The sequence below is a fragment of the Pocillopora damicornis genome, chromosome 7 (genome assembly GCF_964200805.1).
Source record: "Pocillopora damicornis chromosome 7, jaPocDami1.2, whole genome shotgun sequence".
NCBI classification, from domain to species: domain Eukaryota; kingdom Metazoa; phylum Cnidaria; class Anthozoa; order Scleractinia; family Pocilloporidae; genus Pocillopora; species Pocillopora damicornis.
The window spans coordinates 9,738,813-9,880,988 of NC_142676.1; the positions used below are offsets into that span (position 1 = coordinate 9,738,813).

The 142,176-nt window shown below is 37.7% G+C and overlaps 14 protein-coding genes and 3 pseudogenes across 18 annotated transcripts; 8 read left to right on the forward strand and 9 right to left on the reverse strand.

Annotated features, from left to right (window-relative positions):
- Positions 1–10,650: 10,650 nt before the first annotated feature.
- On the forward strand, positions 10,651–16,104 carry LOC113671302 (adenosine receptor A3). The gene has a single exon (XM_089213329.1). It carries the CDS (start codon positions 12,694–12,696, stop codon positions 13,708–13,710), a length of 1,017 nt encoding a protein of 338 aa, XP_089069455.1. The 5' UTR covers positions 10,651–12,693; the 3' UTR covers positions 13,711–16,104.
- A 3,690-nt stretch (positions 16,105–19,794) lies between these two features.
- On the forward strand, positions 19,795–28,252 carry LOC113671299 (uncharacterized). 2 transcript variants are annotated; one of them, XM_089213320.1, is made up of 9 exons: positions 19,795–20,043; positions 20,135–20,221; positions 21,152–22,582; positions 24,120–24,376; positions 25,258–25,372; positions 25,778–25,900; positions 26,097–26,130; positions 26,264–26,345; positions 26,707–28,252. In XM_089213320.1, exons 3-9 carry the CDS (start codon positions 22,456–22,458, stop codon positions 27,223–27,225), a joined length of 1,257 nt encoding a protein of 418 aa, XP_089069446.1. In that variant the 5' UTR covers positions 19,795–20,043; positions 20,135–20,221; positions 21,152–22,455; the 3' UTR covers positions 27,226–28,252. The 2 variants fall into 2 exon arrangements, with proteins under 2 accessions (XP_089069446.1, XP_089069447.1); XM_089213321.1 differs by having other exon boundaries at positions 19,806–20,221.
- A 3,801-nt stretch (positions 28,253–32,053) lies between these two features.
- LOC113671296 (putative skeletal organic matrix protein 5 pseudogene) lies at positions 32,054–33,402 on the reverse strand (annotated as a pseudogene).
- Positions 33,403–33,451: 49 nt separating this feature from the next.
- Positions 33,452–36,919, forward strand: LOC149042457 (uncharacterized). The gene is made up of 2 exons (XM_089213311.1): positions 33,452–33,757; positions 33,911–36,919. Exon 2 carries the CDS (start codon positions 33,948–33,950, stop codon positions 36,384–36,386), a length of 2,439 nt encoding a protein of 812 aa, XP_089069437.1. The 5' UTR covers positions 33,452–33,757; positions 33,911–33,947; the 3' UTR covers positions 36,387–36,919.
- A 6,788-nt stretch (positions 36,920–43,707) lies between these two features.
- LOC149042458 (putative skeletal organic matrix protein 5) lies at positions 43,708–46,056 on the reverse strand. Its single transcript, XM_089213338.1, has 2 exons — positions 44,923–46,056; positions 43,708–44,400 (listed from the first exon to the last, which is right to left on the reverse strand). Exons 1-2 carry the CDS (start codon positions 44,989–44,991, stop codon positions 43,882–43,884), a joined length of 588 nt encoding a protein of 195 aa, XP_089069464.1. The 5' UTR covers positions 44,992–46,056; the 3' UTR covers positions 43,708–43,881.
- A 3,322-nt stretch (positions 46,057–49,378) lies between these two features.
- On the reverse strand, positions 49,379–56,513 carry LOC113671293 (nuclear nucleic acid-binding protein C1D). 2 transcript variants are annotated; one of them, XM_089213339.1, is made up of 8 exons: positions 56,376–56,513; positions 55,090–55,294; positions 54,567–54,633; positions 54,213–54,268; positions 53,663–53,717; positions 51,984–52,052; positions 50,688–50,744; positions 49,379–50,382 (listed from the first exon to the last, which is right to left on the reverse strand). In XM_089213339.1, the coding sequence occupies exons 2-8, from the start codon at positions 55,234–55,236 to the stop codon at positions 50,303–50,305; spliced, it is 531 nt and encodes a 176-aa protein (XP_089069465.1). In that variant the 5' UTR covers positions 55,237–55,294; positions 56,376–56,513; the 3' UTR covers positions 49,379–50,302. The 2 variants fall into 2 exon arrangements, with proteins under 2 accessions (XP_089069465.1, XP_027043306.2); XM_027187505.2 differs by lacking the exons at positions 49,379–50,382; positions 50,688–50,744 and adding an exon at positions 50,848–51,596.
- Positions 56,514–57,739: 1,226 nt separating this feature from the next.
- Positions 57,740–58,864, forward strand: LOC113671292 (uncharacterized). Its single transcript, XM_027187503.2, has one exon. It carries the CDS (start codon positions 57,771–57,773, stop codon positions 58,437–58,439), a length of 669 nt encoding a protein of 222 aa, XP_027043304.2. The 5' UTR covers positions 57,740–57,770; the 3' UTR covers positions 58,440–58,864.
- A 1,000-nt stretch (positions 58,865–59,864) lies between these two features.
- On the forward strand, positions 59,865–74,898 carry LOC113671297 (S1 RNA-binding domain-containing protein 1). 2 transcript variants are annotated; one of them, XM_027187510.2, is made up of 17 exons: positions 59,865–60,224; positions 60,777–60,888; positions 62,520–62,658; positions 63,329–63,425; positions 63,913–64,030; positions 64,749–64,872; positions 65,851–65,932; positions 68,119–68,276; positions 68,760–68,856; positions 69,278–69,385; positions 69,846–69,937; positions 70,215–70,297; positions 70,450–70,556; positions 70,625–71,014; positions 71,432–71,517; positions 72,057–72,155; positions 73,918–74,898. In XM_027187510.2, exons 1-17 carry the CDS (start codon positions 59,941–59,943, stop codon positions 74,223–74,225), a joined length of 2,484 nt encoding a protein of 827 aa, XP_027043311.2. In that variant the 5' UTR covers positions 59,865–59,940; the 3' UTR covers positions 74,226–74,898. The 2 variants fall into 2 exon arrangements, with proteins under 2 accessions (XP_027043311.2, XP_089069436.1); XM_089213310.1 differs by lacking the exons at positions 59,865–60,224; positions 60,777–60,888 and adding an exon at positions 61,490–61,516.
- A 482-nt stretch (positions 74,899–75,380) lies between these two features.
- LOC149042459 (uncharacterized) lies at positions 75,381–76,387 on the forward strand. The gene is made up of 3 exons (XM_089213337.1): positions 75,381–75,546; positions 75,632–76,084; positions 76,252–76,387. Exons 1-3 carry the CDS (start codon positions 75,381–75,383, stop codon positions 76,296–76,298), a joined length of 666 nt encoding a protein of 221 aa, XP_089069463.1. The 3' UTR covers positions 76,299–76,387.
- A 151-nt stretch (positions 76,388–76,538) lies between these two features.
- Positions 76,539–77,177, reverse strand: LOC149042460 (BTB/POZ domain-containing protein 6-like). Its single transcript, XM_089213597.1, has one exon. It carries the CDS (start codon positions 77,175–77,177, stop codon positions 76,539–76,541), a length of 639 nt encoding a protein of 212 aa, XP_089069723.1.
- A 5,628-nt stretch (positions 77,178–82,805) lies between these two features.
- On the reverse strand, positions 82,806–90,001 carry LOC113671300 (uncharacterized). Its single transcript, XM_089213598.1, has 13 exons — positions 89,920–90,001; positions 88,657–88,922; positions 88,212–88,326; positions 87,971–88,093; positions 87,645–87,767; positions 87,387–87,509; positions 86,839–86,961; positions 86,588–86,710; positions 85,739–85,861; positions 85,485–85,607; positions 85,080–85,116; positions 84,738–84,864; positions 82,806–84,448 (listed from the first exon to the last, which is right to left on the reverse strand). The coding sequence occupies exons 1-13, from the start codon at positions 89,999–90,001 to the stop codon at positions 83,936–83,938; spliced, it is 2,001 nt and encodes a 666-aa protein (XP_089069724.1). The 3' UTR covers positions 82,806–83,935.
- Positions 90,002–93,268: 3,267 nt separating this feature from the next.
- On the reverse strand, positions 93,269–98,792 carry LOC149042461 (uncharacterized). Its single transcript, XM_089213313.1, has 8 exons — positions 98,514–98,792; positions 97,383–97,630; positions 97,127–97,247; positions 96,524–96,646; positions 95,684–95,806; positions 95,555–95,591; positions 95,336–95,462; positions 93,269–95,073 (listed from the first exon to the last, which is right to left on the reverse strand). The coding sequence occupies exons 1-8, from the start codon at positions 98,581–98,583 to the stop codon at positions 94,561–94,563; spliced, it is 1,362 nt and encodes a 453-aa protein (XP_089069439.1). The 5' UTR covers positions 98,584–98,792; the 3' UTR covers positions 93,269–94,560.
- A 4,605-nt stretch (positions 98,793–103,397) lies between these two features.
- Positions 103,398–106,760, reverse strand: LOC113671295 (uncharacterized; annotated as a pseudogene). Its single transcript, XR_016188809.1, has 6 exons — positions 106,749–106,760; positions 106,520–106,634; positions 105,860–106,012; positions 105,641–105,683; positions 105,274–105,400; positions 103,398–104,076 (listed from the first exon to the last, which is right to left on the reverse strand). The product of XR_016188809.1 is annotated as an uncharacterized LOC113671295 (transcript).
- Positions 106,761–109,226: 2,466 nt separating this feature from the next.
- Positions 109,227–112,210, reverse strand: LOC113671294 (putative skeletal organic matrix protein 5; annotated as a pseudogene).
- A 1,744-nt stretch (positions 112,211–113,954) lies between these two features.
- LOC149042462 (uncharacterized) lies at positions 113,955–116,027 on the forward strand. The gene has a single exon (XM_089213599.1). The coding sequence runs from the start codon at positions 113,955–113,957 to the stop codon at positions 116,025–116,027; it is 2,073 nt and encodes a 690-aa protein (XP_089069725.1).
- Positions 116,028–116,045: 18 nt separating this feature from the next.
- Positions 116,046–118,788, forward strand: LOC149042463 (uncharacterized). The gene is made up of 2 exons (XM_089213600.1): positions 116,046–117,257; positions 117,469–118,788. Exons 1-2 carry the CDS (start codon positions 116,046–116,048, stop codon positions 118,786–118,788), a joined length of 2,532 nt encoding a protein of 843 aa, XP_089069726.1.
- Positions 118,789–126,600: 7,812 nt separating this feature from the next.
- LOC149042464 (uncharacterized) lies at positions 126,601–134,403 on the reverse strand. Its single transcript, XM_089213601.1, has 10 exons — positions 134,080–134,403; positions 132,008–132,663; positions 131,771–131,893; positions 131,343–131,465; positions 130,366–130,488; positions 130,109–130,231; positions 129,486–129,528; positions 129,119–129,245; positions 127,319–128,584; positions 126,601–127,075 (listed from the first exon to the last, which is right to left on the reverse strand). Exons 2-9 carry the CDS (start codon positions 132,234–132,236, stop codon positions 128,051–128,053), a joined length of 1,425 nt encoding a protein of 474 aa, XP_089069727.1. The 5' UTR covers positions 132,237–132,663; positions 134,080–134,403; the 3' UTR covers positions 126,601–127,075; positions 127,319–128,050.
- Positions 134,404–142,176: the final 7,773 nt, after the last annotated feature.

Genomic DNA, 142,176 nt, shown 5'->3' on the forward strand with positions numbered 1-142,176 from the left:
TCAAAAGGTTTGTTTTCAACTCAGAGGAAATTTACATATGATCGTTTTCTGCTAGCAACAAGCTCAGCTGACCGCAACTCAACTGAGCCAACAAAGCTAGCCCCTGACCATTCCTTTGAACCTTTTTAGTTGATCATTCATGGCGACAGGGGAAGTTGACGACTCGTAGACTTTATTAAAAACTAATATAGCTTGTAATGTCAAGATGATGTTGTCAATGTTCTTGCCAATTGTATTGTAAGAATAAATAAGCTAGCAATAAATAAGCTTGTATTGTAACAATTGTGGTATCATCAGCAAACATGAATAAATCACCACTCGTTATCAATTCTAGAAGGTTGTTTACAACAATCTGGGCCCAAATATTGAACCCTGGGAAACTCTTTATGTGATGGTTTTGGACCTGGACTGATATCCTGATACTTGGACAAACTGTTTACGTGCAGACATGTAATCATCAAGCCATGAGAGCAGGTCACCAGCACAAGGAAAAGCCGAGGGGAGAGCCGAGGGATTGCTGAAGTAGAGAAGAGGGAGAGTCCATTCAAATGTTAAATACTTGAGCAAACTCTGCTAGTATTTCTTTCAAAGTTTATTTTATAACTAACCTAAAGAGGGGAGAGCCAAGGGAGGACCTATCCACGTGCTAAATGCCTGAGCAAACAACACTTGTATTTCTTTCAAAGTTTTATTTCAACACTGACCCAGGATTACAGTATCTAAACGGACTAAAATATAATGTTCAAAATCTAAACTGAAACGATGGATGAACAATAGTAGTAGCAGTAAAAGAAAATAAATCTTTGATTACCAAAAAGAATCAACAAACACACTATGTAACGAATAATTATTTTCTGCATTTCTCCACCAACCTTGATCTGTAACGGTTGAAACAGAAAAAATAAATTTACAAAGGTAGAAGGCGGAAAACTACTACCAATGAAAAGATTAAGAATGTGGTCATGTTGTTGACGTTTCCACGGACTAAAAAAGTTGGCTAAAAATTTATGTTTATGGATAATTACTCTAATGGAGCTTTTATCTTTTAAGACCCAGATACGTTCACGCTGCAATACCGCATGTGGTGGCATTCCGCAAATCAGTATCAACCATCATCAGGCAAATCGTACAGTATTCAATTATCTCTTCATTTTTTGGTTGAAGGCCATATTGCCATCAAGTATAACAGGGTGCTTATTGTTTTCAGCGATTTCCAGACATTTCTTCCTTGTGTAGTAAAATACACCTCCACAACTTACCCGTAAATAATAGCGGTAACTAAATCAAATCATATTTTTCTTTTATGTGATAAGCATAGACCTTGTCATTGCATCACCAACAATTCTGATTTTGTAACCACAATAGAAACTCAAGGTCCTCTGATACCATTTAACACTGCCTCCTTTATTCAATAAAAAAGGTAAATTGATTTATTAGCTAATGTTGTGGTACATGCTGAGCGTTGTTTACAAACGTTTTCGAATTCTTTGCTGTATCAGTGTTCTATGGGTAACAATACTGTATCTTTTGTTAATTAAAGGAAGAGGTAAATTTAAGCACTGGTTTATTAACTAAAGTCTTGGTATACGCGGAACGTCATTTACAAACATGTAGATACATTTTTTAAAATTCTTTGCCCCATTAATGTAAACGTTTTCGAATTCTTTGCCGTATCAGTGTTTCATGGTAAAAATACAGTATCTTTTGTTAATTAAAGAAAAAGATAAAAAAAGAGTTGGATCATTAGCAAATGTTTTGGTATACGCGAAGCGTTGGTTACAAACGTTTTCAAATTCTTTACCTTATCAGTGTTCCAGGGTGAGAATACCATTTCTTAATCAACGAAAGGATCCCTACATTTCATTTACCAACATGAGATTGTTAGTGAATATTAAATAAAGAGATGGTACACTTGATTTTTCAGTTGAATAATTTGCATAAAAGAAGAACCATGATGGCTGAACCTGAACAAATTTCGTAAGTAAATAAGGTCAATTCACGAACTAGATTTTTTATACAAACTAATAGATATTATTTGTTTCCTTTTAGAACCATGCTTTTTCATACATCTTTTTGGGGACGACTAACAGAAAAAACCTGAGGTAATGGTTTATTTAGCTAACAGCAAAAAAGAAACTGTTGCAAGGGCACATTTTGTAAATCATGTTATATCGACTTTTTAAGTTTACTCTTGTATGTAGTTCTTGTTATCTTGGGTGCTCTCCACAAAGGAGAACATAAGTCCCATTTGTAAATGAGGTTTTATGTAATAAACATTTTTTGTAAATCAAAATTTTTGCAAAGCTGTCCATACATGCCCTCCCTTTCCCAAACTTGTCCAAAAGTCAATAGCATAACATAGGCAAAATCCAATCCTTGCCCGATCATGTCCAGAATTCATTAGTATAATGTCTATAAAAGCAAACTCACAAGTATTGCTTTATTCTACACCAGCAGTTGCACCTAACTTACTTTGAGATAACATCTTCCCACTTTTTTAGTACAAAGAAGACATTATGGTCACGAAAAGTCCATACCATGACGATGTTAGGGACGAAGAAATGATAGCGATTGCAGAAGCCGTTGAAGCCATAGAAGAAGAAGAAACAAAGGCTCCCTCATTTGAATTACAGTTTACCCCACAAGGATCCCAACGTACGTGGAAGAATATTCTTCAAAATAAAAGATATGCTGCTGCGCTTAGAAACTGTGCACCCCACGTGGAAAGGTAAGACAGGAATCATTAAATCATGCAACGCTATGTGACATAGAATATTATGACTGAAAAAAGGATCATTTGTTTGAGAGATAATACAACGAACACAAAAAACTGAGTGACAACCAAGCAAAAAGCGAGAGAGATGCAAGTGAAAACTTAGCAAAAACCGAGAGAAATTAAATATTCACTCACTTAACTAAAGTGATTCCTTAAGGATTTAAAACAGAAATGAATGTGATGCAATTTTTGTTATAGGTCGCTATGTGACACTCTTTGAGATGCAGAACCGCGTCACCATGTGCATTTAAATATGCAGTCCAACGAATTTACAATCTACCAATTTTGATGTGGGGGAAATGCGTGTGGGTTTGGAACGTTTTAACGCATATCTAGTATCCCTGGCCAAGAAGTTAAATTCAAGTAATTTTTCGATAATTAAAATTCTATTTTTACCTAATACTAAGCTGTAATGATAAATTTTACATGGTATTTGTTTCAAACGTGAATCCTTTAAAATAAACCGATCAAACCATAACAAAGGTTCCCAAACCAGATGGGAAGCCAAGATCAATATCCAATTTTAATCTTGGGAAGAAAGCTAAACAGACTCTCTTACAGAACAAACATTGCATACTTCAAATAAAGAACCCTGAAGACCAACTATGTTGTGCCTGGTCCATCATCCTTACTATGGCTCATCTGCATAAAGACAAGAATTATATGACCTGGAACCATTATGAAAACATACGCCTTTATCCTCATGTCCAACTGTGATAAGCCCACAAGTTACATCAGGACACAGGTATGTATTTTTAAAAAATCTATTTTATATTGTATTGTTAGTATTACTAGTAAACTTCATTTTCATTTTTACAGGTGTACCTGAAGGTCCCTGTAGATTGAATGAGATTCAAAAATTTGAAACCATTTCTGCTCCACATACAAAATTAAGGTGTTAACCGAGGACTATCCCTTCATGGTTGTGTACAAAGATCCAACAGCATGGAATCAGATCCTGCTTCTCGAAGAGGATACTTATTTCCACAGTTGCATTTTGTATATAACTTTTTTGGAAAAGTCGTATTTCTGCCACGAATACAACTGTGGTCGTGACCAAGAAAAGTTCCGCCATCCACAGATACAGCTATTAGACCAATAGTTCCCAGACAAAAAAACTGTCTTTTATTGTTCACCACTAAGTTTTCTTCCTCTTGCCCATTCAAAATGAGCATCTAGAATTTTCTTTAATGTTTTTTTAGGGTAAAAGCCAAAATCTGAAATGTAACAAAAGAAACCTTAGATGGGCACTTTGAATTGATAGTGCCTCTCCGCGGATAAGCACTATAGTGTCACGTGTAAACCAATTGAAATCGGAGAAAATTTGATGGTGAACTATAATGAGGGATAGTCCAAAACATTAATGTCAAATGTGGAAAAATCCATTGACAGTAATTGCATGAAAAAATACTATAGTGTCTAAAAATGATTATATATAGCGGTAGTGCATTTTTTCATTCCTAGTCAGAAATATGAGTGCACTTGTACAGCTACTTAAGCTGACCTTTCTGTTTCAGTTTCATTACAATGGTCGGTTAGTTGTAGGGAATGGCTCTTTAAAAAAAGCTCTGACATTACTCTTTTTTTCGTTCGACAAATTAAAACGAATGAAATTTCTGAGGAAAAACATTTATCCCGAGACTTCATCCCGAGACAGATCTCAGTGAAGGATTTTTTCCCAGTTAGTCGGTAGCTTGGTTTCCTTTGAATCAAATCCAGTTCAAGAAGACAAAAATATATGCTTACTTCTCTATTCGTCTGAATCATAATTGATGGTACTCTACTCTGCTTTTAAATGAACTAAGCTTACATATAATTAAAATATGAATTTATGTACCAATACCCTTCATTTCTTAATTTTTTAACATTATAATGATAAACTATGCCATATTTTCGGGCTTATCTCTTGTTCTGTGTCTACCAATGCAGATCCATTCATCTCCATAATATCCAGGTTTTCATTTATAGTTGTACGATCCTTTGATATTGGTACAAACGGCATAAACATTGTTCAAGTATGAGTTTTTTAGGCACACTTGTCCTTGTCTGAAATACAACAGGAGTCTCTTGTAATTAAAACTTATGAACAAAATAAAGAGACTCTTGAGGCCCCTATGCCAACGATAAATTCCCTTTCGCTGATTAAAACTACAATAGATCCTTTTTTCAGAAAGCTGAGGCTGATGTCGAAATACACAATACCGACAAGCGAATTTTCTTAACGCTTGAAGTGGATTTGCTCTTCTTGGAAACTTTCAATTGAAACTTTGTATACCATTTTCCGTTTATTCTTCACTCTACAGGTGGTAGAATGAAGAATAAACATTTCAAGAAAGGATACATATCGCTATCGTTGTCATCTTCATCGTCATCGCTATCTTTATTATCATATGATCACTATCATTTTCTCCTTTTCAAACAAAAGAACTTTTTCTTTTGAGTTGAACGTCACAAATGTAAGAATGATGAAGTGGAGTTTCATATGGATCAATAGATGGCGCCTGAAAGGTTTTTTCATCGTTATCAGTTATTTTTATTCTTAATTTTTTTGAAAGTATAACTATTTACTCAATAAAATTTGAATGTCAAAAATTTACAAACGTTTTGCTTTTGATATTTCCATGCTAGAAATTCTGTATCAAGGAGCAGCGGGGAAACAAAAAATCGGAAGCGATTTCGATTTACCGATCGCGTGCGAGGTTGAAAGCATAGTGGATGCATGGAAGGGAATCAAGAGAAAAATCAATTTGGTTCAAGTTAGCCTGGGTATAAATAAACAAAAACGTAAGAATAAGCGATATAACACAACATAACATAATTTATTTAACTACAGGGTGTGAACATTTTACGATTTATGCGTTCTACAGAAACAGCTCATTTTCCCTTGTAAATAAATAAAATATCAACTAGAAACATAAAGCAGTTATGCATTGATAATAAAATTCATTACTTTGTACAAGAAATACAAATTATCACTTATAACAATGGTAATAAGTGATCAGTGAACGCAACTGTGCCTTTGTGAAAAAATTCACCATTCGTTACCGTTTAGATTTGTTCTCTAGATGTATTAAGCAATTAAGAAGCTGGTGTTGCTCTCAGCTTCCCATCAATTCAAACACATTTTCGAGAAGTTGATTGAAAATTAAAAATAAATGAATGGTTATTTGGAAAACTTACTTGGACATGAATTCCACACCAGAGAGCTTAATAGAAGAATAGTTTGATTTTCAGCAACACTTCAATTTCAGTAAGTCGGCCTTCACAATCTTTCTCACTTCTCTGATCTTCCAAACGTATAAAATGGGATTCAGGGATGAATTCAGATAAAAAACTGAAAATGAGACACGAAAAAGGATCGCCCCAGGAATACCTGAAGGAATTATCTTGTTTATCCAAAGGATAGCTACGACAATGCAGGGGATAAATAAGAGAATTAATGTAAACTGAATCCATGCTATGCTAGAAACAGTCTTCTTAAATCTAGCCTCATTTAACTGAGCTGTTCGGTTGCTTCGCTGCTGAGCTCGTTTAAAGTGTCCATGTACCTGTCGTCGATGTCGATAGAGGAGGGAATAGATCTTGATGTATGAAGCGATGGATGTTATGAAACACAGCCCCACAACAACAAGGAATACAAGCTTAGCAAGATCCGCAGCAACTGTAGTGCACCTCCATCCGCCCAACATACAGCTCAGTAACCAAATGCAAATCACAATTACTCGAACCCGCCTTAATGTAACGACGTTTCTGTATTCCAGCCCCAACACCAGCGCGAGTAGTCTGTCCACGCTTATTGCTGTCGATATTAAAATGGATAGTGTAGTCAAAATAAAACCTAAAACACTGTTCACTTGTTCGCTTAAGTATGAAAGGTTAGTGCTGATGATCCCCAACGTTATTATCGCATGCACAACGAGAAGTGGCTGCAAAATTAGACCTGTGAGAAGATCGGTAACTGCCAGAGAAACAAACAAAATTTTTGTGGGAGGTGAAATTGAAGTCACCTTGTAGAGAGCAACGAGGATTAGAACATTGCCGATGCATGCTGTAATAGAAGAAAGAGCATTTAGAGCTATACTGATGGCTGCTAATTTTAGTGGCGTTGGTGGTGGAAATATTTCTGAGAACAGTGCGTTCCTATCATCTTCGCTACTCAAGTTCGACATGACAAGCTACGTCGGTTAGAGGTCTGCGAGGAAAAATGTCCCTTTACAAACGTAACGCCTTCGATGACTCTGACCAAAGCTTGATAGACTTTTATAATTATTTCTTCAATGATGTATGCAGAGCACGATCACGGATTTCTATTTCCTGTGTTAATCATGTCAGACACTGTAGAAACTTTCAAAGAGAGAGGATCTTTTTAGACTTCAAACATGACTTAAATGAAGCGGAATGATCAATGTAGGATGCGGCAGAAAAAAAAAAGAAAATAGAAAACCCGCAGCTGGTCGTCATTTGGTTTGGCAGGAAAACCATTACCATTGTGATGCCAGTTGTCTACGATTGATTGATTTCGTTTGCTAATTTAATATCAAGAAGAAATGAGCACTTGAAGGCTGAGAAATCCCAGCTGTATGTGCTTGCCATTTCATCAATTTCGAAATACTAATATGGAAGCGATCTTTGCAGTAATGAACACTACTTAAGCAGTAGTGAAAACGAGGCCTGAATTTTTTTTTATTTTTAATAGGCCTTAACTACTGTAAAACAGTGTTCATCACTGCGAAGATCGCTTCCTTATTCATTTCCTTGTCTGCAGTTCACATATATGATTTTCATATATTTACAGTCATTTAATTTCGAAATACTATATTTCAAACGATAATAAATTGTTACTCTTTACAATATTTAAATTGGTCTTTCGGCTTCTACTGATTGAGCAAACATGACGATAAAGAGTACCGCGGCAGTGACTGTGGAGCGTGAACTATATTTTGCCAATGCTTATAATTTGTTTTACTTAGGCTTAAGACGAACTTAGAAGCTTTGAATCATCAAATTTTGAAACAGTTTCTTTTTATTATTAATAAAAAGCTTGAGAGCTATTAGCGAAGCGTCCATGGCTGATATTGCTTGAAATTAATTAAGTTCCCGCAAAGGACAAAATAATGAGGTTCACATTCAAATTCACGAGTCATATACCAGATTTGATTGTCAGATCCAACCAAGAGCCAAAGTATTTAATGCCGTCCGACAAAGGAACACGCTACAGTTAATAACTGGTCGCGACAACTATACAAATCACCACACATGTCAATATATTCTTGTGCCGCCGCCTAACACAACAACCGAAACCCAGTGGGTAAAATTAGTTAACTGGAGGAAAATATTTCAATAACTGTCACTGCCACTTACAGTTTAGTTCTGCTTAGAATAATTAAACTTTCTTGTTCCACTCAATTAACGTCCTGATGCCAAGTAAGTTCATTATCCATCCATTTTGTATTCTTGCGAAAATTTATGGTAATAAGTTTAAGTCAAACCTTGGTTTTTTTGTTTTGTTTTGTTTTTTTAGTTGTTGCTGTTGTTGTTTTTTTTTAGCTTGTAGAATTTCCACCTGAAAAGCGAGACAGAAATGATCCTAGAATTCAAATGAGCTCCCTTAGCACACGAATGAATAAAAGTTGAACCATCTTTCAGATCATCTTAGTTGTTATTGTCCAATTCAAAGTTTTGTTAAGGTGGAAGCGCATAACTTTTATTTCCATATTAACTTGGTCCCTTGCTTTATGAGCAAATTTTTTGAGCTTTGGAACCTCATATCGGCTAAATTTTGCATTAATCCAATTTTGACGGAAATTTGGTAAGATAATTTAATACATAAACAAAGATACCTTTCTTAAGAGTTACAGAAGACTCCTTTAATTCGAAATGGTTCGAGTTATCGAGAGTTTCCAACTGCATTTCATAATGAAAATACGGTTCAGACCATTTTTCTCTGTTTAGAAAATGCAAAACTTGATAAAATTGTATCGCAGGTCAGAGAATGGACTAAGGAAAATTAAACATTTTGAGAAAGGATATGACTTCAAACCCTTAACCTAAATACGGTCGAATCTGTATAGGCGGCAGCATATCAAGTGGTCACCCTGTATTTGTTATTTGGGCAATGCAGTATTATTAACTGAGTTGAAAACATAAATTGACCACCTTAAAGAGTTTCCAAGCTGACGTTTAGAGCGTTAGCCCTTCGTCAGAGTGAATAGAGAAATTGTGAGTTGTTTATAAATGCACAAAATGGAGCTAAGCTATTGATGAGAATATGGTGACGAGACAACAAGAATGAATTAGTTGAACGAAAAGCGCTCGTTGATACTGTGAGGATTAACTGAAAATGCCGATTTGAAAGATAGCTCTTTGTTCTAGTGTTTTGTGGTTGTCCGAACCGCTCAGATGAAGAGAAACGCGACAAACTTCCATATGCTTCTTGGAATGATTGCGGAGATTAAAGTGTCCAGCGACTGCGCTTCGGATGAGTCTTGATTGTAATTTTTTCCAATTATCTTGTCTTTTCCAATTTACGTTATCAACTCAGTTAATTGATAATACTAAATTACCCTGTTATACTCTCCCATCGACGTAGCACCACAGTTTCTTTAGAAACTTACCCCTTTTCACTTTTAAATCATTTGACGGTTAACCTGTAATTAGTGGTCACCCCACCATTTCCCTTGGGTGACCGATTAATACAGAAGCGATTGTATGAAAAAATCGATGGCTGCTTCAAAATTTTTTTCGTCTTTTATCATTATTATCATCATATTATTTATATTTTTTTTAACTACACAACTATTAATTCTGACTTGAAAGTCAAAGATTTGCAATCACTTTGGTTTTTAGGTTTCCATGCAGAAATTGTGTCAGTAGATAGCTTTTGGGAAAAAAATGTAGCTATTTCGAGTTACCAGGATTAAGAGCAGAGTAGGTGAACGAAGGCAAATAAAGGAAAAATTTATTTGCTTCGAATTGACGTGGGCATCAGTAAAACAGAACACAGCCAGAATAACAGATATAACATAACGCTGCGATCTTCTATTTGAAAACGGGTTATGAACTTTTTACAGTTTGTGCGTTCCAAAGAAACAGCTGATTTTATCGTGTAAATAAGTAAAATATCAACCACAATTGACAGAAATTAACCACAAGACATGGTGCGGTCAGCCTGTGTTCATAGAAGAGAGATTTATTTACCAAGAAGACCGGTTTAGCTTTTGGATAAAAAAAATCGCACCTTCTCTTTTATATGCTGCACACTCAACGAAAAACGACAAAATCACAACGCCCGCTCCGAGAAAAATTTGGAAAAAAGGTGTCGATGGCTAGCTGTATGCTGTCATAGACTTTAGAATCCACTGTTAAACTAAGATTTTTGTAGTGAAAGAAACTTATTTTGAAGTAAGACCTGTTTTTTTTCCCCTGCGAAGGAAAAGATTAAAGAAAAAAAAAACAATCGTCCTTTTCATCAAGAGACTTGCGAATAAAAATATCACACCTCGCCATGGTGCGTGTTGATTGTAAACGAAAATAGCTGAAAATACATGCTCTCGTAAAAACTAGGAATAATTCCCTTGCTCAGTTCATCTTGTATCTCAACATGGTTGCCAGAATTCTGCGTTTTTCTGTAGGAAGAATCCTCGTGTTATTTAGAAATGTTGGTTAGGGAAAATGAGCGCATTGTCCGAAAACAACCGTGTGCCAGAAACAAGGTCAGCACTCACCCTTGGAAAAATTATGTTGATGGCTGTATACGTTTGACAAAGACTGTTAGAATCCGCTATAAAACTATGATATATATATATATATATATATACATATATTTTTTTTTTGGATGAGAGAGACTTACTTTCAAGCAAGACCGGTCTTGTTTACCGAAAGAGACGATTAAAACTCGCATCTTCGGCATTGTGAGTAAAAATATCACACCTTCATCTCGCCGCGTCATGATTGAAAACGCTTTTTTCTAAAAATAGAAGTAATTCTCGTGTTAGGTAGAAATGTTGGTTTTAAAAAATAAGCGCCTTTATGTTTTCGTGTATAACCATCCGCCCAAAGTACAACTCAACAACCAAAACAAAACACAGCCGCTCGAACTCGCCTTAATGTGACAACATTTCTATATGCCAGGCGCAAAGCAAGAGTGGTTAGTCTGTCTACGCTCATTGCAGTCGATGTAAAGATGATTGTTGGGCTGAAAATAACACCTGAACCACCGCCCACTTATTGGTTGTAGTATAAAAGGTTGCTGTTGATGGACACCAACTTTGGTATCATATGCACAGCAAAAGAAGTTGCGTAATGAGACGTGTGAGAAGATCGGTAGACACCAGACATCGAAACAAAAGTTTCGCGTGAGGCGAAATCGAAGTCACCTTGTAAAGAGCAATAAAGATGAAGACAGTAATGGAAAGAAAAACGTTCAGAGATATGATGAAGGTTGTTACATTAGTCGATTGTAATGGAGATTTGTTTTCGTCCGTTGCGTTTTTGTTTCATCTTCAATACTCAATTTCGACATGAGAAGTGAAATCGGTTTCAAGATTGCGTGGAAAAAATCTTTGTAAAATATCACGAATACTTAATTTGTGGTCAATATTTACATGAAAATTAGTACTTTTACTCTTCCTTTTTTTCTTTTTCTTTAATTGAATATACTGGCAGAGCACCATCAAATATCGAATGCTATTTTTCGTGTTTTTTGTATCTGTAGAAACTGTACGCATAGGAACAATTTTAACGTTTAAAGAGAAATGACTCTTAGAGTTTAAAATGTGGCGTAAATGAGTTGGATCGATGTTTTAAAATATTTATGAGGTTTGAGGCACAAAATTAACAGAAAAACCACAGTATTTTGTCTTTTGCCGTAGTAGGACACTGTTAAAAAACCCTTTGTGGCAACGATGCAAGTGAACCCGTTTGCTTAGTCGATAAGAAAGGGGCATACAAAGACATAGGAATCCCAGCTGTGTCTTCTTAAATGTAACAGTTTTATCCATTTGGCAATATTACATTGCAAATGAAAATAAAGTTTGACCTTGTATGTTTGTTAAAGTCGTTTTATGGCTCATACCGATATAACAAACATGATAATAAAACGTTTCACCGCAGCCTTAAAGAGATTAGCCTTCTCTGTTAATTGCATTTGAAATATTTATGAGGTTCGAGGTTCAAAAAGAAAATTTAGTTTGACTGGCGACAATTTGCTCTTGCTACCATCATGTTTTCGTGCATGCAAGTTTTGACCTCCACTGACAATTGAAAATTATAAATTAGCAAAAACGTTAGACAAAAACTGAAATAGATGCGGCTTTACCCATTGATTTAATTATAAAACGGGGAAGTGAGAGTGTTAATTAGGACACGGAATATGACAGGGAATCTTGAATATTTGCAGACAAATAATGCCTTCTTCCAAGGGCTCGCAAATTCACGGTCATCATACAAAATCTCAATTAAATAGTTGATGCATAAAAGCCTATCTGAAACTGAAGGAATTCGATAGATGTGCAAACTGCTCAGACAAAGCCATCCATTGGCTGAAAAAGAGGACTGAACCAAGAATATGCCTAAAAAGGCTTAGATTCCTTTTATAGAAAGTGGACCGCTCACGTCATACATATTCGCCAAAAGTTACGGCCACCTTTGGCTTTAAAGAAGGCTAAGATCCTCAGCGCTTGGACAAGGCCATCCTTATGAAGCCCTTAATTTCACTTCGCATTTCCTCTTGTTAAAGTACTATCGTTCGATAGTGGAAGGAAACCAGAAAAAATATAATCACAGTGGAGCTTTTGTATTCGTAATTGGTCAGTGATCTTTTCAAGGAAACACAAAATTGGCTGTAACCTCGGTTTGTACACATCATTCGACTGTTCTCCTCATTACCTCGGCGTTTTCGTCTTGCCATAACCTCTGCAATGAACAATACCTCCGCTTCTACCATCGGCTCAAGACAAGATCTTGATTCATCAAAGAACTCTCCCTCCAGAATGGAAGGAGTCACATTGTGTAGTGCTTTTATGCTGACATTTGTCTTAGTTGTTGCGGGGAACTTAATCACTATTATTCTTTTTGCAAAAAACAAAAACATTCGCAAGAAAAATTTATTTTTACCCATCAATATGGCGTTTGCTGATCTGTTTTTAGGAGCTGTTGGTTTACCTATATACATTTATGATGTTGGCTTCTATTTCCAGCTGTGGACCAGCCGGATTGGTAACTTGAGCAGTAACAATCGTCTCTATATTTTCTTCCTGGCCTTTGATACATTCTTCTCACAGGCTTCAATCATTTCTGCAGCCTTCATATCCTGTGAGAGATTTTACGCCATGTATTGGCCGTTTAAGCATCGAACATTATCAACTCGAACATACCGTATCCTTATTATTATCGTGTGGATAATTACCCTATTTATATCGGCGATCTGGACTGGATCAAACCTCCTTCTTTCTACCAAGCACACCATGTTTGTTTGGGGGCTATATACTTTGATTCTCGTGCTAATAATGTGTGGCTGTTACATGGGTATTTGGCGAAAGTTTCAGAGTGGTAGTGTCGCCACTTCACACCAGCAAAACAGAGACTTGCAAAACAAGCGCTTGACAAAGACCTTGTTATTTGTATCTGGCCTTTCTTTGCTGGCTTGGTTGCCTTTAATAATATTAAACTTCTTGATATTTGTCTGTCTTTTACCAGTACAATTCAAATTTTATTTCATGGTAAACCTTATAAATTACTTCAACTCTTTTGTCAATCCGGTTGTTTATGCATTACGAATTGTCGAGTTTCGACAAGCTCTAACTACACGTTGTTTTCTCGGAAGAGAGCCAGCGATGAACACGTCACTTGCTGAGGTTAGAAGTGAGACGAGAGGAAAAACTGATTTCATCTATGAACTCGCGTTTGAACAAGTTGTAATGGATATCAAACTGTAAATGACGTCTGTACAGTTTTACTCCTTTTTTTTTTTGTACTTTTTTTTTCCTTTGAGCTGTGTGTGCTCAGGACACAAAATGAGAGCAAATAGTAACCTGATGCCAGGAAGTTAGGATGAAAACCTAGTAGCGGTTTACTACATTTTTTGTTATTCTTCAGATAAAATTTTCGTGAATAATTTAATAACTAATGACAACCTTAATTCGGCATGTTTCACCACGGTTTTAGTTTTAAGGCTTTGAAATAAAGTACTCTTGTATGAATTTACAGTTTTATGCTTATAATTATCTCGACCAATGTTTGACTTGCCGACGATAAAAATCAACTGTTGAGTTTTATTTGTAACTCAGTGTAAATACACCTGTGTAAAGAATATTGAAAACCATTTTGTGATAGTTACTTCTAGTGGTTATTCGATACATGTTTAACTGTGTGTGTTTTTAATTTATCATCGCATTAGCATACTTTATTGTAACAATGTACATCTAGTAAAGGTTTAGTCTTCATGTTAATGTAATGGAGAGTTCATAAGTGCACGGAATATTAGAGGACATGTTTCTTGAGTTCGTGTGATGTAAGAAAAACATACGAACAAAATTAAAGGCAATTAACAACAGTCGGAGAACTGTACGTGTGCCTTTAAGCACAAAGTCCTCCATTGGATGTATTAAGCACTCACGAAGCTGAAGTTGGTCTCGGCTTCAACTCGAGAAACTCTTTTGCTTCTCTCGTGCTCTGCAATCTTCCTGCTTACATCCATACCTCGATATAGGCAGAGATAAATGCTTCAACCAATCGTTAACAAATCAGTGGCTTCCCAAAAAATACATTTTTTCATAAAGATTACCTAGCTTCGATTGGTATCTATGAACCTACTTTAGTAGACATCAACTGGAGGGAACCCATAGCCAGAAAACTATTTTTGCCACTGATAAGCCGCTGGTAACTTTTCTCGAGAAAAAATTGACTTCTTAAATTCTTTAGACGAGCACAGTTTCGCGACCACTGAATTGAGTTTTACAGATGAGACGCAGTTCTATCATCTGAGATATCTGGCACATTTTTGCAACGGAATAAATAAGATAAATTGAAATAGATGAACAGATATTTTGGAAACGTGCTCGGACAGGAATTCTCTACAAAAATGCTAAAGGAAAAGATTTAGGTTGATTTTAAAAACTACATCAATACCCTGATTTCAGTTTTCAAAATTTGTTTCATTTCTTGGATCTTCAAGACCGTGACAGTATGGGTTTCAGAGACGAATTCGAATATAGGACTGAAAGTGCGACATGAAAAAGGACCACAGCAACCTTTGGGAGCATTTTCTTCCAAGTGCAAAGCATATTCGCTGCAATATAAGACATATAGCAGATAACTTATATAAACTGAACCCATGCTACGCATGTACTTGCCGGTGATGACGGTGAAGAAGGAGATAAATTTTTGATGTAGCAGGTTGGATGGAGGTTGACAGGCATAGCATAAAAAAAAAAAAAAAAAAAATGGGACATTGCTGTATACCAGGCCCAAAGCAAGAGTAATTTGTCTGTTTATGCTTATTGCAGTCGATGTAAAGATGGATGTTGTGCAGAAAATAACATATGAACCACCACCCGATTGTTAGCTGTACTTTGAAAGGTTATTACTGATGGACGCTAACTTTGGTATCATATGCATAGCAAAAAAGCAAAAATTGGCTCGTAATGAGGCCTGTGAGAAGGGCAATAAGGATGAAGACATTGCCAAGAAATGCGGTAATGGGGAGAAAAGTCTTCAGAGATATGATGAAGGCTGTTACATAGGTCGATTGTAAAGGAAATCTTTTTGTGGCCTTTGGGTTCATTTCATCTTCAATACTTTAGTTCGACATAAGAAGCGACGTCGATTTAAAGATGCGTGGAAAAGATCTCTCTAAAATGTCACAAATGCATAGATTATGGTCAATATTTACATTAGACGCTTTAAAGCTAAGTACTTATGCTGACTGATGAGGCCTTGTGACAAAATCAGCGCTTAATTAACTTCATTCTTATTTTCTCCTTCGATTGAATGTACGGATAGTGCACTATCAAAGATCGAATGCTATTTTTTGAGTTCTTTGTGTCCGCAGAAACTTTTCGCATGGTATAAAAATTTTAACATTTAAGGAGAAATGATTTTAGAGTTTTAAATGTGGCCCAACTGAGTTGGATCGATGTGTTAAAATATTTATGAGGTTCGAGGCACAAAATTAACAGAAAGACCACATTTGTTTTTGTTAGGCCGTGGTAGGAAATCATATAATTACCCTTTCAGGCAGCGATGCAAATGAATCCGTGGAGAACAAAGTGGCATACTTAGACATAGGAATCACAGCTGTGTCTGCTTAAATGTATCAGTTTCATCAATTTAGAAATATTACATTGCATATGAAAATAAAGTCTGACCCTGAATGTTTGTTGTAATCGTTTTATGACTTATACCGATTTAACAAAAATTATTATAACTGAAAATTAATTATTAATTGAAAATTTATTACTGCAATAAGCCCTAAGGTCAGAATTAATGTTCTGCTGATATTTTGAATTTTTCTACCAAGTATTTAAGAGAGTGTCTCTGTAAGAGCGGTCCGGTCGATTTTGCTTGAGACACGGATTTCGCTCATTTCTTGTGTGTTGTAAGACATTCATGTACCTATACTAAAACCACAATCCGTTTGATCGCATCTCTTTATTTTTCAGAGTTTTACAGAAATTAAATTTCACTCGAGCGAAGGCTTGTCGTGACACTTTTCAAGACTTTAATTTATGACAACTTTGAAGGACAATTTACAAAAAACTACGGAACTTAGCAAAAAATAAATACCAAAGCCATGTATATTAACTCTATCTTATCCATCGAGGCGACTTTCGTGAACATCACGTTTCAATCAAGGAAACAGGAAGACTTGAATGACACCTTATCCGTTCGCTTAAGTCACACATGCCAAAACCGATCAAATTCAATGCAAATTTTTGAAAAAGTGAGGCGCTCTTAACTGATCCAACTAACATAGCTAGGAAGTAGGTGCTATAGAAAAGGTAACTATAGAAAAAAACTTTGCGGCCCGACCTTTACGAAAACTTAATAACTCCGTGAACTTACCTAATTTTCGGCAATCTCCAAGTTTAGCCGCCATTTTGAGGATTTGTCAACATGAAGCGTAACTGATATAAATCAAGCAGGTAGATCTAAAACCGTCAGAAATACATACGAAAGCAATTCAAATGAACTTTACTTTCAATTCTAGCGGCAAAATTTGAAATTTTTCGTTAAACTTACCATTCCTACATCCCCATGCGACCAATTCTTCCAACAATTAATACACTACAACTAGTGTTCGAATTCCCCTCGTCGATTCCATCGTAAGAAATAACCTGTGCCACTCAAGCTTCGACTAGAATGTGAAGTACGAATCAAATAACATAACTGCTTCATCTTGGAGGCAATATCACGCTGGTATTTTAATTTTCTGATCGACAAGAACGGTAATCAGGTAGCGATCGCCATGTTTACCTCATAAAACTGATCGCTGACCATCCGCTGAGTGAAAACAATACGGCTCAGTGGTGAGGGGCGGGGTGTGGGTTGGGTGCGGGCAGATTATCAAAGGATTTTTGGGAACATTCGAACATATGCATTAAAGTATCATAATAAGCATTAGGACTCTCAGTCTTAATGCAAAGGCATGCTTCGTGTTGCAGACAACTTTTGCTTTGCCTAGTATTCTTTTTTCTTTCAAGTACATTTCGTTCCAAATAGGACTGGCGTCAATTCATAGATTTATAAACAATTCTTTACCATGTAAATAAATGTTTTTAGGTAATCGAGATAGCCATTGAGCCTCTTGTATCGCTTTAGAAGTAACGTGTCTTGTCTTTGCCCAACTCTGAGAGCGTGGAGCGGCAAAGACGCGAGACACGAGTCTCGCGTCTCGCGGCTTCTCCATGCTCAGAGGATACGCGTGACCTCACCATCTTTAAGAAAAAAAAAGGGACTGCTCGGAGTCTTTATTCCGTTCAACCATCTCATAAGAGTGACGCGAGTCTTTTCAATTGAATGAAAAAGTCACAAACCCATTCTTTACCTCACGAGCGTAACCACTGACCACTCACGAATTCACTCAGTAAGCTTCTCCTTTGGCGCGGAAATTGAAATCGTATCGAGTAAACAAAGTTATAGTGAGTTCCTTTAGATCTCCCGGAGCTCCCAAAGCGATACAAGTTCGGGCCGAACTTGTATCGCTTTGGGAACAATTACAAGTACAGGAAGAAGTTGTTCGTTAGCGAGACGTTCATTATGTCTCAGGACTGTTTTTTAAATAGCAAAGACGGAAAAAACTTTGGTTCATCGCATGGCTTAAGTGATTTGGTACGACTGTCTGAATGCAATGATGAAGTAAAACATCATTTGATAAGCTGCCACCTGTCTAAAGAGGTGTTATGTGAAAATGAGCTAATCTTGGCAAGGACTGGCCTATTTCACCTCGCTCAGGAGGGTAAACAAAAAAATTTGGATTAGCTATAGGCATCGCCACGCTTTGGGGAAGTTTTGGAGAAGTGCAAAGGTAACATGTCAGTATCCTGATCATCATGTCAGGAAGCGTATCCAAGGCAGAGATGTAATTACCTTGCATATGTCTCAAGACATTCAAAAGCTGTTTGGAGGTATTGTTCCAGTGGAATCAGGTAGTCCTGAGTAACATTTTCTGTTATCTATTTTTGTCTCGTGACATATCTGCTCGAAAAGAGAAGAAACTCCTTATTAGATTAAGGGTTCTTAAGTACACATCACGTTATATGTACAATGTTGGTTGGTTGATAATCAATAATGTTTTTCAAATCACCTGAAAACGCAATACACTTATTCATGCATACGGTTCACAATTATTTGCGGTCAGTTTTCCTCAGTTTGTATGATTCTCATTAACCAGTATGATTAAATTTGCAGACTAAACCACCCCTTATTTGATTTAGAATAATAAAGTAAATAGTGCATGTCGGTTTTCAATTCCTGATGGATACTACTGGGCTTCACTTTAACTGAGAAATTTGCAATCGCTTACTACAGCTCTGAGGCCCATACCGTAAGAAGCACAAGAAAAAAGTTGATGATAGTGAGTCTTGGCTGAGACAAGAAGAATTAGAGAAGAATCTACGGTCCTCAGAAACGCCACTATCAAACACGAGACAACTAAGGTAAATTGAATTAAGTGGTATTTGTTTTTTTGAAAACTATCGTTCAGATTATAAGATACGCGAATTACTCTCCCCACCGAATTTCAGTAATTATGTTATAATAGAAACAGTTTCCAGGATCCAAGGGGAGCAAAAGAGAGAACAATTTTCTGTGTTGTCTGGTAAGGCAACGTGCTGGCTTTATACTTCTTCCGGCGTGATAACGATAATGATGACAACGATGGTTAAAAAGCACTGTCCGCTATTAATGACGATCATCATAGTTATAAACAAATCTTAGTTATAGTCCTGAAAATAATCTAAATCGGCTTCATATCGCCAGAAGTCAAAGTTGCTCACACTCATTCTAAGGTTCGTGCGATTTTACGACGAATTTTCAATTCAGGTGTGTTGCGCGCGCGACTTTTGATAGAAAAAACCTGCACGCGCTATAACTTAAAAAAAACGTGTCAGCTGAATGAATCAAATCTCTATCATTTTGCATACATTCTTGGGAACTGCAAAAACAACTTAGAACAAACATTCTAAATATAGTGTTCATTCCGTGCAATGGGGCATTGACAAAAGGTTCTGGTGGAGAAGACACCTTATTTTATACCACTGATGACGAGCAAAAAAGGTCATATGGTACCCCGGTTAAAAATATATATTGATAACTCTATTAATTAATACCAGTTCTAATGTAAAGGAGAAAGTTATGAGATAAAATAAAAATTGTCTGTACCACGAAGCATGCCTCCACTGTTTAGGTTGGGAGTCCTGAAGCTTTTTAAGTATGTATTCGAATATCTTATGGCAATAACTCCGCCGCCCACCCCCCACCCCACCCCGCGCTATACCATTTTCACTCAGCGGCTGGTCAGCGGTCACGTTTATGAGGCAAACATGGCGATCGCTACCTGATTACCGTTCTTGTCGATCAGAAAATCAAAATACCAGCGTGATATTGCCTCCAAGATGAAGCAGTTATGTTATTTGATTCGTACTTCACATTCGAGTCGAAGCTTGAGTGGCACAGGTTATTTCTTACGGTGGAATCGACTAGGGGAATTCGAACACTAGTTGTAGTGTTTGAATTGTTGGAAGAATTGGTCGCACGGGGATGTAGGAATGGTAAGTTCAACGAACAGTTTCAAATTTTGCCGCTTGAATTGAAAGTAAAGTTCATTTGAATTGCTTTCGTATGTATTTCTGACGGTTTTAGATCTACCTGCTTGATTTATATCTGCTACGCTACATATTGACAAGTCCCTCAAAATGGCGGCTAAACTTGGAAATTGCCGAAAATTAGGTAAGTTCACGGAGTTATTAAGTTTTCGTAAAGGTCGAGCCGCAAAGTTTTTTTCTGTAGTTACCTTTTCTATAGCACCTACTTCCTAGCTATGTTAGTTGGATCAGTTAAGAGCGCCTCACTTTTTCAAAAATTTGCATTGAATTTGATCGGTTTTGGCATGTGTGACTTAAGCGAACGGATAAGGTGTCATTCAAGTCTTCCTGTTTCCTTGATTGAAACGTGATGTTCACGAAAGTCGCCTCGATGGATAAGATAGAGTTAATATACATGGCTTTGGTATTTATTTTTTGCTAAGTTCCGTAGTTTTTTGTAAATTGTCCTTCAAAGTTGTCATAAATTAAAGTCTTGAAAAGTGTCACGACAAGCCTTCGCTCGAGTGAAATTTAATTTCTGTAAAACTCTGAAAGATAAAGAGATCCGATCAAACAGATTGTGGTTTTAGTATAGGTACATAAATGTCTTACAATACACAAGAAATGAGCGAAATCCGTGTCTCAAGCAGAATCGACCGGACCGCTCTTACAGAGACACTCTCTTAAGTGTACTAAGAGGCTAGCCGTTTTTTGTTCTTGCAAAAACTTTCTGATTCAGATGTTCAAAATTTTTTTTAATTTTCAAATTCAAATTACCGTCGAAATGAAAACACAACCCTCAAGTTATGAATTATGCCTGAAGTTTACTTAGCTAGTTAAAGGTTATTCATTCAGCCAACCAATCATTGCATGGTTGTATCAAAATAAAAAAAAGAAAACTGTTTATTGCTGAAAATCATGAACTCAGACCAACCCATGAAACAGGAGCAGTATAATATTTCGAAATCTCAGATCTCAATCAACATAAGTTTAAAGATTAGTTTTTTCAATCATGTTCTAACGTATTTTTGCAGAATTAACATGAGTTAATGATCATTCTTCACACGCGATGCAGGTTCATGAAAATACAGGGCAGGTTTTTGCAAAGGGCTTTGCTTCAGGGTACCTAATTGCGCAAGTTATAATTTGAAAACATCAAATGCAATTGGTGGAAACAGATGCGAATTGAATAATTCAACCCTCGATGGGCACACAGAGGACCTGGAGGAATGTCTGTCTGCCATGGAACTCGAGTAAGAGGAACCATTGACCTTTCCAAACAGAAATTGATATTTCATTAAATTGACATTGAGGAAAATATGTCAACACGCGAGAAAAGGAGAGTCCGCTTAGTACGTCCGACGTAATTTAGAGGTTTAAGAACAAGTGGTAATTAAACAGGAAACAAGAAAGACTACAAAAACAGACAAAAATAGCAGAGCAAAATTATTATCAAAGCTTCAATGGCCTTAATTCCTTGTTTCGTAGAAAAAGACAGGACAAGTAGTGTTTCAAATATGAATCATTGTAAAATTTATAATAAATTAAAAAACAAGATTGAACGCAATAAAGTTTTTAAGGATTCGAAGAGAGACTTTTTTTCAGGTAGTAGCAAACTATGTAAGTGAAGTGAAAAAAATGGTTAGCAGTAAGCATTTAGTGAGAAAAGAAACAAATAAAAGAAAAGAAAGCTAACACATTGGAATCATTTCTGTATTGCTGAGGGAAACCAAATATGTGACGTTGATGATCATGAGAGTGATTTAATTCCAAAAACAATGACTATACGACATGAAAATATTGCATTTTGAATAAAAACCGTTTTGGGAGGCAACGTCCTGAAAAATTTCAAAGTACCGACAAAAAGAGGGGGAAAAAGTAATTGAGTTATGAATTTTGCCCAAAGGCTGTTACAGAAGCTAATTAAATCTGATGCAGTCACCCAAACGGTTATGGCTTTATACCCAGCTGAGCCTCAACCTTACTACCCTATTGTCCTAGCCAAATGTAGATTTATTTTGCACGCATATAATTCATACGAGACTTTTTGTAATAAATAGCCAAATGCTGCGAACAGTAAATTGCCAACAAGGTCTAGATTAGCTATGCCGCTGGAAAAATAAAGGACAGGCCGATATGAGTTGATAAGCAATTGATAAATTTGAGTTTTAGACTGTAATGTTTTTGTTTGAAAAAAATTACCTTAGTTAATTAAGTTACTGAATTCACACCGAGACGATTTGGTTCATAGGGAATTATTTGCCTCGACAGGTAACAAAGGCAGAATCCATTTATTGACGCCGACTATTAACGACGAAGTAAGGAAACATATTTCAAAAAATTGTTCACCAAACGTATCGGAAAAGTGTACAATTTGAAATGTTAAGCATAGCAACCGCAAATCTTGTCTCAAAGCATTATCAGTCGGCTAACGTGGCTAATTTTATCGTGCGTTACATTTCTCTTGTCCTCTGTGTGATTCAGCAGGTAATCGTTTGTTCTTCAGGTAAGAGTGTTTCTGATAAAGTAATTTCGATTTGTGTTATTCGCTCTCCCAAATGTTAGACACTATTCCTTACATTTTCCACTAGGCAATATACAAAAGTGCGAATTTATTGTAAAGAATAGTTCAGTTACTCATTCAGATCTACCAGCCACTGTTAAACGCACCCACCAGCTGCAAAATTAACGATAACTTGAAATATAAGACAGGAAAGCCAAAGTCCAGCTAGGTAATGAATGAAAAATCTTGGATTACATAGAATGTAGAGGTTAATGCTCATGAACAATTTGTTTATAGTATTTCTCTGATTCGTACGCACATACTGCACGGACCATGTACTATCTTCCTGTGAGAGTAAGGTTTTTTCTTATTTTAATACTCGGACACATGATAGCTGATAACACAACCCAGGATTTTGCGGGTTTTTTTAATTATTCCCATCATCACCATTATCTCAATAATGGTTATTATCAAAGCCATAGCAAAATTCTCGAAAGCGATTGGTTAGCACCAGCCCGATTTGGGTACTAATCAAAACAACATTCTTGAACGTGATTGGTTATCACCAGCCTGACTTGAGCACCAATATAATAGGAAAGTGTACGCGCATGCCTGTGTAAGTGGACAGAACGCATCATGTGCGCGCGCTGTTGTCTCGCATTTCGCCGAGTTAACTGTTTTTCAATTAATTAATAACAGGACTTCGTGTCGTCCAATTCGATCCGTAATCACACTCGTAATTAACAAATCGCACTCCTGCTTCGCGATCGTCCAATTTTCTTAATCACTCGTATGTTTGCATACCGAGCTGGACTGCACTAGGTCTCATTACTATTAATTATTAATAGGACAGTGAACGCTTCATGCTTGTAATCGGACAGTGTAATAACACGTCATGCCTGTATAAATGGACTGTAGGCGTCATTTGCACGCGCTGTTGTCCTTTTTTTTTTGATACGTTGCGTATAGCAGATGTCTGGTTTCTTTCTTGAATTTTTTCGAAGTTTTGATTTATTCGTAACAGGACTTCGTGTCGTCCAATTCTGCAAGTTATCATACTCGTGATTAAAAAATCGGACTCCCGCTTCGCCGTCGTCCGATTTTGTCTATCACTCGCATGTTTACAGACTGAACTGGACTCCACTCAGTCCTATTACCATTATTAGTCATTACACTTTTTACTATAACTATTAATATCTTGCTATAATTATTACTATCATCATGATTGTAATCATCATTATCATTATTTTGTCAATATTTTAAGTTCAGAGAGTTTTGACGTACCACAGGAAAACTGTTTTTAATTTACATTCATAACTGTATTAGAGATCCTTAAAATGTGTGTGAGGGCTAGTTCACATATTTTTATCATATAAAGTGAACGGTGACGCACAGTTACTGGGCGTAAAAGTTTCTTCTTTCGTGGGAAATAAAATACCAAAACATCAATAGATAAATAAAGAACCTCAAACTTTTAATGATTTTTGGCGGAGGTTGAAGAAATATGCTTTCACTGGTAATAACTGTTTTTCTTGAGGAGAATGTCGTCAGTTGGAGTTCAAGGCGGAGCTAGCTTTACCAGGAAAACGTCTTACGAATCACGTGATCGGAGTACACGTCGACAAGACAATAGACCATTGTGAAGTACTTTGCTATTTGGAACCCAATTGTGTGAGTTATAATTTTAAGATATGGAATGAAAATGAGGGAAGCAGTTGCGAACTGAATAATTCAACTCATGAAGGACAGAAAGAGGACCTTGTTGAAAATGCTAGTTATGTCTACCATGGAGCACGGGTAAGCGAAGTTGTTTGATTTTCCAACCAGAAATGGCTTTATTAGTAGAGTAACTATTTCAAAAAAAGAAAAAAAAATTATTCAATTCAGGGAACTCTGACTCGTCACACGTGCACAAATGATACTTTAGAAAATGATATAAGAATAAATCATTCAAAATGCCAGGCGATAATTATAATTTCGAAAAATCTATTTCGCTGCGAAAAACCCATCATTCCAGACAGCAACACGCCAGAGATGTTTGGAGCTACTGTTAACGATATCTTAAAATTCGATAAAGAAGTTTATAACACAGGAAATTTCCTCAATAGGCCACAGTTTTAGAGTGTATGTGAAATACGCTTTCGTATGATTAAAGAAATAAATGTCATTTATTGTTCCACAGTTAAAACGCTTAAGGGTAGCGATCGGCTGAGAAATTGGAAAGAGTATATGGAGTGTTATTTGGCGATTTTTCATATGAAGAACTTCTTAGTGATTTAGGTAGCACATCGGTAGGTTTGAACTTAGGCCCTGGCGTTACCAAGGGTCCAGGTTTTAAGTAAGCGTCATCTGATTTTTTTAAGACCTTCATAAATGCTTTAAAAAATTGAATCAGTCCTTCAGACTGTTTAGTATCTCTGAATTGCCCTTTTCTTTCAACGTTTTTATTTACAGATGACTCTATTTGTAATTGTAAATAGGTTTATTTCTATCGTAAATAGTTTTAATAGTATTGTAAATAGTTTTATTTCTATTGTTTCCACATTAATATTTATCGCTTAATCAAGATTTTATTTGTTTTTTTGCTGTTTTTTTCTTCAAATTTCATAGCCTGATTTTCTCCACCTCGCTAAATTATAGACCATTACTTGCTTGATTTTTTTATTTTTTCAATCTAGAGCGCATGTACAAGTAACCCTTGCAAGAACAACGCAACCTGTCAAACCGGTTTTACAGAAAGAGGTTACCGATGTCTGTGCGTCATTGGTTTTACTGGTCATGAGTGTGGAGTCGGTAAGTACTACCTAAAAAAAATTCATGTTAGCGAGAATGAACGTACTTAACCAATGCTTTTTAAAGGCAGTTTGGTTTTCTAAGCCAAACAAACTAAATTTATTGGCCTTAATTCTCCCCGCCAACAACACAACGATAACACTGTCTGTTTTTTGCCATGAGAGAAGTTCATTTCCTAGAATGATAAAAGTGGATTGAACAGTGACAAAAAGGGAAGCGAATCATGGGAATCATGAATACACAAAGGTATGTCACGTGGTGTGTGACAATTAATCCCTTTGCGCAATAGCGCCCAATGAGGAAAAATTGTAATTTTCAAACATAAATAAATAGGTGAAAAGATAGACAATCGCAAGGAAAGAACCTTTAGAGGAAAAAGTAAGACAACTTTGATGTGTTTTCCAGATTTAGACGAGTGTGCTTTAGGAACAGACAAATGTAGTGTCAATGCTTTGTGCAGTAATAGTGAGGGGTCCTACAGTTGCACCTGTAAGCTTGGATATTCTGGGGATGGTACCGATTGTGATGGTAAGTAGATTTTGCGACTGAATTGTGTTGTGCCAAAATCAACAGAAAGAAAACAAAAGAAAAAACTCCTTCTTCAAGATGTGAAGGCGTACTTAAGAAACAAGCGAATTTCGAATGCAAATCTCATTCTTCTGTTTAAATCTCACCTTTAACTTAATTTTGCTTTTTTTTTTTTGCTTTGTTTTGTTTTTTCTAGAAATGTCCTGCCAAGACCTTTACCAGACGACCTCGTGAGTTGCACTGTTACTGTTATTTAGGACAGCGTTTATTTTACATAGAAAATGAACGCACCATTAAAATAATGATAATAATACATTGAGATAAAGCTCAATTTAAGTATTCTGTTCAATTTAAAATCCTCAGAGTCAGTACAAGCCCTCACTGTAGTCTTGGAGCATGCGGACAAGGTGCTTGGATGCTTGTGATGAAGATTGACGGCAGAAAGGTAATCAAAAATAACGACGATGATTTCCTCACAGCTCCACAGTAAAGCAAATGACTTGCTGTGAGTTTGCTTCTCAGTTACAATCAATCTTTCATTGGTTGGTCCTAGTGTGATTAGTGTCACAGTAGTTAGTAGAGGAACAATAATAATCGAATTACTTTTAAAACAGAAGGCGCCATTTTTAACGATTTTTTAGAATGTGTTGTGTCCAATATTTTGTCCAGCTTTACGGCACACATACATGCTCGCGGGTAAAACGAACGGCCACTACTTCATAACTTTTGCTATGAAAAATTATTTCACCAGATTACTTTAAAAATAGATCTCGTGTGTAATATCATTTCGATTCATATGCACACAGGAAACCTTCCGTTATGACTCTGAGTATTGGACCAATCAACTGGAATACAATCCTGTTGAAGGGCAGACAGGGTTCGACTCACGAGAAACCAAGCTAATGACCTACTGGAACACATCCTTCACAAAGATCTGCCTCGGTATGAAAGTCGACCAACAAATCAGGTTCATTGCCGTAGAACAGGAGGCAAGCTCCCTATTTTCACTGATCGCTGACGGGCAACACCGCGCCACTTCACTGGGTCGTAACACGTGGAAGGCTCTAATTGGTTCAGAGGCCTCCTTGCAGAGAGAATGCAACATGGAGGGGTTCAATGTGGTCAGTTCGGATGGTTTTAGTTCCAAGGCAAGAATCGGTATCATAAGTAATGAACAAAATGACTGTAGTACGTGCGACTCGAGAATTGGATTTGGCATATATGGATCTCGTCTCAGTTCCAACAGATGTGGAAATGTAGCTCAGTATTCACCAGATAATGGCGAAAAAAACATAGCAGTCATGGGATACATTTTTGTCCGTTAACACGTCCACTATGGCATAAAGCATAGGTCTCACACCACCAGAATGTTCTTTGGGTCACAAGCACTGAGTTAGCTGTTGGTGTTCGAAGGAGAGGTCGATATCTATAAACCTATAAATCACTTGGCTGAATAAGACTCAAGCTTTACCGTTTATTTATTTATTATCGCTATGTTGTTCCCTTATGGAATTACCTGGATATATGGATATTGAATAGAAGAATGAGAATTACGATAAAAAAAAAAAAAGACTTGATCATGACAGATAATCCGAGTTCATGTATCGTGCTTCTCATTACAAACGAAAATGAACCAAATAACACGAGTATGAAACGAGATGAGCCGAAACAAACCAGGATGTCAACGTAATCATACACCGGGATAATACTGTGAGCCAACATTATGAACATATCTAAAACGCAAATTCGGCAGTCAATTTCAGCGAGTAATCAAAGCTAGGAAAGTAAAAGAGAGAGTTAAGAACTAGTTTCCGTTCAAATTACGCAAAACACGACTAGCAAAAAATGTTCACTAAAGATAAAAAGATAAACCAAATAGTGTGAACTTAAAATCTTTTAGAAAATATGAAAACAAACTTATTTATCCAACAGATAATCTTCCACTCCTTAGTGTTTTACTGACAGATGGTGACGGAGATGATTGGACGTAATATTCCGGTCGCACATCAATTCATTTCGGTACTTGAAAGATGTTACTGCATGCCATTCTTGTTAATTTTAGTATGATCCCGGCTAGTTTCAAAACTTTCCGGAGCATTATTTCCGCATCAAGATTATTTAGCAATGCTCAAAATTTGGCTCCCAAGATCTGATTGTTTTTTCTCCCCTCCAGCTGGTACACATTTTTTGGTAGAAAGTCAGGAGAATTTGGCGTTAGATCAAGATAACAAACTTTAAATGATAAGTTTGAGTATTCTCCTTACTTTTTTGCTGGATGAGGGAGAAGTTACATGTTAAACATTTCTAAGAGTTAAAGGGTTTATAGATGGAATAAAAAAAAATACTAAGAGATCAGTGATTAGAAGCTGGGGAGGGGGGGGAGGATTTTAGGGGGGATCAACAATTTATAAAGGGGGAACTATAGAGAAGTGAATTTTTATTAGCTACCAATGAAAAGAGAGGAAGAGGATCATAGGATTATTTCACAATTTCACAGCCTTAGAAAGATCAGGTAAATTTTATTGTCGGTAGCACATCCAACAACCCCAAGTCTCAATTAACCATTTGCCTTGATGAAAATTGGCCAATTCTAATTGTTTGATGGGAATATCGCATCATAGCCATCCAACGTGCAATTTCCGAACAGTGTTGAGATTCCTATTAGTTTCGTTTGATATTAAGGTGTTACAGCGCAGGTAGGCAGTGATCGTAAATATGTCGAAAGTTATGCCTGCGAGGAGGCCTATCTTTTCTTCGCTATTGCTAATATAATATAAACCTGAAGTTTCATTTGCGTAAATGTCGTCTTGATTTAAATTGTGGAATAAGGGAGGTCATCGGTTTGAACAATGGCCTCAAGAGAATTCCATTCATTGCAATTCATTAAAAATCTCCGTTATTGCTAAAATGGAGCACATCCTCCAACAGCGATACTCTTCAGGAAGTGAATGATATTCTTTGAAAAAAGAAATAAAAAGAAAAAAGACAGTGCTCGTCGAAAGCGTCCATAACTCAAAACATTTATGATATAACTGATGAACCACATGATGCCTTTGAAGTTCGTTTTTTGACATACTTAATACATCGTCAGCTGTATAACGAGAAATAAAATGAAATTATGCAATAGATAGTGTAACAAACTGAGATGTCAACAAGAATAAATTAACAACAAAAAAGAGTCAAACTATTTAAGCTAAGAAGGGAGACTAATTAGTATGAAAGGGTAAATTAAGATGTTCGAGCTGCGAATTTAAAGACGGCTTCTCCCAAAAGATGTGCCTGGCTTCATGGCAATTTTCAATTGGAAGCTTGTGGGAGCAGAGTCCAGAACCTCTCAAGTGCTTAAGAATGTGGGAATGTTTGTCACAGGAGAGATGTTCGGGGATGCAAGTGGCGACGTGTCTATTGGTTTCACCAACATAACAGGCACTACAGCCTGCTCATGAAAACTTATAAATAACTCGCGATCGTAAACCCGCAGGGATAGGATCCTTGATCCCAAACCAACTCTTAATGTTAAAACTGGGTGTGCTAACTAATTTCTTAATTTTGGGTTGCGTTTCGACGGAAAAAGGACCGATGTACGGTAATTTAAAACACAAACAATTTTTCCTACGAGCAGCACTCTGAGAAGAATCGGAGGTGAAGTTATTGTTAAGAAATTTTCTTACAAAATTCTCGATGATATATAAGCAAATTTTTCAGAACTTCTAACGGTTATAAGTAGATTTCAATTATCGGGCTATTATAAATACAGGTAAGGTTTGGTTTGGTTTCCCGAAACAAATCTCATCGATAAACAAGTTAATAACTGCCTCCAGTGTCCACAAAGGTTGTCTAGAATGCGAAAAACTTGCCAAAAATTTTGCACCAACCACACCCTCTGGCAAATACTCAAATCGAGTGTCTAAACAACTAATATCCAAAGTCCCAAAGGTAAATTTGTATAGGTAATCACATGATTTCGAGTGCAATTTGGAATAAATAAGCACGAGTAAATTTTTTTAAAGACTAACAAAATTGCACGAGCCCGTAGGGAGAAAAATCATGTGATTACGTGTTAATAATATACATGGAAAAATACGAGATGGCTTATCATAATTAAACATAAGCAAAGCGCGCGCGTCAAGTGCAAAAATAATTTATTTAAACCTTGCGTTCGGTCAAAACAACTGCGAACGATCAAAACAATAATATATTATGCAATGATATCTTCACATCTTTAAGGTGCAAAAAAGTTCAAAGTCCGGCTAAACAGTTCAAGGAATTGTTCAGTCTGTGTCCGAATCACTTTCGATGAAATGGAATCGTCGTTTCCGAGGTTTAACCATGTTTGTTTTTAATTTCGGCGTGTGATCGCTCGAGCAAAGTGTTAAGCTGGGTCGGCTCGTAATTTTCGATTTCCTCGGCAGTTCCCTTCTCTAAACACCACTGTTTCCAAACCGACAACTAAAAAGCAGTGCTTTTTACAGTGTTTTCGTTGTTTAAGCTGTTTTTCAGCTACGGTGGCGAAAGAAAACCCACTTAAAACACCGGCCATTGTTTCGCTCGCAAATTTTTTCAAATTTTCAAATTTTGTTGCGACATCCAAGACTCGCATTTGATTGGCTACCTGTGAGTTTCTTTGATTATTGACCAATCAGAATGTCTGATTTGTTTCTTTCTTTGCACTGAATTAATCCTCTTCTGCACTGAATTAACTCTCTTCTGCACTGAATTACCTGAAAACTGCATTTATCTTAACCAATCAGAACTAAGTAATTTTTCCATGTATATTATTACAAGAGGAAACAGATCAGTTTATATTCTCTTGTATGAGAAAGCTGATCAAAAGTTAACTAAATTTTATAATTACAGTCAAAATTCTTTTAACCCTTTTATTCCCGAGATCAGATTTTTGATTCTCACATTTCTCTGTAAATAAGTTATGAAAACTTGGTGCTAAATCAAGATAGAAGCTTCTAACCAATAAGTTTGAATATTCTCATTGTTTGCTGAAAAATTTACGGATATTATAGGGAGAAGTTTCATGTTAATTACTTCTGCGAGTTAAAGGGTTAAACAAAATCCTCAATGAGTTGGCGGGTACGTCGGGAGGTCAGCTATGTGCATAATGGTAGCTGCAGACAGTCTCTTTTTATTGGAAGAAAAATGTAACCTATGGCGTTTTTGTTTCTGACGCCATTATCTGAATCCCAGCTAAGTGCAACACCACCAGTGTTTCCAAAGACTTAACTTTTTCAATTCTCTAAATATATATCCAAAATGTCGGCACACTTTCTCTGTTTAAGTCTAAATTGCGAACATTACTCTCATTCCCTTTCTTTTTCTTACTTTTCTCAAGCTAGTTGGTCATGTTTCTTTGAGTGCCTGCTATTGTTGTGGTTGTTTTAAGTGTGTGTCCTTTTTAATTTCCTTTTCAACCGAAAATATTTTGTGCCTAAATCACGCCATATAACTAATACCTTACTTTTGCAAAATATGAGGATTCTGTAGCTCATATACGCCTCTTGGTTTTCCTACAGGTTTCCTCGCCACAAGTTAAATTTTTAGTTATATTATATTGCATTGCTGTTTGTGAATTCTTTTCATTTGTACTTATATATTATAATTAAAAAATGAAAAATAAGCAAACAAACAAAATAAATAATGAAATAAAATAGATGCGATTCCTCTTCTACTTAACCTGATTCTAGAAGCCCTCGATATGTGAACTTCTTTTTTTTAGTCCTTTGCTACGGTAAGATAGTTAACAGACTTGTGAACAAGCAAACTATTTCCAAGTGATGCCTCTAAGTGGGATAATGTAACATTGCTCATCAGAAGTCAGTGAGTACAGTTGGCGCGTTGTTTTATGACATTGCAAGTAACGTTTTCGTAGATCTCCATGCCGCGAGAATTTTCACGAAAGATTTGACCTAACAGGTGGGTATCTTGGTCTCCAGCGCATCAGTTGAAAAATAAAATAGTGAGGGCGGTTGTTCTTTTTGTTACAGTTCTTTTACATTGGGAATATAATTAAGAGAGAAAAAAAAGTATACTAGCGATAATGATAGCGCCGACAACAACTACGAAGATTGTACGTAAGACACAAAAAATGACAATAGAAAGTTGTACTTGTGACAGGAAACTTTATATCGTTCCTTCCAAATACTACTGCACAAATATGTATCCCATTGCTTTGATTTTTTTGTTCCCGTTATCTGCTAAATAATAAGCTTCGTTTCCACACGTGTTGGAGTCATCGTGTTGTCCTCCTCCGCCAAATCCAAGCCTGGAGTCGCATCCTGCACAGTTGTTAAGTTCATTTGATATCACACCTATTCTTATATGAGCATATATGGACGTTCCTCTGTGTTCTGCAGCATTGAATCCTTCTTTGTTGCACAAATTTTGCAATGATGCTTCAGGACCAACCAGCGACTTCCAAGTATCTCGACCTAAGGAGGTAGCACGGTACTCCCCATCGGCAATCAGTGAGTAAAGTGATTCAGCTTGCTTGTTGATAAGAATGAACCTGTGCTGCTCGCCAATTCTCATACCGGGGCAGATTTTGTCAAAAGAGCTGTTCCAGTAGGTAGGAAGCTTGGTTTCCTGATCGTCAAATCCGGTCTTTTCAGCATGACGGTTGTAATCTATTTTGTTCTTCCAGTAGTTTGAATCGTAATGAAAAGTGGTCTGGGTCGAAATGGATGATATTTTATGTAGTTGCAAACAATTCAAGCATGTATTCAAGAAAATTAGATTTTGATAAGCTGATTTGGGAAGGTCATTATTTATCACCTGTGTGGGCTGGGAGGAATTTTGTCGATTTATGATAAAATTAATCTGATTTCCCAATATGGCTATTTATTATATTGCTGGCAGAGCCAGTGGGCAATAGAAGTGAGTACCGTGTTCTGATTGGCTACCCGAGCGGGATTGCCCGCTTTGGAGCGGACACATAAAGTTCATAATTTTTGGAAAATCTCAAAAGGTGACAAAGAAAACTAAACGACTTCCTTGGGTTTACTACTTCCTCTCGGTCCATAAAAACGTAAAAAAAAAAAAACAAAAAAAAGCTCAGCCAATATCCAGCCATATTGACCTCGCATTATTTTTATGATCCCTCCTCCCCTCACACTGTCAGTTAATTAGATGTCAATTCTCTAAAGCCCCCCCCCCCCCCTTCTCCCTTATACTCTGTAAGGGACGACTTATCCCTTTCCGTTTCCCCAGAAAACAGTGTGATCCCCTGTCCTGTCCCATCCCAGACGATAAATACCGAAAGATCGCAGATTGACCAGAGATGAAAAATGAGGCTTATTTTTGAAATTACAAAACATATATTTAAAAGTTAAACGATTAGGAAGTAATGTATTAATCAAGTGAATATGAATTAAAGTGCAAATCAATGTTTCTCAAGAAGAAAATGTAAATCACACCTTACTGCCATCAATCTTCATAACTGGTGTCCATCCTCCACCACCACATCCAGAAAGTTCTTTGTGACACTGAACCATAAAGTTTCCTGTTAGAAGTTTTATTCTTGCCACGCTTGGAAATTTTGACCTCAAATTGGGCCAAGGAAATGTCCACTAGATTCCAGTCCTTTTAAGGCCAAATTTCGCTCGGCCATTTTCATGGCGACTCAGAGGGACCCGGGGAGTCATCTATTTTGCCTGTTTGCGGGAGACTTGTAATGAAAACAAACGTTTGGCGCTAAAAAATAAAATCTATTCCTTTCAAGCTTTAGTTTGATATCTGATTCATCGACTTTGTCCATATTTCTTGATTTTTGCATTCGTAGTGAACACAGGGCTCCAAAGAACGATCGCAGTTACAAATATAAGTCTTCAGTCGACTTCAAAAACGGAGGTAAATAATGTTAAAGCACTCGTTTTGCTCAAAAAGGAAACGGTAGAACCACAGAAGAGATATTGATCGTTTATAATTTCGAGTTGAGCGGTCATAATTTTGCTTTTATATGTGTAAAAATTTGTAACAAAAATACTCAATTTTAATTGAAAGGAAATAGCCTGTGGCCCATGACCGTGGCGATCGGGCAATGGGAAGTAAGAAGAGAAGAACCCCTCGGAGATCGCTTGCATTTTCGCAGAAGAAACGATTCCCTGTAGCTGAACTAGCTAGAGAAAGGGCTACCCTTCGAAAAGAGTATCTGTCAAAGAGTAAAGAGCTCTCTGCTCTGAGAAAAAAGTTAGAGCGCCTACAAAAAAATGGCGAGAAAATACGAGAATGTGTGGATCAGCTTGAGCTTGAGGTGACCCCGCCATCTCAAAGCCGTGCGACAGCATTTGAAATCTTGCAAAACACTTCTACAAGTAGGAAAAAAAGCCCAACTGAACTCACTGGAGAGGGTAAATTAAATTTACCGAGACGAAGTGCCCACAGAAGGCAATTAGAGACCCTGATTGCTGCTTCAGAGGTGAACGGAGGTTCCGTGGAAGATAGAACTCGTGCTCTTGATGGAATGTTTTCCACTGTTCTCAAATATGGCAAAATGGCTGATATTTCTAAATATTTCGATTCTTCTAAAAAGCTTAAAAGGGCAGCTGCGATGAAAATAAATGCTCAAGCGAAGGAGTACGAGGAAAGCAATGAAAATTTCATCCGTTCCTTATCTCTACTGTATGCAGGGGGGATCATTGGAAAAGTAAAATACCAGCAGGGGAGATCAGCAATGGTTATGAGACATACTGGGAAAAGAACCATGAAAAGTTATCTTTCAAGGGAGAGAATCAAATTTGGCTTTGGAGTTCCCATTCCAAGGCCACTTGCTTACAGTGCTCTCATGCACAAAATTGAAGAAATCAATGTTGGAGAGACCTTGTCAGTGAGAGAAACACTGTGCACTACCTTACCCAGGGATCAACGAGTTGATGGGGTCTACAGAGACTTAGAGACAATGCTAATTATGCTTAGTCAATTTTACTTTGAAACAAATGAATTTAGAAAGGACAATGACAAACTTAATTGGTTTGGTCACAAAGAAGGATCCTTTAAAGTGGCAATTGGGGGGGATGGAGCACCCTTTGGGAAGTGGGATGAGTCAATGTCCTGGTTGGTGAGTTTCTTAAATGTTGGGCCAAGAGTGGCTAGCCCAAATGACAATTTTCTTTTATTTGGTGCCAACTGCAAAGAAGACCACCCATGTGTAGAGCAATTTACTCTGCAATTAACCTCCAAGATTGAAGCAATTGAGAAGAAAACATATACAGTGTCAGAGAAGCAAGTAACCTTCACTTTTGAACTGGTTCCCTCAGACATGAAATTTCTGGCTTTCCTTAATGGGGAACTTAACAATGCTGCCACTTATTTTTCCAGCTTTGCAAATGTATCAAAAGAGGACTGTGTTACACTGAATGGAAAATTTGGGCTAATGAATGATTGCAAGTGGAAACCATGGCCATACAAAGATAGATTAAACATTGCCAAACAGGTAGAAAGTTTTAAGGCAAAGCTTCCCTCCAGCCTTGCAGCCTCAACAAAAAGAACAAAAATCACCAAATTTATTGCCAGTAATAAATCAAGGCAGGAATTTCAGCCACTGATTGGAAAGTTGTGTGATAAAGAGGTTGTAGAGCCCCTTCACCTTAAAAACAATGGGGTACAGCATTTACACACAATGCTATTAAACCTAGCAATTTCTTCAAGTAACCTCCCACAGAAGATCTCCAGCCTATCAGACCTATCCCCAGCATGTGCAATGTCAAGGTACATGAAGGCACTAGAGTGTGATGTAAAAGCTGGACGTTTGAAAAAGCAGCTAGGAAAGTGGATGCTGGAAGATAGGTCTAAGGACAAAGACTTTTCTTACAGACTGACTGGAAAGGACTCAAGACTTATTTTGCATGGGTTTATGTACCTTGTGAATGCCATCAGGGGGGATTCAGATGATCCCAAATTGCTTATGAAACTTTTGTTCATTGTTTTCATTGCAATGAAGCTCAGAGATTGTGCCTCCATTTTTTCAATGTACCACATTACTCAGCCAGCCATTGATGAACTCAAGGTCTTAGCTCGGGATTACTTCACAGCAGTCACACTCTTCACAGGCACTGTATCAGGGACAGTTTGGAGCATTGGACATTTGGTCCCAGTTCACACCCAGTGGGTATTTGAGAAATATGAAACTGGATTAGGAGTGAACACCATGCAAGGGAGGGAAGCCAAGCATGTTCAAATTGCCAGCTATGCAAGAAACAGCCTTTATAAAGACCGCTGGAATCAGGTATTCAGGCATGATTACATCAGTAAACTTTGGCTCCCTCTCCGCCAGCCATCTCTCTTGACATATCATCAATCAAGAGACAGCCTCATCCCCAATCGCATTACCACAGATGCACAACACTTTTGCTCCTGTGGGTTTTCCAAAGGTGAACACGACGACAAATGTTTCTTTTGTGGTCATAAATTCATGGATGAGATCAAGAAGTCTGTTGCGGAGGGAAAGCCTACTAGAGAGTGTTTGAAGTACTTGTCTTAACTTGGTCGTGGCTTAGTCTTACAAGCCTAGTGGCCCATGACTGCCAGAGCTTATCCCAGTTTCCGTAGCATGAAGCAACTATTGTCAGGTTTCCCTGACAGTTTGCTGGTACCCATTTATACTCCTGGGTGGAGAGAAGCACTATGGAGTAAAGTGTCTTGCCCAAGAACACAACACAATGACCTGGCCAGGGCTCGAACCCGGACCTCTGGATCCGGAGTCCAGCGCGCTAACCACTAGGCCACCGTGTCTCCGACTAACTATAAATCGGAGTCAAAACATTGTACCAAAGAAATAACAGAATTGGGATCATGTGTCAGACACTCTCCGGCTACCTCAATTATTTTCATAATAATAACAAATTCTGAGAGCGTGAACCTATTTTAATAACCGGGAAAGAAATTTTATTTTAATACACACACACACACACACACACACACACACACACACACACACACACACACACACACACACACACACACACACACACACACACACACACACACACACACACACACACACACACACACACACACACACACACACACACACACACACACACACACACACACACACACACACACACACACACACACACACACACACACACACACACACACACACACACACACACACACACACACACACACACACACACACACACACACACACACACACACACACACACACACACACACACACACACACACACACACACACACACACACACACACACACACACACACACACACACACACACACACACACACACACACACACACACACACACACACACACACACACACACACACACACACACACACACACACACACACACACACACACACACACACACACACACACACACACACACACACACACACACACACACACACACACACACACACACACACACACACACACACACACACACACACACACACACACACACACACACACACACACACACACACACACACACACACACACACACACACACACACACACACACACACACACACACACACACACACACACACACACACACACACACACACACACACACACACACACACACACACACACACACACACACACACACACACACACACACACACACACACACACACACACACACACACACACACACACACACACACACACACACACACACACACACACACACACACACACACACACACACACACACACACACACACACACACACACACACACACACACACACACACACACACACACACACACACACACACACAACTACATACTTTTATTGATGCTCCCTAGAAAGGGTTTTTCAGCTAAACACAATACAATTACAAATACAGATTTAAATTTAAATTAATTAAGAATATAAATGTAATTATAACTATAATAAATGTCAAAAATATTCTAAATGTAACGAATATTCTAAATGTACAGTGTTGTTAGTAAATCTGCTTAATAGTTTCCTTAAGAGAATAATTTTTATTGTTAGGGGTCTGCCAGAGACTGTTCCCCTTTTCTATATTTTAATTCCACTGAGGGCATTGCAACAATAACATATAAGACAATTAATGTACCCACAATTGTGTTAGAAGTGTATAAAATCATAAATATAACATCTATTACATATATGTTGTTGTCTCGACTCGATTACAATTTAAGAATGTACCACTGCATCCAATCAATACTGGAAAAACAAACTGCTCCTGTTTCAATGCTGAATGATGCCAAATGCATTCCAGTACCCGTAATGGAAATTAAATTGTAAAATTTCCTCTTTAAACTTGTATCTCATAATTCCATTCTTCCTGTCGTCAACAATAAGTTTTACCACCCCTTTTCCAGCTCCTAGCTCCTTTGTAAATGCTTCGCAGTCCTCAAATTTATTGAACAAAGCACACAGTCTTCTCATATTTGTGAATGTTATTGTCACTGAACCGGGTTTCTTGTGCGATTTACGATCCCTTTGTTTAATAGACTGAACACTTCCTGCGGCATCGGAACATCGAAACAGATCACCCAAGGATGGATTTTACTCATCCGTGGAGTAAGGCGTGTATTAATTCCATTCTTAGCTCTTATCATTGTTCGTTCCAACATTGGATATACATGACTGATTTCATGCTCGTGTCGATAGCGAAGGGGACCATATTTTCCTTTCACAACAGCTTCGGCCAGTTTCTCTAGTGCGTTAAATGTCTCATCTAGATCTTTCAACTTGTGAACATTTGAAATCTGGCGTTCGAATTTCGATTTCTGCCGCTTTAATGCTCCTTTGATCCCATTAAAAAGTTCTTCTTGGTCAGGCTCACTTTGGGACGCCATTTTGATTTGTTTGTGTACATGGGCCCAGACCCTGCGCGGCCGAAAGAGTTTGGCCCAATTTGAGGTCAAAATTTCCAAGCGTGTGCCGCCACATCTTGTGTAAAACTATGGAAACAAAAAACAAAGGATCAAGATGAAACTGCTTAATTTTGCATTTCACGCATGCATACTGTCAAGAGATTTTATAATAAAATTCGGATATAACGCGCGCTCTCATTGGTTGAAAGAGCGTGCTATATCAGAGTATCGGAGCTGAGCTAAAGCTGTCACACCATCTGCCAAATTGTACCATGTCTCACGATTTCCCGGACTTGACTCTCAAGGTTTTTTACGTCATCTAAAAATTAAATTCCGGAACAAGCGAGCAGGAAAATAGCAACAGGAGAATCAAATAAAGGTTTGTAAACATGGCAAGCGCCGTAGTTTACGTTATCATAACGTGAGCAGAGACAAAAATTCTTAAAGAGAAAACGAAATAAACAATCCGAGTTTTTAAGGTTTTCACGCTCGGTTATATTGCAAGCTTACGAACATTAATAAAATCAAACACAGCTAACACCCGTATGGTATATAAAGTTTCGCGTTCAAAAACAAAACAGAACAAAACAGGAATGATGAAAATTATAGCCAAATAAGAATAACTGTTAAAATTCCAGCTTAAGAAATGGGGAGAAACGTTTGACTACGTCTCGTGTTTCTCCCTACACTTCGTTTGTGCTTTAGCCGCTTCCTGCGAGCTTTCCAACAGAACAGAGCACAGTCAAGGCTTATTTATTCGTTAAATAAACTACAGCTCATATTATTGTGTTTTACCTTGAATTTTTAAAATATTGTACATGTTCATGCATAGATGGATTTAATTTATCATATTTTATTTTATTTATTTTAATTATTTTAATTTCCAATTTTTTCCAGCTAATTTTCCGCATTTGCAAAGACACAGCAGCTTTATGAGAACATCAGACTGACTCGTTAAGGTCTTCTGATCAGACCATGTTTAATTGTTATTTGTGTTCTTTGAGTCTGGAACTGTTTAAGCATTATTGTGGTACTCACTTGTGTAAATCGTACGCTTCTTTGCAAGAGCTGGCAACAACTGTAAAAAAAGACATTTTAAAGTTCAAATGTTAGCTCAGTAAGTCGAGACGCTTTTTAATATGCAGCAATTCTTGTGTTGCTGTTATTGACAGTCGGAATATTTAAATGAAGATAATTCGATAGCTCCACAAGGACAAGCTACAAAGTGGCACAAACGACAAAAATACAAAAGACAAAACATAATAAAAACCAGTTAAGGAAAAAAAAGGAAAACAAAGAAACACACCATAATTCTCGGTAAAGAAGCAAGCAAGTAGAAAAAAAAAACTAACAATGCAAAAGGTAAATTTTATTCATGGAAAAGCTCTAAAGTAATCAAAAACCATCGCACAAATGGACGACCAAGATCATTTGAATATGATTCGGTTTTGCTGAAGCCAGATCACATAAAAGAATTCCGTAATCAAATATGCGCTTAAGATCGTAAAATAAGATGTATCCCAGACTAATAACCCATAGAATAAAATGGTTCTTTCGATAAACGTAGGTCCCACATCTAAATTCCATGTTGAACGAGAAGTAACAACGACAAAGCAAACAACAAAAAAAAGCAAAGCTTCTTCGATATGTACCGGTTCTACACAATTTAGAGCTGAACCCTTTCTTGCAGATGCAGTGGAACGTGTCGTCGTCATAATTTGGGACGCAGGTAGCATCATTTTTACAGGGGAAGGAGGAACAGGGTGACTGCAAAGACGAATCACAAAGACAAATGTCGTTTATGAGTGCATTTAAAAAAAAGCAACTGACACATTCCATCAATATATGCCCAAAACTAGGATCCTAAATATCGCTTTATTTCTCTCTGTGTCCTTTTGTTTTACAAGTCACTAAATAATTTTCACAGCGTCACAATTCCTTCTTCCTCATAGCCTAAAGTGAATCATAATTTCATACAGATTTTCCAATTAAAGGGCCTTTTTATCTGGGTGGAGGGAGCGGGGAAGATTTTTGTATTTGTATTTGTATACTTTTAATATTTTCCCCCAATATTTCACAGCAACGTTTCACCTTTAGTTAAATAGAGAAGTTGTTGTCCTTAAAAACCCCTACATATCACGAGCTTATCACAAAGTCACTAACCTTCCGAAAATAATGATTGGAGGTTTGGTTAACATGGTACATGGTAAAGTTTTTGTACTTATCCGAAGACAGCAACTCACACCAAAGCTTTCCATCAGCCGCTTTAGAAGCAGCTACGTTAATAGAATGGCACTTTGAATTTTCCAGACATTTCGAGTGGCAATCGAAGTCATCATGTACGGTGATTGCCTCAACGGGAGGGATATCTAAATACTTGAGGGTGTCTTTCATGAAGCTACGTTTCCGGATATGCTTCGATGTGTAACAGATTTCATCTCCATTCAGAAGCTTAAGGTTTGATCCTAAAGAGGAAAAGAAATTTAGTTACCACAGAGGTCATGAGCTCATGTAAATAGCCAAACAAAAGGAATTTAACCATTTGTGATACTTTTAGCTTTGAGGTTGTTTCAGATTAGGCCATCCAAATTCTTAACTTCGTTTGATAAATGTCAACTTCGCTGTTCCTCTTGATCTGGGTAGTTTTTACAGCATATCAAAGCAAATGTTTTGCTTTGATGTTGCTGTTGTCATTTTTTCGGGGGAGGATTCTTTTTTTTTTTTTTTAATGATGGATGGAACATATTTGAACGCTGTGCATTCAGAGGAAGCCTGCCATCGCCGGTAATCAAGTACTGCGCCTGCTTTCCATTTCAGAAGGAAATGAATAAACAACAAAAAAACTTAAAGTATAATCGCAATAGGTATGCCAAGCGAAAAAGTTGCCAGAAATAATTTAGGAATAAAGGCTTGAATCATTGTTTAAAACGATATTGGCGTATTCAAAAAGCACTGTAGTCATATTCAAAATAGTATTGTTAAACACGAATTTAATTGGACTAACCTTGAGAGCAGATCGCCTGAGCCATCGTAGCTAAATAAGCGGATAAAATGCAAGCGATAAGCCTAGAAAACATGGTAAATCAGAATGAAGCTTTCAACTCGAGGTATAATGATATTGCTTTCAGCAGTCCAGAAGGCTCTAATTTGGCGGCAGTCTTGTGATACTTTTAAGAGCGTAATAGTGGCGAGTTCTGAAGGAGTCAATTAGTTGTTGTTATAGCCAATTAGCGCCCTTAATTTAGAGATCTTTGAATTGAATTAATTAGGAACCATCCAAAAAAACAAAAACAAAAAAAGAAAGGAACAAAAAAAAAAAAAGCAGCACTTTCTGCATTATTTTTTTTGCGCTGTAGTGAAAATATCATTCTCTTTTTTTTAAATAAGGAGTTATTATTGCTCTAATCCTAATGCGTTTTCTACCAGTTGACAGTTTAGATTAAAATGTCTCAGTTGAATACATTAACCCTGAAAAAAAGCAATGTCGTTAACCTAAGTTTGTCAAAAGTTTACGAATAATAACAAAAATACTCAAAATATACTTTTTCTTTCTTTTTCTCCTTCTTTTGTTTTTGGCAACAGCCATAAACATGGAATATATCTTTCAAATCAGCGAAAACAGTTCGACAGGCTACGTTAATTAGCGCTCTGTTTTTCCGTTGTTAACTCAGTAATTGGAGAAAGCATCGAGTAAAACAAAAGAGTTAAAGAAATGAGCTAAGTTGTCGCTGATATTTTACTAAGTGTTCATACTAACTAAAAGAAAGTAAAAGTGATTGCGTTCATGTGTTATCAATTAAAAAATTTCCATGAACTTCAATGACATTCACTCGGGGATATTAACGATAATCTTTAACTGAGGTATAATTCATACTTCAATTTTCTAACAGGAGATGGTGGTTTTTAGATATTCGCGTGGGGTAAAAACTTCATCGACCTTTCCCGCCCCTTTTTTCTCCTTTACAAATTTTCCTTCACGTATTATTCAAGAAAACATAATGAATTATCAGGAGAATGCACCCGTCTTGTGCTCCTTGGAGAACGATGACCGTCAGAATTGAAAGAGAGGCAACGCGATAGCTTCGAAGGCGATGACATACGCACAATGATATATCGACTTCACTTAAGGGGCTAGGGTACGCTGTGAGTTTGCGCTCTGAGTTCTTCTATTTTGAGACATACAGGTTTTCCCCATGGTAATTAACAAAAGCAGAGCACGTGGTTGTAAAATTTCGCAATCTCAAGATGTTTTGGTCACGTACTGTTGTGTATGTTACGAAGTGATTATAGTTCCTCATACAGGCAATGTGTACTCGGATAACTTGTTAAGAGTTCACATAAATTTCAGGGCTTTCTCTCTCGACGGAAACACAATCAACAACAGGAAAATTTTGAGCAGGGAAATATGTTGCATAGAGGAGGAATTCAATAGTCTGTGCTTTGCCAGTGCACGGGGTCATCAGATCGGCAAAAAGTGAGCGAGCCTTCTTTAAATTTCCAAGAATCAGGCAGTTCTTGGCATTTTAATTGTTATTTCAGGTTCAAAAAATATATCTTTTTGGATTTCCAAAACCATGCCCACTATGTCACAAGATTGACACTCAGGTTCGTGCCCTGCCAGAGCTCAGGCAGTGGGTGAAGCCCGCCCTCAAGCCAGGTTGGCTGAAGAAACTGCAGGGGCTTAACGTAAAGACTAGTGCCCGCATGCAGCCCAGCCACCAACCTATCAAAAGGTGGGTTGCCAGTGGCTACCTGTTTTGGACCTTGTTCATAAATTCAGAGTCAAACCTTTCCTTTGTGGCATCCCTTCTAGGGCACTAGATCATTTTGACTGGGGGTGGGGGAGAGTTGGGGAAATTTTCAAGTTTGAAAGGTGTTTTCTTGGATATTAACTTTGAGCTTTGAGATTGTATTTTTTATTGGCGAGGTATGTTTTTGTAAATTCACTCAGATATGTATATATATATATATATATATATATATATATATATATATATATACACAGTTTTTAACTAGATTTGAAAATGGATGTAGAAATTCCATATCAAATAGTTAACGGCGGTTCGTATTATAAAATCTGTTCATCTATTTACATTGATAATGATGGCTGCAATTTAGGTTAGTATTCTTTGGAAATACTGTTTGTCTCTTACTGAACGAAGATATATCCATATGTGTTGATGAGTTTCTCACCATTATCAGCATTTTCTGGCGCCCTGTTCCCGCATGAAATATTGTTATTTGGCTTTCCTGCAGTCCCAAATCCTATCCTTGAGTCACAAGACGCACAGTTGTTTTGATTGTTTCCAATAATACCGATCCTTGCTTGGGAATGTTTTGCCAAGGTACAAGCAGCATTGAACCCTTCTTTGTTACAGCCACTCTGTAGTGAAGCCTCAGAACCAATCAATGACCTCCACGTGTTACGACCCAGTGAGGTGGCGCGGTATCTTCCATCAGCGATCAGTGAGTAGAGAGAATCTGCTTGCTTGTTGATAACAATAAAGTTGATTTGTTGGCCGATTTTCATTCCGAGACAGATCTTAGAGAAGGACGTGTTCCAGTAGGTGGGCAACTTAGTCTCCTCATAATCAAACCCAGTCTCTCCACCATGAGAGTTGAAAGGTTCTCTATTGGTCCAGAGGTTGGAATCATAATGGAAAGTTCCCTGTTTACGAATTAAACGAAAATTGAATTAAAAACAAACCAAACACACATCCACACAAACAGATGGAAAAATATGAGGAACGTATTCTGGAAACGTTGTCACTACGGTTCATTTCATCTTTCTCGGAATTTTGTGATGGTAGGAAATTTTGATTTGTTCTGTGAAAGTACTCGAGCAAGTCATTCAAATGACTTGCCCGGTTGCTTTCATTGGACAAATAATCAGGAGAGGAATGTCTTAGGCTAACTCAATTAATTATTTATCTCTATTTTACCCTGTGCAATCATTAAAGTTATAGTTCCATAATCAGTACTTTAGCTATCTACCCAGATTAGCCTCCAGCTTTCACCTATCGAGTGCAGAAGTTATTTTCGAATCCTTGTTTTTTTTTTTTTTTAATTTCAGTATTGAATTTGGCGGTTATGAACAAATTGCGGAAGGATGGAAAAATGAGAGATAAACAGAGTACGTTGCAGTAGTTTGGTTTGAATTAAATAGCAACGACGAAGCGATTCCCTGTACCTTACTCCCGTTCATTTTCACGACAAGTGTCCATCCACCACCTGCACATGCCCCAAGATCATCAGTCATGTGACAATAAACAGGAATTTTTACTGACTCAATTGTCAGTTCATAGGCTCTGTTGCCATCAAACCTAGATGAAAGAAACAGTTAACAATGCTATGAATAAACATAGGATTGTGACTTTGTGTTATTTATCATGTTTTAGAGCTATTATCCACTTGGGCCAATTGAACTGCAGGTGTTGGTACCTGGGACTTAGACCAACCCTCCCCTCGCAAGGTAGGTTTTTGGTCATGAAAAAGGACATCGGGATAGTGCGGAGCTCGTGGGGAAAGTTAACAAAGTTTTGGTATTCAAAGAAGAAATCATGGCATATATAGCCTGGAAACAGGGTGTCTATTTAACCAAGCTAGCGTTAGGCTCACGACTGAAATAATCCCGGCGATCATATGGAGGCTAAGCTTAAGCTCAAATCCAGTTCTGCTTCCGTTCCTATAGTCCAGGTCGCTCGTAATTTTATAGCCTTGTTTCTTTTCATACATTCGTCCCTTCCTCCTCAGCCTTATCGGGGATCATCAAGGCGATATTGACCATCATACCCAACCAGACTTAAACTCTGTAAAATTATGAAAGTGATGTACTCGTACTTGCCTTTTTTTATCATACAATGCTTTGCAGGTTGTTGCAGGTTTATCGATTTTTTCACAGTTTCCTTTTTGATCGCCATTCTGACACACGCATAAGTATTTCTTCTCAGAAAACCCGCTTAAACAAGTACCATTATTTAAACAAGGATTATCTAAGCAATGGTTCTGTTGAGGAAAGATCAGATAAAAAAAAAAAAAAAAGGAAGAAAAAAGCTAAAGACGGTCGTTATTTCTCTTAGGAATATTTTTTGGTGTTTGGGATGAGTTATTCAGGACTTTCCTTTCAACTGATGTTGGCTCCTGAGTTAATAAATTATTTGTTGATTTAACCTCCTAAGTGGTTTGAATGGGGGATGGGTTGAAAGGGGAGGGGAAAAGGAGGGGGAAAGGTTATGTTAGATCACCGTGGAAAGATGTATGAGGCTTTCTCTTTCTTCTTGTTCATCTATTTATTGCTTAAGGGTTTGATTGAGAAGAGTGAAAGACATGCAGGGCATCTTGAGCAGGCAAAAATGTGACGATAGTCTTTTCACTCTATCATCATTTGTATACTTCTCGTGCGTTAAGTTTGATTTGATTAAAGGTGGACCATTTACAGACATGCATCATTTAGTTTGAAACCAACTTGAAAACTATCGAAGATGCGATTTGGGAGTAATAATATATTCGATGGTTATCATACGAGATAAATTTAGTTACCTCAGTACCAATGTAGGTAAAACCTTCTCTTGGTTTTATATCGTACGGGTAACTCGTGTGGTCAGAATCACTCAGTTCACATAATACTCGACCTTTGATATGAGGTCCAACATTTATTGACAGGCATTGACTCTCCATAACGCACTGAACTCTACAAGAGTCCTGTACATTAGCTGGTAGTGTTAGATTCTTAATAACATGACTTTGAAGCGCAGACCCTTTTATTTCAGTAGTAAATTTAACATATCGCCTACACGTATCTGTGAACGAAAAACATAAGTCGTGACAATGATTTAGCCTGGACTGAGACCTGAGATCTCGTTATTGGCCGGAACAAGTTGTGCAACAATCTTTCATGCGCATGTTTTCACACGGGATATCTAACCTAATCATCGTTATCAACATTATTACCATCGTCACTTAGAACATGAAATTTAAAAGAGCATATTAAGATTCTTTCGATAACGGTGAACCAGGCCCTTTAAAATTCAAATTTTTTTCTCAATTACTTCTGAACATAGTTGCGTTTAAATGTTTTCCTCACCAGCGACCAGAGAAGATAAGCAGCAATTTTGGTCCCCTTCGGTCTTACTAAGGCGACAAATACTTTGTTTATTACCTCCAAGTTTTATTCACTTTTGATATAGATTACATCGCTGACAATTAGGAGTAACTTGATCTTCAAACCATTCACATTTAGCATCGCATAATTTTGCAAACATCGACCACTGCGAAAGAAACTGCGCGTAAATATTCTTTGCAATGAATGTTCGGCCCACAAGTGTGTATTTTCGCTGTCACAACACGATGAACAACTGATACATGTATGAGAATATCAGGTGACAGTTGAACTCAAATCCTTTTCAAGACTGTCTTGACGAGATCAAAAGAATATGGGTACTTACCTTTTAGCAAAAATGTTACAGTTTTATATCACAATTCACGTTAGTAGTCGCGTTTTTCCAAGCCGAAAGTAACAGTCAAACCAAGAAATAATTACTATTGATACTTCCTAGCTTTCAGAATCGTTTTCGATATAGCTTGGAAATTAAAAGATTTTTGAAGATCTTGACTTATGTCACGATACTCTACATTATTACAATAAATGCAAAAGGTTTAGTTGGAACTGTAAGTTAAATTTCATAATGATTTCAATTTAGGTTTGCCATTTGCAGCCAAAAATTTATCAACTAGAATTTTTCGGTTAAGTCGTTTTATCACCCATTTTCCAGTCTCCAAATTCAGTAACTAACACTTTCAGTATGATTTACATGTTAAATTACAGCCTGGATTGCTTGCAGTAACCAAACCATTAATTTTAAAATAAGGTGAAGAAGAAATCGATCTCACTATGGCTGGTAAGGGAGAGGCAAAACATCCGACAAATCCAAGCGATGAGCGCCAACAATGTTTTCGAAGCAAGCATTATTTCAGATCAGAACTCAAATAAATGCTTTTCACAAAATTGACTCAGTCAATGATTTTCCCTCGTCAAGCAAAGCAAAAGTAATTATTTAAAAAATTCCTTTCTGAGGCTTGTTCGACCGACTATTCGTTAATAAATTATTTAAAGGTCTCAAGAAGAATACACCAAATATCACCACTTGACGCCAAATAATGAAAGCTACAATTTGCAGTCAACTCCCGCCGGTGGACACGTGCACATTGATGTGGCGAACACCTCGTAGTTTGGACATCTGCTAACTCTTGCTCCTTCAATTAAAGAATCTAAGTAAAACGCACCCCCGCGCCTACGAATAACGTTCAACTCTTTGGGTCCCCAAACATCAGCGAAATCCCAATGTCCGAGTGGACATAGTGAATATCAAAAAATGTGGCACATGGTCGAAAAATTGAACATTCATAATTTGCCCAGAGATATAGTGATCTCAGAAACGCGAAATTTTCGTGACCGAAAAACCGCAAGAAAGGAAAGAGATAATGTTTTTCTTGTGATTGAAGTAATTTAATCCCGAGATACACAGCATGGGTAAAAAGGTTAATCGAGAATTTGTTACGAACTGCGATATTACTAATTAGAAATATTGGTGATTTTAAAGAGAGTTCCGTGAGCTCCAGATTGAATGAAATGGTCCCGTTTTAGACATAAAACATACTCAATCCCTCCGAAATTACACAAAGTAGTTATTTAAGAAATTCCTCTCTGAGGCTTGTTCGACCGGCTATTCGTTAATAAATTATTTAAAGGTCTCAAGAAGAACACACCAAATATCACCACTTGACGCCAAATGATGAACTGAAAGCAACAATTTCCAGTCAACTCCCACCGGTGGACACATTGATGTGGCGAACACCTCGTAGTCTGGACATCTGCTAACTCTTGCTCCTTCAATTAAAGAATCTAAGTAAAACGCACCCCCGCGCCTACGAATAACTTTCAACTCTTTGGGTCCCAAATTACTTCAAATACAAAAGGGTAAAGCAGATAAACATCAGCGAATGTCCAAGTGGACATAGTGAATATCAAAAAACGTGACACATAGTCGAAAAATTGAACATTCATAATTTGCCCAGAGATACAGTGATCTCAGAAACGCGAAATTTTCGTGACCGAAAAATCGCAAGAACGGAAAGAGATAATTTTTTTTTTGTGATTGAAGTAATTTTCATCCCGAGATACACCGCATGGGAAAAATGTTAATTGAGAATTTGTTATGAACTGCGATATTAGTAATTGGAAATATTGGTGATTTTAAATAGTGTTCCGTGAGCTCCAAATTGAATGAAATGGTCCTGCTTTAGACTTAAAACATATTCAATCCCTCCAATACAAATCAATCAAATTTAAACGAGCTTACTCTCTTCTGCGCTTTTCACGAGAAAAGTTCACTTGCACCTACTCGGAGCACTGAATTCCGCCACTTTACGGCTACCGACGCTCGTTTCTGTTTTCGCGAATTTTCTGGAATAAGGAAGCAATTTTGGAAAAAAAAACACAAAACAAACAAAACAAAACAAAGACAAAAAACCTCACCATCTTTCTAAGTTTACTATTAGGTAGCTCTGACCGACACATGAGGATAGTCATTTTTCGGTCGATAAGCCACCACTCACTCGGTCTTAAAAGAAGTCGCTCTCAAACACTATTTCGTGGTGAACATTTATTTGTTGATGGAATGCACAAAACTGTCTCAAAACAGAAAGATATTAAATAGAGAACATACAAAAAAATATACCAAAACCTCAGTCTAAAACAAGAATTAAAAAAAAAACCTCTAAACAAACAAAGCTCCGACCAAACGGCGAACAAATTTTCACGAGTTCGCTGGGAAGAGAAATTATTCAAAGAAATGCTACGTGACGTGTTAGCCTTGAGAAAAAAAGCTAGAAAGCAAGCGAATTCATAGGAATGGTTCTGAGATTACTCGAGATCATTTCCAAGGGCATCGGACCGTTTTCTCCTAGTCGTTCACGTACACAAGTCATAAACTTTATCTGAACTATTTACAGGCAAATCCATGGTCCACACGCGTATTTTTCACTCATTTCAAATATTGTTGCATAATCATTTAATACGATCCCTCAAGTTAGCTCCGCTCGAAGAGTCAATTTACAGGATAGAGCTGTTGCTCTAATCAGCAAAACAAAAAAAAGAATTAAAATTTACTCCTGGCTTGTAAAGGTTGCTAAAAGACCCACACATTTCTAAGCTCAGATATGTTTTTTCCTTTTTGTTTTCTGGACTTGATCGTGTACAACGTTAAATAGCATTCCTATCATTTTCAAATGAATGACCATTAGAAACTTTCCCGATTGAGATTTCGCTCCGGTTTTTTTTTTTAAACAATCTCCTTTACTTCCTTTACGTCCGAGATTGAGTCTTCCTTAGCTTTTACTAGGAGAGTGAACACGTTGTCTTTTGTCATTAAATTCATCTTCATTCTTTCACTGTGAGTGCATAGTACATCGCGAAAAACAATTCTTGGGTAAATCGCACAATTTTCCTCCAAAATTGATGTAACAGTTCTTTGAAATCTAGGCTAGGTGAAAGGTTTAATTTGTCCTTGCTACTAACGCTTCCTCTTCTTCTTCTTTTCGGTAGACTTGGCAAGTTTCCCTTCACTTTTTCGCTTCTCAGACTTCTTTGATTCTGAAGAAAAACAAAATACGCCACAATCGTCAAGGGCACGTAGGTGCAAGAAGTATATTGCAGTATATTTAGAGTGAACAGATGCTGGAAATAAACATTTGTTCTTTAGCAGCTCTACGTGTACTTGATCGTTCCTCTCTTAATTTTTTCAACAGCTAGAACAAAGAACTCTCCATCCACCATAAACAAAATCCACTGAAACAACGACAACAGTAATGACAATTGTGATGACGACGCTGAAGATAATGACGACAAGAAAGTCCAAAACATAAACACACAAACAAATAAAACACGATCGTCCTCACCTTCTTCACGTGGGGTTTCTACTTCCTTCTGTGATATCTCCGAAGTCGCGCCTTTATCTTGGAAAAAATTTCAAATTACATGTAAATACAAATACGCCCAGTTCTACACTGGAGACAAATGACCATTATTTTGTCTCAAATACAATCGGCTCTCTTCACCTCATTTCAAGCCAAAGATTCCTTTGCAATTCAGAGGATGTGAGCTAGGCAAAGAGGGCTACTTTTCGTAGACATAAAGAACACAAACGTTGTCACCATTTTGAAGTACACGTAAGGTCCGTCTATGGGTCAAGTCTTATAACAGCCTAGTTGCACCCCACTGCTGGACCTTATACTCAGTTTGAAGCAGGCTGAATCAACTACAGGTAGGAATATTGCCTTCCCCCAGGACATGATGTGATTAATCTCTTGGTTAATCAAGTTTTCTTGAAGTTCCTGGGTGGAACTGCAGAGGCCACGGGAGAGTGAAATCTGATAGTTCCTGCATTTTAACAAACAAGATGACCCACTCAGGGTTCCAACCCAGACCTTTTGATTTGGAGATCTCCCACTTGCAAGTAGGAGTAAATACCGGTAATACCCCGGTAATGACTGGTACCAAACAACAAAACATACATGTAAACCAAAAAACAAAATGAAAATAACAAAAAAATGGACTGAACATGATCCAAGAAAACATTAAAAGTAAGCTCTAACTTACTCAAAACTGAAAAAAAAAATTCCAAAAGGAAGAACATTTTTTGTTTGTTTGTTTATTACTTGTTTAGTTGTTTTCTATGTCTTTGTTGTTTAATACACAGCAGATCTATTATCCCTTTCTCTACTTGGCTCTTTTCCACACCAATGTACTTCTTAGCCCTTTAACCCCTAAGAGTGACTGGCATCTACTTTCTCCCTGCAATATCAGCCCTGAATAAAACATTAAGGTCATGAGAATAAGGGTAATGATCAACAACTAAAGAACCTCTTGATTGTTGAACAAATTCTCCTTTTAAGAACCTTAAGAAAAGTATAGAGAAAGTATGGAGAGTATGCATACTGATGTTAGTGTGTAAAGGGTTGAAAACAAATAAAGACAATGAAACAATGTAAAAACAATGCACATAAAAAGATAAAATACAACATTAACAAAGGAAATAATACTGGAAATATTCACAATCCCACCTGGCATGACACACATGTAGAGCCCCAGGTTGTCAATGAACCCTCACAGAGTGAAGCCAATCAAAAGGCAAAAACAAATTCTGGTGTCTTAAGAACCAATCAAAGAATGTGAAAGAGAGTAAAGTTGCTTACCAGTATCTGGTTGCCATAAAGCACTCTTGACAAATCTCTTTGCAGCACCTTTGTCTATTCTTAAAGAAGCTAATAAAAGAAATACAATCATGTAAATAAATATACATCAATACATAATTAAAAGATACATTTGCCTTCAACTTGTGGTTTACAATATATTAAGGAAAGTAAAAATAGAAATTCATAACAAAATCCAATAAAGTTATTGGAGTGTTCAATTATGAAAACTCTCTTACCATCATTAATGCAAGATGACCACTTAATACAGGTTCCGCAAAATAGGGTTAACATAGAAAACCATAAATTGACCATAGATTGATCACTTTATGTACAAAAACTTGTTAAAAAAATACTATGACTACAACTTCTAAATTTAATTTCAGGAAAGAAACATTGATTAAATTTTACTTGAAAGATTGTTTTTAGTTTTATTTGAAGGGTTATTATTCAATACAGATGGAAGACAATACAAACAGGTCATTAAGACTAATTAAAGGAGACAAAACTGCTTGATAGAGGTGACTGCTAAACAGACTTGAAAGATTGTTCCTAGTTCTTTTTGAGTAATTCCCCTTTAAGTTATTGTTCAATACAGGTAGAGGACAATGCAGACAGGCCATTGGGACTTAGTAAAGGGGACCAACTGCTTGATAGAGGTGACTGCTAAACAGACATGAGAATTACAGTGATAAAGGGGGGAAAATGTTAGGACATTAATAACCAACAGCTAAATACAGGGTAACCATTTAATACCCTGCTGCTTAATACAGGTTTAGCTGTGAATAGTACTCCCTCATTTTGCAACCTGTTTACATCCCTGTCTATTGTTTCCTGCCTTCCCTAAATGTATTGTCAATTTTTTTTCTTTCTAACTCTGAAGCTGAAATTCAAATTTTTTGGACTTTCAGGAGGCCAGGGAGGGAGGAGGCTTGTAAAAATGAATAAAAAATTCTGAAATCAAATGAATTTTTCACACTCTATTTCATTCAGTGTCTAAAAGACAAGCACTTTTGCTATGGATTGACAATTAAATCAATGTTTCTATGTTTCTCTATTTACTTTTTATTTTTGCTTTTTGGCAAGGGGCTTCACTTTCATTTTAAGAACTGAAATCTCAGATGTAGTCAAAGATCATGGGAACCTTTCTTTCCCTTTGTCTCAGTCAATTACAGCAAAGAAACAACTAATACAGAAATACGATTATGCTAGCTCTAACTGACTAAATATGCAAGCAAAGTCTGCGCAATGTTTTGAGAGTTAGCTACAACAAGAACAAGCGTATGTAAATGAAAATAAACGCAAATAGTGTGCTACAACATCTAGAGAATGTTAGTATAAACAAAACAACATGCCCGGCTCCTTTCTAAGCAAGTGAGCCATCCTATGGTCCAGAGAGGCTGCTGTACATAGGATGGCTCACTTGCTTAGAAAGGAGCCGGGCATGTTGTTTTGTTTATACTAACATTCTCTAGATGTTGTAGAACACTATTTGCATTTATTTTCATTTACATACACTTGTTCTTGTTGTAGCTAACTCTCAAAACATTACGCAGACTTTGCTTGCAGTGAACTGTTGACAGAGTATAAACACATAAAGGATCAGTTAACTGTTATGGGCAAACTAATTCTAAAGTGCTATCTGTTGATGAAATGGAAAAACAAAAGCCACTAATTTGTACCTTCTTTCTTTTCAGTAGCTTCTTTTACTTTACCCATGTATTTCTTTATTCTATCCTGAAACAAACAAAGGGAAGGTAAATGTATGTACAACATCAAGTGTCACAAGACAGGCTCTCTACTGGAATCCCCTGCATAAGAGAAATAGAGAGGCAGACCAAGGAACACTTGGCATTGTGACCTCGAGGTTGACATCAGAAAGACTGGCCACTCATATAGCTTATTAGAAAAGATTGCCCAGAACAAAGAACTCTGGCACACAGTTGTTGACAACCTATGCCCCAGGAGAAGTGATGGGGCTTAGATAGATAGATAGATACAGACATGTATGCACATTTATGTGAACAGCACTTGGAGAAACAAATATTTTGTGCTACCATTTTCAGGCACGTTTTACAATGTCATACTGTGCGCAATGTACTGTAAGTAGTCGCTCTTACACCACATGTGTAAATTTACAAGGGGTCCTGAAAGAGCAGATCAGAGCATTGAAACAATAATATGTCTTATATCTACACAGTAAGTGTTTGTTATCAATAACAGTTTACAAACCAGTTCAGATTTTACAGGATGCTGTCGTGGGTTAACTCCTTGAGTTGTCAAATACACTGTTGATGCACATAAAAAAAAAATCAATTTGGACATCAATGTTTCATTGCAATTAAGTTGTAGTCTATTGTCAACTAACTTATCTTTAAGAAAAATTAGCAACTCTAGAGGTGAGATCTCACACCACTTCCAAAAATGAATCAATACAGATTCACTAAGTGTATATTAGACATTATATCCCCATGCAGGTACTGACAATAGGAACGTAATGCACATGCAATCTACAGTAGATATTTCTCCTGATAAATCACACACATTTTGTTTTCATACAACCATTTACATGTACATGATACTTACTCCAGAACATAGAGTTTATGGCATATGCAACAACTAAATCCAGTTTTGCACTTTGTAAGGGATTCATCTGGAAGGAAAGGCAAACACATGTACTTTTACTTCACTAAGTATAAATACAGTTGATGTACTTTCAAAGTGGAAAAATGTCTCAGAATCAAGTACAATTTGTGCCTTGTGAACAAATAGTTTAGCTAAACTGGTTTACTCTTCTTCGTATTGGAAGTAATAATTTTCTAACCTTCCTAAATTTCGATCGCTGTTCCGGATTTCGGATTCCGCATTCCGGATTCCATATTTCATCATCAGGCAACCCGGCCCGTAAACACAAGATCGCATCATATCAAAATGATTCATATTAACACTACTCCTTCACAAAAAAATTTCCTTTTTCTGTTTAACATGGCTATGAAGTACGAGTAACAATCATAACTAAGAATAATTCTTCTTTATAAGAAGCACATGGCATTGAAGGCAAATCTTAACTCACGGTCAAATTTCAAATAAACTGAAGATGTCACCGAACCTTTTCCTTAAGGTCATCGACTGAAGTCTCCAGAAGGGACTTAAATGTATCATCAACTTTTCCCAAAGCTTCGTGGAACGTTTCCAGCGACTCGGTGACTTCTTCGGGTAATTCCGGCTCTTCTACGGTTACAGTTTGAGCCGCCATCTTTAAAATTACCTTGACCGCGACCTGACTGGGTAAGAATACTTGATAACGAGGCTACCTACAAATTTCAACACTGGCGTTATTTTCAGCGTGCGGAATTTTAGAGAGCGTACCCCGAAAAAAGGGTTGAATTATGTTTCCCAGAGTGGCGATTTCATTCGAAAAAGAATGGTACAAGTGCTGTATTTCTGCAGTTTGGTTTACACCAAGACTTAACCGAGTAATTATGGGAATGTATCAAAGCTCTCTTGCAAATCTTGTCCCCTGCATTGTTATGCTCGGACTGGATTCAGCCGGAAAGACCACGATATTCAGCAACCTCATGATAAAGAAGTCTGTGGAAACGATTCCTACCTATGTATTTAACGTAGACACCGTTTGACCTTGTAATGGGGTCACTATCATATTAAGGGATGTTGGTGAAAAGGAGATCTTAAGACTTCTCTGGCAGCATTATTTAGCGAATATCCAGGGTTTGATATTTGTTGTGGATAAAAGGAAGGAAGAATCAGCGAGGCAAGGAAAGAGCTTTTTAGCATCCTTGAAACTCCTGAGGCATGGGGATTACCCTTGATCATTATAGGTGACAGGCCAGACCTTCCTCATATGCTCGAGTCACAGGAATTGGCGCAGGAGCTGTCTCTATCAGCACAAAGCAAACTCCTGGCACGTCCAAGAGGCATCTGCCATAACTAGCAAGTATATCAAGGAAGCTATGTGCAGACTCAGGGATATGATTGGAGAAACTCAAGAGAATTTAACTGTATCACTTATGGGTAATTAGTTTTCAAATACAGTTATTGAAATCACAGCAAATGTAATTTCTATAATTCTCATGTAAGAGACAATTAGTTTTTTTCCTGCCTATGAGGTGTGCAAGTAAACTCTGATCATTTCCAAACACAATGCACTGAAATATTGGCAAACATCAAAGACTATGACAAAATAACTTTAAATTAAAAGTCTGAAGCATCACAGCATATTTTTCCAACAAGACTTAAATGAGCTGAAAAGGATGGTTGATTGGTTGGAATTCCAAACAGTCTGCTCTCATTTTTTGGGGTTAAATTTTTCTTGAAAAAAAAAAAAAATAAAAAAATAACACTAAAATACTAAGAAAGTAACCAATTTTAGATTACCTTTCAGTTTAATTATTTTCAGACTTCAGACTCTACAAAAGAGTAAATAGATGGAGAAATAAAAGGCAAATTGCAAAAAAAGACAAGCAAAGTGGAAAAAATGAATCCAAAAAAATAAATAAATAAAGTAAAAAACATAAAAACATCCTTCAACGTGAATCCTTTTCATACAGCTCACTATACACAATTTGAAAAAACCATGCAATATTGAGATGGAATTCATGCCCTTTCCTCATCACAATCTTTTATACTATTATCTTTATTATTAATATTATTATCACTATTAATATTATCATCATTATTATTGCTATTATTACCAGTAATCTTACCTTCATTTTATTTAATTCTTTAATTGATACTTATTGCCTTTGATGTGTTTTTAAGTAATTCTTTGAACCAGAATTGATTCAAAACATGTTTTTATCTGAAAGCACATCTATTCCATTGTTAATCTCCTAAGACTCTTTGAAAAGCAAATTTGATGCATGGCACCAATGAAAAACAATTAAAGTATGCACAACTCTATTTAGTATCTTTGAATTGAAGGAATTATCTGGACCTAGAATGAAAAGGCACAAGGAAATATTTATAAGTGTAACAATACATAGATTAATTTTCTATCGGGTAAGGCAGCCATAAACAGAGTGAAATACACTGAATGATGAGTTGATTGAAATGTGCTATCGGGATTAATGTGTTTTTTTTCGGACACATCAATCCGATCAATCTATACAGTCGATGAAAGCAAAGATTTTTTTTTAACCGATTTAAATTCCAAGAGGTATTCGAGGGAATGTGTCATCTTTTTTGTTTTGTTTGCTAGACCATAAACATTTCGTTCAACAACTCTAACATTGTGAAGGATCGCGGCTGACTTGACACGACCACTATCCATTCATTCCAAATGTCCTAGTTAAATTAATCTAAAGAATAAACAAAAAAAGTTACGATCAAGCACAGCAGTCAGAGGACCCTCCGTTAAATTCTTAAAGATTAAGAAACGCATTTCGATCGCGCTAAGAAAAATATACCATTACAGCTCGTAAGAAACCAAAACGATTTTCAAATCTTCTTCCACTTCACGTCATCCAATGGAGTCCCCAAAAGGAACCTGAATACTTCTTCAACTTTTTCCGTAGCTTTGTGGGTCGATTCCATCGCTTTTGTGACTTTTTCGGATAGTCTAGTTCGCAAATCTCGTTGCTCTTAGCCTTGGACCGCCATATTAACAAATACCTCGACCGCGAGATGACTGGGTAAGAACGTTTGATAACGAGGCTCATAAGGAAGCTGTTGGCGATGGGTCTATTTTTAGCGGCTCATCTGAGCTGTCAAAATAAGCCACGTTGGCACTGACTGGGTATTCAGAAATTATGTTTCCAGTTACAGCACTCTATGAACATAAAAGCGCCGTATTTTAGTAGTGTTGTTCAGTATCGCCAAACAAAACCTGGTAAAAGACGAAACCACAACGCAGTCATGGGAATCACACTTTCTCAATTTTTCAGTCGAATGAGTGAGCTCTACCGTTCTTTCTCCCATCGTGAGGCGCGCATTCTCATGGTTGGATTGGATGCAGCTGGAAAGACCACGATATTATACAAACTCAAGTTGAACGAGGCGGTGTCAACGATTCCTACCATTGGATTTAACGTAGAAACTGTTTCACCCTGCAAGGGACTTACCTTCACGGTCTGGGATGTCGGTGGCCAGGAGAAGATCCGACCACTTTGGCGCCACTATTTCCAGAACACCCAGGGGTTAATCTATGTCGTAGATAGCTCTGATCTGGAAAGAATCAACGAAGCCAGGCGAGAGCTCTTCGCAGTTCTCGACAGTCCAGAGATGGAGGGAGTACCTGTGGTCGTCATTGGTAACAAACAGGATCTTCCACGAGCGCTTAGGTCGCACGAGTTGGCTCAGCAGTTGGCTCTGTTGCAGCATAAGGCAAACCCATGGCATGTGCAAGAAGCCTGCGCTAAAAATGGTGAGGGCATTTACGAGGCTATGCACAAATTGAGTGATATGGTCAACGAGTTTGAAAAGAACTCAAGAAAATACTAGTTGCATTGTTAGGTCATGGGTGATAGACAACGTGAAGAGCCCAATAAGATTTTGTTAACTGTCACGCCTTTCTTAACTAAAGGAAAATTGTACATTTTAGCACTGCCAAATTTTTGCTTTTTACACCATGATGTATCGATATTTATTTATTTGATACTAGGAAAAGAAAGAAAAAAAAATGAATGAGTGATAAAATCAAAGCAACAGACTATATAGGTTAGGTTAACGTTGATGATATTCTTGAGCTTTTGATATATTATTTTAATTAAACTACATTTTGATGTTTTTTATATCCTAATTTCTAGAAAAGGAATCTATTATACTACACTTCACTTCTGCTGATATTCTACCATTTTGAGACTTTTGATTTTCTACCCCTAAAAAATTGCTTTCTTGAACTCTGTCTAATAAATACATTGTATTATCAATATATCGTTTTATATTATGCTTGTTAGACACTGAATGTGGTGGCACAATTCTTAACTTCTCCTCATTTAAGTCGATGTTCAAAACTCACTTGAGACGCCTCCAAATTTGTAAGCAGAATCAACTCAAACTCAGTTTGGGCTGACTAGAAATCGACGAACAACCTTTGAGTCTCTGAGGATGCACTACTCTCCACCTCGTGTAGAAATAGAACTGAGTGTATGAAAAAAATACGCCCTGTAAAAAGGTTTTATACCCTATTAAACCGAAGCATTTTCCTCTATTCCTTGAGATGAGTTAGTGACACAGTAGACTTTGACACTCTTTGACTGTGATTTAGCGAAAATTGATCTTTGCTGCAAACGAAAAAAGTCTAAAGGCGTATCTGGAGTCGGTATGCTGCCGAAGCTTCTCTGTAGTATGACGACTTAAAAAAAAAAGAATTAAAAAAAATAATAGTAGTAATAGCAATAATATAATAAGAAAAAAAAGAAAGTAAAACTGAAAATGATAGTAAAAGCAAGAACTAGAACGTGTTAACTTTCCCTACCTTTAGTCCGTAGCCGCCTTGTTACTTCCGGCCGTTTTACTCTATTTCGTCGACTTTCGTTGTGTCGCTACGGCTTTTTTCTTTTATTTCACACGGACAGAAATCATAATTTTCAAAACTAGAAATGAAAATAGAAGGAAACTAATCAAAATATTAATTGCTGAAGTTAATTGGCAACTATATTTGTCGAAAGTGAAGGGAGACTGCCGCTACTATTAATTTTGTTGGAAAATCAGCCTGTTTAACAGCAGTTCCTAAGCTCAGTTATGCCATGTTACATTTCCTCTGCTCTTTATTTATTTCTACCGTTTGTTTTGTTTGTCATTTTTGTTTGAATACTTTTTTAATTCAAAAAAACAAAAAAACAAAAAAACAAAAAAAAAGAAAAGAAAAGAAAAGAAAAGAAAGAAAGAAAGAAAAAAAAGCGCTGAGCATGAACCGGTGTAGAAGACATAACATGTGGTCTTGCATGACAGCAATTCTGCTTTCTCAGCCGAATGTACAACCGCTGTGCAATCACCGACCATGGCGGCAAAATTAAAGGGAACTGAAAAGAAGCGGAGAGAAAACACGATGGGCAGAGAGAAGCAAACATCCATAATGGCCAATGAAAGTCCCCTTAAATCCAGAACAGCTGCTTCAGTGTTAGCAGAGAACCTGCAACTGGATGTGAATGCCATTGGCAGAGTAATTAGTTTACTCGATAGTGACAACACAGTACCATTCATAGCTCGATATCGCAAAGAAGAAACAGGAGGACTGGATCCTACAATACTGAGGCAAATAAAAGCGCAGTATGAACTGTCTAAGTAAGTGAATATCTTAATTTAGCTTTTTTGTTTGCGTTTTGGTTTCACCTTACGAGAGTAGTCACACAGCAGTCTTGCATAATTCCACGTGGTGCAGAACGTCTCGAAGGGCTAGGGAGTAGGAAGTGGGAGGAAAGAGTGGGAAGGGGGGGGGGGTGTAAGGATTGGGTCTGGAATAAAACCCCTACCTATGAAGAGTGCAGTAGTTTTTGATCAGGGCATAGTATGCTGCAAGCTTTATTAACCCTCCACGCCTAAACATAAGTATGAACATATTCTCCACAGTGTTCCCAATGTATTGCTTAGGATGCTGACAAGTGTCAACAAGAATACTTTTTTTTTTTAAATCAAGAACTTTTTAGTCATTGGTCATGTTCTTAATCCTCATGACCTTATTGTGAGGCATGATCCTGCTCAAAAAGTTTGACCTAAATGTAAATCTGGGATGTCAGCCCATCAATTTCTGCTTTTGGTTTAGTCATGTCAGTTGTTCAACTTCTTGCACAAGCTTTTAATTTTAACACCAGGTGACTGGATCAAATTAATTTGCAGATCCATCAGGGAGCATGCTAAGTCAGTTATGAAGAAGATCGGTAACAAACTCACACCAGACATCAAGAGGTCTCTTGACAATGCTGTTACCATGGAAGAAGTGGATGAAGTGGTAATTAAACTTGACCACACAAGTTATCAAAACTTTACAATGAGCCAGCATTTTTGTGTTGTTAGTTAACCCTTTAACTCTGGTGACTGACCAGAACAGAATTTCTCCATACTACATCTCTACAATATCATGTAGTCAAGTGATGAGAATCAAGAAAAATATCAATTGTGGAATTACTAATTGATCCACTATCAAATTCTCCAAACTAACATAATTAGAATTGTTTGGCAGACAGTAAGGAGAATTACTAATGAGATCTTTGGAGTTAAAGGGTTAACTCTTTAAGATATGATTGTTTATTCTCCCCTCTAGCTCCTTATTGTCAACACATTTCCTTGTAAATTAGTCACAAGATTCTTGTGTTAATCCCGATAGGCACCTGCTGATGAGTTTGAGTACTCTCATTACCTGTTTGTGGGATAATGTGTGATGTTATAGGGAGAATTCAAATGTAAATCATGTCTGGGAGTGTAGGGTAAAGAGAGAAGGGACAGAGATCACTTAATATTCAAAGGCATAAAGGACTTTGTGCAGACAGGCAAAAGAGAATGGGAGTGGTTACAATACAGAAATTTTGGTCCATTCTGAGGTTCGGTAACCTTTGTGATTTATTTCAATGGATCAAAAGGTACATCCATTCAGTGTACAATCTGGAATGATTTCTTATCTTGTTATTCAGTGAGAAGCTACAATTTTGCTGCTGAAAATACTGAGATCGAATTATTAATCAAGGCTTCATATTAGACTTAACTATTCATTGTCAAATTTTAGGCTGAACATTTTCTTATATGGGAACAAGGGTATAATGGATGACATGCTATTGTTGCTAATATAAAGTAAAAGATAAGAAAGTGGTTCATTGACCTATCATATAGTATATCGCTTGATACAGAGTGCTTCACCATAAAAGGATGTAGGATATTTTAATTTTGAACTCGTTTCTTTTAATTTTATTTATTATAATGGTGTAATTGGGGAGCTGCGTATACTATGTTTGGTCAAGGATTGTGCCATTTCTTACTTTAATCACTTCACCTAAGGTGATTGTAGCAGGGGCTCTAAATTTTAAAATGGATGCCCCTTGTTTTGACACTGTTTCAGAGGAAGTGATATACACAAAATAAGAAATTTCAACTGGGAAGAGCACAAGTTTGGCAGAGTGCTTTTCAAAAGAAAGATATGAAGTTTTTTGTTGATTGAATTAAATAAATCTGCTAAGAACTGAGGATTTGTTAGGCACTGGCTCTTGCATGTCACAGTACATATATTCATTTACCAATGGGGAGGTCCATATGGGAACAAAACAGTTACTGTCCTGAGGTCTTGAGTATGGTTCTAAGGCTGATGACTGAGGGTTGTATTTAAGACCAGGGGCACACTTTTCTACCATATGGACCAACCCAGACGGCAGAGTAAGTTATTATTAAATTTTTTCAGTTGATTCGCTTTTTTCTATGAGTGAAAGATAAAATAATTCTGGAACATGGTCTGTACTGTAAAAATTGGACCTTTTACAAGTGCGCCATCAGCCAATCAGATTCAAGTACTTGACTTTTGTAGCCAGTTGAAATGCTTCAGGAAAAACAAATTAAACTTATTATTTTGTGTCTTTATTTCCTCCAATTGGCTAGTATGCACCATATAAGCAAAGTCAGAAGGGAACACATGCTGAGAGATCACGTCAGCTGGGCCTTGGTGAACCTGCTGAGCTCTTGCTGAAGAATCCTGAGGCTGTTCGGCTTGAAAAACTAGTTAAACCAGGTGTAAAAGGTACAGAGAAACCATTCCTTTATTTGCTTTGCCTACAATTTATATAGACGTAGCATGAGGAGCAGGGATGGTGCAAAGGTGAGATTGCTTGGCTTTCATTGCTGATTCTCACGCCTTGTATCCCTTGTGGGTTTTGTTTGTTTTGTTACTTTTTGTCCTTTCCCAGAGTGTCCTTCTGAGGCTACTCCAGTTCTCCTCCTTCCACCAAAACCTACTTTCTAAATTCAAATTCAACTTTGAAACAGTGGATTAGTAGAACCAACCAGTGGAATAACCACTGCTAAATTCCCATAACCATTGATGCAATTAGTTCCCTGAGTGAAAATGGATGGGGTTATATGCAGCAAGTAATGATAAGAGAGAGTGATTAGGAAAAGTGTTAAGTCAGTCCTTCAGGCTCTTCTTAATTTAGATCATACTAAAATTGATTCCTGGACCACCTTTTTCGTTTATGACTCTTGGTGTTCTAGTTCCATCTTATTGTCTTGTATATTGAGTTGACAACTGAAAGTGACCAATGAAGTTTTCCCTGATGGTTTTTGTTTTGTTTGCTCATTGGCAATTAAAATTGAGAATGATTATTCAGTGCCAGGTTAGTGGCTGAAACACTCAAGTCACTGGCTCACTAATTGAATTTAATGATTGGTATATTAAAACAAAATGTTTGCAGGAATCAGAACTGTGAGTGAGGTATCCCTTGGCCTTCAGTATATTTTAGCAGATGTCATTGCCAAAGACAGTGCAACTTTAAACTCCATTAACGCATTGTAAGTCTCAAATAATTCTGTTTATGATTTTTATAAGTCAAGGGAAGTACTTGACACCAAGCATATCAAGTTGTGATTAGGCATCAACTCCAATCTGTACAAATTTGCCAATGAGAGCAGAGAAAATTATCACAGTGAACTTGTAGGGACTCAAAATAAAACTTAAAATTTTAGTCTCAACCGATCAGATTCAAAACCAATTGCGACTTTGTCACGCGCGTTTTCCCGCGCTTTGAGCTGTCAGTTTAGTGTTGTTTTAATTCTCATTCGTTCGTTGTGATACTTTCCTTGCGTCTATGGTTTTTTTTTTTTACGACACTCAATCGAGAAGTGCTCCATTCTTGTATCTGATCGGTCAGTAGGGTGGTGCTAGTTTTCAATCACAAAGTCAAGTACAAGGTAATCAATAAAATCCTAGATTACTATCCGTATTTAATAGGAGATTGCTATAGGAGGACTTATTACTTGTTTTAATCATGTTTGATAGGTTGGAGAATAACCCAGTTCGTGTGGAAGCATCCTTGCGTCGTTCAGGCAAAAATAGAGAAAAATACAAAAAGTTCGATGGTTTTCGTAAGGCAGCGACTTCACTTAAGGCTCATCAAGTAATATGTTTTTCTTTATCATGCCTTAATATTGACAAACAACTAAAAATCTTTGCTACTTTTAAAAAAGAACTAAGTTTTCATGAATGGCGTGGTGATCTTATGAAAAACAAAAACAATTGAAATGATGGATAAAGATTCTACCCTCTTCTTTCCCCTCTCGTTACCTTTCTCGCAATTGCACCTACTTTTTCTTATGGAGTTTCATACTTAGCTTTTTCATGGATGGAAATCACTTTCCTCTGGTACAATGCAGCAACTGTGGCAAAGTCAGCACGGCACAATTTGGCGTTATGTTAAGTTAAGGCTGGCTTTCTCAGGCGATGGAGTCTGCGTCGTATTCGAAGTCGTAAGAGCGCGTCCGATTCAGTGAAAACTCGAAAATCGGAGTTGTAAGCAGAGTCATAAGCTCGATGGAATCAGGGTCGAAAGAATCAGAATCGTGTAATTTGTTTCCCCTTCCGTTTATGACTCCGACGCTTTTAAGGAGAACCAACCAATCACAATAACATTTTTGTGGCCTTTCGCTTTCGACTCAGTCAATATAGTTTGCACTAGAGAGTAAGCAACGGGGTCGTATGCGGCATCCAAATTTTTGGGTTTGATTTCACTCTATCGTATTACCGTGCTCTTCTGATTGACTCCGACTCCGTCCTTAGCGAAAACTAGCCATTAAGTGTGTTTTATTTCTCACGTTTTGTTCCGCCTCTTTCTATAGGTGCTCGCTTTAAATAGAGGAGAACAGAACAAGATTCTCAACGTTAAACGTGAGATTCCCAAAAATGTCGAGTCAGAATTTCGTACTGCTCTTCTGGAAAAGTGGATGCCCTCCAATGCATCTGGTGCAGTATGTCAATTTTTGTAAAATGGCTTAAAAAAAATCTTAAAATTAAATATGTAGAGAATAATACATAGGCACACGTAGATATGCAATTTCTCTTCGAGTCTTCAACTCGATGGCTCACTCGAACTCGAGAAGAAAAACTACATGTCTATAAGCAAACATATATTTTTGTTTGGCTATTCTATAAACACAACAGCCCTTTACTGACAAGAAAAGTCGAATGAATGTAAAAAAGGATCCACGATCTCCTGATTCAAGCGGCGCTTAGGCTCAATATGAAAAAAATGCGTTTAATTTTTACAAAAACAAACAATGGGCATAACTTTCAATTGACAAAATTCTCAGTTGTTGACTTTTTTCTTACCGATAGATCTAATCTTTTCAGGTAAACGGCAAAATCGGCCTGTGGCAAATCTTTCAGCTATCGATTTTCCTTCTCAGCCGTGAGAAATGCGATTACCAAAGCCACTGAGTGCGCAACTTTCGGTTTTTTTCTCTTCCTTATTTTGTTTTCCTGGGAATTTTAAATGTCATGTCTGTAAGTCATACGAATTTTCAATGAGTTAGCAGCCATAATCTAAGAAAATTCGACAAACAACCTTGGATTGAGTATGATGAGGGCTTCGCCGTTAATTCATCAACACGACAGAGTGGCGCGAAAGGCGAGTGACGTGTCAGTAGCTGATTGATGATATCAATCATGTGAAAAGTTATATATTTTTGGAGTGTGTTCTGACGGCTTTTCTCAGGGGTGGAAATCCTCGTATAACTCTACATGTTTTAAAGACGTCAAAATGCGTCGTAGACACTATGTTTTATTTGTTTCATTTCATTTTTGAACTGTCATTTTAAAGTTGTTTAATTTCGAATCATTAGTAAGGTTCTGGATATTTTCAATAGTTGCGCTTCATAGAATCTCAAGAATAAACATTAAAATTGTTATTTCATTTTATGTACTGTTTTAATGATTTATCAGCGCAGATAAAGAAATTATCCAAAAGTGCGGTGCTTGATGCTTACAAAAGACTCATCCAACCAAAGATCATCAGGCAAACCAGGTGATGCTACACAGTATACTGCTACACTGTATACTGCTACACAGGTAATTAAGTGTTAACAACTGGGTTGAAAACGTAAATTAGCCACCGTAAAGGGTAAAAAAGCTGACGTTTCGAGCGTTAGCCCCTCGTCAGAGCGATTAGAGGAATTGTGGGTTGTGTGTTGATTTTTATGCAGAAAGTGGGGCTACGCCATTGGTGGGAATATGGTGACGAGAAAACAGGAATAAATTAGTTAGTAGTAATCTGTAGTACCTAAAATCCACAAACCTAACAACCCAGGTCGACCCATCGTCGGGAACCTAGCTCTGAAATACTACTCCGTCTGGCCGAACTAGTACTCACACTCAATTGCTTTTCATTCGGTGGTAACTACTACAAACAAACTAATGGCGTGGCCATGAGTACTAAAATGGGATCCAGCTACGCCAATCTTTTTGTAAGTTTTATCGAACATCGATTTTTTAGCCAATACCACGGCCCAAAACCTGAACTCTACGGCCGCTACATTGACGATCGCATCGGCGCTACCTCCTCTACCAAAGAGGACCTCACTCAATTTATAACCGCCGTCAATTCCTTTCATCCGGCTCTTAAATATACCTGGAAAAATTTCCGACACTTCTTTGGCTTTTCTAGACATCAAAATTTCAATTGAAGGCAACGGCTTATGTACTAGTGTTTACTACAAACCTACAGATTCGCATGGTTACTTGTTGTATTCATCCTCACATCCATTACACGTCAAGAACTCCATACCTTTTTCACAGTTTCTCAGACTTCGTCGTTTACGTAGTGACGACTCTGATTTTTCCGAAAAATCAGAGGCAATGTGCCAGTTTTTCGATAAACGTGGCTATCCTGTTTCTGTCGTTCAAGCGGGCTACCACCGTGCCCAACAAATCGATCGACAGGCAGCACTACAAACGGCCGAGAAGGAAAACACTGACCGCATTCCATTTACTCTTACATTTCACCCTCACAACCACGCAGTTAAATCTATCATCCTTAAAAATTTTAAATTATTCCAAAACGATTCAGAGACTGGCACTATCTTTTCGCAACCCCCACTTATTTCATTCAAACGTGACAAAAACATAGGCAACTTTTTAGTCAGGAGCTCATTTCAAACCAATGACCAATCTGGAACTTTTAAATGCGCTCGCTCACGATGCAAAACTTGTCCTTTCATTCACAACGTAGAGAAAATATCGGGAACTAAAAGATCCATTAAGATCATTGATCACTTTACGTGTACCTCCGCCAATGTTATTTACTGCATAACTTGCACTTATTGCAATAAGTTATACATCGGCGAAACAGGAAGACGACTGGGTGACCGATTCCGAGAACACCTTCGCGATGTGGAAAGAAATGACAAGGATGCATCCAAACCAGTCGCTAGACACTTTAATCTTCTTAATCATTCTAAACAGCATATGGCAGTTTGCGGCCTTTCCTTACATCTAGGCAGTTCGGAAAGCCGCAAAACACTAGAACAAAAATTTATATTCCAAATCGGCACCCTTAATCCCCACGGAATCAACGAGCGCTTTTCATTCAACTAATTTATTGCTGTTTCTCGTTACCATATTCCCACCAATGGTGTAGCCCCACTTTCTGCATATAAATCCACACACAACCCACAATTCCTCTAATCGCTCTGACGAAGGGCTAACGCTCGAAACGTCAGCTTTTTTACCCTTTACGGTGGCTAATTTACGTTTTCAACCCAGTTGTTAACACTAAATTACCTGCTATACTATCCCACCGACGCAGCAACACAGTTTCTTTAGAAACTTACCCCTTTATACTGCTACACAGTTTACTGCCTGTTTGAGTTTGGTATGATAATCAAGATTCCTAGTACCAGTGATAGCTTTTAGTGCGAAACAAGTATGATGAGTGTCGAATTTAATTCATGATAACGTTGGCGTTGTTTGCTTCCTTTACTAATTGGTTCAGAAACTGTTAACAACACTCTCAACCAATCAGGTGCATTATAATATTACATGAAAAGTAATTGTGGTTAGGTCACGTGTTCCACGTTTGAGGAAGTTCGTTTCTTTACAATGTGAATTATCATAAGTCTAATAAGGTATTTTCCTCCCCAAAGATGTGGAATATGATGATTTGAATTTTAATTTAAATTTGACTGTTTTTTTTTTTCATTATTTCCTTGGAAGAGTATCTTTAACAAAACGGGCTGAAAAGGAGAGTGTCGATATATTTGTGATGAACTTGTATCGTCTCCTCCTTACCCCACCATTGAGAGGAAAGAATGTTATAAGTCTAGACCCAGGCTTCTCCCATGGATGCAAGTTAGCGGTTCTTGGTTCTGCAGGTGAATAACAGACAAACGTAAAGACAAACCAGCAAATAAACAGACAATCAAGCTGACAAAACAACAAGATGACAAAAAATACACAAACCTCGACAAACAGTAGTTATGAAGCACGAAGAAAATATTAAGTCTTTATCAATATCATTTACAATTTCTCATTCCAATATAATGCACATTTTGAATCGATCTCCATGGAGTCCTAATCCTCTCAAAACCAATATGTTAATCAACAGGGAAGTGATGCAAAAAAAAAAATAATAATAAAAATAATAAGTCTTAGCTGGATGGTCTTATATAAAATGACCACCAAATTCCCTCCAATGCGCTGTGTATTGTTTAGCATCCGGACAGAAGAATCTCACGATGATAAGGCGGAGTACACTTGTTCTTTTGGTCCTAATACAGAAAAAAATGTCTTTTCTTTTGTTCAACAGGTTGATTTGTGACGACAATGAAATGCCTTTTTTAAATTTCTCACTGCAGGCGAGGTTTTAGGGACAGGTGTGATCTTTCTTTTTGGGGAGAACAAAAACCAAGCGCAAGCAAAGGAAACTGTGATAGACCTTGTTCTAAGGCACAGGTTAGTTTTGTTTTTTGTCGGTAGTTTCTATTACAATTTCATTTTACCTCAGGTCTCTAACTTCCATAAGTGACCAACACAGAATCTCCTCTTACAATATCAAGCAAGCAAGTGATGAGATTGTTAATTAAGGAATTACCAGTTTATCTAATACCCAGTTTTCTGAAGTTGCATTTTATCTTTAGATTTTTATGGTAAACAATAAGGGAAATTACTGGTGAGATCTGAGAGTGAAAGGGTTAAGTGAATGGGAGGAAAAGCATACCTCACTGGTTTGTGTGGGTTTATTTCTCGTATTTTGCTTGGGACTTATTTCAGTTAGCATCACGTGACCAATGAGAATAATTTTGGAGAAACGTGGCCGATTGGATATTTTTAAGCCTACTTGCAGTCACTCTTACGAACATGTTTTTATTTTCAGTTGTGACTATATAGCCATTGGGAATGGCGTTGGATGCCGGGAAACTGAAAATTTTATTAGTAAACTCATCGAAAAAGGAGCATTTGCACCTCGTGACGTTGCTTACTGGTAAGTACCACGAATAAATATCACCCACCTTGAGAGATAAAAAAAAAAAATGAACCGACATCCCTTGCAGGATGACCAAGTATATGTAGATAAAAATGCTTCAAAATCGGAACGTTTTTGCGAGAGCTCTTCTTTTACGGAGTTATGCAGCGTTCTTACGTCCTATTGTAATGTTAACCCTTTAATTCCCATGAGAGACCAAGACAGAATTTCTCCTTACAACATCAATACAATATCAACCAGATTAGTGATGAGAATGAAGAATAATATCAATTTGGAGATAATTAGTTCATCCAATACTAAATTGTCTGGACTAAGATTATTAAAATTTTATGGTTAACATTAAGGAGAGTTACAAATTTGATCTGGGAGCTAAAGGGTTTAGTAGGTTTTTAGTTGATACGATGACAGTTACAAACTGCATGTACGATTTTACGTACTTAATGATAATATGTTTCAGTATCGTCAGCGAAGATGGAGCCTCTATTTACAGTGCGTCTCCCGAGGCAGAGGCCGAGCTGCCAAGCCTCGATATAACCCTGAGGGGTGCTGGTAAGTATCTCCCCTTCTCAATTTCTCAAACCTTTACCCAGAACTATCTTTGGCTTTAGAAACTAAACAAGGTTTATCGAGAAAAGTCCATGTCAATTTTAATATTTAGAATTATAAAACTTGTAGATAATTAAGGGATACTTTAGTTGGTCTCATCTGGCCAGCTAATCATGTCACGCCAAAAGCACCATCCATTTGCTTGATATATGCAGGCGTGTGGATATGATGATCGTGTTGTAATCCTTTTTCATTATAATTATCCATGTTGATATTTTAGTTTCAATTGGGCGGAGACTGCAAGATCCTCTCGCAGAATTAATAAAGATTGAGCCCAAGCATCTGGGTATTGGAATGTATCAGGTAAGAGAAAAACGTCCAAGGTACGATGGAATCCTGTTTACTTAAATCCAATTTAGATTCGGCCTCATTCTGTCGTTGTTGTTGTTGTTATTGTGTTTTTTTTTTTTCGGTGTTTCGGCTGCTGTTTATCTTCTGATGTTGGTTTGCTGCAGCATGACATCCCCGAGAAGTTGTTACGAGAGGCCTTGGACGGAGTGATAGAGGACTGTGTCAGCTTTGTAGGAGTTGACTTGAACGTGGCAGGAGTCTCCATGTTAAGGTATTTTGTTTGGTGTGCTTAAAAAATTTAGCCATAAATGAAAGATAACGACTCATTTTCCTCTTAAGGCGCATAGCTGGTTTAAATGAAAAGAAAGCGAAGGCTATTTTGGCATGGCGCGAGGAGAATGGTGCCTTCGTAAACCGTGAGCAGTTGAAGGAAGTTAAAGGAATTGGATCCAAAACGTACGAGCAATGTGTAGGCTTTGTCAGGATAATGAATACTCCACCACCCCAGCGCAATTCTACGAAAACATCCGCCATTGGTCAAGAAACGGTTATTACAAGTCCTGACGGAGGAGAGAAGACGAAGACCGGTGGTAAGAAGAGGAAGCGTGAAAGCAGCGAAGAACAAGGATTGAGGAAGAAACGGATGAAAACTGTTGTAAGTCAAAACTTTCATCCCGAGCCGTTGGATATGACCTGGATTCACCCCGAATCTTATCCTGTGGCGAGAAGGTAAATTGCACGTGACAAAATTGCATAAAGACGTATCAAATTAGCTTTAGAACAGGCATAATTAGTTTAAGCGCTGCGAGTCAGGGTAGATTCAAAGAATGCAACTACCGATCGTTATCCGTCGAAATCGCTCAAATTTGCAGAATTATTTCTCACTGCTGAGAAAATAGGGAAAAAAAAGAGCCGTTATGTTCCTCATCCTATGGTGATGTTTTGAAAGTCCAATCTTCAAGTGCTTCCTAGTATACATATGCAACACATTTTAAGTACACAGGCTTTGCGTGACGTAGGAAGCAGCAACGAAAACAGTTATCTGTTACAGCTTACTTTCGGTGAGAAGAAGATGGTCAGCTATTGGCGTGCGTTGCTATAGCAGATTATTGATGATGAAACTTGTTTGGTTGTGTCGCTATTTAGCGTTATGAAGATGTTGGGTATTCTACCAGAGCAGATTGGTAAACCGGAAGTTAAAACAGCGATTGACAAATTTCTTCAAACTCACAGTAAGTTAGGACCTCCAAGGTCTCCCTTCCGTGATTGATGATATGAGTAATAATTCCCTTAATTAGATACCATGTGTTCTTACACTGTTGAGTTGGAGAATTGCTTGTGTAACATACAGGCAAGAAAGTAAAAGTCCCGGTATTTAAAAAAAAATACATCCAGGGAAAATTCCCCGGTAGAGGCAGTGTCCAGAGTGAAAAATTCCTCCATTTTGGAATTCCCCCTTGTCTTTTTTTTCAAGATGAGTGTTTGTTGCTTTGGTTATCTTAATTCTGTCATTGGTGGATTTAGCTGAATGGACTTATTGTGATTGTCTGCTTTAACTGTCCATTACAGATGTCTGATTACAGCCCACTGTCCGACTCGGTGTCCGATTACAACTCTATAGAATAATTAGTGGAAGATAAAGCAGCTGATGCATCATCACATTTGAGGAAATTGTAACGGTTATGATATGTTCAGAAATTGTACCTCTGGGGTTTTAAATCTTTGTATAAGTCTGAGTATTTTTTGCTACTGATTTTGTTTTGTTACGTAGAAATTGATAAATTGGCGGCCAAGAACAACGTGGGTATTGCAACATTGCAGCATATTTTGGATGGTCTCAGACAGCCAACAGATCACGACATAAGAGTCAGTAAGTAAAACGACAACCCCCTCTCCAACAACCTTCCTTAACGACTAATTCGAATGAAACAATAGTCCTTTCACAGCAGAAGGATGAAAATATAATTGAAAGGTAACACAAATCCTCTCACTCTCTAAGAATAGAAATATGTAAAGAGCGGAGAGTGAAATGAGTTAATGATCTCAGATAGTTTTCTTTTTAACCATGAAACTTCCGTGAGTGACCAATATCTCCTTACAATATCAAGCATCAAGTGGAAACTATCAAGCATCAAGTGATGATATATATTTATGAAGGATGTGTAAGCACTAAGCTACCCCGAATGATCCCACAACTGTGGTATCATCCAAGCCATGCTATATATGTGTGCTCTGTTTTGTTGCTGAGCACGCACGAAGTGGAGAAACGGAGAAACTCGAGACGTAGTCGAGTGTTTCTCCCCACTTCTTGAGTGCTCTAGCTGCTTCCTAAGTACTTTTCAACCGAACAGAGCACTGTCAAGGCTTCTCTATTTGTTTTACAATAAAGAATCTGTTAAATTTCCTACGTATTACTTTCAATTTTCGAAACAAACTTTATTTCCAAAGCGAACAACAGTGTCGTCAGCATTCTCTATACTCTCATAAAGCACGCTACAATAAGCCAATCAGAAACCATGATAGACTGGCTAAAATAATCTGATTGCCTGTACAAGATTAAGGCTGTCAAAAATGTCAAACCATCGAAGTTCAAAAACCATCAAAGTTCACATTTTGCAATAGTTTACAAAGTTAAATAGTTCGGCAGGTGGAAGTTAACACTTTTGCCTGAAGTCCTTTAGTCTCGAATACAGAATCTGAAAATGAAATATTCAGTGAAATCCAGCCGAATGGTGGCTCATAAAAACACCCCATTTTTTTCACTTGACAATTAGAAAACAAACTGTTCAAGCGTGTGTTCTATGAATGAACGACAGCCGAATTTACCGGAACATGAAAATTGCTTAGGATAACAGCGCAGTGACTGATGTGGCCTTCCACTAATCACATCGGAAAGGATATCAAAGCAAGCTCTTGGTTGTTCTCTCAAAGGGCGGCTAAGGCTTACTTGATGACCGGAGATCGCCATGATGAGCTAGCCGCGTTGTATCTCGGCATGACAACGTCATGATTAGTATGAGTTTTAACAGCTATACCAGTTTGGCTGTATTTTGCATCATTCCCGTTTTGCTCTGTTTTGTTTTTGAATACGCAACTTTATATACTACACGAGTGTGAGCTGTGTTTAATTTTTATTACCGTACGTAAACTTGCAGTCTAACTCAGTGTGAAAACCTTCAGAACTCGGACTGTCCATTTATTTTACTCTTTGAGGATTTTTGTCTCTACTCACGTTATAATAACTTCAATTGCGAGCACGCTATTTCAACCATTGACAGAGTGCGTTATATCAGAACTTTATTATAATATAATTTAGGGGATTATTAGTTGATTCAATACCGAACACTCCGAAGTAATATCATACAAATTGCATTGGAAATTGTGGAGATAATTATTTGTGAGATCTTGGTAGTGAAAGGGTTAGAGAAAGGCAGGGACCTCATATATGTAAAAACAAAATAGGATTTTTGTATAAAAAATATCGGTAAAAATACCTTGCAGACTTTAAAATAACTCTGTATCTGTAGAGGTTGAGGCACAGTGATAATTTGAACCTGAGGTTTGTTTTGAGGAACGATTAACTATAGACCTAATGCTCAAAAATAGTTTCCCTTTGCCTCTTCTCTGATTAGATTTCCAGAAACCTTTGTTCAAAAAGAACATCACCTCACTGAAAGACATTCAGCCGGGTTCTCAGCTTCGCGGTCGCGTCACGAATATGATTTCATTCGGTGCATTCGTAGACTGCGGTGTTGGCCAGGATGGCTTGCTACACAAGAACGACATGGGACAGTATGAAGGAAAAGTTGGCCTTGGAGATATAGTTGAAGTCACTGTTGAAAGTGTTGATAAAATGAAACAAGAAATTCGTCTGGTTCTTAAGGAAATTTCCTCGAGTTTCAATCCAGAGTTGCTCGTTTCAATGGCAAATTTATCTTAGGGTTACATGCTTTGCGGATTTTCTTCATGGGCCATTGTTGTGGGTTAAATTCGACTTCACAAGTTCAAACAAAAGCCTTTTGTTGTTTGTTGCGCTGAGGAAATTGTGCCGAAACTCGACGAACATGAATTTCAAATCGTCGCAAAATTGTCGGCGTGCCAAATTAGCGGCACTTGGGGAGAGGGGTTGGAAAAGTTGCTCATAAGCGTGCTGTTCACACAGGGGTACCCAAGGGAGAAAATGCCTTCACTATGCTTGGTCTCTCAGTATATTTTTTTCATCAGCGAACCAGTTGATTATAAATTTATTAACACAATAAGGATGCTTTGTTGTTAACAACATTCACGAACTATACTCGGCAAGAGGACGAGAGGAAAAAAAGCAACAATTCACTATTGTTATTAACCCCAAACAAGATACCTGGAAATGCTGAATTCTTTATACTGTACTTTGGATCAGTTGATAATAGCGCGCAGCACAACGCCGCAAAACGATGAAGCTTTTATCGATGGTTTCACTTGGTCAAGAGTTTTGTTTCTCTTATCAAAGAAGCGCTAGTCTTAAGCGCTAGTCTTAATACTATCACGCTTTCACTCTCGTAACGTAAAGAAAGAAGAAGAAAATTTTGTGCTGGGGAAAATACCACTTAGGAATTAAAAAACGCTCAACTTAAGATGTTGTATTTAAAATGATCTTTAAAGGTTAATGTTCTAATTTAGTCTTGCAGTGAAAACACTGGCGGCGCGCGCGGCTTTTAACAAAGAGGTGATAGTTTTAAAACTATCTAGTTTTAGTCGTAACGTAAAACAAAATAGAAGAAAGAATTGGCGTTTGGGAAAATACTTCTTAGGAGTTAAGAATAACGCCGAGTTAAATGGCTGGACTAAAAAAATCAGTGATATTTGCGGGTTCAGTCGTTCTACTTTAGTCTTCCAGTGAAAACTCTGGCGGCGTGCGCGGCATTTAACAAAGAGGTGATAGTTTTAAACTGCTCTGCCTTCCTTTTTGTCGACAATAGAAAATCGCATAATTAACGTTACTATTGTTGCCGTATGATAATTTTATGTTCTTTCAGTGCGTGGCCATAAAGACAGCTATTTTTCAGTGATCATTAAGTGAGCTTTGTCAAAGTTAGATCTCGTTATTGCGAAAAAAATGTCGAAGTACTACGAAGTCGCAAAAATTCTGGCTGTGCGTTCCGTTGACGGACGTAAAGAGTATCGGGTGAGATGGAAGGGTTTCGGAAGCAAGGACGATACTTGGGTGCAGGAAGACGATTGCAACAGCGCAATGAAGAACTATGCGCGATCTTCACTTAAAGGTGAGTAGATTACAACAGGAACGAATTTACTTTGCTTGAAGGCTAGTTTGTTCGAGACTAAACGTTTCTCTTGGTCTTTTTTCAGGAAAAGAAAAAATGATCGATTATCTCGTCGGTGAGATTGGACAGAAGCTCTCCGTTCGAACCGCCCCAGAAAAGGGATACATTCGACGCACCACCATCAGAGTTCCCATGGATCTAGAGGACTTTGACGACCTGTTTAGTGGTCTGAGTCGTGATAGGAGAAGGTTTGATGTAACGGCCGAGGACCTCGACAACCTTCTGCCTGATGGATGGTCCGAACGAGCGTTCCGCACCACCACCAGATGTGTTGTTAGTCGACAGCAGCCCATAACCATCCGGTTCGCCAATCAGAGAAAGTTGCACTACGATCATTCCAAGTGTCCACGCTGCCAGTGGTCGGGAATTGGCGAGAAACCCGCTCTTTGCCAAGCAAGGAAGACCTGGCCGATCGATCTGAGTTACTTATTTGTGACATTTAGCCGTGAAAGGAGTCACCAAGAGCAAAGGAAGAATGGTACGTTGACAAATATCAGCCGAGGTTACATTTGACGATGTATTTCAGTTTTATTACATCGTTTGGAATTTACATTCTTTTCCATAACAATACCGTGGTTTATTTTATCATCGTTCGTTTCATTTGATGATCATAGTTTCTAATTTTCGTTTTTGTTTAATTCACAGAGAAAATCGACCTGTCCTGGATAAACTCAAGTTCAGATGAAGAATAGACTGGATGCATGGCGTTCAACAAGTCCACCGACAACAAACAAAACGGCTCTTTTAGGGGCCACCAAATAAAACAAAAGTAATTAACCAATTGCATATATCACGATTTTCCATTCCCCCTTCAATCTGTCCTCTTTTTAAGCACATATAAAGAGTATTAATACGAATATTAAAACATAAACCAAAACAAATTAATGTGAGAAACATGCGCTGCTGAGTGGGTTTTGTTGAGCAGACATGATTTAATCAAAGATATCCAATATCTGCCCCCTGTGATAGAGAGTTCTTCTTTGAGATGAAGGGTCGTATTGCCTCTTGTGCCGCAAAGACCGAATTGGCCATCTGCTGTCAGCGAAGTTGTTCAAAACCTCCTGTGTTTCTTCCTTGGTTAACAGATTGGTGCTTTTAACAACATTAAATTCATTTTCTTCCATAACTGGAAACCTCAAGTTGTCTATGATGTCATCTCCAAGGATTTGACGGCGTTCCACTGTATCAAGTCCGAGCTTTTTACATTGGTTTGCCGCCCACTTATTGATGGCAGTGAACAATTCAATTTCCTTGACGTTGAGTGTGTTCCTTTTTACCAATTCAATCAAGTCTGATCGGTCCATTTCGAAGAACTCGCTTGCTTCCAAAACATCTTTGGCTTCTTTATCTATAAATTTCCAGCAAGAGCGCCAGAGAGACTTATTTTCAATTAACTTGGAGTGTTTCAAGACACAAAAGATGTTACTTGAATCCAGATGCTCACGCAAAAATAAAATGCAGCGGTTGGTCAGCGAGGGAATCATGTATTTCTCTGCCAAATAGAGTAACTGCAAAATATTGTCCCCATTGAAGCCAACTTCCTCGGTGTAAATGTATCGCAAGAACTCCATCATCCCTTGATAGTCGCAGTCAGGGAGATCTATATAATTATTTCTCTCCGCCAATATGCCACAAAACATCACGTAGAAAACCGGGCTTGCAATTCAAACAAGTTTCATTCGTGACCATTCACACAAATTTCATTTGGTTTCATCACTCTTTGTCAGTCTCTCAGTTGCGACATTCTGTGTCTTGACCAACCCTCCCTGAGTAGCAAGTGACCTTGAACAAAAAGTAACTCCCTACTCCTCCCCAGGGTAAGATTTGACATACACGCGCTTTCGCTAAATATTCAAATTTCGCGCTCGTGCAGTAATCGGCTATGTTTGAATTTACCTCGTGAATTTTGCTATTGTAATGGCAGCGAGTTTGAATTTCCCTCGTGAATTAATAAGCCATTGTTTGGCTCTAAAGCTATTGTTTCAAGATATCCTTTTATGGATATTTGAGATACTAAACAAAGGGCATTGTCTTTGAATTTGACCAGCTTTTCTTGATACATTAAAACATTTTTAGTGACAAACATATTAACATGTTTTGTTTATGCTTCTTTGTAAGTGCGGTGCTTTCAATGTACAATCACTATCGGTCTTACATTTACCTTAGATGAACTTGAAATCCCAGTCAATCTTATGAGAAATCTTCAACCTCGCGAGTCACTTTGAGCGAATCTGCACCTTTCTGGATTGGAGCCGTCACTAACTTTGTTCATTAAAGAAATGGTTAGCTTTATACTTGTGATAAGAATTGTTAAAAAAAGGAAAAGAAAAGAAAAGAAAACGAGAAAGATGAAATCCCACTCGAATCGAATCGGATGCACAATGAATTGTTTATCTGTTTTGTTAAAAGGGAAAATCCTACATAATGATGCTGGAGGCATTAAAAAAGAGTAATTAAACTGTATTTTCTCTATAACTTGTCTCTAATAATTGTCTTCCACCTTACGCTATCAAAAACAGTAGCTTCAGCACAACATGGGACATTAATGATGGCAATATACTTCAGCCACGTGTATCTTAAATGATTTTCCCAGGAATCAAGTTAAGACACTACTTATTCGTTTTGCACAAAGGAAAAAGGAGAGAAAATGTCAGAATCCCCACAGGCATTTGGAGACTATTTTATCATAAGCCCCTACAACCATAGTTGGGCAACTATTCCTCTAAAAAAAGTCAACCTTTCAATGCTAAGCCGGCTAACAGAGAAGGCCAAAACTTTTCATTAAATGTTCGTTTTACGTTGCTGTCAATCATGCTTTGAGTTTGTCGAGGCCAAAATGCCCCTCGCTGGATGTGCCCCCAAAAAATCGTGTAACATGTTCGCCTGCACTTCACCAGATTTTTAGCATACCCTAACACTGGATTAAATCGTACAACATACAATGAAACCACTGATGAACTTAACTTTTTTTTTTCTTTCATGGCCTTCCATTCAAAACCTTACTAAATGAAGAAATGAAACTGTTCATTCCAATTAGCCCCCTAATTGAGCGTAGTAAAGGAGATAAAGGCTTGGAAGTTCTTTTATATGTAATGTAGAGAAGTTTACGAGTTTGCGAAGCAAAGAACAAATGATATTTTACCTAAAGTTTTCCTGTTGAGCTGTCATAAAAAAAAAAACAAAACAGGGCTGGGCAGGGCAGCACACCAACCGACAGTCAAAACTTTTAAGTACATGAAAGTTTACTTTGACTTCACTTATTCGATTCTTTTAGCTTTACATAGTTTTCAACAAAATTGATGGTGTATACACAAACAACAACAACAACAACAACAACAACAACAAATAGAAACATTCGGAAATTACGTGGATCCGAAACCAGATAAGTGTCACTACCCTTCTGAGGAGACAGTACTGTGCATCACAGAACAAAGGAATGGCAAAATAAAACAAATGCGAAGACAAAACTGATACAAAGTCATTCGCAGATGAAGTTCATTTACAATCTTAAACGTGTTCAACTTCATTCTACAGATCAGCACCGAGAGGGACACGACATGCCATGAGATCTTAAAGCTATGCGACAGAACTTAGCACTCGAGACATTATTTCCATGGATACGTTTTCCGCCTGTTGCTTGAATTTCTTTGTGTAAAATTTGCAGCATTCGTTGTATTTTGCTACGGCTAATTTTTTTGGCCGACATACGGCTATGGGTTAAACCCCAATGAGTCCTTCTTACTGCGAAGTACCTGAACGAATTACTTATGATTATTCCTCCCAGAATAACATGAACAATACTTATACCACTGCCTACTACTGAAAGCTTAATTCGCTTCAAGTTTCTTTCCAACTTGAAACCATGGTGACTGACTGACTTAAAAAAAAAGAAGAAGAAGAAGAAGAAGAAGCGAAAAGCCAAAACAAACAAACTAAAAACATCGAGAAAAGTAATGATGCCCCTATGTACCCCTATAAGCTACTTTGCGTGGATTGAGATGAAAAATAATATCGAAAGAATGTCTTAGAATTTTTTTGCATCTTCTCAGAGTGCTACACAGCAAAAGCCACAAATAGAATTTTTTTTCGTTCCCCAAGTTGTTTGATTCTTACAGACTAGTTCTTAATTAGCAAAACTATGACTTATGCAAGGAAGGACACATCCAAAGCAACTTTTGCATATTTGCCCATTTCCAGAATATCTAAGTTTATATGTAAGGTTGTGTGATCTCTTTGTGTTGTTGCATACCGCATCAGCACTGCAGTTATGTGTTCCTATTTCACACTCGTCGAAGGTTAATTAGGCAAACTCAAAACTGATCCTTTTTGCGCTTGCTAGCATTCACTTTTGAATTATTGACTTAATAGTAGAGAACACAACAGCCCCTGTAGCTCTAAATTTACCATGCAATATTACATTGCACCACATGTGCAGGTCGATCCGTCCCCAGAATATTCAGGTTTACATTCCTAGATGCGCAAACCCTTATTACCCTGCATTGTTATGATGTCAGCAGCTTTTGTTTTCATAAATTGCACTGATAATAAAGAAGACCAGTATGTGTCTTCAGATTCAACATACAACACCTCACGTGTTAAGGTTCATCTGCACCCAGAAAATTTACTAGTTTACATGTACTTCTTCATTTCTACATTTGATTCCACAACATTTCTGCTATCAGCATCAGCACCGCAGCTCTGCAGGTCTTTGTAAACTCATCAATATCAGAATAAGCATTATTTCATCGTGAATAAATTCTGTACCACTGATTTTGCTCTTATAAATTATCCTAATCGTATCAAGTGGGACAATCTCTGTGGCCCCACATTTAATTCGCAATATCTCATTGCATTACCTTTGCAGGTCCATCCATCTTCAGAGTATCCAGGTTTGCATTCACAGTTGTGCGATCCCTTTGTATTGTTCCAAACAGGAACGGGACTACAGTTAGGCTCTTCTGTAGCACTTTCGTTAATATCTAAAACAACATAATTATTTGATGTTATAATGTCGGTGACATTTGTTTTCAGAACATTAAATCGCTAATATATAACACAACAATCTATGTGCTAACATTTAGCGTTCTTGTAGACATTGTACTGATAATTTGCAATACAACAATCCCTCTAGCCCCATATTTAATAAGCGATATATATTGCATTACCTTTGCATGCCCATCCGTCCCATGAAAATCCTGGTTTACATTTACAGCGGCACGATCCTTTGGTATTGCTGCTCTTCTGTAGCACATCCGTCGATATCTGAAGTTACATCATGCTGATTTTAATTACCATTGAAAAAATTTAGATATTGCAATACTTTTGTAAAGTAAAAGGAGAAGTTTTGCGCATATCCTCTCGTGTCATTTTTTATTTTGTTATAGGCTGAGAGCAGATTAATCGAATAAATCATTTAGTACGAAACCATTTTTTTTAAGCCCGTCCGTCCATCACCAGAATATCCAGGTTTACTTGTATACGATACTTTGGCATTGTTACAAACAGCATCGGCACTGCAGTTGTACTTTTCATTTTGTAACATATTGGTCGGTAAAATATTGGTCAGTAAAAAAGAAAGAAGATCTGAAAAAAAAAATGTCGCAAGGCATGCTATTCAGAGAATAATATCGTGTAGCAGTATCCAGCTTTCTTTGCCAATGGCCTAGACCAGGATTGAAACGTAAAAGCATACTTGTCAAATAGTGATGATTGCACTTCTTGAGCGCAATGCAAAAAGGTCCAATAATAAAAAAACCAATTCACTCACATCCTTGGTTTTGTCTTGTTGAAGATTCTACGATCTAGTTTATCTTAACTTACGCAATAATTGACCTTTGACGTCATCAATTCGAATCACGTGATTTATCAGGCGTTGACCATCAGATGCTTTAGCGGTCTCAAATTCCAAAAAGCAACAACTGTCCGTGTGAAAATGAGATTTACTTATCATTTTGGGACACTTTTTTTTCAAATGACTAATCTTAATCTATAAATATTGGGGAAGATAAGGTTGATATTAGCTGAATCCCAAAAATGGAGACAAAGACATACAATATTAATAATTTGAGTGGTAGATTTGAAACAAGTAGTGGTTTGACCTTCGGTAGATATCGCAGTTAAACTTTTGAATCAGATTATAAGCAATCGGCGCTCCCTCCATAAACCGTACCCAGGCTTGCAGAATTTTTGGTACGACGATCTACCAGTTGTTAACGGACAACGTATTGACAGGTAGGTTGTCATTTAAGTCATATGCTCATGTTCTGCATACTTTCATCGCCTTTTCAATTACAATACTTAAACAGATAATAACACTTAAAAAAAGGTAGGTTGGCTTTAAGTAAGGTAAATGCTACCAACCTCCTGAAAAGACCGCGGCATTGAGCACCACTGACGTAAAAGAACAGCAAAATAATATGAAAGCATAGGGTATGCAGGATAAAAAAAAATCATTCGCAGATGTTGACTGAAGTTGTGGAGATGGAGAACCTACGCAGTAAATGTAATACCCTGAAATGGAAATTGCATCAAAATTGACTTTTAGGTTGCTTTATAAATTCACAATAGTTCCGGATATCTTCCTCTTGAGGCATCAATTCTTAATAAGAAGTTTATGACAGTTTATATTAACCTTGTCTTAGAATCATTTAGAACAAGTCATTTTTAATATCCCATGTCTGTTATGGACATTTTTAAGCCTCATGCAGTTGAAGTTTTAAAATTCGAAATTAATTGAAATGGATAAAATATTGTGCAATTTTATTTTCTAATAATTGCTAAAGTTATTCTAACTGGTAGAGTTTTTTCTTCCAGCGAACTGGCGTGAACTTGCTGGTTAACTTGTTAAGGAATTCTTTTATAGAACAATAATCTGAACTTTAAAGAAATAAAGCATTACATTTACATTACATACGAAAGCACTATCAGAGACACAAAAGGTGAAAAGAGAGAAACTATCCTTCGTTTCCCTGCAATTTGTAACCACATAAAGGGATTTGTTAAATCGATGATAATCTTGGTAATTTATAGGTAAACACTAGATGATTAATGATTTGTGACTATAAGTTCCAAAATGGTAAGTGTACTTAGAGACTGTTAAAGGTCTTATGGTGATCTCAGGTTTCCTCTCGTCAAGGCAATAAAAAGAATTAAGTAAATAGGTATCATTTATCATTTAAGTCATTTACCATTATATAAAACATTTCAAAAGCATTAAACTCTTATGCGGGCAGTGTGCGCGCTCTGATTGCGTTGCATCATGGTCTTAAAAGAAAAAAGTAAGTGATTTCCATTATGTCGTGATGGAGCGAACGTCTATGTATGGTGGCCGCGAGAATAGCGTAAATTGACAAAGAATGTAATGGGGATTCACTGACTATTGCCGTTCCTTCGAAAATAATAAAGTGTTGAAGGGCCTGCACAACTCCTGCCATTCCTCCGTCACGAATTCGTTTTTAGAGGGCAAATGAAGAGATGCAGAAAGAATCGAAACTGTAGTATTTCCTGAGAATCTATGCACGGACGGCTGTGTGTATTACAGCAGAGTCAGACATTACATTCCTAGACGGGAGTTATTTATCAAGGAATCGACCCTTACATACCCAACGCATCACAGAGAAAGCCTTTCTGCTATAACTTTTTTTGAGTCATTCACCAGGAGTTGATATAGGATTCGTCACAGGAGAATAGTTACGCCTCCTATATATAAGCTGTTTAACTATTTTTCATGTTTTTGCTTTTTGTTATGTCTTCCTGTTTGTCTGATTGTTTTTTTGCTCCGTTTTGTTTTGTTAGTTTATCTTCCTTTTACTATTACTTTCCTATGATTTATTTGCTGATCTTATGAACGTAAGTTTCACCACGAAACGGTGTGTTTCCCCTTAAACAAATGATTTCTTTATGTTTGATCTGTGTAATTTTTTATTTTACTCAATTAAAAAAAAACATGCAGAACTTCTCTTTTGTGATATCTTTTTACCGAGTTGTATGGGATACATTATCATTACACAAGATCTGCATCGAAAGATCGCGTGTTTATGGTAAATATGATTTAACATTCAATTCGCATTGTGTTTTAAATTCAAATTACGAACCAGTTGAATTGTGGCTCTGGTCATAAGTTATAATCAATATGTGTAAATGTTACTTTATCACGATTCTCTAATTTCCTTTTTGATCATCTCTTGAATATTACTTTACGCAAATGCAAGTGTTATATTAGTGCGTGTTACATTCTGTATAATCGATAAAATGTTCTTGATTGCCAATGTGTTTGTTGATGTTGACGAAGGTGTTGATGTTGTTGATCACCGTATGCACTTTTTTCTCGTTACTGGACCAATATGTATCCCATGGCTTTGATGTGTACCTCTCTAGCATCTATTCCACACGTGTTGTTGTCATCACGCGGTCCTCCTGTTCCGAACCCGATTCTGGAATCAACATCCCCGCATCCGTTATTGTTATTGGCGAGAATACCAATCCTTGCTTTGCAAGCTCTATTCTTCCAATAAGCTCCCTCCGGTTCAAGATTAAACCCTTCCTTGTTACAGTAACGGTGTAAGTAACCCTGTGAACCAATCAGTGACTTCCATTTCTTAGGACCCAAAAAGGTGGAGCGGTGTTGCCCATCAGCAATCAGCGAGTACAGGGAATCGGCTGACTTGTTTATGACAATAAACCTGAGATCTCCGTCAATCTTCATACCGAGACAGATCTTGGAGAATGATGTGTTCCAATAGGTCGGTAACTTGGTCTCCACTGTGTCAAACCCAGTCTCTCCTCCAGGAAGATTATATTCTATCTTGTTGCTCCAAAAATCAGAATCAAAATGAAAAGTTCCCTAATTGGGAATAAAAATAGACAATAAAAATCAAATATGTCAGTCAATCCCAGCGAGTAACCCGCACCAAAAATTAAAAGCCGATTTGAACTAAATTAAAACACAACAATTACATGTTTAACTGAGATTGGGTGAGATTACAACGAAAGTCAAATTTTGAACTCGAAACTTTTATCGTAAGTTTCTTAAGATGCTCGTACCATACCATAGATCTTTTAGAAATCAATTAATGCTATCATAAGTAATAAGAAAAATCAAAAGATTATTTGATAAATAGAAAAAAAAATACCTTCTTGCCATCAATCTTCATAACAGGGGTCCAAGATCCCACTCCACATCCAAAATCCCCCACGTGACAGAAAATGGAAGTAAATATCGAATCAATATGAAGTGTAACCACGCCACTCTTGCTGAATCTATTAAATAAGATTAAGGTAGATATAAATGTCAAACTCTGGAACCTACTAGGTATGTGAAATTTCATCTGAGTTTTCAGTTGGAAAGACTGAATATTAACAAACAAATCGGAATCAGCTTGGGTAAATTAACTTCGTATATTAACTTGTTATCTAGAAAAGCCCTTTTGCTCTGAGATCAAGTAGAAACAATCTTATCCTAGTTTCAAACTTACAATTTTCTGTTGTGAGCTTCCTTGCAGTCTGAATTCACTGAAAATAGGAACATAACAAACAAAGTAATAACAACAACAAAGTCAGAACCACGAAATAACTGTCACATTGTTACGACGTTTGCGACATCAAAAGGAAGTAGTCACACATTAACTTAGACGTATAAGGGGTGGTGACCCTCCCTATCCTGTTTTTGTTTTTGTCTTTTTTAAAGTTATCAAGGGGATTTTGGCAGGGCTAACAGGACAACTGTCCACTTCAGCACCTTTTGTTTATCTTGGAGACATATTTGTTGCAAACTTGATGAAAATAGGATAATTGAAGCGTTACTTAAATTTATCAGTAACTCCTTCCTGGTTTAATTAAGAATACATGAACCAATACAACAAGGACACAACTAAAGTCACCTTTGCATATCTGCCCATTTCCAGAATATCCAGGTTTACATTTGCAGTTGTGCGATCCTTTTGTGTTGTTGCATACCGCATAAGTACTGCAGTTATGTGTTCGTGTAACACACTCGTCGAAATCTAAATACGAAAATCATCGATCGATCCTTTTAACATCGTATAAAAAAATTTCCTCTCAAAATATTGCTCGTCTAAACAAAATGCGAACATCCATGTGGCTCTACGCGTTATACCATATTGCATAGCACTACCTGTGCAGGTCAATCCGTCCCCAAAATATCCAGGTTTACATTTACAGTTGTGCAATCCCTTTGTATTGTTGCACACCGCATCAACACTGCAGCTGTGTGTTCTTGTAGCACACTCGTCGATATCTAAATATGTAAATAATTAAGACCTTGCACTGTCATGATGTCAGTAGCATTTTTTTTCGTTACATTGAATCGATAATATAGAATACCAGTATGTGTCTCCAAATTCAACATGCAACATTTCGTTGAAATACTCGTTGAGGTTAATCTGTCCCCATAATATTTTTTAGTCTACATGTACTTGTACATTTGTACATTTGGTTCCCCGAAATTTTTGCTATAAGCATCAGCACCACAGCCGTGCAGGTCTTTGCAAAATCATCAATATCAGAATACGCATATCATTATTTCATCTTGAATAGATCCTGTACCATCAATTTTGCTCTCTTAGCATAGTATTAATAGTATAGAGTGGGACAATCTCTGTGGCCCCACAAAAACATCATTCTTTGATCTGTTATAATATCGGTAACATTTGTTTTCATGACATTGCATTGCTAATATACAATAAAACAAACTGTGTGCTCTACATTTCACTTATAGGTCCATCTCTACCCTCAGTATTGTTGCAAATAGCAGCAGCACTGTAGCTGTGCTCTTTAGTAGAGCATTTCTCAATATCTAAATATGCATATCATAACTTGATCTTTTATGATGTCAATTGCATTTATTTGCATAACGTGACATTGATAATTTAGAATGCAACAATTCATGTGTTTTGCAACATTGCATCAACGATATTGAATATTTTTGCCTCTGAATTTAACCTTCCATATTCCATGGCATTACCAGTGCAGGTCCTTCCGTCCCCAGAATATCCAGGTTTGCATGTGCAGTTGTACGATCCCTTGATATTGTTGCACTCCGCATCAGCACTGCAGCTGTGTGTTCCTGTAGCACACTCGTCAATATCTAAGTATGCACATTATTTATTTACTTGTTAAAATGTCAGTTGCATTTTTATAACATTGCATTGATACCATAGAATATAGCAATCGATCTCGGCCTACATTTTCACCTGTAAGACATTAATTCATTACCTGTGCAGGTCCCTTCGTGTCCTGAATATCCAGGTTTACATTCACAGTTGTGCGATCCTTGGGTATTGACACAGACAGCGTCAGCGCTGCATTTACGTGTTCCTTGTGCACACTCGTCAACATCTGAATAAGCATTAATTTCATACATAATGAGATTTACTTCGTGAAATACTATCGTTCGTGTCTCTGATTGGACGAAAGATATATTTCACAGTCGTGCGCTCCCAGCCTTTGAGATGTGTCGGTCAGTAGGAAAATTCTCAGTATGTATGAAACGAAAACATTATACCATGGAAAGTGCTCGAATGGCTTTCATTCACTTGTCGCGATGCATCAGAAAACTCACTAGTTCGCTTCGCTCACTCGTTGTTTTGTTCTTTTGTTTTTTTGTTTTTTTGATACTTTACAACTCGTAAATGAAAATCGTTCCTGCGCGTATTCTATAGAATAATCTTTATATCATCAATCGATCCTTTATAAAGTCTGAAAATAGACCTCCAGTAATCTATGTAACGCTATATTAGACATGCGATATTTTACTGTATTACCTTTGCAGGTCCGTCCGTCCCCATGATATCCAGATTTGCATTTGCAGTTATATGACCCATTGGTATTGCTGCACATAGCATCAGCACTGCAGCTGGGTTCTTCTGTAGCACATTCGTCAATATCTAAATACGCTTATCATTAATTGATTGTTTATAATTTTGGTAACATTTAGCGTTCTTGAAGAGAGTGCACTGATGAATTGCAAAACAGCAATCTCTCTAGCCCTATATTTAATCTGCGATGTTTCATTGCATTACCTCTGCATGCCCATCCGTCCCCTGAAAATCCAGGTTTACACACACAGCTGTACGATCCTTTGGTATTGTTGCACACAGCATCAACGCTGCAGCTGTGCTCTTCAGTATCACACTCGTCAATATTTGAAGATACATCACATTGATTCAATTACCATTGAAACAATTTAAATATTATAATAGTTATGGAAAGCAAAAGGAAAAGTTTTGCACATATCTCCTCACGTCAATAACTATTTTGTTATAGGCAGAGAGCAGATTAATGGAATAGATCAGTTGATTCTCTCTTGTAGTAAGTCTTGAAGTAGTAAATAAAAAGCCAAGTCTACCTTTGCAAGTCCGTCCATCACCAGAATATCCAGGTTTACATGTACAATTGTGCGATACTTTGGTATTGTTGCAAACAGCATCGGAACTGCAGTTGTGCTTTTCTGTAGCATATTGGTCACTGTCTGAAAATAGATCATATTGGTTTCTATCATAAATGAAGCTGCCTTTTATTTAGCACGAATTTAGATTGTGCTTAAAGTTTTAGAGATGGTAAATTTAAAGCTCAGAGAATGGCAATACCTTCATCACAAGTCTGACCCTTGAAACCAGCAGTACACCAACATCGATAACCTTTTTCGGTAAAACCGCTTTGGCAAGTAGCGTTGTTCTTGCAAGGATTTGCTAAACAGGTATTCTAGATCAAATGAAAAAAATGACATCTTAAAAAAATGTCGCAAGGGGTGCTATCCAAAGATTCATATCTTGCAACAATATCCAGCTTTTCACCCGATAGCCTAGACCAAGATTGAAACGCAAAAACATACATGTTACCGTAAACCCTAAATTCTCATGTAGCGGACGATTATTTTTGCGAATAGCAACTGTGAAGTGAAACATTCCTTGAATACGATGTATAAAGGTCCAATAATAATAAAAACAATTAACTCAAATCCTTGGTTCTGTCTTGTTGAAGACCTGTTTACCATCTAGTTAAGTAATTAAAAAGACTGTAATTGACACTTGCCTCTGCTCCTCGGTAGAAATAATTGTAATCCCGAACTAAGTCTTCTTCGTTTTCTTCGTAAGTGACATCATTCAACTCACATTTATGCGTTCCATTATTCCCACTCGGTTGTTTTTCAAAATTATAACTGACACAGTTTGGCTCCTTAAAACATCGTATCTTACACAATACTCTATCCTTGATGTCATCAATTCGAATCACGTGGTTTATCAGGCTTTGACCGTCAAATGCTTTAGCGGGCTTGAATTCCAGAGAGCGGCAAAAATCTGGGTCAAATTGATATTTACTTATTACATTGTGACACCTTTTTCAATAACTAAACCTAATCTGTAAACATTGCAGAAGATAAATTTTATTTTCACTGAGTCACAAGGCGCGAGAAAAAGATATGAATTATTAAAAAATTGACAATTAACTTTGTAATTAAGCTGAGCACAGTAAACATAAAGTATAGTTGTTTGGCGCTCAGTAAATCTTAAGATGAAAATTTAAGCTTTATCTTTAACATTGAACCCAGACCTGCGGATTTCGGGGTCCGATCATTCGCTAATGGGCAATGTTCAACAGAAAATGAATTGACAAGTCAGGGTGTTACTGATGCGCCGAACGCGTTACATAATGTCAAGAGGCGGCAACGTTGAAAGGGTCGTATGCGAAAAGAGAAGAATAAAGCCGGTAGATTTTAAGCGCAATGACTGAATTAAGACATTTGTTATCCATAAAACTGCGAGAGAGTAACGAAGAATTTATCAAGCTTTCCGCACATTTTGAACGGCAATTTTTTCCACAGATCCGTAAGCCATTTAGCGTTACAAGGCGTTCTTTATTTTTTCCGGAAGGAAAAATATAATGGAAGCTAAAACTTATTATGAGTTTTACCCCCTTGTTTTTTTGACAAGCTTGAATCTACTGGGATCTAAACTAAAATTAGCTTGAACTTGTTCTTTGAGATAAACTTTTTCACAAGCCACATTACTGGATTTACGTAATCGAAACGAAACGAAACCAGATTTTACGCTAAACAGAAATAAAGCTAATAAATTGTTTCACGTCGTTTTTTTTAGGGCACTTACACGGAAAATGTATACCAGGCAACAGTAAACAAATACGAAAAACTGTCTTTGGAAAATTTCATTCAGTCCACTGGAGAAATTTCAAAAAATATTCCTAATGCTAGCCGCTAAACCGAAACTTAAGGTGGACCGCGTATTCGTATTGCGTTTAATAATCGTGTGACCTTAGGGTTAGATGAATGTTACTAACCTTCTGAGAAGACGGCATTGTGCATTACAGAACAGACGAACGAAATAACATAGGTCCAAGGGGATCGCATGACTAACAACATTATTCGTAGATCTTATCTAAAGTTATAGAAACTGAGAGCTCTACAATTTAAATGCAACAGTCTGATTTGTAGATTGGCTCAATATTCACTAACACATGTTTCTTTAGCTATTTCAAATTCAAGATGCCTTTCTCTTGAGGTATTAATTCTTAACAAGGGCTTATTGTATAAAGTTTACCATAACTTTTTCTTAAATGGACTTAGAGCAATTTATCTTGGTTAACTGTTATGCAAATTTTTAACACTCATTTTAATTAAAATTTAGTTCGAAGTTAATTGAAAACCAAAAGATGTTGTTTACACGGCAATTGATTAAGCTATTCCTATTGTTAACTCAATTTCATTTAAATTGAATGGCGATACCTTGCTGGTTAACTTTGTAAGGATTCTCTCACAGAAAAGAAGCAATTTTGGGTCAAATACACCATCTGTGCTAAGAATGTTGTTGTTAGTAGGTCAGTAGAAAAACATGAAATGCTGCTCATCACCTAGACCGTTGAAATACAAACAAACAGACAAACAAACAAATAAACAGACAAGAACAAGATTCAGTAAAATCAGCGAGAATGTAGAACTTTGCTTATACCAAGGAAGTGTCTTAAGGGAAATAAAATTTAGAAAAACAGTGTTACGAATGAGCAATTAGAATTAAAAGAATGGAGGAGAGGTACGGAAAGAAAGTAACATTTCACTGGCAATCCGACGCTATTGAATGTATTGAGCAGGAATATGTGCACACGCTATAATAACATAATTTAATTGTCTACTGGGAATCTTGATTCCTTTCTTATCTAAAAGCGTGATAAAGAGCCACAAAGTAGGTGTGAAATGGGAAAAAAGCGAAGTTCACCAATCTTTTAATATGTGGTGGTTTTCATAGTTTTCTATAGCAGCCAAATATACTAAAATGAACCATAATTCGACGAGGTCGACTTCCCTTGCCCGCTGTTGTTTGAAAGCTTTCTTGCTACTTTTCAACGCTAATTCCAGATGGATCGACGGAGTTCGCTTTCTCATCGGGAAGGAAAAAATGTCACATACTCAAAGAATCGTGACGACCATTTGAAATTTCTCTGAGAGTGCTCTCGACGGTTTATTGTAACTTGGATTGTTTGTTTGTTTACTCCTCACTTGTCATTCAAAGCGACTTTTATTTGTTTACGAAGGAATTTGATTGTCATATTTTCAACATTTGCATCGCTGAAAAAACAATAGAATAAAACAACTGAAAATGCCACATGGGTAACGATTGCGTTCTGGCAGCGTTCACAAAAAAAATGTCGCAGTAAATCTTCCTTTAATAATCAATAACGGTATAACATTGCCACTGCATAAAATCCATAGCGACAGAGTGCACTGGGTTACAATACATATACTTCTAAAATACCCTTTAAAATTCATTCTTACTGACGTAAATCTTGTCCTGCTAATACTATATCTACGCTTTCTTCTCTCTGTCTTTACCTTGTTTGTATTTTTCCCTTTTTTTTCCCATGAATTTCCACTGATTTACATCATTGATTTTCTGACCATAAGTTTTAAAACGAGTAGTGCATGCAAGGATTTCCAATATTTCCCAGATTTCCCACCAAAAGATAAAATTTCTATATATGTAGTTTTTTTTATGAAACTCCTTCGTCAATGCGTGGACCATGAATTTAAATTTATCCAATTATTTATTTCAATTTTAATTTTTTTCTTCAGTGGGGCAAACTTTTGTGCGGCGCGAAGGTGCGATCTAAAGTCTTGACAATTATAGTATGCTCCAAGGCTCTTTCCCTAATTTGATTTGAGATTAATATGATCCATGCCCTTTCCCTTCACGACCGGCTTATGGACAGAGAAAGAAAAAGCGAGCATAATAGAAGAATGCTGAGAGGAAGGATACTGAATAGTGTCTCTCGTAGCCATGAAATAATTGACAGCCTCCTCACACGTAATTGAAGTTCTCAAAGTGATGAGCAGCACATTTCTCCTCATAGTACCAGCACATCATTACTAGTAAAAAGCATAAGAATCAAGAAACAGATTGCCAAATCTTACTTACGGCAATCTTCAACAAGCCCTCGCAACTGTTGATCCAAGAAGCGATTAGAGACCAGTTAGGAGAGTTTATTTAATCGCTTTTCGGAGCTCAGAGGGTTAACAGATAAAGTTTGATTGCATCTGTGATACAAAAAATGCTAGAAAAAGAATTTCCATCACTAGAGGCATTATCATATCTTACGAGAAGGAAAGAATCAGTGTCTGTTCTAATATTTTGTTATGGGGTCTTTCACCAACCATATGAACAGATACCCTTCAGTATAGCTGAACACAGAACCAGAAATAAACAGACCCAAACGAAAGACACGGCTACAAAATTATTCTCCTTCAGAATATAAGAAATATCTCCACGTTTGCTCCTTCAGAATATTTCCTTCAGGAGTATGGGTGTCTTGAATTCGTTAGGCAACTCATTGTGGTTGCTGGTTCTGCACGTTTTACGGAGAAACAATAATTTCATTTGCTTTTACCAGCGACTAATGCGATCTCCGCACACAAAAAATGATGCAAGCCAGTAGCATCTTGTTGTGACTGAAAAAAGCAGCTGAAGTATATGAAAGCCCTTCCAGCCCTCTACATTGTTTTGCATACAGTTACATTCAAGAGACCTCTTTTACAGAAGACCAGTAAACAAAACACAATTTTACTACCTCATGAAAGAACTTAATTTGCATACGAGTGTTGTTGAACACATTTTTATTGCAAGGATAACCCCTGTTTGTGTGAATTTAATTGGAACCTTTTCGACTATTTTGGGAGTATTTTTAATCAGTGACTGAGTCCTGGGGAAAAAATGCATCGCATCAATAAAGGTGATTCCCAAATCAAGGAAAAATCCATTTCACGTTTAAATTGTGCACGAACAACTAAAAATTGTCTACATCTTAAGGGAGTGCATCCCCTTGAGTGCCTAAAAGCATAGAAAATTTGAAAGGATTTGAAAATTTGCCTTTCCCAAGTTGTTGGATTCTTACAGAGACCAGTTTATAATTTTAATTTTGATTAATGATCGAATTTCATCAATTATTATTACTCATGAAGGAGAGACAGACTCCAATTGACAAGTGATAACCATTTAAAAAGGTCCAACATTTTAAATATATGGCGCCTTTGGGTTAAATAAATCCTACTTACTTTCTGAGAAGACAACTTTTAGCATCACGAGACAGATGAACGCGAAAATAACACAGACGCGAACGGAGTGCATAACACCAATTTATTAGTAGATTCTGTCTAAAGTTGTAGAAACTGCGACCTATACATGATGCGTGTAACACTCTAATACATGACACACGATACGTGTAACACCACTGAGTGTTTTTCAGCCAACGCAAGTTCTAAAAGTTTTCTTCTAGGGGGCTTTAATTCTTAACCGTAGAGCTTGATGTAGAAAAACTGATGAGAATCAGGTGCTAAGAGCATTTAGAGCAAAATAGTTTGAACATGCTATGTGTGTTACGCAAATTTTAATCCTTGTGCATTTTTCTACAATTGAAATTTAGTTCAAAGATAATTGAAAACGACGTGATATTGTTTATTCATACTGTTGATGCTATGTTTTGTTTAAGCAGATCGATGCCACTTTCTGTTTAACTTTATGAGGAATTCTTGAATATGAGTAAAATCTGAGGTTCGATAAAATCAAATTCTATAACCAATACACTTTTTTTCCTGACAATATTCATGCATCATCTGAAATTACAATTAAAAAGGCAAAGGAAGTTTTTTCTTTGTGAATATTGCCGAAACATTATAAAAAATTGCTTCTAAGATAAAAGATGAGTGGAATTCTGTCTCATCGAGAAGCCAGAGCCACAACGAGGGTGTAAAAATGTTATAAAAGGGAAGCTCATCAACCTGTTAAAATATAAGCATTCTCGTGTCTCTCTATAGTAGTCAGATGTATTGATCAGCCCGTAATTCGAAAGGAGTCGACTCCACTCGCCCCATTGTTGTTCGAAAGCTTTCTCGCCATTTCTCGACGCTAAATGTAGCAAATTGTTTTTCTCCGGTAGCTCGGGACTGTTATGAAAGTACAGTTTCATTATCTTATATTAGCGTCTAAATCGATCGAAATATTAACTTGTAAAGTTGTTAGAAGATATATACGTGTTTGTGGATTGCTGTTGTAATAAGCCAAATTATACTTTACATGTTTATGTATTGCCACACATCAATTGACTCAATGGATATGAATATTAGACCAAATTACTATCTTTTTTCGCCTAAATTAGCTTTTTCTTTGTTTGTAATAATTGTAATTCAGTTTATGTCTTAAAGTAAAACGAAACGTGGAAAATTTGGATGCTTGAGTCAGCTGGACCTCGAAATCAGCGATTGCTGCTACAATTGCTTTACTCAAATGTTAGTGCTATATCATTGTGTGTTATATTCCGTACAGACTGTTAAGTATTCTTGTGTTCGTAAATATGACTGTTGTCGTTGAAGATGATGTTAGTTTTGTTTATTACAGTACTGTATGTTTTCTTTTGTTTGTTTGTTTTTTCCGTTCTTCACTGTACCAAGATGTACCCCATGGCTTTGATGTGTGTGGAGGGACCATCGTTTCCACAGGTGTTGTTGTCATCCTTTGGCCCTCCTGTTCCAAACCCGATTCTGGAATCAACATCCCCGCATCCATTATTGTTATTGGCGAAAATACCAATTCTTGCTTTGCAAGCTCTATTTTTCCAATAAGCCCCCTCCGGTTCCAGATTAAACCCTTCTTTGTTACAGAGACGCTGTAAGTAACCCTGTGAACCAATCAATGACTTCCACTTTTCAGGACCCAAGGAGGTGTTGCGGTATTGCCCATCAGCGATCAGTGAGTACAAGGAATCGGCTGGCTTGTTGATGACAATGAACCTGAGAACTTCGTCAATCTTCATACCAAGACAGATCTTAGTGAATGATGTGTTCCAGTAGGTCGGTAACTTGGTTTCCACCGAGTCAAACCCAGTCTCTCCTCCAGGAAGATTATACTCTACCTTGTTGCTCCAATAATTGGAATCATAATGAAAAGTTCGCTGATCGGGAGTAGAGGACAATTATTGTTAAATAGGCAATAAAAGCAAGTAAATTAGTCCCAGTTAGTTAGTTAAATTAGTCCCGACTAGCAAACAGCTTAAACGATAATGTGAGCCGTAACGAACGTAATGATCATTGATTTATGCACTCGAAACTATTATCCTAAGTGTAGGAAAACAGCTTAGATACTTAAGAAATACATTTTTGTTACTATAGGTGATGATAGAAATCGACCAATTATTTTAATAAACAGCTATATACCTTGTTGCCATCAATCTTCAAAACAGAGGTCCAAGCTCCATCTCCACATCCAAAATCCCCCACGTGACAGAAAACGAAAGTTGGTATCGAACCAATATGAAACGTAACCACGCCGCTCTCGTTAAATCTGTTGAATAATGTTAAGGCAAATATATTATTTGAACTGAGGGATCCGTCGTTTGAAGTATAGGGAAAATGTATTTCTTATCTTGAACTTACAGTTTTTTGTTGTGAGCTTCTTTGCACATCGAATTCTCTGAAAATAACAATCAAATCAAAATAAAGCACATGATAACTGTCAAACTGTGACGACATTTTTGAAATCAAGAGTCATGAATTAATTTCCACCTTTGCAAATTTTTCCATCTCCTGAGTATCCAGCCCTACATGTACAGTTGTACGATCCCTTGGTATTGTTGCATACAGCATCAGTGCTACAGTCGTGCTTTCCTCTAGCACACTCATCAATGTCTGAAAATACATCATATTTGCTTTTTAAATTACCACTAAGGCAGTCAAAATTTGTCATATATTCCGAAAGCAAGGAAGACAAATGTGTTCGTATTTACTCGCACTGGTTATTTTGCTTAAAACCGAAAACATATTTCATGTAAAACTACAAAATTAGTAGCAGAAAAGGATTTTAAGGAATTTCTAAACACACTCAGAATGAAATCAACATTATTTTTCATTGCGAGACAAGCAATTTAAGGATGTTTAGAAATTCATAGTTTTGTAGCGTTAAGTCAATAACCAGTCTTTTCTAATCCATAAAGCAATCGTTAGTGCTTTGAAATGTTTATATCGAAGTACTTCACCACGGGAATACACCTTTCTGAGTATTTTTAATTAGTTAATTATAATTTATTAATTAATTAATAGTTAGCAATATTATTGTTGTCATAATAAGTTACATTTTCTTGTTTATATTCAAACTAAGAAGCCACATTGCACGCATTCTTAGCCGGAGATGCCATTACACCGTATCCTTAAGAATGTCCTCTGGGAAGCATATCGCATTAAGAGAGCTATGCATGGCTTAATTTTTCTAATTTGCTGAGAAACGCAGACATTGAGTGAATAATTATGTAAAGACGAAGCTTAATCTACTCAAACAAGTAATACACATGAGTAAATTGAGCACGAAGTCTGATCCTCGTGTTAATTTCAAAAATAACCCGAATGTACCTGAACACGAGCGTCCGTCTCCTCTGTATCCCTTCTTACAAGAACAATTATAGGAACCATATGTGTTTTGACACCTGGCATTTACGTCACAAGTATGGCCGTCGGCGCTACATTCATCAATATCTGAACGTTCATAGGTAGTTAAAATCACAAAATAAAACAAAACTATGAACACATTGTGCAGATTCAATCTTCTCCATAATATACAATCATATAATCATGACATAGACCGGAATTATTATGATAAGAACGGTGGGAATCATAACAAAATAATAAAATAAAGATGCGCAAAAGCATCACATTCGACATTCCTATCCTGGCAGCGTGGAAGAATTTTCTCGCCATGGACCTAGTTTGACTGCCCAGCCTGCCGCCAGTCTCCTATAGTTCAGTAATAGAGCATCCGAAATAGTGATCAAATGTTTGTAGTTTCCACTTCTATTGTGAGCACCCGCAGATCTTTTTCTCCTAATATGCCTGTGTCATTTACTGAATAACTACATATTTCAACAAGGAACTTGGTAACCAAAGCAAATAGGCAAAAACTTTTCAGAAACTAAAATGTTTGATAACTTCATCTACGATGTTGGAATTCCAACCTACCTTTTTCACAATATTCTCCAGAGAAACCGTTTTCACAGAGGCATTCAAACAATTTGTAATTTCGCTTCGTTCGAAAACAAGTTCCCTCGTTGTAACATGGCGTAGAAGAACAAGGCAGCGTCTATCGGTAAAAAAAAAATAATATACTAAGATGATGATTTAAACAAAATGAAATAAACATTTTGTTAATGAAAAGAAAAAAAAAAGAACAAGAAAAAAAGAACGAACGAGACTAATTTTGGCGGTACTTTCTTACTGGGAAGTAGTAGTGATGTGAACTCTCGTTTTGGTAATACTTCTTTGTGCTGTTCTCCTTATCTGAAGAAAGTAACTCACACCACAGTTTTTCTTCAGCGGCCAGGTTTACAGACATACAGAGAGGATGATCGACGCAATTAAAAATGCATTCAAGGTCGTCGTATACCATGAGGACGTCAATTTGAGGCACATCCAGATAATGAAACTTGTCCAATGAAAGTAGACCGTCTCTGGAATTCACTGATTCTTTCGGGTCAAAATAACCTATTAAATGTGTTAATGTGTTATGTGTAAATGAAAAAAGGTATATAGCCTGTATAGCGAACAAACAAAAACAAACAACTCAACAACTCGCCCACACACACGCACAAAAAGAGAAAAGCTGGGGAAAACCGCCAGAGAGCAATAGAAAAGTAACAGGATAAAGGAATTATTTCATCAACCTAGTCCAGCGCTGTCAAACATATTCCTATAATGCACGCCGGTAAAATAAAACGAGACTATATCGAAAGCGCAAGCTGAATTCGAAAACTATGAGTAAACAAAATAAGGCATTGCTTTAAAACAGTAGCTTCCATGTTCAATAGTATGCTAGGGAATATTCAGCATTCTTTGACGCATACTTTTGAGTTATTGTTATTAGTAATAGCAAAAAGTTTAAAGATAAAGACAAGAAAGCTTTAAATACGTTACTTATTCATTTCAACCTTAAGCATTTCAACCCATCAGCGCCCTCAAAATCAAACTAGTTTTTTTACTTGTTTGGAGGCTATTGAATAGGCTCGACATATTTCCAATTCATTCATTTACTCGTTTTAATGTCATCTTCAACCATGGTGAAACTTTCATGCTCTGGTACGAGGGTACAATCTAGTTGAATAACAATTAAATGCTTTCTTAATAATCATAATACACTCCCGCAATTTTCAGCTCTCTGTATCTATGATTAGTTTGATCTATATCCTTCCCTTATAGGACGGGTTCATGAACCAAAAAAGAAAACGAAGGCAATAATGATGCAATGAATGTAAACACTATGTATTTCCATCTGTCGAGGCATCTTCATATCTTACGAATAGGGAAATAATCAGCGTCACCCTTGATATCATGAGATGAGGACTTTACTTACCTTGTGAACAGACAGCCCCGAGTATCACTGAACAAAGCCCCGCTGAAAAGTAGATCAAGGCGAAGGACATGCCTTAAAGTAAATATAATGATATTAATAAATATTCACTTCTTTGGAGTTTCAATAAAATTTAGTCTCTTGAATTCTTTAAGCAACTGTTAGCGCTCGTCAGCTCTGTGTTTCAATAAAGAATTTACAATTTTTCGCGTAAACAAAATGATGCAAACCAACAGCGTCCTCTGATAACTGAAAAGAAGCAGCAGAAGGATATTAGAACCCTCAGAACCTTTTATGTTACTAATGCACAGTTCATAAACCTTGCTTCCCGACCGTGAACAAAACGTAGTTTTTCTTTCTGGTGAAAGAACCTACTTTGCATGTGAGTGTTGCTAGCGTAACGAATCAAACACATTGATAATGCAAGGTTAGCCCCCGGAGTGAATCACTGGGGTAGAATTATTTGTTTGTGCGACTTTATTTGAAACCTTATTAAAAAGCAAGAAAAGTATTTTAACCTTACAAAAGATCCCTGGCGTTGTTAACTTGGCTAGAGGAAATTAATCACAATATTGCATGTGTAACTAACCTTGTTCAACAACGTTTAAGAATTTAAAAGCGTTCAGATTAATTATTTTGAACATAGTGTGTCTGTTACGAAAATGCTTATCCCCACGCTTTCTTTAAAACTGGACTTTATTGTTTAGTCAATTCAAACTGTTGAAATAATTCTCACGTATTAGCTAAATGTGTTTTTGAGGGCCACTGATTATAAATATCGTGAAGCAAGGTGTCATAAAACTTTTTGATAACATTTTTCAAAAAAAGTTCTTCAAAAGGGTCCTTAAGAAATAATAAAATTAATAACGAAGTTTTGCAACTGTCTCTGGTTTATTTATGGTCTGTGGCTCGTAAGACTGGTATTGCATTTAATTTGTTATTCCCGCGAGTGGTGTCACCTTATTGATGATAGAGAAACCTCTGAAAGTTGATCATACACGCAGCTGACATTTGATAAAAGCAAAAAAATAAGCCTTAATTAATCATATAGATGATTTTTATAATTGCTCAAAGCGATTGGATTTTCACTTGTACGCATGCAGAGGATACAACTTTATACTTGAAAGTGAAATTAACCACGAACTTGATAAACTCCATATTTGGCTATCTGAAAACAAGCTCTCATCAATTATTGAAGAGTCAAATTTTGTTATTTGTCACCCAGTTCATAAACAAATTCAAATAGCACAAATTTGTGCTATTTGAATGCAAAATATTAATCATTAGTCCAAGAAACTTCAATTCGATACCCTGGAGTTTATATAGATTCAAATATTAGTTATAAGAGTTACAACAACAACATTGCCAAAAAAAAAAAAATTAAGTAATGATCAAAAGAAGTGTGGGTATGCTCTCAGGCTTCGCTTTTTCCTAAACGCAAACACCTTATTTAGACTGTATAATATCTTCATTGATCCATTCTTAAAGTTTTGTTGAATTGCGTGGGGTAATGCCTATGTATCAGTCTACTTTTTGAATTTTATTTTATTCACAAATTTAAGCTCAGGGTTTTTGCTGGATGTTGGGGCACGCGCCAGCGTAACGTTTTTCTAGAAAAAATTTGCTATGCTTTTCAAGGTAAAAAAAAACCGTCAAAAGGCGCTGAGCTAGGTTCGGACTATCGTTTGCTGTAGGAAATATCAGCAAAATTGCTTTCGCAATAAGGCTAAGGCTCCACAAAAAAAGGGACAACCCCAGTGATAATTCGGTCAGGCCTTTGATTTTCTTCATTTTGCTTTCGTGAAATCCCTCGAAATTGTCAAAATTTGATAAATTTTTCCTGCCGATCATTTAAAAGCCGGAAAAGTAAGGGATACCAAGGCGGTTTCCTCGCTATTTGCAATTTTGTGTTTTCTTCCTCTATCTCAAATTTGGTCCTATTAATTTTTTTCCCATCAACAGGCAATAGGAAGGACACAAATATGTTTAACGTTTCAGCAAAACTTAGGAAATTCCACCGCAGAAAACTCGATAATCTTATTCGAAAGATCCCTAATTTCTTTGTCGCAAAACATTTAGCAATTGAAAAGAACTATGCCAAGATTGGTATGTGGGCATGCGTAAACTTTCGAATCGCGGACCACAAATGTTCATTCCATTTCATATGTTCTGTTCGGACTTTCGAAATTATTAATCGTCGACCAAAGTGGTCGTGGCTATGGTTGCTCCGTGCAAGGTAATAAGGTACATACCTTTATGCTAGTTAATTCGAGGAATCTTTGCAAACATCATCGAATGTTGCACTATGGCAGATACAATTCTCATCGCGGGTGTCACTCGGGAGCCGATGAACTTTATATTGTTTACACATCAATTGGATGTTACTCATAGCTAAACAAATCAAAGCTGCAGTTCTACACTTGTTTTTCGCAGTTTAGGCAAGATTAAACAGGCTTTTTTCCGAGGACGGAAAATATCATGAAAACCGTAGATTCCTCACCTGAGATGACCTTAGTGCCTGAGAGCACGTTTTGGAGGTGATTCATTTTCTTCCCAACGGTCTTCGTAGTTAAGTTTTCGCTTGGCCGACCAAATTTTGCACCCTCTACGCAGTGATTCACTCTGTTCTTTACATTCCTTTCGAGGTCGTCTCAAAGCGACCAAACGCGCTGCGGATGTCGCTTCAGCCTTTTTAAGGTTGAAAACGCCCAGAAATATAGAAGGTGTCGTTGCTGGAATTTCCAGAGTCCATATATATTTTTACAACCACAACAACAACAATCCAATAAAGATTGGCTTTACTTCGAAATCCTATTTATTTCCGACAGATTAGACAGAAAGATCACTAAAATCTTCAGAAAAGAAAACATTGACGCCCGAATAACCCATAGAGTCTACACTCTAAGAAACGCCTTATCCACCAGGAGAAACGAACCACAATGCAAACGCACCAACTGCCCTGTCGCACTCAGACAGTTTGCTTTTGTAGAAACACCATCTACAAGATCACATGCGACAGACGCCAGCAATTCTATGTCGGCAGCACCGACCGACACACACACGACCGGGTAAAAGAACATTTAAAAAACAACAAATCATCTGTGTTCAAGCACAAAAACGCGAAAATAAAACTTACATTATCAAGTAAATATTATAAGAGCTAAGAAATAGATCGCCAGTGATTCGATATAGAGACCTTTAACAAACTCTCACAACTCTTGCTCCAGGGAAGAGTGTGGAGACCAACGATGAGAGTTCATTTGATCGCTTTACAGAATTCAGAAGATGAAATTTAATTATATCCCTGATACGATAAAAGAAAGAGTAATTATTTCCGTTAGTCGAGACCTCTCCATATCTTATGAGTAGAAAAGAATCAGCGGCACTCCTAACGTTTAAAATGAAGACTTGGACTAATTAACAAGGACTAACTATGTGAACAGATAGCATTTCGACTTCCCAGTAATAAACAGATCAAAACGAAAAAATGGCTGATGGTGCGGAGGATTCGCTCCTTTAGAATTTAAAAAAATGTCGGAGTTCTGACTTAACGTAGCTAATGCCTTTGCAACTTGCTTTTACTTAGGTGTTCCACCTTCCGTTGCATAAAAAAATGATGCTATTCAAGAGAGCCTATTTGATGACTGAAAAAAGCAGCTGAACGATGTTAGAGCCCTGAGGATCCTCTATGAAGACCACGCATATTTAATAAACCTTGTTTGCAGAAGGTTTACGAAACGTAGAATTGTAAAGAAAGAACCTATTTTGCATGCGAGCTTTGTGTTCTTAGCTAATTAAACACATCGTTGAGGTAAAAAAAGGCCCCGGAGTGAAACACACTGGCACATTTTTTCTGTTTATGTAACTTAATTGGAAACCTGTTTGGCTATTGTGAGAGTTAACTTGTTTTTCATCAGCGATACAGGCTTCAAAGAAATAAATCCCTATTGTACCAATTAAAGTTCATATCCAAAGCATGTGAAATCCGTTTTCACCGTTATATTAAGTTACCAAGAATTTCAGTATTTTTATGTACTCAAATCCGCAATACAGGTTCATACTTAAATACGGGAGAAGAAAATGACTATTAACAGAAATTGATTGAACCCTCTCGAAAAAACTCCCCTGCCGTAGTTAACTTAGCTAATCAAACACAATACTACGAGGTTGACACAAAACCTTTCCTTTATTTTTGAGAGGTAATGTATGTATTTACAAAACAACATTTGGATGTGTTAAGACTGCTTTTAATACACTTACTTCTGAAACGTTACCTTCAGTCACCATACCTCTGATCATGAATCTGCGTTTGCGTTCTGAGTTTATATTGGCTACCCTTGCAAAAAGGTACCTTAGCAAAAGTACCTATGATTACTCACACATTCATGCAACATAGCAAATACTAATACCACTGCCCAAACATTGTCTAATCCAAAGTTGCCGTGTATCGTGGGTTTGAATACCTATACCTCTAAAATACTTCCTAGCGTAAAGGCTAATGCACTCTTCCTCAAAATCCTTAACTTTGAAACGTTTTAATTTCGCGCTCGGGCTATTCAAGGTTTTATCTATCTTAGCTTAAATCTCGTTCATCTCTTAAAAAAGAATTATCCATGAGATGCTAAATTTATCTAACGGTTCTGATAGTGCGATTTTAAAATGATTTGTATGTTGTCTCTGGTGGTGGTATATAATTTTGCTCCTCGGACCTATGCTAAGCGTCAGCATGTGTACATGGAGAGTTTCGTTATAACAATGATGCCCACCGTAACTGGATTTATCTCTGGTTATTTCAATTTGTAATTTAAGCTGTCATCATGACAGTCTTAGCTCCATTTGGAAATACTGTTTTGTGTTAGTTATCCCTAGAACAATGTTTTTTAGACTTTGAAAGATGTTAGTGCTTATCATACAGAGCACAAATAGCCATATGGTGTGTAGCGAAGTATGTATTCTTGTGTTGATAATCGTGGTTATTGATGCTAATAAATGGTGATATCATATAACATGGTATAAACTCTTCTCTCTCCTCATTGCACAAAGATGTATCCCATGGCTTTAATGTGTCTTTCTCCATTATCAAGAAGTTTGATGCGTGCATCGATTCCACACGTGTTTTTGTTATCGTGTGGCCCTCCTGTACCAAAACCGATTCTGGAATCAACATCAAGGCAATTATTATTGTTGTTGGCGACAATGCCAATTCTTGCTCGGGAAGCTTTATGCTTCCAGGAAGAAATCTCCGGTTCGACATTGAACCCTTCTTTGTTACATTTAGGCTGTAAAGAGGGCCTTGTGGACCAATCAGCGACTTCCACGTGTCACGACCCAATGAGGTAGAGCGGTAGTGTCCGTCAGAAATCATTGAGTGCAGTGAGTCAGCCTGCATGCTGATGACAACGAACCTGAGCTGTTGGTCGACCTTCATACCAAGACAAATTTTGGCGAACGAAGTGTTCCAGTAGGTCGGTAACTTGGTTTCCTCTTGGTCAAACCCAGTCTCTCCTCCAGGAAGGTTGTATTCTTTCTTGTTTCCCCAAAAATTGGAATCATAATGAAAAGTTTGCTTATTAGGAATAGAAGAGAATCATCTTTGAGTAGACATGAAATACAAGTAAATAAGGGCCCTGACGCACTGGGCAAAGTTTTGTTTATTTTGCGAAAAAATCTGTCATCAGTTCCCTGAGACAAGTGCGCCCGGTGATTTTTAGATCTACCAAATTTTGTCGAGGCTTACCAAACTTCAAAGAAGCCGTCGTCCTGCCTCCGAGCAGGACAAATTTTTGTCAGGCATGAAATCTGACAGATTTGTCAATTTACACGCCATGATTTGAAGGAACATGTTAATCAAGAAAATTTTATCTCTATTTTTAGTCAGAGTATTTCAATCCGAAGCCCACCGAAATTATTTCTTTGGTGTGCGGCAATCAAACGGTGAAGATGGCAGATTCGTACCTCGATATGCTACATAATGATCCTTACTCAGAATAAAACTATTACGGTTCCCAAGTCCACGTTCCAGCTGCATCTCCAGGGCCAAGTACTGTTCAATTTATATCGGCTAAAGTAGTCGACAGCACTTTCTTTTGGAGCCTTATTTTTTTTTTTGTGTCCCATCGACGGCGCCTGCTATGTTTGGTAGATCCGAAAGTTCTTCGAACGTTGCGATGGAGGCTCTTGTCTCATGTGATTGACACGTGTGATTAACAAATATTTTGCTGTGTCTCAGTGCGCAGAGACAGATTTGGCAGAGACAAATTTTGTCGAGATTTTTGGTAGGGCCAGACAAATTCTGCGGTCAGTCCAGTGCGTTCGGACCCTAAGCTGTTCAAAACGTCCCACCAGTGTCAAAGAAAATCTGAGCCAGCATAAACTCATTGGAAAGACAGCGGTGTTAAACCGATCATAAATAACGTTTAACACAAACCGATCGATCATTGATAACCTTTGACATTTTAACGTAAAACAATGAAAGAGAATTCCTGGAGGGGACTATAAATACTATTTTAAGAATCAAGAATTAACAATTCACAATTAAAGTCATATCGCAAACATGAGCCTCATCAATATATAATTGTTTGTAGTCTCAATTGCAGAAGTGTAGAACTTACAGGGAACCGGTGTAGCTTGAGTTGGGGTAAATTACAGCAGACTGGAAATCTTTAGTGGCCTAGACTTTTTTAAGCGCTCAAGCCGTGAATTAAATCTTTCGATCTCTTGTTTTCGGCTTAGCTAAAGAAAGAAATTGATTTTAAAAAATGACCTTGTTCCCATCAATTTTCATAACAGGGGTCCAAACTCCACCTCCACACCCAAAATCGCCCACGTGACAGAAAACAGAAGTTTGAATTGAGTCGATAAGAAGCGTAGCCACACCACTGGCGTTTATTCTGTGAAAAAAAAAGAAAAGAAAAAGGAGAAAGAGAGGACGAGAATATAATAAAAAAGACTTCTGTAATCATTTTTTGGAATATTACACTTAAACCGAAATTATCGTTTCTACTGTAATAGTAAATTTAAAATTGGCCAAAGCGAGGTAAAACAAATATTTTTATCAACTTGCACTTCTCTTTAATTCGACAACTTTCATTATGGTATCAAGTAGAAAGACAGTTTCGTGATGAACTTACAATTTCTTTTCATAAGCTTCCCTGCAGCTGGAAACAGTAACTCCTGAAAAAAAAAAAGCGAGTCAAACAAAAGAAAAAGAAAGAGCAAGAAAAAAATTAAGAAAGTGTGATACTATATTAAAGCTTGCAAAAAATTGAGAGGAAATGTTATGCGTAGATGTCGTTCAGAAACATACACTGAAGATGAGTTTAGGCTGACCTATATTATGGCACAAATACCTTTACAAGTCCGTCCGTCTCCAGAATATCCAGGTTTACATTTGCAGTTATAAGATCCTTTGATATTGTTGTAAACAGCATTGGCACTGCACCTATTCTTTTCTGTAGCACATTCGTCAATATCTTTATTTTTATATATATATTTGTATGTATATGGTCAAACCAGTAATCAGTGCTTATCCACGCTTAATGCAAGGTCCACATAATAAGGTGGTTGTATTTAAAAAGACTGAACTTCATTTCATCTCATAATTTGACCACTTGATGTATAACTAATCGCTCAAAAATACTACTGATACTGACATCGGGAGATAAACATGAAGTATATTTTACTTAAGATTTTTATTTTTACGTGAGTTGTTTCGTGTTAAAGAGACCCTTTCATACAGGTGGAAGAATACAAATAGGCCGTTGGAACTCAGTTAAAGCTGACGACCACCACTTTATAGAGAAGAAAACTACAATAAGTATGAGGAAAAAGTCTGAGACCTTTATAGCCGACCACTTACCACAGGGTGACCACTTAACACAGTGCCGCTCAATACAGCTCTGACTATATTATTGATCTCAATTATAATCGCAGCTGCTGTTGATTTTGCCTGCGCAAAGTTACACTTTAATCTCAAAGACGGTGATTTACGTATCGAGAAAATAATTTACCTTCATCACAGATCTGACCCTTGAATCCAGCAGTACACAAACAGCGATAACCTTTGTCAGCGTAACCGCTGTGACAAGTGGCGTTATTCTTGCAAGGATTTGTTACACAGATATTCTGACATAAAAGAAAAAAAAACATATAGAAAGATGCCGACAGGCATATCGTTTAGAAAATCATGCTTTCAATGATATCCAACTTATTTCCATCCTATAGTTTTGCCAGCTTTACAACAGGTAGCATGTTATTCTCAAATTCCGATCTACTATTGAATGTGAAGTTGAGAACCTCTTAAGTACATTGCGATGTTGTTAAACAGTTGTAAATGCTCAACGCAAATCCTCACCGCTGTCCTATCGAACACCTGTTTACAAACTTTTAAGGCAGGGTTTAAGTGGCACTTGCCTCTACTCCTCGGTAAATGTATCTTTGATCCTCGACCAGGTCGTTGCTTTTTCCTACGTGAGTGACATCATTTAACTCACATCTGTGTGTTCCATCATTTCCTTTCGGTTTTATTTCGATATTATAACTGACACAGTTTGGTTCCATGAAACATCGCATCGCACATAACTCTCTATCCTTGACGTCATTAACTTGAATCACATGGTTCACCAGGCGTTGACCGTCTAACATTCTTGAGTTCTTGAATTCCAAATAGCGGCATTTTTCTGAGTCAGAGGGAAATTTCTCTATTGCTTTGTGACTTTTTTTTTAAATTTAATAAATCTTATCTTTTATTAAGCATTGAGCTAGAAAAGACATATATTTGCTATGCCAGCGTCAGGAAAAGATATATAGTTTTAGTAACTTGACGAGTAATTTAGTAAAGCGCTTAACGCAAATACTGTTTGTATGATAACTTCAAAATAGATTTCTAGAAATTTTGAGAAATTTCTAGAAAGTTATAATAGGTTTATGATGTAATACTACCAAACCAGTTGTGTTGTAAGCCTCCTTAACGTTATAGAATACTTTGCAAATTTATATAAGGACTAAGTCGTGTAGTAGTGAGACAGGCAAACAATGGAGGCCTTAACATATCACACTTCAATCTCATCGAGAGAAAGAAACTATGCTTTATTTCAGATGTGCAATAAAATCACCAAAATTCAATTTTAGGTTTTAGTTACGGGGATTCTATTGCAAACACTCCACAACTAGAGCTAAATATTCCACGACACAGCGAAAGCATGTCGGTAAGATTTAGCCATCCTTACTAGACCTGGCACCTTACATTTTCCAGCTCTTTGAACTGAACATCAGAAACTAAAATGGGGTTGAGGCCTGTCACTTTGTTCATATATTCATATGTTTTACAACTTTGATGCAGATGAAATTATAACTGAAAGAGAACCAAAGCAAGAAACTGTTTTGGTTCGTTTCTATAGAGGCAGTTACGTCAATAATTTCAGTGCATCTGCCGACAGCAAGAACTTAAATTTGTGTTTTAGAGGCTTAACTAATGCAATTGCGGTTATTTTTTTTGTAGACATCAAAGAAAATAAAAAGCTTGCTGCTTAAATGAAACTGGCACTGCACCACGTACTTGCACCGCATTTTCTTTGTTTCATCATCTGTCTAAACCATAAGACTACACAAGGTTAAACACTTTTTGAGTTACATTTGATACTAACCTTCTGAGAACGCGGCACTGAACATCAGAGAGCAAAGGAGAGGTAAAATAACACAGATGCGGAGGGAATGCATAAAAAGGAGTAATTTTGAGAACTGCTCCATAATTCTAGATGTAATGGAGTTCTTTACACGTTAAACGCAACGTACTAACATACTGATAATCGGATCAATACTAATTTGCTGTGTTTTACGTCCGAATAAAATATTACGTGTCTTTCTCTCAAATCATCAATTCTTAATGGAGATGGACAATAGAAAAATTTTTTTTTCTTAAAAGCGTCCAGGTCAATTAACTTTGAACACCGCATGCCTGTTATGAAAAGCTCTATCCCCATATATTTATATATATATTTTTCTTCCATTTGAAATTCAAATGTTGAAATAGTTTACATAATAATTGAGAGTGTTGTTATTAATATTCATTCGGATTGGCATCAACTTGCTGCTGACTGATAAACATCTCAAAGTTGGTCATAATACAAGGAGCTGATATTCGATGAGATTAACATCTTTAACTTCTACAAATTCCGATAAAAATTCCAAAATATCATTCAAAATGTCGAATGAGAGGGGTAAAAAGTTACCTCTGGTTAATATGGGGTAACGAGGTCAGGTATTAGAAGCATCCCTTCCATAAATATTATAAATTCTCATCACTACGTTTGAAGTTTTGTAAAGATGAACAAAAAAACCTAGCCCTATCCGCCTGACGTTAAGAAATTCACTGATTAATAAAAAATAAAGAGTGAAAAGAACCTCTTTTAGACTAAAAAAATAGCAGTGTTTCACACAATGTTTTGGTAAATTAATTTATCTTTGGTTATTGCAATGAAAATATTTAAATGGCATCAAGATATTCTCGGCTCCTGAAGAGTTATCTTCTGAATATCTTTATAAAAAATTACAAACCTAAGTTATTGTGTGTAACACTCAGTAAGGATAGTTCAGGTGTATGAAATTATCATTTTCATTGTTTTGTTGATGTCAGGAGACGACGGTAGTTTTTCTTGTGCATAAAAGTGGTGCCGGTGACAACGTTCGTTACCACATGTATATAGTTTTTCTTTCCCGTTACTGTACCAAGATGTATCCCATAGCTTTGATGCTTCTCTGCCCATTATCTAGTGTATGCCCGGAAGCATGGATTCCACATGTGTTGATGTCGTCATGCGGCCCCCCTGTTCCAAATCCGATCCTGGAGTCAACATCACGGCAATTATTTTGTTTGTTAGCGAAAATACCGATTCTTGCTTTAGAAGCTCTACTCTTCCAAAATGCACTTTCCGGTTCAAGATTGAATCCTTCTTAGTTACAGTAACGCTGTAGGGAGCCCTGTGAACCAATCAGCGACTTCCACGTATCACGACCTAATGAAGTGGGGCGGTACTGCCCGTCAGCGATCAGTGAGTACAGAGAGTCAGCCTTCGTGTTGATGAGGATGAACCTGAGCTCTTGGTTGATCTTCTACCGAGACAGATCTTGGAGAAGGAAGTGTTCCAGTAAGTCGGTAATTTGGTCTCCGCTGTATCAAATCCAGTGTTTCCCGCAGGAAGGTTATATTCTGACTTGTCTCTCCAAAAATCAGAATCCTAATGAAACGGTTGCTGATCACAAGTAAAAGAGAATTATCTTTAAGTAAAAGGTAAGGATAAAGAAACCATGAAGCTACAGCAACCAGTCAGTAGGATCAAAATGAAGTCAGTAGAAACTCAATAGTTTTCCTCGAGTCTGATAAGCCGAAAGGGTGATGAGAGTTTTAAATCATTTTAATTTTGAATAAGATTTGACACTTGATAAAAATAAATGATCCTTCAGAATTGTATTCTTCTAAAATTTTATATTGCCTTGCGTCCAAATACGTCATTAATAAATTTTCAGTGTGTTTGAACTTTCTTAGAAGCAAATCTTTTTACATTTGAAATGAGTCCTAAATGCTATTTCAATAAATTAAGGATGACCAAATTATCTTTATTAAAAAAAATAACTCTATGATTTCCTTAAAAAAAATATCCATAATTTGAAACGAATACTCCTTCTTTTGTTTTCTTTTGTCCATGACGTCCAAATTTATCTTTAGTTTGAAAGAGACCACGAAATTAAACATTTTAACACAATGTGGTAAAAATAAATAAATAAATAACAGACCATAACATCCGACGGACGAAAACCCAGCAAGGAGAAGGCGCTGTTGTGGTTGGGGAGATGTAAACGAAAGGCATATTACTAACATGTTATCTTAAAGGCCTAATTTTTCATAACTCCAAAATCTGACCCAGTTAGTCTAATAGCTTCTTAACAAAAACTTAGGACAGACCTTGTTGCCATCAATCTTCATAACAGGGGTCCATATTCCATCACCACATCCTACATCCCCCACGTGACAGAAAACGGGAGTTGGTTTTGAGTCGATATGGAGCGTAACGATGCCACTCTCGCTCAGTCTATCAAAGATAAACAATTTAAAATATACATGTATATACATATATATATATATATTTTTTTGTATATGTATATTTATATACATATATATATTTATAGTAATAGTAATCAGTGGCTAAATCAGTAACACAACAGCTGGAAAAAACTAGAAAAAAATCACCATATTTTTTCTTTTTTTCTTGCCTTAAAATCTTTACCACTCTATGTGAGATGAACTTTGTCGTTTATTTTCAAATGTAGCACTTACATCTGCCTGTCATAGGCTTCCTTGCAGCTTGAAACCGCAACCGCTGCAGTAAAAAAGGATTTGAATTTTTAAACTTTATAAAGTTTAAGAAGTCTCACTGAAAAATTTAAATTTTAATATTGCATCAGCACCGCAGCTGTACCCTCCTGTAACACATTCGTCAATATCAGGAAATGCAACACATAGACGTTTGATTACAATTATAGTGTTTTTAAAGCAACCACTGTTTTTCTGTGGCGTTTATATGTACAAATAAATTTCAAAAGTGGGAAGTCCACGTATTGAATAGTTTTACCTTCATCACAAGTCTGACCCTTGTATCCAGCAGTACACAAACAGCGATAACCTTTTTTGGTGAAACCGCTTTGACAAGTTGCGTTGTTTTTGCATGGAGTTTTTTTACAGTTACTCTGACATAAAAATTAAAAATATATGTATTTGCAAAAATAATAACAACAAAGAAAAGAACAGCGGTGACGGTTGATAGAAGAATAATAATAAAAAGAAGAAGAAGAAGAGGAGGAAGAGGAAGAGGAAGAGGAAGAGGAAGAGGAAGAGGAAGAGGAAGAGGAAGAGGAAGAGGAAGAGGAAGAGGAAGAGGAAGAGGAAGAGGAAGAGGAAGAGGAAGAGGAAGAGGAAGAGGAAGAAGAAGATGAAGAAAAAGAAGAAGAAGAAAAAGAAGAAGAGGAAGAGGAAGAAGAAGGAGGGCGAAGACGAAGATACAGAAAAATGAACGATTACAAAACAAACGAAGATCCGTTTACGGTATGAAGATAGTTAATGATATTGGCTTGACAACAGGATTTGAAATTTATTTGATGGGAACATTTCGCGATTTGTTATGTATTTCGCTAAGCAATACGAAATCCACAAATGTTTATTAAAAAGGTGCATAAGTGGTAAACAGTTTAAATCAACTAGAGAGGACACAAATTTCACTTGCCTCGGCCCCACTGTAAATGTAACTTTGATCTTCAACCAGGTGGTCTTTGTTTCCTGTGTGATCGTGAGTGACATTATTCAGTTCACAAATATATGTTCCACTTCTTTGGTTTCCAAGATTATAACTGACACAGTTTGGTTCCATGTAACAAAGCAGTTCACACAATTCTCTGTCCTGAACACCATGAACTCGGATCAGATGGTTTCTTAAGCGTTGACCTTCAATATTATTAGCGGGGTTGAATACCAAATGGCGGCATGATTCTGGGACAGAATGATTTAAAAGAAACAAACAAATAAATCAATATTTCACTTCCAAATACGGTTTATAGCAAACCGAAAGAAATGAATCCTGTTCTGTCACGCGTGTCACGCGTGTCACGCGTCTAGCGTTACCACACAGTTTAGCATTGTAGCAAGGTATCATGGTATTGATTTTCCATGTGATTTAGGGATTGTCATTGTATTGTCGTGCTCGCTGGTGAAAACCCTTTCTCGTTTCACCGCGAAAATTTACTTCGAATAAATCTGGTTACACTGACTGATGAAGGATTTACGTCTCTTTTGTTACGGTGAGCAAACTTATGGATCAGGGTCCAAAGGATCAGAACAGTGAAACGAGAGACCTTTCGCCAGCCGACGAAGGCGATAATCATGATAATGTCAACCTCATGGATATGGAACTCGAGCCACAATTAGAAGACGAAATTCCCAGTGCAGCTGACCTTCTGGCAGGCGCCTTTAATATTTCATTCGCTACTTACGAAGCAGACCTTGAAACCTCGAGGAAAACTACTCGGCCAGCCGAAATCGACACGCTTCCATTCGTAAACAATGTGAACCAAGATGGCGTCGAGCAAAAGGAGGATTCCACGCGGCCGAGACGAGTTTCGAAACCCAGCGTCAAACTGATAGCCAACAGACTTCAGACAGATACGTCGAAGCTCGAAAGGTTATGGCAAGCAACTGCCCGAACGATTTCTCAGCTCCAGGGAACTCCGGACTCCGTCGAAGCTCTTCGTAAAGCAGTAGGAGATTTACGCTCGGCGTTCAACGAATATCAGCTCGTTTGGGTCTCTTTGATGGACTTCACGGCGTACGCCAGCTCGCCCGAACAACGTCAGGAATGACAAACGTTGGAGGAAATCATGAGGACTCGAAAAGAAATCGTTCAAGCAGCAATACAGGAAGGAATAGATCGCAAAAATGATCTTCTACAAGAATTAGGGTCGGCTTGTTCTGGGTCGCGTGCTTCTAAGACGTCAATTTCATCTAGTGCGCTACGAGCCCATGCGAGAGGCGAGGCGGACGCAGCATTGAAAAAGGCCGAAATGCAAAGGAAAATAAATGAACTTCAGTCTAAATCTGCGATGGCTCTTGAACTTGAAGAGAAGAAAAGACGAGAAGACGAACTGGCCTTTGCAAGGAGAAAACGGGCAGAGCAAGCGCGCCTGGAATCCTTACGCGTCGAACAAGAGGCAGCTGCAGCGGTGGCGCGAGCCAAGGCCATTGATGAGGAGCTCGGGTTCGGTAATGAGTATCAGCTACCAGATCTACCCGTTGAAGAACCCCGTAAGCGTGTTGAAGAATTTATCAGCAGCCAACTGGGGGAATCTAGTCCTCGTGGTCAAAAACCTAGCGCACTACGATTCACCGCCCCGGGTTTCACGGCTAACTTGATTAAGGAGGAAAAGCCGCGACGCCAAGAACTTAACACACCACGCTTTACCGTCCCTGGTTTCCCGGCTAAGTCTGTCAAGAAGGAAAAGCAAGATCCTCTAGAGGAGCTGAACCCAGGAGCATCGCCCTCAACCCCTAGCCAAACCGTAAAATTCTCCAATCCAGCTGACTGCATGGAATGTTTTATTCAGTTTATGGCTCGAAGGGAGCTGATTGCCAAAAAAATCGAAAAATTTGACGATCGTCCGGAAAACTTCAATACTTGGAAGGCAGCTTTCAAGAATATGACAAATGATGTAAACATCACTGCAAGTGAGGAGTTAGCCCTAATGTTGGAGTACACCACTGGTGAGTCCAAAAGACTTGTGCAACGGCTACGCAATGCTTACGTAGAGAATCCGACTGCGGGGGTATGAGAATCCTGGAAAAAGCTGGGCGAACGTTTTGGCTCGACCGCAGTTATTACCAATGTGCATCTGAACAAACTCACAATGTTCCCTGTGTTGGCATCCAAGGACAACAAAGGTCTGCAAGAATTGGGGGACTTACTGTTAGAGTTGCGGTGTGCAAAAGAAGATGGTGGTCTTGCAGGCCTCAAAATCCTTGATGAACCCGCCTTCCTGAAACCAGTGCTCGCGAAGCTACCGGAAGAACTCCAAGGAAGGTGGCAAAGGCACGCATACCGTTTCAAATCACAGCATGGTGTTGACTACCCCCCTTTTAGGGAGTTTGCCTCTTTCATTCAAGAGATTGCACAAGAACGGAATGATCCATTCTTATCCATGGAGAGTCACTTGGAGAAATTTCCTGTCAAGCCTCTTGTCAAACCTCCAATCGAACCTACTGATGACCCACCTTTCGGACAAGGCTTCACAGCATTTAGGACTGACATCACAGACCCTGCACTCAAGAGCTCAACTAACCGGGACCCTGCAAGATGGTGCGTCATTCACAAATTATCGCATCCGCTTAGCAAATGCCGTGCCTTCAGGGCCGTGCCCCTCACTGAAAGGAAGAATTTGCTTAGCCAACACCGAATCTGCTTTCATTGCCTTGCCACAACTAATCACCTAGCAAAGGATTGTGCGACCCAAGTCAAATGCTCTGAGTGTCACAGTGATAAACATGTTACAGCATTACACGCGGGACCCCCCAGCAAACCAGCAGAAGAAGTAGAGCTGAAAGATGCCCACCAGTACGGCGGGGAGCCTGCAGTGACATCTAGCTGCACAAAGGTGTGTGGAAACACAATGGGAGGCAAGTCTTGTGCAAAGATATGTCTTGTGAGCATCTACGCAAACAGTCAACCTGAGAACAAAATTAAGGCATATGTGGTCATCGATGATCAAAGCAACTGTTCGCTCGCCAAGCCAAAACTGTTTGATCTGCTGAACCTGGGTGGGAAGGTAACACCTTACACGCTAAAAACGTGCTCAGGGACAAGTCAGGCCATGGGAAGACGCGCCCACAACCTTGTTATCGAATCCTTTGATGGCACGCAGAGTCACACGCTGCCCATCCTCACTGAATGCAACGCTATTCCAGACAATAGAGAAGAAATTCCAACTCCCGCAGCGGCCAGAGCCCATCCCCATCTGGAAGCTATCGCTGAGAAGATCCCTGAGCTAGACCCAGAAGCTGAAAATCTCCTGCTCGTCGGAAGAGACGCACCGCCCCTTCACAAAATTCATGAATCGCGAAACGGACCCAGGAATGCACCATGGGCTCAACGCCTCGATCTGGGATGGGTGGTGTTAGGAAACGCCTGTATGGATGGCGCTCATAAGCCCACTGAGATCTCATCTTACAGGACACAAGTTCTCGATAATGGTCGACCCTCCTTTCTGCTACCATGCAGCAACCGGCTTTATGTTAAACATGGTTCACATGCAGACTTCACAACTTATTTGGAAACTAGTCAAAAGAAAGGAACTTTCTTCAAAGGGAGCTTTGAAGATGGACTGGGAGACAATGTCTTTTCATGCACTAATGATGACAACAGACCAGGAATGTCAGTGGAGGATCGGAAGTTCATTCAAATCATGAACAGTTCATTAGCCAGGAACGAATCTGGTAGCTGGGAGGCGCCCTTACCTGTCCGTGAGAAATTTAACAAGTTTCCCGACAATCGAGAAGATTCAGTCAAGCGCCTGAGGTCAACTAGACGAACACTTGACAAAAAACCGTTGATGAAACAGCACTACTTCGACTTCATGCAGAAATTGCTCGAAAAAGGTCACGCGGAACCTGCACCAAAAGCAGAATTAAGCCCTTCTAGCCCATGCTGGTATCTTCCTCACTTTGGAGTGTACCACCCCCAAAAACCAGATAAAATTCGTGTGGTTTCTGATTCTGCAGCAGAAACCAAAGGAACATCCCTGAACAAGGCCTTGCTCTCAGGACCAGACCTCACAAACAACCTACTAGGCATCCTGTTACGCTTCCGTCAGGACACTGTGGCCTTTGTGGCGGACATTGAACAAATGTTCCACTCCTTCCTAGTTCAAGAACAACACAGGGACCTGCTGCGATTTTTCTGGTACAAGAATAACGATCCAAACTAAGAGCTAACTGAGTACCGTATGAAGGTTCATGTCTTTGGAAACACCTCCTCAGCAGCAGTAGCCACCTTCTGCCTTAGAAAAACAGCTGAAGTTGGAGAGCAAGAATTTGGTTCAGATGCAAAGGACTTTGTGTACAACAATTTCTATGTCGATGACGGGCTGAAGTCTGTGGCCAAACCCGCTGAGGCCATTGACCTGTTAACTCGCACAAGAGCCATGTTAGCCAGAGCAAATCTCCGTCTACATAAGATAGCATTCAGTCATCCAGAAGTGACTCATGCCTTTCCAAGAGAAGATCAAGCCTCTGACCTCCGCGACCTAGATTTCTCACTGGATACTGTGCCAATTCAGCGTGCATTAGGGGTGCTATGGGACATATCAGCAGACGCATTCACCTTCAAAGTTTCTCTGGAGAAGAGGCCATTTACAAGACGAGGTGTGCTCTCCGTCCTCAATAGTCGGTATGATCCACTGGGACTTGCAGCTCCAGTTACTGTTAGAGGGAAGCTCCTCCTTCGATCCATGATGGCCAATCTCAGCAACCTTCATCCAGAAAGCTGGGACGAACCGTTGCCGGAAGAGCAAAGGCTGGCCTGGGAAGCATGGTGCAAGGCTTTGCAAGCTCTAACGCTTCTGAGGGTCCCTCGTTGTTACACAGTAGTTTCATCTACAGGAGTAAAAAAACAGGAGCTGCATACCTTCTGCGATGCGTCCAATAACGCCATTGGAGCAGTCTCGTACCTCAGAACTGTCCAACACGATGGAAGCATCCAAGTGTCTTTCGTCTTTGGCAAGGCGAAGCTGGCCCCATCTCATGCCACAACCATCCCTCGTCTCGAGCTGTGTGCGGCCGCACTTGGCATCGAAATCACGGAGCTCATCAACCGAGAGTTGGACATAAAGCCTGATACAGTCTCCTACTACTCTGATAGCAGAGTAGTCCTTGGCTACATTACCAACGAGACGCGACGTTTTTATGTTTATGTCAGCAATCGAGTAGAGCGTATTAGAAAATCCTCATATCCTGAACAATGGTATTATGTACCCTCCCACCGGAATCCGGCTGATCTAGCCACGCGCTCAGTAGATGCCCAGAACCTGAGTGGCAGTACGTGGCATCATGGACCTATCTTTCTTCATCACCAGGAAGCATCTGTCAACACGACTGCCAACCAAGCCTCAGAAACTGCAGAAGATGACCCGGAAGTCCGCCCAGTGTTACAAGCCCTGGTAACTCAAATTCTGCCTCACAAACCTCTTGGGACCAGCCGCTTCTCTAGGTTTTCACAGTGGACAACTCTTGTGAGGGCGATTGGCAGACTTCTCTTCTTTATCCAGTCGCATCGTCAAAAAGACCCTTGAGAAGTCTGGTACCACAGAAAGTATAAAGCTGACACCACATGCTTGTCTTCTAAACAGAGCAAAGTTGTTAATCATACAGAATGTTCAGCATGAAGCTTATGAACAGGAAATCAGCAGTCTCAACAACTCTGATGGGTCACCTAAGACAAGCCCCCTTCTCAAGCTGAGCCCAATGGTTGATAATGATGGACTCGTCAGAGTTGGTGGCCGACTAGAGAGAGCAAGTCTGAGCTATGAGGAGAGCCACCCCTTGATACTGCCGAGCTCACATCACGTCACAAGTCTTCTAATAAAGCATTATCACGAAAAAGTACAGCATCAGGGGCGACATTTCACACTCGGCCTGATCCGAAGCAGTGGCTTCTGGATTGTTGGAAGCAAGCGAGCCGTGAACAGCGCCATTAACAACTGCATTAAGTGCAAGAAGCTGAGGGGTCGGCAGCAGACACAAAAGATGGCCGATCTTCCTATTGATCGACTTACTCCCGCACCTCCATTCAGCTACGTTGGCCTTGACGTCTTTGGACCCTGGCTAATCAGTGCTCGCCAGACAAGAGGAGGAATTGCCAACAGCAAACGTTGGGCTGTACTTTTCACCTGCCTAACCACAAGGGCTATCCATATCGAAGTAATAGAGTCTATGGACACCTCATGTTTCATCAATGCCTTGCGCAGATTCCTGGCCTTGCGAGGACCAGCAGTACAGCTTCGCTCAGACTGTGGTACCAATTTTGTGGGCGCACGAAACGAGCTCCAATCTTGCCTTAACGAGATGGACGACAAAGCCATTCAGTCCTACCTAGCAACTGAAGGCTGCAATTGGATCTTCAATGCTCCTCATGCCTCCCACGTTGGTGGAGTTTGGGAACGAATGATAGGGGTGACCAGAAGGATCTTGGAATCCATTCTTGCTGATCTTGGACCCATACGTCTCACTCATGAAGTCCGCACAACACTCATGGCAGAAGTAACCGCTATAGTGAACGCCAGACCCCTGGTCCCCGTGCCCTCTGATCCAGAAATGCCAGAGATTCTCACCCCAGCCACTTTGCTAACACAGAAGTCCAGAGCCTTGAAATCCATGCCTGGGAATTTCAGCAGCACAGACCTGTACAGCAAGCAGTGGAGGCAGGTCCAGTACTTCGCCAATATGTTCTGGACCCGTTGGCGAAAAGAATACCTGCCGACACTCCAGCCAAGAAGGAAGTGGCAAAACGAAACTAGGAACGTAGAAGAAGGAGATTTGGTCCTCCTTCATTGTAAAGAGTCACCTAGAAACTACTGGCCTCTTGCCCGGATAACCAAGGCTTATGCTTCCGTAGACAGTAAAGTACGCAAGGTTGACCTGGTGACAGCGAAAGACGGCTCCCAGGCCCGTCACTTAGGTTATCCTACTTAGGAGGGAGAAAGATTTCGAGAAAATGAAAACCCCACTTGGATGAACGGTCTAAGTTTTACGAGAGAAAAGTGAACTTTCACAGCTTTGTGCTGGAAATTAGGACATCACTGGACATTTTAATCTAGGACGTTACTGTTTTGTTTAGATATTGTAGTGGTATTTTCTTATACCAGACGGGAGTGTTCTGCCACGCATGTCACGCGTCTAGCGTTACCACACAGTTTAGCATTGTAGCAAGGTATCATGGTATTGATTTTCCATGTGATTTAGGGATTGTCATTGTATTGTCGTGCTCGCTGGTGAAAACCCTTTCTCGTTTCACCGCGAAAATTTACTTCGAATAAATCTGGTTACACTGACTGATGAAGGATTTACGTCTCTTTTGTTACGGTGAGCAAACTTATCGATCAGGGTCCAAAGGATCAGAACAAATCCTAAGGCTGACAAATATTCGTCTATGACAAGGGATGAAAGATTTATAGAAAATTAATCATTTCTTTGGTTCAGAGCCTGGGATAAAAAATTTTTTAAAAATTTAAAAAAATTTATCAAGAAAACAGAATCCAGTGTGGTTGTGGAACTCAGCATCTTCCAAAAGCAGCAATCTAAAGCATTGTGCGCAAAAATTTAAATATAAGAAAGGTTACTATTCTATTACCATTATATTTTTCAAGTAGGCATGCAGTTAGTTACTCTTCTCAGAAGTTTCAGCTTTTAGCATGGAGCTAAATATTCGTCGGGCTGCCGCTGTCAAATATCTTTCGTTTTTTTTTAAAACACTTTCCACCTTAAACAGAATCACTGAGAAAAGCCTCTGTCTGTGTTATGATACGAAATCATCCAAGACGTTAAAAAAAAGTCAAAAAAGATAATAAAACAACCACAAAAACAAAACAGAATGATCCTATTTTGGTAACTAATTCGCTAAACCTAAGACTTTTAACGCCAACTGTGTAAAAGAGAGCTTAAAGGCAGGTAGTTGTATAGTGTTTTTCCCTCGGAGAAGTCATTGAAGAAATTCAGAACACCATCTGATAAAAAGAGAGGAATATACATACATCCAATTCGTAAGAGGAGGAGCCTGTAAAGCGTATGCTCGACTTCGCATTTAAAATTTCTGTGTAAGATAATCTTGAATCTTGCCCCTAAACCAAAACTGGTATTCGACCGATCAAGCTATTAGCATCCTATTCGTTATTTCATCACCTTCGAAAATATGGCACTTAACAAAAAACATATGTATATATGAAGTCGGGATATGGGTAAAAATCAAGAAACTAACCTTCTGACAAGACGGAACCAGTTAGTACAGAACGAAAAAGTAGCAAAATAGAACAGATGCGAAAGACAAACATGACATAAACATAAAAATGCAAGCAGGACTGTTTCGATGTTTAAGATGTTGGAAGGCACTTCACAGTGAACGAAACACACTGTAACTATATGTCATGAATGATTTTCTGAGTTGAAAAATATACAGGTGTTTACCTCTTTGGGCATGAATTCTTAATGATGTTAAACAAAATAACTTTCCTTTTAAAATTGAAAACTCTCGGTTGAAACAGGACTTATAAGCTGTTGTCAGTTATTGAACTTTCCATTTTGCGAAAGTACAAATAATCATTGAATTTGAATACAGCATGTCTACCCAACACCTTTTAACGAATTGACCTCTTAGATAATTATCAAGGATGAATCATTTTTAACACAAAAACTTAAACCGTTGAGTACCCCAATTATTTTTATTCGTTTTAATTGGCGTCGACCTGCTGGGATCAAACAAACCTTTCTAAGTAGTAAATTATAATACAAGAACACACGTCTTTAAGAGTATTAACCTCTTTAATAACCCCAGGTATTGCTACGAAATTCCAATCACATGGCAAAACGTTAAGCAGATCTTTCTTCCCCCTTAATTCTTAATCTTAATTAATGCCGAAGAATTATCTGTCAGGTTGAAAACCACTTTCAAGAATTGCCAAGTCACGTCAACAGTAGGCCTAACACTCTGACTCGTAATATTGATGATAATGACGATAACTATGATAATAATATTAAAAAAAGTAATAGTTACAACATCAGAAACCACAATGATGACAATTTTTCGACTTTAACGCTGCCTCAAAAACTGCTGTTTATGCCTTTTATTTTATTCCTGAAAATGGTTTACAAAATAACGTTATAAGCTACAACAATCAAACAAAAACGTTAACAAAAGTAAAACAACCCTTTCGCGTATAGAATACGTGTTCTAACCTCCCGTGAATACATGCATCTTTTGAATATTGCTTTGCATAAATGATAGTGTTACATCGGTGTGTATGATACTCTGTAAAGATAGATAGCGTGTATTTAGGTATGCATTTAGTTTTTCGCTATTGTTGTTGATGAGGGTGGTGATGTTGACGTTGTTTATCACTACATGTACAATTTTCGCTCGTCACTGCACCAAGATGTACCCCATGGCTTTCAAGAACTTCGACCCATCATCAAGACCGCTTTAATCTGCAACGATTCCACACGCGTTGTTGTCATCATGTGGCCCTCCTGTACCAAATCCAATTCTGGTATCAACATCATTGCAGTTATTTGCATTGTTGGTGATAAAACCGATCCTTGCTTTGGCAGCCTTAAACTCCCAATAAGCTGTCAATGGATAAAGATCGAACCCCTCTCTGTTACAGTAAATCTGCGAGGAGGCCTTTGGACCAGTCAAGGATCTCCATGTGTCACGTCCCAGCGACGTGTTTCGGTATTGCCCATCAGCGATAAGTGAGTACAGAGAGTCAGCCTGCTTGTGGATGACAATGAACCTGAGCTGTTGGTCAATCTTCATACCGAGACAGATCTTGGAGAAGGATGAGTTCCAGTAAGTCGGTAACTTTGTCTCCAATTGGTCAAACCCAGTCTCTCCTCCAGGAAGATTGTATTCTTCCTTGCTGCTCCAGTAATTGGAATCATAATGAAAAGTTCGCTGATTCGAAATAGAACAAAGTTATCATTTAACAGACACGATACAGGATGAATAAACAAGTCGCACATAATGGACAACCCGAACAAAGAAACTTTAAGCTGAAATAAACTCAATGGAAACAACGGTTCTAAATCAAATCTGAATTGGCATAGAAAAAGTTAGCAGTCATACTCAAGATCACATCACAAGTGCTTCTTTATGATATTAATAATTTACCCTCAAATTTCCATTCAGCTTGATTCATAGATTTTTATAATAAGTAATAATCTACTGAGTAATAATCGTGATAGTGTGAGAACCACTGAGGAACCATTATAGCTGAGATTGGGTGAGATTAAAACGGAAGTAACTCCAAACTCGAGCCTAAATTTTCAAGATACACAGATCATGACAGTAATGCACGGAAAATATGTCTTTAGTCACATACCAATAAAAGAGAGAAATCAATGAAATAAAAGATCGAATATCTCACAACCAACAATTTTCCCAACAACAGGCCATGAACCATTTCCACATTTTACATCCCCCAAGTGGAAAAAAAAAAAAAAGAAACGGGCGTCGCAATCCTGAAACCTAGATTTTTTAAATAAACCAAATGTGACATAAATATTCTGATTGTATCTTCTTATTGTCCTTACCAAAAAGAGCAATAGTTAAAACATAAAAATGACAATCATTTATAGAAACTTGCTGCCATCGATCTTCATGAGAGTATCATCCACGTGACAGAAAATAGAAGTTGGTTTTGAGTCGATGTAGAGCGTAACAATGCCACTCTCGCTTAGGTTACAAAAGATGAATCAGATTATAATGAATAAAATGTGATTTAAAATCGTCCCGTGTTTTGCATCTATCAGTTTGGAATACTATTTTCAGTTTAGTTTTCAATTGCTAAAATGAACATAGGCAACAATGACATTATTTAAGTTAGGATAAGTGACGATCTCCTCTTGGGAATTTGCAACTCTCGCTCCAAGATTAAGTTAATTATTAACTTCCTAATATCGTACTTACATTTTGTTCTCATAGGCTTCTTTGCAGCTTGAAACTGTAGCTAAGGGAAAAAGAAAGTCATAAGAACTATCTAACACCATTAAAGTTTATGGGATCATAAAGAAAAGTTATTACGCTCGTTTGAACTCTTACTTTCACTACGTGTAAAGTTGAAGCAGATAAAACTAAATAAGCAATACACCGCACATTCTTTCGGTTTACAAGCATAAGAGACTCCAAAGGATGTTGGAGAACATGAGAAATATTTGAGGCTCTTCGAAATTGTTTATAAGAATGCTACGCTTATGTTGAATTTGATAGCATCATATCTTGCTAAATTAATCCAAACAATTCTAGTTTAAGCCTTTAAAAGGCCGAGTGGCTTACATCTACAGGGGCTTACCTAGTCTCCGTATAATGATTGGATTCTAGTCAAATATAAATATTCCAGCGTTTTGCCTGGATCTCTTTGTACCTGGCTAGTACCAATGCGCCATTTCAAGTTGGGCATGCGCACGTAGATCAACTTTAACCGGCCGCGCACCACTTTACCGCTCAAAAAAGAATACAAGTACTATCACGGAAAATATGGGCTGAAGAATGCAATCGCTTTTGGAAATCTGTAAAGAGAACTCAAGACTTTTCGAACACCTTATTCAATAGCAGTTATTCTTGTGATTAAACACTGATTTTGTTTTGAGCCTAATCAAAAGAGTTATAAGATTCTAAAACGCCATGACTTACTGGATTGCCTGATTTACTACAAGTCCTGTTAAACAACTTGGTTGTGACAGCCTCAAATCATGGTACCTAGCTTTTACAAAGTTAACCCATGCGTAAAAGTTAGACCGCTGTGTACCCGGTTCTCTCTTATACTCTTGGATGGAGAGGGCCCTCGAATGACTATAGTAAGAGTCTTCCCTTAGAACACAGCAACAAAGGCCTGCCAGGTCGTAAGTAAAGAACTTCAACCGGAGACAAATTTCCAACGAGTAGGCCACCGTTAGTTTTTCAGCTGGGGCATATTCAGACACGTGATGCGTTAAGAATAAACTAAAATAAATTATGGATTATGACTAAGGATATCGCTAAATTCACCTTGGCAAGTTCTCCCATCCCCAGAATATCCAGGTTTACAATCACAATTGAACGATCCCCTGGTATTGTTACACACAGCATCAGCAATGCAACTGTGCTCTTCTGTATCACATTTGTCAATATCTAAAAATACGCCAGAGTTTTTTTTATGGTTTTTAGTTCAGCCATTGTGTTTCAGTGGTCTTAGAATTTTCACATAGGTTTTAAAAGTTGTGAATCTACCTATTCGTGTAAACAGTGTTACCTTCATCACAAGCCTGACCCTGGTATCCATCAGAACACATACAGCGGTGACCCTTGTCAGTAAAACCGTTTTGACATTTGGCGTTGTTCTTGCAAGGATTCCTGATACAAGCACTCTGACATACAAAAGCAGTAATCGAAATAACGATATTAAATAATCACTGGATGAGTTTTTTTGTCATATCCAGAATAGCCAAGGTCGAGGCAGGGGTTATCAGACGAAGCCGAAGACTGAGGTTCATAACCCTTACCAAGGAAAAATGTTTTTGCTTCTTTACAGACAACAAGCTAAGCAAAGCTCCCGAACTTGACATGATTACTCGAAGAAATCATGCACCGCGGTCATACATGACAGATTACCCGTGGCCTTGGGTGTCCTTGTCTTGATTATTGTATAATCTGCAGCTATTTGACGTCCTAGTCAATGATTTTGAAAATTCAATGTACGCCCTAGGGCAATCAGAAAAGACATAGCACTGAGTTGAATGTATAATAAATTAGAATAATTGTAACAATGCTAATAATGATCATAAAGATAATCACGATGATACATTAAATTCAATTCAGTTTTTGCAAAAGTTGATGACGTAATTCAAGATGACGATGATAGAAGATTATGATGATGATTAATACTTCGATAGGGGTATGCAATTTGCATGCCGTGCATAATAATACCATTTCTTGCAACCCTTAAATGGTTATTCTTGTCACTCTGCGAAATTGATAAGTCAAAAAAATTATCTATGATTATTAATGGTACTTGCCTCTGCTCCTCGGTAAATGTAATTTCGGTCCGCAATCAGGTTCACTTTGTTTTCTTCATGAGTAGCATCATTCAGTTCACATTTATGTGCTCCATCATTTCCACTAGGTTGCTTTTGGAGATTATAACTGACGCAGTGTGGCTCCATGTAACAAAGCATATCACAAAATTCATTGTTCTTGACGTCGTCAACTCGAACACGTGATTTCTGAGGCGGTGATCATCAAATGCTCTAGCGGACTTTATCTGAGTCGGAGCAATTAAAAATGATATAAATTTATAAAGGGAATGAATTAATATGCATCGCCTTTCTAAGACTAAAGCCATGCAATAGTTATCAACTTTGAAGATTTTCTTTACGAGGCCTACTAGCGTTCAAAAGTTTTATATTTTTTTGTCTCGAGTACGTGATTAAAAAAGATTATAAAAAAGAGTGGTAGCCTTCCTCAGGAGGAATTGAATACTAATTGTCAGTAGAAAAATTTGTGTGTGCACACAGAAAACGAAGGACAGTAAATAAAACAGTGGAGGTCAAACCAGAATATTTATAAAATATTCATTGAAAATGGTTGCTTCGAAATTTTGAAAGATTAACGTTGTTTTATAATTAGTAGTTCACATAGTGTGATCGTCCGGGTGAGTGTAGTTCTCAAAAGAACTGTTGTTGGTGACTGACATTTCGACTACCTGTGCGGAAGTCATCTTCAGAGTCAAGTGAAGAGTAGTCGTCAGTCGATGATGTTATAAAGTTTGGTCTGTTGAACGTGATTGGTCTGTTTAGCCGAGATGTGATTGGCTGGAAGACTCGTGTAGAGTTTGTTAACAGTCATTGGTCGGTTTCGATCCGTCTGTTATTTGTCGGTCTGTTTGTCGGTTTGTTCACGTCGTTAATGAGTCGTTTGTAAGGTGCTGGTAGTTGTTGACATATGTTGAGAGGCGTCTGTTCTAAGTTGGTAAACCAGCTTTCCAAAGTCAGTCGTTGAAAATAGTTTGTACTGTAGGTTAAGCATTTAGCAGAGTCCCAGTCGATTCTGTGATTAGTTTGTCGGTAATGTTCAGAAATGTGATTGTTTACATCACCATTTCTAGTTGTTCGTTTGTGTTCAGTTAGTCGCGTGTTAAGGTTTCTACCAGTCTCACCAATGTAGGAGGCCTGGCAGTCGGAGCATTCGATCTTATAAATCGCTCCCTGTCTGTTGTTGGGTTCGTCTTTGTCTTTAACGTTGGTCAGTAAATGTCGTAAAGTAGTAATAGGCTTGTGAGCCACGCGAATGTTGTAAGGTTGTAGGATCCGCGCGATAGCCTCAGAAGTGCGTTTGTTGTAGGGTATAGTGGCTGTTGTCGTGACAGATGTGGAGTCCCGGTTAGTTCCTGTAGTGTCGGTCACCCTGAGAGTGTTTCGTCTAATGAAGTCAGTGTTGTAGTTGTTTTTGTCAAAAACACGGTCAAGGTACTTGTTTTCGTCAGATAAACTGTCCGACGTGTTGCAAACAAGTTGCGCTCGTCTTGTCAATGTCTTGATAGTCGTAGCTTTGTGGGAAGTCGGGTTGTAGGATGATTCGTCAAGTAATCTGTCGGTATGCGTTCGTTTATAATTAGTGTTAGACAGACGGCTGTAAAGGATATGATCTCAAGCTCTTTTGGTTTATGGTCATTCAGAAAACGTTAAAGATAGATTATTGGTGATCTATTTCATAAAGGCAGCATTATGCTCAGCCCTGAGTTTTTAAAATTACCGGAATTTATTTATTGTTACCATTCATGCAGATTTTTTCTTTCTCGCGTGCTTCAAAACTGGTGCTAAATAAAGCACATGTCGTCTTAAAACATGCCAGTGACATATTCTCCTCCTACCTTCCTTACCGGACCGTACTATAACTTATGTCAAATGAGCCTGTTCACTCCGTTTCAGTTTTTACAGTGAAAGACGAAATGCTTATGAGAAGAATTGACATGCAAGATGCACCACTGTTCTCTACACAGTGAAATAACGAAGAACTGTTAAAAAATGCCATAATCTTTACTTATGTTGATTCTATGACAATTCGTGTGAAAGAGAACTGAAAGACAGATGATTTATTTTGGGTTGTACCTTCAGGGCTTTCTTTAATTTTTGAAGAAATTACTTGTTTAGAATATCAGTATCCTTCAAATATTTTCTTCAATGAAGAATTAGGAGCTTTTTTCAGTGATATTCACTTTTAAACAGAAGAAATCTTTCAATAACAAGCTGCTAAACTAAACCTGATATTACAACATGTTAACTGCATCATATTGCTCATTAAATTATAACACGTTGCAAAATGTAAATTCGGGTTTTGTATCAAATTAAAGTTACTTACCTACTAAGGTAACTGAAACATTCAGCACAGAATATAGAAGTGGTAAAATAAAACAAAGGCGAGAGGAATGCATCACCCTAGTCACTGTATGCAGAATTACTTTGAACTTTTAGATACTGAAAGCCTTTTGACGGTGAACGTGGCACGCGTCAACTTATGTCGATGTTAATTAACTGAGTCTAGTTTCTCCCAAGAAAAACGTCCAGGTGTCTTCTTCTGGGGGCATAAATTCTTAATAATGGAAAAAAAGGTCAAAAACTAGAAAAAAAAAAAGGAAAAATAAACTTCAATTTCCCCCTGGGGATTTGAAGTACTGAAGTTATTATCATGGCAGTTTTGTTGATGCAAGTTGGTGAAAAGCTGTTGTGAGCTAATGAACCTTGTATTTACTAGTTATTTCTCCAACTGTAAGCTCTCGGGGAAAAATATATTTTCCGCCATTGCTTCACGGCTCGCTTACACAAATTCTTATTTGAATTCGCTGACAAATCAATCAACCATACTTGTTGGAGTTAGATAATGAGCTCGGAGCTATGTTACAAGCTCACAACGACGCTCCGCTCAGCCAATCAGAAGGCTGGAAATTCAATAATCTTGCTCCAGTTGTTACTAGTACTAGTTATTGGTATTTACATATGCTAGTATTATGGTGATATTCTTATTACAAGTAACAGCATCTTGTGAATATTGCTTTACACAACTGAAAGTGTTGAATTAGTGTTTAATACTTTGTACAGATAACCAGTGTGTATCAATGTACGCTTCCATATTTTGGCCATCGCCATTATTTTTGTTGGTGAAGGTAGTGATGATGATTCTGTTTATTACTGCATATGTACTTTTCGCCTATTACTGTATTAAGATGTATCCCATGACATTAATGAACTGCGACCCATTATCAAGACCGGCTTTGTCTGCAACGATTCCGCACGTGTTGGTGTCATCGTGTGGCCCTCCTGTACCAAACCCGATTCTGACATCAACATCATGGCAGTTATCTGCATTGTTGGTAACAAAGCCGACCCTTGCTTTTGGAGTCCTAGACTTCCAATAAGCTCCCAATGAGTAAACATTAAACCCCTCTTTGTTGCAGTAAATCTGCGTGGACGCATTTGGGCCAATCAAGGACCTCCATGCGTCACGACCCAAATTGGTCGGACGGTATTGTCCGTCGGCGATCAGTGAGTACAGGGAATCTGCTCGCTTGTTGATGACAATGAACCTGAGCTGTTGGCCGATCTCCATACCGAGACAGATCTTGGAGAATGATGTGTTCCAGTAAGTCGGTAATTTGGTCTCCATTTGGTCAAACCCAGTCTCTCCTCCAGGAAGGTTATATTCTAACATGTTGCTCCAATAATTGGAATCATAATGAAAAGTTCGCTGACCAGGAAAAGAAGGAAAATACCATTGAATGAAAAAGAAAGACAACTAAATATATCAATCCCAACGACCAAACATCCAAAACTGATGCGAGCCGATTTAGTTAAATCTAATCAGTTAAGACAGTGACTCGCATTACGATAGAAATACACCACAAACGGCTTTCCATTAAGTATGAATTTTTAAAAGTTCTAAAACGATTTTCTATCTTTTTTTTTTTCGGTTAGAAATCAATAAAATAGCCATCAACAGAAAACTGCATTTTGCAAACATTTTGTTGGTATTTCCTCATGTGACCCGCATTAAAATCACCTTTGGCTAAGAGAAGACCACAATTTTATTTGCAACGAGGCAGAAAGGGTTAAACATGGTAATATGAAAGCGAACAAGAAGTCATACTTGCGGAGGTTGGGTGAGGTTATAATAGAAGCAAACTTTCAGTATCAAAAAATGTCTTCTTAAATTCATCACAAACCCAAACAAAAATCTGTTACAAAACTATCGAATAATACAAATAAATGAAGAGATAGATACCTTGTGGCCATCAATCTTCATGACAGAGGTCCATATTCCATCTCCACATCCTACATCCCCCACGTGACAGAAAACGGAAATTGGCCTTGAGTCGATTCGAAGCGTGACGACGTTACTTACGCTTAGTCTATAAAAAAATAGGATTTAAGAAAATTAATTAAAGGAGTTAAACTTGTGGTATGCATCCACCATTTTGGAATCCCACGAGATTATAAACTCTCGGGAAAACTAAATTTAACAGGCGTATTAAAAGAATAAGAAATGACAGGATAGCTACTTGCTCTTTTCTAGGCATTTATAAGTCTTCCTGCGAGATCAAGGAGATCACGTCTATCGTTTTCATTCTTTTATCTTTAATCGTACTTACAATTTCGCGTCATAAGCTTCTTTGCAGCTTGAAAACACGACGGCTGCAAAAAATAAAAAAAAAAATATATTTATGAAAAAGCAGACAAATGAATAAATAAATAATGATAAAAAGATCCACAAGTGTGGGCATGCTTCGTTGGAGTCTGCAACATGACGCGGTAAAATATGTAATGTAGTCATTTATCCTTAAAAATCACCTTGCGCAAATTGAGAGCGAGGTAGATAAAGGATAGTATAATTAAAACACATTAGAACTTAATTATCTTTGTTCTATTTGTAGCATGATGGGGTTTTCGAGTAATGCATAGTTTTCCACCACTACATTGGCGAACTTCTTAACTTTAACTCGCCCTAATAAGACGGAAAGGGGCCTTCTAATAGCCCACAAACATAGCAAAATAAACTAGTAGCGCTCACATCCAGAACTAAGCACCCAGAGTCCAAAGTGCCGACCAGTAGGACACTGTAAGGAAAATAAAACGTATGGGTCGATAGTTATGTTCCATAACATTTTGTGGTTCAAAACTTCTTTTGAAGCCCTGTCTAAATTTATTTGTGACCCTTCACTGATTTAATGAAGAAAGCATTCACATCTACAAGGAAAGAAACAGCCAATGTTACCTTCACATATCTGTCCATTACCAGAATATCCAGGTTTACATGTGCAGTTGTGCGACCCTTTGGTATTGTTGCATACAGCATCAGCACTGCAGTTGTGTGTTCCTGTAAGGCACTCGTCGGAATCTGAATAAGCAAATCATCAATCGATCTTTTACAAAATCAGTAGCATGTCGCTCTCGAAAATGCTGATCAGATATATATTAGAATGTAAAATCCATTTGGCTTTAAATCTAACATGCAATATTCCATTGGATTACCTGTACAGGTGTGTCCGTTCCCAGAATATCCAGATTTACATTGACAGTTGTGCGACCCCTTGATATTGTTGCATTCAGCATCAGCACTGCAACTGTGGGTTCCTGTAGAACACTCGTCGATATCTAAATATGCCAATGATAAAAGGGCCTTTGATATGGCTTTTTGCATTTGTTTTTATAACAGTGCATCGGTAATATAGAAAACAATGTATGTGGTTCTAAATTTGATGGGCAATAAATCATTACATTACCTTGGCAAGTCCTTCCATCCCAAGAATATTCAGGTTTACATGTGCAGTTGTGGGATCCCTCGGTATTTCTGCACACAGCATGAATACTGCAGCCGTGATCTTGGGTGGCACATTCGTCAATATCTAAATAGACATGATTAATGGATCTGTTGTGGTATATGTAGCATTAATTTTGTTTTCTTAACATTGCATCGATAATACAGAGTACCACTGCCTATGTGGCCCTAAATTCAACATACACTATTTCATTTTACTACCTTTGCAAGACCATCCGTCCCCAGAGTATCCAGGCTTACATGAACAGTTATATGAACCCTCGGTATTGTTGCACACAGCATCAGCACTGCAGCTGTGCTCTTCTGTACCACATTCGTCAATATCTAAATATGCAGGTTTGTATTTGGTCTGTTATATCGTTAATAGCATTTTTTTACTTAACATTGCACTGATACTAAATTATAAAATACAACAATTTATATAACAACAAATTCAGCAAGCAGTATTTGATTGCACTACCTGTGCAGGTTTAGTCTTCCCAAAAAACAGCATCAGCAATGCAGCCGTGCGCTTCTGAACCACTTTTATCATTTGAAATATCTGGGTACGCATATCGTAGGATCTCTTATAGTTTCAATAGCATCCGTTCTCGTAGATAGTGTACTCATTATGCGCAATCTAAAAATCTATCTGGCACTGAATTAAGCCCGAAATATTTCATTGCTTTACCTTTGCAGGTCCATCCATCCCCCGAAAATCCAGGTTTACAATCACAGTCATAAGATCCTTCGGTATTGTTGCACACAGCATCAGCACTGCAGCTCTGCTCTTCTGTAGCACATTCGTTAATATCTGGAGTTGCAACATATTTGGTTTGATTACCATAAACTGTCAAAATATTGTCATAGCTTGGAAGAGCAAATAATCTATCTTTTAAATTATTTGATTTTAAACTGTAAGCAGACTAGCCGAAGAAATCATCTGAACTTCTAAAATAAAAGAAGACATCAATTAACACGAAAAACGTTCAACTTTAATATTGAAAGTAAGGAAGAAGGATTGAAATCCATCCCTTTAATTCCAAACTTCTCGTGAGCCTTCTCTTATCAAGCTAGAAACTTATTCACTGTACAAAGTAACCAAAAAGCAAAATCTACCTCTGCAATCCCTTCCATCTCTGGAATATCCAGGTTTACATGTACAGTTGTACGATACTTTGGTATTTCTGCAAACAGCATCGGCACTGCAGTTTTGCTTTTTTGTAGCACATTCGTCAGTATCTGAAATCAGATCACATTGATTTCAATAATCATTGAAGCTGTCTTCAATTTTACATTAGTTTCAATTATGAGTAAAGTCTTAGAGGGAATTACTCGTTTGGAAAATGGCATTACCTTCATCGCAAATCTGACCCTTGAATCCAGCTGAACACAAACAGCGATAACCTTTGTCGGTAAAACCGCTTTGGCAAGTCGCGTTGTTCTTGCAAGGGTTTGCGATACAGTTACTCTGACATGAAAGAAAAAAACAAACAACAAAACAAAAATAAAAAATCAAAGCAAAAAAAACAACAACAACAAACAAAACAAAAGAAAGGGAAACAACAAAAATTAGCCAAGACATCTAACAAAATGTCGTTAGACATGACATCTAGAGAAACATATTATGAAATAGTTTTTCTCCATACTCTAAACCAGCAGGATTGGTAAGTAAAAACATGCATGCTACTGGAAACCTCGTTATTCTCAAATCGTGGCTGGAAGAAGTTTGTAAGTGACACTTGCCTCTGATCCATGGTAAAAGTAATCGTACTCCCCAACAAGGTCGTCTTCGTTTCCTTCGTGAGTAGCATCATTCAACTCACATTTATATGCTCCATTGTCCCCACTCGGTTGCTTTTCGAGATTGTAACTGACACAATCTGGCTCTATGAAACACCTTATCTTACATAATACTTTATCCTTGACGACATCAATTTGAATTACGTGATTTATCAGGCGTTGACCGTCAAATGCTTTGGTGGGCTTGAATTCCAAATAACGGCAGTTTTCTGGGTCAAAATGATATTTCTTATTACTTTGTGAGAGAAGATGATACCCGCCGAGTAATAAAAAGGGAGACAAAGATATGGAGTCATAATAATTTGACTTAAGGTATTGTAAAGCACAGAAAAGAGATACTGGCTCAGCGCTCTCTACATATCAATATTAAACTTTTGGATCAGATTAAAAGATAAAAAGTCCCCTTTAAGACCGTACCCTAACAACACTCCAGAAACAATTTACTTAGAAGTCAGGCTATGACAGGTCTCATACCATGGTCAAATGTTCTGCATGTTGTCAGCAGGTAGCAATGTTGCAAGGATTGTGTGTGTGAACAGAAACATGAAAATAGCAAATTCTAGTCATATAAAGAGTTTTTTTCATTATTTTTTTTTGTGTTGTTGTTGTTTTTTTTTTTTTTGCGAAGGAGTGGCGAAGGAGTGGCGGAGGAAATATGCAATTCTCCGCAAACAGTTCAAGGCTATTCCATAATACATCGGAAAGCTTCTCAAAGAGGAAGGATATTTGTTTTCTGATGGCAGCAAGCGTGAGGTCGAGATGGCTGGATATTGGCCGAGTTCTTTTTTAGCGTTTTCTTCGTCTCAGTTTATAAAAACGCAAGGAAACAACGAGGCCATATTAACTGACATATTGACAGACTTCGCGTTCATAAGAATCAAGAATGACAGTTTTCTTTTTGTATTTCGAGAGCCGGGAAAGAATGCCATTTGTGTTTGTACCACAATAAACCCACGGGTGTCTTCTATGTTTTCTTTTTTTTTATTTTCTTCTGCCGCTTTTTTTCATCGCCGACATTGTCCAAAAGTTACGAACTTTGTTAGTCCGCTCCACGCACTTTTTCCCAAGCGGGCAAGAGAGGCCGACTCGGGTATCAATCAGAACACAGCATTCGCTTCATATTGCCCACGGGCGCTGCCAGCTAAATAATAAAAACCCCTACTGGTCATGTTTTAGTCTTGTGATAGCCAAACTAATATTAACTTCAGCGTGTTCTTGAAGAGATTTTTTCCCATGCCTCCATGCTGAAATTATGTAATTGGAACTCTAAAAATTATACGCAAGAGAGAAACAAAGGCAAAAAAATTGCTTAACATCGATTTTTTTGGTGGTAGTTACGCGGTAGTTTTGGCACATCAGCAATCAAAAAGTCAGAAAAGTTGCCTTTAGGAAGTTTCAATCCTTCGACTGAAAAAATTCAATTTTTTTTCCACAAAGTTCATCGTGTAGAAATAATTAAAAAATGTTTATCCAAAGCTCCCCGCTAAACCGAAACTAACACTAAACTGCGTACTCGCATCGCATTTTAGTTCCAGAACCTATTCAAATGATAACGCTTAAAAAAAAAAAAACAGTAAACATTTTTCATAGTTTTGTGGCATCTGAGTAAGACAAAAGCTACTAACCTTCTGAGAAGACGGCGTCGAGCATCACAGCACAGAGGAGCGGAAAAATAACAGAGATCAAAAGGAAATTCATGACATAAAGCCATTCACAGATTTTATCCGGCGTTGTAGAAACTGGGAGCAATACACTGTAGATGCAGCCCTCTAGTCTTGAACTTGGATCTATGATGTTTACTTCTTAGCGTTTTTAAGCTAACTCAAGTTCCAGATGTCAGATTCAAAAGGCATTAATTCTTAACAACGGCTTAATAAAGAAAATGGTAATAGATTTGTTTCAAAAGCATTTAGAACAATATATTTTGAAGATCTCAGGTCTGTTGTGGAAATTGATAATCCCCATGCATTTTTACAATTGAAATTTAGTTCAAAGTTGATTGAAAAAAGATATGATATTGTTTACATTATAATCGAAAAAGTTATAAATACTGGTGATGCTATTTTTCGTTCAAGCATATGAGAAAAATCTTGGACTCGATGAAATCCATATCTATAGCCGTTGAATATCATTTTCTATTTAAAAAAAAAACTAAAAAGTGAAAAGAAAGAAGCTATTTCTGTTCCCTGCAATTCATAAACCCCGCAAAATTATTTCCGGATGATGCGAATCTATTTATAAGCGACCAAATCTCGTCGAAAAAAAGACTAACCAAAAAAATGTTTATTTGGAAAAAAATTGCCTATTATTGATTTTTTTTGGTGGCAATTACGTGAAAGTAATAACTCCCTTAGATTACCATAAAAAATAGATAATTTGAATTCTCCTTCTTTTTTATTTTCTTTTGTACATGGCTTTTATATCTATTTCCAGTTTGAGGGAGACAACGAAATGAATATTTAATTATAATAAGAAAGAAAGAAAAACAAAACAAATGCAAAGGATGAAAACCCAGCGAGGTAAAGGTGCGTTTGAGGTTGGGGAGATGTAAAAGAAAGGCATATTACGAAATTGCCACCTTTAAGCCTGAACTTTTCAAAACTCCCTCATATTAACCTGCTCACTTTAATAGCTTCTGTAACCAAAAAAAAACTTAAGAAATACCTTGTTGCCATCAATCTTCATAACAGAGGTCCATATTCCACTCCCACATCCTACATCCCCAAGGTCCCAGAAATTGGTATTGAGTCCATATGGAGCGTAACGATGCCACTCACGCTCAGTCTATCAAAGATAAACAATTAAAAAAAATAAGAAATCAATCGCTAAATCAATAAGACAACAGCTGAATTAAACTGAGCGAATTTTCTCCCCTCTTTTTTTTTTTCCTTGAAATCTTTAACGCTCGATGCGAGATGAACTTTGTCGTGTATTTCATAATATAGCACTTGCATTTGTCTGTCATAAGCTTCCTTAAAGCTCGAAATCACAACTGCAGAAAAAAGAAAAAGAAAAAAAGATTACGGAAACTGTGGAACTTTATCAAAGTTTTCGAAGATCCAGTTAAAAGTTTGATGTATTTATCAACTTTTGCTATTTGATTTCGTGTTATCAAAACCTAAATGAAACTGTAAAATGATAACAAAGCAATTGATATAAAGCGAGTGTCTAAGTATATTACAATTAAAGCAACGATACATCTCATAAGTTGCAAAATATCTACAAATTCATTATTCTTCAGTATTGACATCATCAACAGGAACATTTGTTGCATTAATTTGATGACATGCCTTGTTCAATTCTCAATGCAGTTCTTTAGTTTTGAAGAGCTCAAATGTCTGGGAACAACAAAATGCCAAATGGTCAGAGTCAACTTAAATATCTTAAAATCTTCCGAACTTGAGCGGAGTAAATATCTTTTCATCATTCCGGTTTTTTGAGAAGCTTTTTCTCTAAAAAATGGTTAACATGAGCAATGAATATGACTTTTGAACATGTAGATCTATTATAAAATAGGATTTTATTAATTCGAGACAAAATTTGATTCTAGAGCGTAGACGTGCAAACGAAGTTTTTTTTAGACCGTCATCTTTGATAACACCTTAGAACCTCCGAGTTCGAAGTGTACTAAATCATGGGTTTAATCCACTCTCCACTCCCCCTTCTCCCCACCCCTTACACCATGGTAGGGATTTAAATATTGAGGAAAAAAAATAGCCGGCGCAGCACGTAACCGAACATCTCCGAGGAATCCACTGTGACGTAGTGCTAACAGTCATTGACACTCATAACTCAGAACTTTTCTCGTAGGCCTGTCAAATTGTATTTGTGAACTCTCTCTGATTTCGTCAGAAATACCTTTACCTAAATGCAGTTGCACGATCCTTTGGTATTGTTGCACGCAGATTCAGCACTGCAGTTATGTGTTCCAGTGAAACACTCATCGATATCTGTATATGTTATCAAAGAAATAAAAAACGCGCTGAGTGCATTGTTGAGTTCTATAAGAACGCGGGATTTTTAACAACACGAGGGAAGTGCCGTGAAGCACCCCTCGCACCCCTTGTTCTTAAAAATTCTCAAGTGCTTATATAACTCAACGATGCTCGAGGCACAAGTTTTATTTATTTCTTTTAATAAAATGTATCGTGAATTGCGCGCGCTCGGACCATTGACGTAAGCTTCGTGCATTATATCTCAACAGTGCACTTTTGTGACTTAAGGCGCGTGCTTTATGGAAATATAATGAACTCGATCTGACAAATCACGGCGCGTGCATTTCTCTGAACATTGTTTAATAGCTACAAAAAATAAATAAATAAATAAATAAATGAAACAAAAATATTGACAAATGTTAAACTTCCCATTTTACTGTATTTTTCCACTTGATCTTTATAACAGAGGCATTTATAGACATTTACTGAGTGGCCGGACTTATGATGTAAACTCCTCTGTCCCGAAAAGGATTGAAATAACTAGGCGACAAAGACAAACAGAGGATATTTTGGAGACAACCATTAATACAAATAACACGCATCTCAACTGTCGCTGTTAACTTGCTTCCTAAATCATGCAACGCATCTGTTTTGTTTAGTTACAACTGTCTTCCTAACGAAGCTATGATCTATAAAATTAGGGAATCTTCTTTTCGGTTTTACTTGTATACATCGATGCTAATATATGTATTTTTTTTTTAAGAGAGCACGGTAACGAATCCTGCAATCTGATTGGTTCTTTAACCGGTCAGTATTTTCCTTTCTCTGCCCACGGGCCACGGTAACGCTTTCGTGAATCGCCGAGTACATCCCAAGTTTCGTTGCCATTTTTCATAAATATATCTCGTTTTTCCGGCTGGGAAGTATTTTTAAGCAAACAAGTCGGTCACTACCTCAAACCGATAAATAACTTATGAATCCTCTCTTTTCTCTCACTCAAACCACTTTGGTTGACAGAAAAATATTGGTTTCAGATTGAATTTGTATGAACAATAGTGTCATTACGTTGGTTGACAAGCGGCTTAAAAACCGTCTGCAGTTAATTTTAATCGTCCACAAAAAGTACCAAGAAAGTTAAAACGTGAGGTATTTCGCTACAGTTAAACTGAACGATGGAACTTTCATTCATTTAATACCTGAATTTTCTCAAGCAATTTGTTCGTAGTGAAAGAGCGAGCGAAGCCTTTAATTTAAGTTCTACAACAAATATACGCTCTCGGTGAGTCTTTCCAAGTCCGTTCAATTTAGACATTTGTACCGTAAATTGTACAAAAAAACTGAAGGAAATTTTTGAGAAAAGGCCGCATTAAATCCCCTTGTGTCTTATTGGAGTGTGCCATTCGAATTTAGTTTTTGTGAAGGAAAGATCAGATTTACACATGCCATTGCAGCAAACAAACGAGCAAACTCTCACAACTTCAAAATAAAAAATTTGAATTTACTCACAATTACCTTCCTCGCCGTTTGCTTAATGAACAGAGGTAAATCTTCGTACCTGAATGAATCGTCGATGAGAGTGAATAATACTTTCGAATTCCATCATATCATTGACTGTTTTTGAAGAAAACATTGTCGAGACACTCCTTGGCAAACTATTGCCGTTGTTTGCAAATATTCTTACGCATTTTTTTGTTATGCCCTCTCTAATTGACGGGTGTCAGATTGTGACAGATACTTGTAAAAATAATGTTTCAAAGTTTGTTTGGAAGCCTTTTAAATCACCTTTATCGTTACGGAAATGAAAATGTTTCGTTGAGGTATCTCTCTTGAATTTGCATCACCTCTATTTTAACCACCATTTACTCGCTCAAAAATTGTTCAGTTCATGGAAGTTCTTGCCTTATTTACAGCCCTAAATCATTCGGGTTCATTCAGAAAGAAATTCGTCGAGTTAAAAAAAAAATGTAACTTACCAGCTAAGGGTTGGTCCGTATGGTGAAAAACTGTGACCTCGGTCTTGAAAATGCTGCCATCGGTCACAGTTTTTCACCATACGGACCTCCCAGCCGGCAAATGACATTTATAATAAAGTTCTGATATAACACGCGCTGTCATTGGTTGAAAGAGCGTGCTCTATGAGAGTATAGAGCATAGAACTGAGCTAAAGCTGTCACGCCATCTGCCAAATTGTACCATGTTCGACCTTTTCCGGGACTTCTTTTTAGCTTTTTTCCGATAATTGAAAGTGAAATTTCGGAACAAGCGAGCCGGCAAGTAGTAACAGAAGAACCAAATAAAGGTTTGTAAACATACCAGGCGCCGTTATTTACGTTATTAAGAGAGTGTCTCTGTAAGAGCGGTCCGGTCGATTTTGCTTGAGACACGGATTTCGCTCGTTTCTCGTGTGTTGTAAGACATTCATGTACCTATACTAAAACCACAATCGGTTTCATCGGATCTCTTTATTTTTCAGAGTTTTACGGAAATTAAATTTCACTCGAGCGAAGGCTTGTCGTAACACTTTTCAAGACTTTAATTTCATACAACTTTGGAGGAAAATTAACAAAAAACTACGGAACTCAGCAAAAAACAAATACCACAGCCATGTATATTAACTCTATCTTATCTATAGAGGCGACTTTCGTAAACATCACGTTTCAATGAAGGAAACAGGAAGACTTGAATGACACCTTATCGGTTCGTCTAAATCACACACGCCAAAACCGATCAAATTCAAAGTTAATTTTTGAAAAAGTGAGGCGTTCTTAACTGATCCAACTAACATAGCTAGTAAGTACGTGCCATAGAAAAGGTAACTACAGAAAAAAAACTTTGCGGCCCGACCTTTACGAGAACTTTATCACTCCGTGAACTTACCTAATTTTCGGCAGTCTCCAAGTTTGGCCGCCATTTTGAGGGACTTGTCAACATGAAGCGTAACCGATATAAATCAAGCAGGTAGATCTAAAACCGTCAGAAATACATACGAAAGCAATTCAAATGAACTTTACTTTCAATTCAAGCGGCAAAATTTGAAATTGTTCGGTAAACTTACCAAGAACGACAAGAACGGTGATCAGGTAGCGATCGCCATGTTTACGTGATAAACGTGATCGCTGACCAGCCGCTGAGTGAAAACAGTACGGTTCAGTGGTGAGGGGCGGGGTGAGGGGTGGGTGCGGGCAGATTATCAGAAGATTTTTGGAAAAATTCGAACATATGCATTAAAGTATCATGATAAGCATTAGGAATCTCAGTCTCAATGCGAAGGCATGCTTCGTGTTGTAGACAACTTTTGTTTTACTTAGTATAATTTTTTTCTTTCAAATACATTTCGTTCCAAATAGAACTGACGTCATTTCATAGATTTACAACCAAATCTTTACCACGTTAATAAATGTGTTTAGATAATCGAGATAACCATTGAACCTCTTGTATCGCACCAGAAATAACGTGTCTTGTCTTTGCCCAACTCTGAGAGGCTGGAGCGGCAAAGACGCGAGACACCAGTCTCGCGTCTCGCGGCTTCTTCATGCTCACAGGATACGCATGACCTTACTATCTTTAAGAAAAATAAGAGACTGCTCGAAGTCTGTATTCCGTTCAACCATTTCATCAGAGTGACGCGAATCTTTCAATTGGGTGAGAAAGTCACAAACCCATTCTTTACCTCACAAGCGTAACCACTGACCACTCACGAATTACAGTAGGCTTCTCCTTTGACGCGGAAATTGAAATCTTATCGAGTATACAAAGTTATAATGAGTTCCATTAGATCTCCCGAACTTGTATCGCGTTGGAAATAATTACAAGTACAGGAAGAAGTCGTTCGTTAGCGAGACGTTCATTATGTCTCAGGACTGCTTTTTGAATAGTAAAGATGGAAAAAACTTTGGTTCATCGCGTGGCTTAAGTGGTTTGGTAGGACTGTCTGAATGGAATGACGAAGTAAAACATCATTTGATAAGCTGCCACCTGTCTAAAGAGGTCTTAAGTGAAATGAGCTACTCTTGGCAAGGATTGGCCTATTTCACCTCGCTCAGGAGGATAAACAAAAAAAATGTGGATTTACTATAGGCATCGCCACACTTTGGGGAAGTTTTGGAGAAGTGCAAAGGTTACATGTCAGTATCCTGATCATGATGACGTCAGGAAGCGTATCCAAGGCAGAGATGTAATTACCTTGCATATGTCTCGGGACATTCAAAAGTTGTTTGAAGTTATTATTCCAGTTGAATCAGGTAGTCTTCAGTAACATTTTCTGTTATCTATTTTTCTCACGTGACATATCTGCTCGAAAAGAGAAGAAATTCTTTTTTAGATGAAGGGTACTTAAGTACACATCACGTTGAAAAAACATAGATCTGTGTTTAAGTGCTTTTAATTGCAGATGGAAATATGTACAATGTTGCTTGGTTGATAATCAATAATGTTTTTGTAGAAGATCAAATCACCTGACAACGCAATACACTTATTCATGCGTACGGTTCAAAATTATTTGCGGTTAGTTTTCCTCTGTTTGTATGATTCTCATTAACCAGTATGATTAAATTTGCAGACTAAAACACCCCTTATTTGATTAAGAATAATGAAAGTAAACAGTGAATATCGGTTTTCAATTCCTCATGGATGCTACTAGGCTTTACTTTAACTGAGAAATTTGCAATCGCCCACCTCAGCTCTCTGTCTCCCATGCTGTAAGAAGCACAAGAAAAAAGTTTATGATAGTGAGTCTTGGCTGAGACAAGAAGAATCAGAGAAGAATCTACGGTCCCCAGAGACGCCACTTTTAAACACGACAACTAAGGTAAATTGAATTAAGTGGTATTTTTTTTATTGAAAACTATCGTTCAGATTATAAAATACGCGAATAACTCTCTCCACCGATTTTTTCTTACATTCTGTTAATCAAAAGTTTCGATAATTTAAAGGCTTTCTTGTTGGACGTCTTAATAGTAACAGTTTCCAGGATCCAAGGGGAGCAAAAGAGAGAACAATTTTTGGTGTAGTTAGGTAAGGCGACATGCCGGCTTTATACTTCTTCCGGCGTGATAACGATAATGATGACAACAATGGGTAAAAAGCACCGTCAGCTAATGATGACGATTATCATAGTTATAAACAAATCTCAGTTATAGTCCTGAAAAAATCTCAGGGGGTCCTTTGAACCATCCACTTCATCTCGCCAGAAGTTAAAGTTGCCTACACTCATTCTAAGGTTCGTGCGATTTTAAGACGAATTTTCAATTCCGGTGTGTTGCACGTACGACTTTTAATAGTAAAAAACCTGCACGCGCCATAACTTAAAAGAACGTGTCAGCGGAATGAATCAAATCTGTATCATTTTGCATACATTCTTGGGAACAGCAAAAATTACTTAGAACAAACATTCTAAGTATAGTGTTCATTCCGTGCAATGGGGCATAAATAAAAGGTTCTGGTGGAAAAGACACCTTATTTTATACCACCGATGACAAGTAAAAAGGTTATATGGTTACCCCAGTTAAAAATATATTGATAACTCTATTAATTAATACCAGTTCTAATTTAAAGGAGAAAGTTACGAGAATCAAAGAAAAGTTGTCTGCACCACGAAGTATGCCTTCACTGTTTAGACTGATAGTCCTAAAGCTTTTTAAGCATGTATTCGAATATCTTATGACGATAGGCCCGCCACCCACCCCAACCCGCGCTATACTGTTCTCACTCAGCGGCTGGTTAGCGATCACGTTTATGAGGTAAACAAACCGATCGATTCCTGATCACCGTTCTTGTCGATCAGAAAAT

Excerpts from the sequence above, each read along its gene's own strand:
- LOC113671302 (XM_089213329.1), top strand. The coding sequence starts at position 12,694 with ATGAACAATACCTCCGCTTCTACCATCGGCTCAAGACAAGATCTTGAT.
- LOC113671299 (XM_089213320.1), top strand. The coding sequence starts at position 22,456 with ATGTTAAGCATAGCAACCGCAAATCTTGTCTCAAAGCATTATCAGTCG. Across the intron at positions 22,583-24,119 it reads GGTAATCGTTTGTTCTTCAG|AATGTCGTCAGTTGGAGTTC; the intron begins GTAAGAGTGTTT and ends TTTCTTGAGGAG. Across the intron at positions 26,346-26,706 it reads TGAAGATTGACGGCAGAAAG|GAAACCTTCCGTTATGACTC; the intron begins GTAATCAAAAAT and ends ATATGCACACAG.
- LOC149042457 (XM_089213311.1), top strand. The coding sequence starts at position 33,948 with ATGGGAAGTAAGAAGAGAAGAACCCCTCGGAGATCGCTTGCATTTTCG.
- LOC149042458 (XM_089213338.1), bottom strand. The coding sequence starts at position 44,991 with ATGACTGATGATCTTGGGGCATGTGCAGGTGGTGGATGGACACTTGTC. Across the intron at positions 44,401-44,922 it reads TGAAAATGAACGGGAGTAAG|GGAACTTTCCATTATGATTC; the intron begins GTACAGGGAATC and ends ATTCGTAAACAG.
- LOC113671293 (XM_089213339.1), bottom strand. The coding sequence starts at position 55,236 with ATGGCGGCTCAAACTGTAACCGTAGAAGAGCCGGAATTACCCGAAGAA. Across the intron at positions 54,269-54,566 it reads CATAAACTCTATGTTCTGGA|TGTATTTGACAACTCAAGGA; the intron begins GTAAGTATCATG and ends GTGCATCAACAG. Across the intron at positions 50,745-51,983 it reads TTTATGGCAACCAGATACTG|ATAAAGGCGCGACTTCGGAG; the intron begins GTAAGCAACTTT and ends ATTTTTTCCAAG.
- LOC113671292 (XM_027187503.2), top strand. The coding sequence starts at position 57,771 with ATGAACATAAAAGCGCCGTATTTTAGTAGTGTTGTTCAGTATCGCCAA.
- LOC113671297 (XM_027187510.2), top strand. The coding sequence starts at position 59,941 with ATGGCGGCAAAATTAAAGGGAACTGAAAAGAAGCGGAGAGAAAACACG. Across the intron at positions 69,938-70,214 it reads TATAACCCTGAGGGGTGCTG|TTTCAATTGGGCGGAGACTG; the intron begins GTAAGTATCTCC and ends TTGATATTTTAG. Across the intron at positions 70,298-70,449 it reads TGGGTATTGGAATGTATCAG|CATGACATCCCCGAGAAGTT; the intron begins GTAAGAGAAAAA and ends GGTTTGCTGCAG.
- LOC149042459 (XM_089213337.1), top strand. The coding sequence starts at position 75,381 with ATGTCGAAGTACTACGAAGTCGCAAAAATTCTGGCTGTGCGTTCCGTT. Across the intron at positions 75,547-75,631 it reads TGCGCGATCTTCACTTAAAG|GAAAAGAAAAAATGATCGAT; the intron begins GTGAGTAGATTA and ends GTCTTTTTTCAG. Across the intron at positions 76,085-76,251 it reads CCAAGAGCAAAGGAAGAATG|AGAAAATCGACCTGTCCTGG; the intron begins GTACGTTGACAA and ends TTTAATTCACAG.
- LOC149042460 (XM_089213597.1), bottom strand. The coding sequence starts at position 77,177 with ATGGAGTTCTTGCGATACATTTACACCGAGGAAGTTGGCTTCAATGGG.
- LOC113671300 (XM_089213598.1), bottom strand. The coding sequence starts at position 90,001 with ATGTTGTTAGTCATGCGATCCCCTTGGACCTATGTTATTTCGTTCGTC. Across the intron at positions 88,923-89,919 it reads CAATGCCGTCTTCTCAGAAG|ATTTTTGCCGCTCTCTGGAA; the intron begins GTTAGTAACATT and ends AATTTGACCCAG. Across the intron at positions 86,711-86,838 it reads ACACGAAGGGACCTGCACAG|ATATTGACGAGTGTGCTACA; the intron begins GTAATGAATTAA and ends GTGCATACTTAG.
- LOC149042461 (XM_089213313.1), bottom strand. The coding sequence starts at position 98,583 with ATGTCCTTCGCCTTGATCTACTTTTCAGCGGGGCTTTGTTCAGTGATA. Across the intron at positions 95,807-96,523 it reads AGACGGACGCTCGTGTTCAG|ACATTGATGAGTGTGCTAGA; the intron begins GTACATTCGGGT and ends ATGTATTTTCAG. Across the intron at positions 95,592-95,683 it reads AGATGGAAAAATTTGCAAAG|AGAATTCGATGTGCAAAGAA; the intron begins GTGGAAATTAAT and ends TGTTATTTTCAG.
- LOC149042462 (XM_089213599.1), top strand. The coding sequence starts at position 113,955 with ATGTTCCCTGTGTTGGCATCCAAGGACAACAAAGGTCTGCAAGAATTG.
- LOC149042463 (XM_089213600.1), top strand. The coding sequence starts at position 116,046 with ATGAAGGTTCATGTCTTTGGAAACACCTCCTCAGCAGCAGTAGCCACC. Across the intron at positions 117,258-117,468 it reads GCCCAGTGTTACAAGCCCTG|AATGTTCAGCATGAAGCTTA; the intron begins GTAACTCAAATT and ends TTAATCATACAG.
- LOC149042464 (XM_089213601.1), bottom strand. The coding sequence starts at position 132,236 with ATGTCTTGGCTAATTTTTGTTGTTTCCCTTTCTTTTGTTTTGTTTGTT. Across the intron at positions 131,894-132,007 it reads GGGTCAGATTTGCGATGAAG|ATACTGACGAATGTGCTACA; the intron begins GTAATGCCATTT and ends ATCTGATTTCAG. Across the intron at positions 130,232-130,365 it reads GAACGGACACACCTGTACAG|ATTCCGACGAGTGCCTTACA; the intron begins GTAATCCAATGG and ends TTGCTTATTCAG.